Source organism: Xiphophorus couchianus, chromosome 3 (genome assembly GCF_001444195.1).
Source record: "Xiphophorus couchianus chromosome 3, X_couchianus-1.0, whole genome shotgun sequence".
Classification (NCBI taxonomy): Eukaryota; Metazoa; Chordata; class Actinopteri; order Cyprinodontiformes; family Poeciliidae; genus Xiphophorus; species Xiphophorus couchianus.
In genome coordinates this window covers 19805503-19910381 of record NC_040230.1, presented here as the reverse complement: position 1 = coordinate 19910381, position 104879 = coordinate 19805503, and the positions used below count along the sequence as shown (strand labels likewise).

The 104879-nt window shown below is 39.6% G+C and overlaps 4 protein-coding genes across 14 annotated transcripts; 2 read left to right on the top strand and 2 right to left on the bottom strand.

Moving 5' to 3' along the window:
- The first annotated feature begins 13287 nt into the window (after positions 1-13287).
- On the top strand, positions 13288-23937 carry tcea3 (transcription elongation factor A (SII), 3). Of its 4 annotated transcripts, none has more exons than XM_028013348.1 (20): positions 13288-13803; positions 14524-14586; positions 14682-14787; positions 15768-15873; positions 17908-18378; positions 18460-18573; positions 18809-18901; positions 18985-19053; positions 20026-20136; positions 20266-20334; positions 20521-20580; positions 20712-20783; positions 20862-20930; positions 21284-21352; positions 21547-21707; positions 21788-21844; positions 21947-22101; positions 22203-22349; positions 23431-23502; positions 23591-23937. In XM_028013348.1, the coding sequence occupies exons 1-20, from the start codon at positions 13735-13737 to the stop codon at positions 23597-23599; spliced, it is 2142 nt and encodes a 713-aa protein (XP_027869149.1). In that variant the 5' UTR covers positions 13288-13734; the 3' UTR covers positions 23600-23937. The 4 variants fall into 4 exon arrangements, with proteins under 4 accessions (XP_027869149.1, XP_027869148.1, XP_027869150.1 ...); XM_028013347.1 differs by having other exon boundaries at positions 13289-13803; positions 20263-20334; XM_028013350.1 differs by lacking the exons at positions 17908-18378; positions 18460-18573; positions 18809-18901; positions 18985-19053 and having other exon boundaries at positions 13315-13803; positions 20263-20334.
- Positions 23938-46702: 22765 nt separating this feature from the next.
- oprd1b (opioid receptor, delta 1b) lies at positions 46703-51884 on the top strand. Of its 2 annotated transcripts, none has more exons than XM_028013695.1 (3): positions 46703-48298; positions 49921-50276; positions 50470-51884. In XM_028013695.1, the coding sequence occupies exons 1-3, from the start codon at positions 48054-48056 to the stop codon at positions 50997-50999; spliced, it is 1131 nt and encodes a 376-aa protein (XP_027869496.1). In that variant the 5' UTR covers positions 46703-48053; the 3' UTR covers positions 51000-51884. The 2 variants fall into 2 exon arrangements, with proteins under 2 accessions (XP_027869496.1, XP_027869497.1); XM_028013696.1 differs by lacking the exon at positions 46703-48298 and adding an exon at positions 48835-49217.
- An 8359-nt stretch (positions 51885-60243) lies between these two features.
- Positions 60244-66152, bottom strand: rcc1 (regulator of chromosome condensation 1). The gene is made up of 10 exons (XM_028012465.1): positions 66019-66152; positions 65084-65180; positions 64332-64525; positions 64046-64225; positions 63437-63533; positions 63209-63331; positions 62967-63107; positions 62672-62791; positions 62402-62554; positions 60244-60981 (listed from the first exon to the last, which is right to left on the bottom strand). The coding sequence occupies exons 2-10, from the start codon at positions 65160-65162 to the stop codon at positions 60806-60808; spliced, it is 1263 nt and encodes a 420-aa protein (XP_027868266.1). The 5' UTR covers positions 65163-65180; positions 66019-66152; the 3' UTR covers positions 60244-60805.
- A 1127-nt stretch (positions 66153-67279) lies between these two features.
- Positions 67280-104440, bottom strand: phactr4b (phosphatase and actin regulator 4b). 7 transcript variants are annotated; one of them, XM_028012459.1, is made up of 16 exons: positions 104299-104440; positions 93767-93871; positions 93486-93530; positions 83102-83272; positions 82828-82908; positions 80822-81322; positions 76890-77225; positions 74875-75006; positions 72489-73017; positions 71211-71485; positions 70811-71009; positions 70562-70617; positions 70196-70257; positions 69967-70104; positions 69758-69834; positions 67280-68882 (listed from the first exon to the last, which is right to left on the bottom strand). In XM_028012459.1, the coding sequence occupies exons 3-16, from the start codon at positions 93496-93498 to the stop codon at positions 68867-68869; spliced, it is 2586 nt and encodes an 861-aa protein (XP_027868260.1). In that variant the 5' UTR covers positions 93499-93530; positions 93767-93871; positions 104299-104440; the 3' UTR covers positions 67280-68866. The 7 variants fall into 7 exon arrangements, with proteins under 7 accessions (XP_027868260.1, XP_027868261.1, XP_027868262.1 ...); XM_028012460.1 differs by lacking the exon at positions 104299-104440 and adding an exon at positions 102717-102830; XM_028012461.1 differs by lacking the exon at positions 104299-104440 and adding an exon at positions 100358-100467.
- Positions 104441-104879: the final 439 nt, after the last annotated feature.

The following is a 104879-nucleotide window of genomic DNA, read 5'->3' as shown; positions in this document are numbered from 1 at the left end:
TAGTTACTTTAAAATAAATGTAACTAACCCCCCTTTTTTAAATCATACTTTGATTATTCAAGGCTAATCAAACTGTCCAGGAATGTCTGATTAGTAATCCAGGACTTCTTGTTTCCTGAAGTATAAACATGACACAACATTTAGATCCTGATTTCTCTTTGTGATGTGAAAGACAAGACAACATGTAATAAAAGTCATCTGGGAATAGCTGCTCGCCTGAATTCGTCTATGTCTATCGAATGAGCAATAACTGAAATGCTTAAAATTGGAAACAACAGTTGGAGAAGGAACCACATTCTTGCCACCAGGCAGTGACGAAGTCAAGAAAAAATGTGCCAATAATTAGCTTTGATATCCATGAACATCTGTGTTGTTGACGCCAGTATTTTGCCATTACTATCCCAGAAATGACTGCATTGCTTAGATGATTCCAACTTCTCAAAAATTAAGAGCCCACTGCACTGAACCCCATTGAAATCCTCATGATTATTCCACCAAATATTGATTTCTGAACTCTTCTTGAGTTAAAACATTAGTATTGTTGTTTCTACATGAAAATGAACTTGTTTTCTCTGCATTATTTGAGGTCTGAAAGCACTGCATCTGTTTCGTTATTTCGACTATTCCTCATTTCCTGCAAATAAATAAAAAGTTTCTGCTTGGAATTTTGGAGACATGTTGTCAGTAGTTCATAGAATAAAAGAACAATATTCATTTTACTCAAACGTATAACTACAAAAAGTAAAACCAGAGAAACTGATCATTTTAAATAGTCTCTTAATTTTTTCCGAAGCTTTAGGAAACCTTCTAAGCAATATGACTTAGAGTTTTGATCCTGACTTGTGGGAAACATTGCAACCGTCTCAGTTTAAGATTAACAGGAAGAATTTGCTGATGTGAAGCTACTTCAGAGAGCTCTTGTCAGGAATTATGGGCTCATATAAACTCGGAGCTTGTTTAAGAGTTTTGATGGAGACTTTATTTATCAAACTGTCAATTTAAAATGGGAAATTGTACTGTAAATTTTATACTCGCCTTGCCAAAAGGGACCACAACATGATTAAGTGCATTCAATGTAGAGGATCATATTTTGCAAATTCTTCAAGGAAAAAGGAAAAACTTTCCAGAAGTGGGTTTAAGTGATGCTACCACCTTGGGCTTACCTTCTCAGCCCCGTGTAGCTCATCAATAAGACTTCTTTCATTTGTGTCCAGTCCTTCCTACATTCCTGGAACAGGACAGGAAGTCTGAGAAAAGGGTTTGGGCCATGCTCTTCATCAACACTAGGGGAGTGTTGAAGATCTCTGTGGGGGTTTCAAAAGTCTGGTGACTCATGCAGGAGGACCCTGGTCCAATCTGATGGAGGTTTGTTTATTCAGGGCTCAGAAATATTATTGGGTTTTCCACATCTCTATATCGTTCTCTGGCTGCTTGGCTGTCCAGCTCCCACAATCATTCTCCAGCTGCAGGGGACTGCTGGCTACCAGTTCTCTGAACATGATCTGGTTATAATAACCCGCATGGTTTGGTGCTGATATAAAGCATTTATATCTTGATGTTACGCCAGAGTTATTGGAGTACTTTGGAGGAGGGAATTTTCCCGAAATCAAAACCAACTTGTCTTTATATAGTTTAATAAAAAAAAGGGGGTCATTGTCAAAACATATAAATCTACTGCTTTGTTCTGCCAGTTTTCACTTCAGAGACATGAGTGTTTTCCTCCAAAACATGGTAATCCTTATAATGTTTCAATGCCAGTCATAACGGAGCCGTCAAAAACATTATGGGAGCATCAAACCAGCTTTTTATTAATATTTTTCTTCTGATTTGATCTGTAAAGACAAATAAGATGGTTATAAGAGTTGGTTGACTAAAACTAGTGTCTCAACATATTTTAATTAGGTTTAATTGTTAATGTTTTTTACACTATTGTGTATTAGAAGTATAAACTTAAATTAGAACTTTTGGAAAATACTTGGTATACATTTAATATTCCCCGATTAAGCAATGTGAAGGAGTGAAACAAAAGATTTTTGAGTTAATTTCATGAGAACATTTCCAAGTTGTAAATCACACTTCAGAAAGTTCTGAGAAAATTGGATCTGAGTGTTTCCTGCTGTTTTGTTGATTAAGTTAATTCCTGAATAATCCATCAGCTCCCACAGTGAGAAATAAAGCTGAGCAGCTCCATTTCTCATGAAATTATTTTGTCTGTCTACCAAGAGGTCTAAAGTTTGTCATAAGCTGTGGCGCCTCCAAGGGAACCCCAAGAAAGAGAGGGAGAAAAAAAAACAACACTTTTTCCATGTGAAAATATCAGAGTTCCTATTTATCTTTCTTTAGTACATTCTTCTGAGATATTTTAGTCGATAGACATTTTTGAACTATCTAGGAGTGTTGACTTTGGCTGGTGTGTTGTGTGCTTCAAATTTCTGATTTTCAAGACAATAAAATATAAAGCACAACAAACGGATTTGGAAGAATCTCATTTGTCTACTTGAGCGATCTTCCAGATTTCCAGATTCTGAAATATCCGTATTTGGACACCTCACCGTAATGAAATAAAGCTTCAGACTCCTCCCCCGAAGTGGATTTGGTGAGTCAGCTTAAACCGACCATTGTTGTTTTCCCAATTTTGATGAATTTTCCCCAAGTTCTGGCTTGATTGTAGGAATGTTCATTGCTGTTTGCAGCAGTGAATGAAAAGCTTTTCTGTTTAACCCTTTGCATCACAGTGTTGCACATTTCTGCCACATTATGTCTCAGTGTCCAGGGTATGCAAAACAAAGTTAGGAAATTGAAACTGACAGAATTGCAGATCCAAAATGAGAAGCATAAGCAGACTTTGTTAATCCGGAAGCCCAAACAAACTTAGTATTTATCATGAAAACCGTTGTTTAACCAAGAACCCGATGATGACAACCAGAAGCAGACAACGAGGACAACAACAGATTTGCCCTGATCCCAGCAGAGCTTCTCATAATGGTGTGGAAATGTTAAATATGATCTAAAACAATCTCAGTACATCTATGAAAAACTTGCATTACATTAATTTCAAGCTGAATTTGCTTAGCATGTCCCAATCAAAATTATTTTTCATTCCGTTTTAATTTGACTTGTTGATAATTTGGCTTGTAGCATATTTTATTGCAGCTACAGTTAAGTGTGTGATGGATGGATTACGTGATGGTCGAGGATAGAGCTCCTCCAACACGGAATCAGTGCGCGGTCCAAGGATGTCACACTGATCCTGGGTGCGCTTTTACAATTTTTTTCTTGTGTGGTTTCGGAAATTGAAGGTCTAACAGGACAACTCCTTAATGTCCGACCGTGACATTTGCTACGCTCTTCCTGAGCTAATGCGCTAATACTGTGGGAGGTTTAAGAAAAGCCTGCCAACCAGGCTACATGACAGAGACAGAAAGGGACAATACTGTTTCTCACAATCTCACTGTGAACATCGTTGCCCAGAGGAATAAGCATTTTGATTTGTTAGATCAACAAAATAATGCTCGTGGTTGGGAGTGTAGTTCTAAAAGCTTTGCAAAAGAAAAAAGGATTGGGATTTCATGAAATTCATAATGGAATATGCAGATGTACAGTTTGCTCCGTATCACTATGACATAAAGACCAAATAGTACAAAACAAGTATCAGCAGTTGAGTTTAATCATGGTAACATCAAGTATATGATGTTTTGTCACTGTGATGGATTTAGTGTAACTTGATGAAGAAAAAATCAACATGAATTTATTTTAGTGTTAACGTAAAGCTTTGAGGGGCCTTAAAACTGTCAGCCAGCTCTGTAGCCTCAGCTGGGAGACGACTGTCCCAGCGTCTACTGTCATCAGAGATGCAGAACAGTGATAAAGAACTGCTAAAGTTTACAGAAGCAGCCAACTCGGACCTTTGGTACTTTGCCAAAGTGATGTAACACAGTAACCTGGTTTCCATGGCTCAGTGGAGACTGAAACATTAATGATTTGATTGGATCAAAATGCTTTTCTTCATCTTTGTAATCTTTTTGCTTTCATCCTTCCTCTTGATTGAGGCTGACCATCAGAAGTCCTGCATTAGCCCATCTTCTTTAATATTCAGGCTACGGTTAAAGAGTATGTATATCAAGACGACAGCGTTACTTTGTTGCTCTAACGGTGTATGTGTTTAAAAGATTACATCATCTCGTGGTCTGTTTGCAGGAAGCTTGAGAAGGGGTCTCAAAGCATCCTCTCCAAGCCGGAGATGCCTCCTCTGCTCTGAGACCCTGTGACTTCCTGGACCTACAAAAAGAGAGTGGGGTTTGTGCGCTGTCAGTGAACCAAGACCGACACAAATACACTCATGAGCCTTTCCCACCTCCCCCAGAATACACTCCATACATTCCCTGTCTTCAACACACACACACTGGAGACCTCCGAGCAGAGATGACACCCACGCTTTAACATGTCAGCTTGAGCTCAGGAGGGCTCCTTCGTTTACTTATTTTTGTTTGATGGAGCTTTTGGACAAGGTTCCTTTTCCTTTGGGCTGCTGAAGTCTCGTGTGGCGGCCATAAATATTCCACAAAGCTTGAAACGAGCACAGATGTTTGTACAGCCAAGCCTTGATTTTACTGTTTTCTTTTTCTAAAATGATTCATGATTTCACAGTTTTAGTTCCTCCCACAGGGATCCCAGCACAAGAGGAGGGTGGACAGCAAACAGTGAAAGTGGAGACAATAGGCGACAATGTGAGTGTAACTTAAGTGTAGATTTTAGATCGAGGAAATAACAACTTTGATGATTTATTTGAAGGAACTAGAATCACATGTTTAAATTGATTGTGAATTTGTATGCATTTTTATTTAAAGGTATCTCAACTTGACTTGTTTGACTGTTACTGGTATAGCACCCAATACTAATCAATAGTAGTATTAGCACCCAATACTTAGTATTGGGTGCAGCTGGTTGTTAGATAGCTCTTATAGAAATGACCAACATTCAACGAGGAACTTGGAGTCAGTTCTAACCAATCATAGAGTCATGTTGTTGTTCAGTTCATATTGTTGTATCTCAGCACAAATATTCTGGATGTTCCAAAACTCTCCCCAGGCCTGGAAGGACACCAAAACAGCCGCCCTTACAGGAAAAAAGAAATCTGTTGAAATGTTCAGGAACAACCGAGGAAACATCGAGCATCAAGAACACCATGAACTAGACAAGGAATGTGATTATCACTGTCCAGAATAAAGTTGGGGGAATGAAACCCTTCCTCCAGAGCTGGCACCTTAAAGCTGGACTAAAATTCACAAAGCATTGAGGATCCAAACAATGATTCAAACAAAGATTCATGTCCTGTCAACACGACATGTAAATTTCAGTCAATTAAATTGTCAATAAAGTGCTTATTGTCTTTTTATGTTTTATTCAACAGTTAGGAGAAACCCAATTGCTTAAAGATATTCCCTCTCATAACATCTCCTTGAGGAAACATAGTCCAAGTCTTTATTGTTTCCCTATGTTCAGCTTAATGTAAGAATTTATTGCGGCAATATTTTTGAGGGACCATTAAATGCCCGAGACAGTTATTGGCCCCTTTGGTAAAGAAATAATGAGACGAGACATCAGTAAACTCTCGCAGATTGTTACAGAGGAACTCTGTTAGTTTTCAGATGAGAAGTTTACAGATATTGAAATTCGTCACTGAAAAATGTAAGCTGCATATCACCACTGCATATAGGCAGCTAAATTCTCTGAACAAGTGGGATTTCAGCCTTGATTTCAGTGTTTCAGCTGTTTTGCACTTTTCTGGAAGTTTGCTCCAGATTTGTGGTGCACAACGTCTTCCCAGTTTTAATGATTTCCTACTTTCTTTCGATCTGTCACATAAAATTTCCCGCAAAATAATTTGAAGTGTGAGGTAATACTGCATGCAAGAACAAGCTCTGACTCCTGTTTTATCTATTTAGCAGACTGTGAAAGAATAAAGCCGCTGACAGAGGTAGGGGAAAGGTGCCGGACACGTCTCAGCGTTTGAACTATAGTGCACTCAGTGGATTACTGTGCAGTTGAAAAGGAAATCAGACTAAGAGAAGATTTGCACACTAACACAATTCATCCTATTGGCACAGGAACACTGCTTCATTTATTAGCCAAGTTTGACCTGATGGGAATGTTTGCAAACAGCTACATTATTCAAGTTGTTTGTCTTGGGGACATTAAAGCACAAGCAATACTTGATCAACTCCTGGCCACGTTCTGATTGATTTTTTAAATTTTTTTTTGCATGTAAGCCTTTTCTTTTTTGTTTAGAAAAACGGGGAAGGTGTTGGTTTTTTCACCGTTTGTCAGAAAATTGAAAACGCAGCACCAACGGGAAGCTCAGAGATCGAAATCGCAGCCTTGAGAAGAACCACAGGATCCTCTTGCAGACCAGCCATTTAAATAACTCCTTACTGTGTGTTAGAATCCATTTGCCAATTCTGGATTAAATATGGTATAAGTTTCTCAATTCCTCTCTATTGTTTTTGCCTTTAACCTTTGTTGCCTTGAATCATTTTCTTTGTCTCCTTTTTTCCCCCCCAGATCTGCAGCTCAGGTGTCACACAGTAAAATGGACCTTCAGTTGTCAGGATGGGGTTAAATGTCTTGTGTTTAATTCAGGCTTAGTTTACTCAGTCATTTAGCTATTTTGGTTGGTACCCCAGTTATTTTGGTCAAAGGTAGTCTACAACGGTGGCACCACCAAACTAACTCTCAATATGGCACAATTGGCAAGCGTGTGCGTGCAGGCGTGAGTGTGTGTGTGTGGGGGTGGGCGTGTGTGTGTGTGTGTGTGTGTGTGGCAGTAAATATAGATTTAGACGCAGCTGAACGTGAAAGGAGGTTCTTAAAGTCTTTGGGTGGTCCGGCTTCTCAGCCTTCTTTCTGGAAGTGGCGACACCAAACAGTGGTCATTATTAGCAGACGAACCTCCCTACCAGGCTGGGATTACCTCGCAGCCAGCTGCACATGTGAACGTCTAAACAATCCTCCCACCATGTTTTGACATGCTCTATTATAGGTTCTGCATTCCGCACCAGATCCTGAGAGAAAAAAAATGACATCTAAATGAAATCATTCATTTGCTCGTCTGATGTCATCCAAAAATTGCCATAATTGCCGAGCTCTGGCGTCTCTGGTCTGTGACTAGAAGAGACGACAGCGGTGGGAGAGGTGTAGGCTGGCTGGAAGGATGTTCTTTGCTGGATCTATCTTAAGTCTGGCTATACAATCATGGGAACACTTTCTTTTCTCCGCTCAACCGACAGAGCACACCTTTAACACCCCACTGTAGCTGCAAACACAGGGCGCGATTGGAAGCGGTGTGGTCGGATGCAGGAGGCCAATGCTAGGCTTTCAGAGCCAGCAGCAGCAGCAGCAGCAGCAGGGGCTTAGAGTTGCTCGGAGCTGCAGCATGTGGGAACACACAGGTGTAGTTATGTAACTAAGTAAAACCTGAGAGGCACAAATGCAGGCGAAGTGAGACGCACTGAAAAGAACAAGTAAAAAGACGACAGGAATATGGGTCTCTGCAGTTTCTGTAATCTGTTTTGTGTTTTACTTTTTTGACATTGTCTACTTTTTCATTCAGTCTTAGTCCAGTGCTTGCATCCGGTCATACTCCATTTCTACAAAGTGCTTTGCAGAATAAAAACAGACCCTTCACCCGAATGAATCTTGCTAAGATTAAAACAAACACACAAATAAGAAAATCAAACACACTAATCTTTAATAACACACATTTAAATGTAATGTTAAATTTTCAAAGCAAATATTAAATAAAACATAACAAGGTAATGTACAACCGATAGGGAAAGCAAATAAAATTCTGACTAAAAGTAAATTATATGGCTCAATAAAGGCACAGATAACACTAGCAAGCAATATATTACTCTGACATGTCAGCTAAAAAACAAAGTCAACAGGATGCAACTAGGACACAAGCAGAAACGTCAACCCTAAAAATGACGGGACTCTGGAAAGGAAGGTCATGTCTTTTAAGTGAGGGGGAAAAAATCCAAAAGTTTCATTCTCAACATTTAAAATCAATCATCAGTAAACACTGCATTCAAAATCCAGTCTACTTTTGATGCCCCTTTAAGGTCCCAGCAGCAAAGGAGATTTCAGCATGTACTTTTATGATTTTTGCAGTGTGCTTATGTGCAATAATCTGTCTGTGAAACCTGTTTGCATGTCTAACAGTTATAGGTTTCTTGCTAATTCAAGATGAATACTGCTCTCTTTGTCTGAGGTAAACCAGCCTGTTTTCTAGCCAGCTCCTTCAGCCAGCTCTCTTACATGGATACTTACCTCCTCCTGGCCTCTGCTCCAGCCACTACTTCCTCCCCATTTAGCCTGTGGTAAATACAGTTTCACTTTACCTGTTGACTGGTGTCTTATTTTTGGTTCTGTTAAGACTTATCCCAACAACAGCTTCACTGTAACCAGTTGCTTAAACAAGTGGAGTTTGTTTTTAATCTTTTGTTTTTCTAAAAAAAAAAAAAAAAAAAAAGGTCTACTGGACTTTCATTTTCGTGTTGGCACAGAGAGATTTATGCATTCTAATTAATGTTGGAAGACGTGGACTTTACAATTTTACAAATAATAATAATAATAATAATTTCAGCATCTTCAAACCACAGTTAGCATGTTAAATGCTGAAGTTCATTTCAGTACAAATAGAAGAAAACAGAATAAATGACGATTGTGAAAAGAACATGGCAGCAGTTCAGATGTTTGCCAACCGAAGTCAAAAAACATCTGGAACAATACGCTTTGAACCGATGTGACCAAGTAAGGGTGTTTGTCTGTAAGTCACAATGTTTGGAGACAGCCAAACAAAGTGTGTCAACACAGGCGCATCACTCAATCGCTAAGCATGGTGGTGGAGGGGTTATGATATGGACTCGTTTGACCTGTGCAGCTTGGGGTCCTTAAGTTGAACATGACCCCTCTATAGATCAAATGTGAGAGCATCTATACAGGGTCAAGCCAGGCAGAAAATGACTAAAATGGTAATTTTGACCACTCAAAGCGCTTTACACTAGAGTCACATTCACCCAGTCGCACTCACAAACACACACACATTTATACACCGGTAGGCAATTTGGGGTTAAGTGCCTTGCCCAGAGGCACATCGACATGTGGAAGCTGGAATCGAACCTACAACCTTCCGATCACAAGACGACTACTCTACCAAAGAGCCACAGTCGCCCACTTGACTACTTCAAGTTACTTTTCCAAAATGTAGACCTACAAGCTATTGATTAATGGGCTGCGCTAATATTGTCATTGGAATTTGATGAACTTTGACACTTTCTTTTCCCAAGCCAGCAGCTAACTGCCAGTTGAAGAAAAAAGCATAAAAATAGATGGATTGTGAGCTGAACAAAGACTGCCAGATCTCTGCATGACTCATCTGGACTGCCTAAATCAGTCTGGAAAATGGTTAAATCACGATGTTGTGGTTTCTTTACGGCCATGTTTTTGTACTCTGGAGTCTGAACATTCACACAAAGCTAAACTGTTTGTAGTGATGCAAATAATTTTGAACCTTTATCGCGTTAGAGCTTTTTATTTTTTTTTTAAAGTGGTAATGCAGTCATTTTATGTTTTTTATTGAGTTGCTCACAAAGGCAGTGAGCACAACTACAATGATGTCATGAGATATTTGCGTTTGAAATAAGCTTCTCCCCTTGTCCCTGTTCTCTATCTCGCTCAGTGGAGCCCCAAAGGAGGTTTGGTTGTAAACATACCGACTCTATGAAAAACACCAAGGATGACAGAAGCTTGAAATGAAATGAAAAATGATGCAAAGTCAGGGATTTGTAAAAATGTTTGATTATTTAAAATTGCAGAGCGATGAAGATTTTAATCATCATTTTATGAGCTCCTACCAAGTGGATGCTGCAAAAAAAAAAAAAAAACACCATTTGCATAAAATAGTCTGAAAAGTTATTGTAGCTGCAAGAGCTGCTTGCACATCTACTTAGGGAGGGATTGTTGTGGAGCAAGTCACAAATCAAACCATTGCTTACCTACGGGATTACATGTTGCATGTGGATTTGCAGCAGCGAATAATCCCTTTTATTATCCAAAAGACAGACATAAACAAGAAATGGGCAGCAATAGTTCAGCTGTTTTATACTCTAAGGTGCACCTGGCTGGCAGCTTTGTAGCTCTGTCATCTACAAGCTCACCACATTATGCGTGTCTTTGCTCCATCGGTTAAAGTACTTGGAGGAACCTCACTTCCTGCCACGGGGACAGAAAACCAGGAAATGCTTTTCTAAAGGAGTATAAATTGTCAGCTTCTTTGCTTAGCATATATAACACATGTAACATTGACTTTAATGATAATGAAAGTGATTCCAGTTTATATGCAATTCAACGCTGAACACAAAAGTTAAAGTCCAAGTATTATAGGATGAGTTCCAAACCCAACCTGACAAATCCTGACACAAAATATTTCCAACAATGATCAACAGTTTCAATTGAAAAGTGGAAATATAACCAACGAATGATAAAATGGCTAGGTCTGTTTTTTAATAATGAAAAGTTGGGACAGTCTGTAATCTGGGACCGGGTCAGAGGTCACTGCAGGAGCACAGCTTTTGATGCATTTAGGTTTGGTACATGAAGTTATAGGATGTCGCAGGTTGATCTTGATCGCTGGTTCCTCCTCTTAACCTGCTTCCCCTCTTACCTCACAGTGATCCGCCCCACTTCCCGAGCTGGCCGGCACCGAGTCTGCCTTCCAGACAGGGGGAGGAAGAGGCAGAGGGAGTGGAGGGGGGTGGATGGCGATCAGCCTGTTGTGTAAGAGCAGTGTAAAGAGATAATACGCTTTGCTCAAGACAAGCTCTTTGTCTGTACTTTCACCTGCGGTCATTAACACAGTTATCTTCAAATCACTGTGCTGCAGACAAAAGTGCCACAGTTTGTGCTCGGATAAATGGACTGAGCTTCAAATTTAAAGATTTTATGATTGAAGGTTTTTAAAAAAATGCTATCAGGATTTAGTTCAAAGAGTTAACAACCTCTTATTTTTTTTAAAGAAGGGTACATCAAAATCTTTTCTACTGTAAGTTTTGATATAGATCCAGAATTATTCACATCTTGCATATCAAATCTAGGACTCAGGTTTGGGTGGATAAAGTTTCATATCTGCAAGAAATTATGAGTGAAAACAGTCAGCAAGCTATAAAATATGACCACATTGTCTTCAGATGTACCAACTCGCCCTGAGCAAAGCACTTTCACATTCTCAACATATTTGCTTTATTTCCCCCAGCAGCAGGATTAACAGTAACTTTGAGCAGAAAGGTGCTTGAGTGGTTATTAAGAACACATTTTTTGATCATATCCAGCACCAATTTAAAGTTTCCAGATTGTCGTCCTGTGTTAGTCTCATTTTCTTTAACTCACAGATGAAACCACAAATTCACATTTATTAAAAATAAATTTGGTCTGATTTAACTTCAGGCAGTGAGACAAAAAGTGCATGTGTCTAAGTCTCTTCGGTTTATTGTTCAGTTTGCACAGAATCCTGATGATCTATTGTCTCTAGCGTTCCGATGATTTATTTAAACACTTATCCATTTATATGTTTATTTGGATCTCCTCCCCAATTGACTGAAAATGGTTTGATTCTTGATTTAATATTGGAGCCTGATTTAAATAGGATTGACGTCTGCGAAAATCAGAGCTGATTTTTAATGGTCCGTCAATGAGATCAAAACATCTGTGTAACTGTGGGATGAGTCATAAATAGAAGAAGTTTGGAATTAGGAGCAGATTTGCTGGATCTGATTGCTCAAAACAGCAACAACAACAACAACAAAAGAACAGAGCTTTGCCCGATGAGTCACCGAGTCTTTAATGGTCATTTAAAATGCCAGTTTTTGTCTTACACATTGGGTTTCAGGTTTTGTTCAGTCCTGAGAAAAAGCATGGAACCTCGCAACAGGCCAATTATTATTGTTTCCATTGAATCAACAAGGTGAATCATTTCATCGTGAACAGCTTGGCGACATAAGACCGTGTGAAACCTTGGAAATGAAGCATCTTGATCTCAAATCAATACTAGTAGAGCATCTAAAGTGAGACGAGCAGTTTGAGATGATGAGAGTTTGGTCTGAAACTCAGAACTACTGGAGCTTGGAAAGGGTTTTATTGACCTTGACACTTTTCCTCGAATGCTTTCACAATAATCTTTTTAGGTAACATTTCTGCTCAAACAGCAGTCGGAATAGTTACACTGTCATCTAAAGTTGCAGAAAGATATATTTAATATGCTTTGAAACCATGATTTCCTTAATCCAAACTGATTAGTGTATGACAGCGCCGGTAACGGTGGTTAGACGTCTGCGACAGAGGCCATAGTAGCAGCTAGAGCTGTGTGGTTTTCATTAAACCAATGTTTCTTGCTCAGATCTTTCTGAGGCAAATCAGACAAACAAATGTGGCATGACTCATGTCTCATTTGCTCTTATTACAAGCTGTAACACCAAAGAGAAATGTTCAAAACCCATCACCTGCGAGACAAATCTGCAAGCAATGCCTGCCAGTCTGTCCATTTTGCACACAATGACCAAGCAGGTTTATTGCTGTTTCACTATTTCCCGTACAAACATAGCAACACCCACATGGCTCACAGCTGACTAACTGAGGCCCTGTTTCAGACGTCTATCATTTTGCTTTGCATGCACTCTACAACATGAGAAAACAGCATGATTCACATTCAAGTCAACTATCAGCAGATGGAAAGCTCATCTGTAAAAAAAGATATAAAAATATGATTGGCTCTGGTATGTGAGCAACCAAAAAAGAGCAAATATATCAACCCAGAACTTACTGAACTCAACAAGCTACCGTACGACAGAGATATAAATACCTGCGTCTTAAGAACAGCTGTCCACACTGCCCTCTACAGGTTGAAGCAGTTATGGAAATGTTGAGTCTGTATCTGAACACGACTCCGTAGTCTAGAGCTCCCTCTGGTGGCTAAGTTACAATGACATGTTTATTTTATTTTTGCTTTACTGTATTTTACGTATTACATTTAATTACTAAAATTTTTTAGCCCTTTTTTGTCCTTTCTCTCTAAAGACCAGAAATGAATTTTCTTCAAGATAAGACAAAAACAAAACAAAACAAAAGAATCCCTGAAGTGGTCCATGTGAGACCTACAGGTTTATGTTTCTGTGTCAGACTGCTCTTTCGCACAGCAGCTGCTTTTGGCGCAGATGTGCAAATAATTTCGAAGTGGACTGCAACCAGGATGGCCGTCGGTTTGCAAAGATTAATCATTACACACTGACCTTGTAAGAGTATGGGACCCTGAAACACAACGCGAAAGAGTATGAAACGTTTCATTTCATATCCAGAGACTTTTAAAACAAAGTAGCTGAAGCCTTTAATTTCCTGTTTTAAAGGCGGAACTTTAGAGCATAGAGCACAACTTTCTCAGCTTGCTCTGAAGGAATCACCTTGTCGCTGCTGCTCTCTGCGCCTCCCTACTCCAGCCTCTATATTTAGGCTGCTTGTTGTGGCGCTGGTCAGCTGGGACCTTCAGCAGGAGGACACGCCTCTGGATTGAATGGAGCGCACCGTGCGTAAAGTCCAGACCGCAGCAGATCCAAACTTTGTCGCGTCTTTTGGGTGTCGATTGGTTTTGGTATCGGCATTAGTTCGTCGGAGACTATAAATGCAGCGATGACTCGAGAGGAGGACCTGATCCGGATCGCCAAAAAGCTAGACAAGATGGTGTCTAGAAATAACACGGTGAGGCTGTATTTTGACACCCGGTGGCGCTTTGTCACCTCGTGCTGCAGGGAAGGCCCAGAAAGGACTGGTGCATAAAACCAAAGTTTACTCTGAAGAGGAGTTTGGTCTTAGTCTGACGCGATGGGAGTCTGCATGAGTGTAACAAGAGCTTGTCTGTTCTGTAACAAACGATCGACAGGTGTTTGCGGGCTTGCATCTGTTTTTTTTTTTTTTTTGCAGTCCCCTCGGTGTGTAGCTGCACGACTTAAGTTTGGACAGTTTGACTGGACACTTTTTTTTTGTTATTTATTTATTTTTTTACATATTATTCCCCGATCGTCTCATTTCGGCCTGAAAACATTCGTGCAACTGAAAGTAAACAGCGCGGCCTGTTGTTTTACAGTAGCCCTGTAGTGCCCGAGTGTTGTGTCTGCTTCTGCAAAAAAAAGATAAAGTTTCTTGGCGCTCCTACAGTCCTGCAGAAACTTTCAGCAAGTCTCAGCGCGGCTGACTCACCCTCTGTTGTTAAGTTAACTACATGAGCTTTGTGCATTTTCTCACTTTGTTTGCGAAGACAGTACAGAAGTGAAAGTGTTTTTACCCACCAAGCAAAAATCTCTTTAAATGGCGCCCGGTTGAGTGTATGCAGATCTCTGTTTACTCTGCCATTGCATGTTTGCAGTGCATTCAATGAGTATCACAGGGTTAAAGCAACTGTAATGTCTTCTGTGAATGCAGGACGGAGCCATCGACCTGCTGAAGGAGTTGAAAAGCTTCAATATGACACTGAAGCTTCTCCAGGTAAACTATGACTGCTATTCATCCAAAAGTCTGGCAACAACATGGAGGCTTAAGGAAGTGCAAAATACTTTCTTTTTTTGTTGCTGTTGTTGCAGGAAACAAGAATTGGCATGTCTGTGAACAACATCAGGAAGCACTGCAGAGACGAAGAAGTCATCGCTTTGGCAAAAGTCCTCATTAAAGAATGGAAGAGACTTCTGGGTGAGAATATCTAACTGGACATGCAGTTTCTGGACTAACTAAATCTTTAATATGCAGGTGCAGTTTGATAAATTACAGTATTACAGATAAGTTACTAATACTTCAGCAAAGGAAACTAATCTATTACAAAGCATTACACTAATTTAGTGGATACAGCAGAAGTTTAGCAGAAAGTCAAAATATTAAATCAGATTATTACACAAGGTCAATAAAGAGAACTTTTAAAACAGAAATATAAACCTACTGGTTATGTTATGAATCATAAATACTTGGTTGGAACTCCTTTTGTATGTATAAGTGCATCAGTGCAGCTTGGCATGGAGGCGATCAGCCTGAGGTTTCTAGAAGCCCAGGTTGCTGCAGCCTGTGGCGATACTTGATCACTTTTACCTGAAAACCAGACTTTGGATTACAAAGCAGCTGTCTAGTTCATTGTGTCCAAACCCCAGATAAGACACTTTTAACCCTTTTGACACTGCAGTAGTTGCAGGCCGTGTTCTGGAGATGTCTGTCCTTGGTGGCTCTTGAAGCTTTACTCTCTGTGAATCTTCTCAGAACTCTTGAGTGGACTTTGCTTTTCAAACCTCTGTGGTTATCCCACTTTTACTCTTTTTTTTTTCTTTTGGTGCCACACTTTTTCTTCCACTCAGCTCCTACTTAATGTGCTTGTGTCCAGCATTCGGGGATCAGGTAGACCCCAATAACACCGTGCTGCTCTGCCTGCTGGACATCTGTCAAGTCAGCTGTCTTCCCCATGATTGTGAATGCCATTACTGTATTAAGCATTTTTGTTTGTTTGTTTGTATTTGTCTTATCTAAGATTCCAATTTTCTTTTCTTTTTTAAATTTTGGTTTTCATTTGCTGTGAGCCATAATATTTAAAATGAACAGATGTAAATCACTGACGTTTATTGGACCATGTTTAATAAATCAGTATATTATTGAAGTTATAAAGATATGTCTCCCTCTAACTCTGCCAGACTCTGGAGATTCTCACTGTGAGAAAGTTGATGAACTGAAGAACGGTTTGGATGCCAGGAAACCTGCAGCAGCTACAAACAGCTGCTCCTCAGAGCCACAGAGCAGGTCAGTCTGATGACATTTGGAAACACAAGCTGCATAACTCTGACATTACAACAAATGGACTGGGTGTATATTATGATAGAAGGTTCTGTCAGAACCAGCGCATGTACAATCTGCATTTTTATCAAACCCAAGATGAGCAAATTATTTTCTCTGGTGCAATAAAAAGAACGCAGCTATGGAGACAGTCATCATTTTTTGTTCATGGCTAAATATAATAACAATCCACGAAAACAAAAGCAAACACTTCATTCACAACCTGCACAAATAAAATTATCTGATTGTAACTTCATTGGTGGGTACCAATGCGCTATCTAGTGGTAACAGATACTTAATCCACCGAGAAGCAGAGCAACTGTCTTGAATAAACTGAATATTTATTCAGGTTTGTACTGACATAGCAGTCAATACAAATACATATTTAAAAGTAACTTTTCAGATTTTCAGCTAAATATTTGGTTCAATAAAACTGTTAATGAAAAAAAGATCACAATAATACATTTGACTTATAAGTACCTTTCAAGATTCATAAGATTGCTTCTTACCAACAACATTAAAGTAACACATTGTGAACAAAGGTAGAATATGAATCAAGGAGAAAAACATATAAAATACAAGTTAGTGTTTGTGTGATGCTTGAGAAGGTGGAGTGTGCCGTTCTGGTCTGAACTGGTGAGTTTTGAAGAGTCTTGTATTCAGTCTAAAGTTGAACAATTCATTTACTTCTTATTTCTCTCGACATTAGGGGAGTCCAAACTTTTCCTGGAACTGTAAAGTTGACTGTGTTGCAGATCACAAAAAATCTGTTGTTAATTAAAAACTCAAACATTAGTTTGAGAAGAAACATATTTCTTTATGTTTTTATGTGTGCAAGAAATAAACTAAACATTATTCTACTGAAAAGGACAAAAGAAAAAAAAAAATCCGATTTTTGTAGAAAATGGTTCTGTAATTTGTGCTGGATCAGAAAAGTGAAAAGGATCTCAAATTGTTTCCTCATTAAAAGAAAGAAAATATTATTATTTCCAACATTTTTGGGTTTGTTTCTTATTGACTATTCTCAACAACAAGTATAGGATAGAAGTCACTTTTTCTTCAAAATTTGTTGCCCCGACTTATAAATTGCCCGTTGTGGTCGGGCCAATTTGTAACCTTCTCGGATTGAATGTCTACAAATATCAATTTCCTGTCTAAAGTTTATCTGGGTGTGCACTCATGTATAATACAGGAGGCAATTTGACACAATATTTATCTCAGTTATATTTAGTTAAAAATATTTCCTCAAGACACATTTGTCGTCACACTCCTCCACCATTAGTCCTTTATTCCCTCGGGTGTTTTGAAAGCTGCTGAAACCTGGAACAGCTCCACAGCTGTGAGACCGACCATGAAAACCTTGGGCTCCACAGATAAGAGGCCCACTCGAAAGAAAAACTCCAAATCACAAGGACAGAGTGAGACCTGAAAAGTCTCACATGTTTTAGTTCCCACGCTTTTAGCAGAGCCTTCAAGATTACTGAAGGTATTTAAGCTACTCTAGAAATGATCACTTTCAGGGAAACTAATTTACCCAACAAATGCAGCAAATTCTCTATGTTCACTTCTATTTGTGATTTTATATCTGAGACCAACATTAGCACATTTAGCCCCCTGAGTGAATACTTTGAGAAACACTTTTCTTTTTAAAATTACTCACAGGGAAAAAATGAGGAGGAGACTTCCGAAAGCAATTGGTTGTGACGGATTTTATTTAGGGGTACCAAACTAAAGAGGACTCAATATAAATGTACTTTTTATATTTTTATATTTTTATTTTATTTTTAGATCTTTCTTTGCCAAAAGTCATGTCTGTTGTCCTTCATTTTGCAGTTATGTATTATGTTTTAGTCTGTCTCAGAAAATCCTAGCTTTAACATAATACTTTTGCAAAGCAACTACATGAGAGCTCAACAGAGTCTTTCCTGAGTATGAAATACTCCAAAGTGGAGGAAAAAACCTTTACCTCTTCACAAGAGGTGAAATATGTGTTTCTTTTAGTCACAGGAGGCTGGAGGCCAAACCGAAACATGAATCCGATTCTGACAAAAACAGGAATGAAAAACAGAACGATAACCACATAAATAAAAAGAGCCATGCGGACGATCCCGGGACGGATGGAAAACACCTTGAAGGGCACCAAAGTGAGAAACACCTTCAAGAAATCAGAGCAGAGAAACAAACCCCTGCAGAGAATCCCAAACCGGAAACGGATCATAAGAAACAGAGGCACGCACCAGACCTGCAGAGTGGAAAACACAAGTCGGAGCCAATCAAGCACAGATCACTGGAGGATTTGAAGAAGATGAGAAACGCTGAGCTACTAAAGAAAGAGAAACCTCCCGAGGAGCCTAAGAAATACACAGATGATGGGAAGCAGGATAAAAGCAGAGCGGAAGGCAGACACGAGTGGCCTGTCGGCACACCTCAGAGAGGGAAGCCAGCTGAAGCTCATAAGCTAATCTTTGAAAGGTGAGGAGCCGTTGGCCCAAATACTGACATTTACAGCTCACAAAGGATTCACAAAACTTCAGACTGAACTATTCATTTCAGGAGAGGAGTGCTGGACAGCAGCGTACTGTATCCCACCCGCTTCCCCTCCCCCCCTAGACCCGCTCGGCCTCTTCTACCCATCAAACGTCCATCTCTGGACTCGAAAAAAGACAGGTCAGGGCCCCTGTCTGAGCGGATCGCGCTCTAACATGCTGACGCTGCTAACCGCATGACTCAACAGGCTCCTAGCTCCTCACATGTCCCGGCGCCAGCCCTCACAGTTTTATACCTGGAGGGCTGCTGTGCATGGTGCATGCCGAGGTGTGTGTTTACATGCTCGAACAGAACAGCATGCGGCTACGCCTGTTGTTATTCGGCTCACCTCTGTGCTGTTGTGATGTGTGATCAGGAAGGATGGTAAAGAGTCTTCCTCTCGACACCCTCACTCTCAACCGGCCTCTCCGCCGCCAAAGCGACCTGCAGCGGAAATCAAGAAAGAGAGGTCAGGCATGCTGTGACGCATGTTTTGAAATATTTGTTTCACTGTGCAAAAATGTAATAAACCAAAACTGATTTTCACATCAGGAAAGTTCCACCGGACCCAAATGCTCCGATAGCTCCTCTTCCTTTCCACCTCCATCCTCCTCCACCGAGGTTAGGCTCTGCATGCCTGCCTGTGTGTGATATTTTCTACGTCACCGCCTTGAACTTTTTCACATTTCGTTACAACCACAAACCTAATTTTATTTTAGCGATTGTACGTGAAAGACATCAAGCCTAAAGATGTTTTATGGATTCATTTTGATCACAATGACTACTGTGATCGGAGAAAAAAAAGAGGAAATAGGGGAGATGAATAGAAAATCTTGGCACCATTTGAAGCTATCAATGATCAATCAACCAGTTGTTAGGAGGAAAAATGGGCAAATTTGCTGTAAGGAAAACTCTTACCATAGCCAAGTTTTACAAGAGTTCTCTAACCAGGCAGGGCAAGTCTTGTCTCGATGGACTCAGGTCCTTTCTGTGTGTCCCAAAATAGCTTCTCATGGGTCTCTGCTTGTTCGGATGGCGTTGTTAAAAGGGATGGCACAACCAATCAGAGGTCTGCTTCACAAAAACAATGTGGTTCAATTATTTTTATCCAGATCTCTGAAGATCCAAACTACAACCTATCACCTCCGACACCAGAAGTCGTGATTTGTCTGTTTTCCTTCTGCTATTTTTCTAAGCCATTAAATTGAGTAGAAGACAGATTTACACTCAAGGTTTAACACAGTTTATAACCAATAGTAAAACTCTGACTTACGGTTTAGTTATAAGGTTTTTAATTTTCTAATTTTGCAAAATGCAATGATTTATTAACAATACATTTTTTGACATGTGTTGACAGGCATTCAGACTCGACATATTTAGCAAAGTGAGCTTACTAAACACGTAAAAATGTGGAATCTAGTGCGTCCAGCTGCACTACGGAGACCAACACAACGTCAAGCACAGTGGAAAACCCCAATATTGGGGTTATAATGTGGCAAAGAATTGTGAAAACATTCAAGGGGTACAAGCGATGTAGAAATCCATCACATCATCCTCGTTCCGAAGTGGCTGAAAAGTGTTTGTCTCGTTTAGAAAAGAGCCTCCTGATCCCAACGCGCCCCTCCCTCCGCTCCCACTCCATCTCCACCCCCCCGCTGCTCCTCCGAAGCGCACCTCTGTGGATGGGGGCAAGGACAGAGAGAGGTCTGGACCAGATGAGCTCACACTGTTATTGCCTTGAAGTACCAGAGTGAAACAATCAAGGACGATACAGTACAATTCAACACAGAGTTTCCCTCTTTGTGAGTTGAATCCTTGTGTTGTTTGCAGCAGCAGGAAGCCATCCTCAGACTCAAAGCCTCTGCCGCAGAAAAAGTCTGCAGATTGCGTAAAGAAAGACAGGTCTGCTTTCTGTCAAACCGCTCTCTACCCCGACGTGTATTTGTGACAATATTAGTCTGATCTGATCTGTGATTTCAGATTTTATTGCTTGTTTCTTGTAATAAATTGAAAGCCATTTCCAGAATTAATTTATCTGCAGGTGTCTTTAGTTGAGGCAATTTTTTTACAGCTATTTTAATTTAACAGGAAAGATTCAGATGATGGCAAAGCGTCTAAGAAACTGTCAGAGGACACCAAGAGAGAAAGGTTGGAAACTCATTAACTGTGCATGTCAAAGTGAATGTCGGGAGTTCCTACTTTGACATATACTTATTATTATTATTAGCAACTTAACTCTACGACTGAAATTAGTACAAAATCTCAAATTTTCTTGTCAGGAAAGATTCTTCTGACTCTAAACCACCCTCTACCAAAAAGCCCACCATCGAGGTCAAAAAAGAAAAGCACAGGTGTGCCGGAGTCTGTGCAGAATCAAATTTGCACTTTTTCACAGAAAGGTATGTCTAATTATCTGTGTTTTGTGGCAGGAAGGATTCCAGTGAACTGAAGCCAAGCCAACCTGCAAAAGGCCATTCCACCGACTCCAAATCCGTCAGGTACGAAACGCATTCAAATCTAATATAAAGAAAATACATTGAAACAATGGATTCGGATCGATTCCGTATGTACTCCAATGTCTCGTGCTAATTGATTAGGTGATCAAATGAAGGGTGACAAAAGTCTGGAGTAGTGTTTAAGATTTTTCATCTATTTCATAAAGACTTAGTCTGGCATGCTTATAGCCCCTACGATCATATACTGCACGACGTCCTGTAATATTCAGATAGATAACAGGATGAAGAAGCATCAATGAAATACCACTTTAATAGAGCACAGTAAAGTTTAGTTCTTAGAAAGATTTAAGACGTTTTTGCACAATGATGCAAATTACCCTGGCTGTGTTTCTCAGGAGAGAGTCTTTAGGCTCGAAGCCTCTTGGACAACCACAGAGGAAACTGTCTACTGACAGCCTGGACAGGTATTTAGCTGTTGGGATAAAAGCTGTTATAAATGACGCGTGATTTTTTTTTTTTTTATGAAAAAAAGTGAGTGATTTAATTTTATAAAATATCCTTTGTTTCAAACAACATCAATAAATCGGCAGAGTAAACTTCAAACTTTTTCCAGAGCTTTTTAGTTCTAAAGCATCCTTTTTTTTTCTTAACCCAACAGAAAGGGTAAAACCGAAGCACCCAGAACTCCCACCACCCCGACCAGTCCTCTGTCACCCAGCTTCAGCTCTCCTGGGGGTCCTCTGTCCCCTCACCTGGCTACTGGAGACTCCGTCAGAGACAAGTGCATTGAGATGCTTACAGCTGCCCTGCGGACAGACAGTGAGGCTAAAACCTCTCTGTAGACTACTGAAACTGCAGAGGTGATCACTGAACTGACTAATTCGCTCTGCGTTTCACAGATGACTACAAAGATTTTGGAGCAAACTGTGACGGTATGGCAGCAGAGATTGAGGATCATATCCTTTGCTTACATCACTTCATAGCTGGATCTTATGTTACTAATTGGTAATAGACAAAAATTTAGATTTTACCGTTTGGACTTGACTGCGTGAGTTCACATATCTACCAGGAGATCAGGGCCACAGATATGAAGTACAAGAACCGAGTCCGGAGCCGCATCAGCAACCTGAAGGACCCCAAGAACCCGGGACTCCGCAGAAACGTCCTGGCCGGCAGCATTGAGTTGAGCCGCATCGCCAGCATGTCTGCTGAGGTAGGTCACTGTTACACAGTGACCGCCTCCCAATATTCCCCTCTTTAGTTTTCGTCCTCACTGTAGGCCACATGGTCTCCTGCTCGCTGTGTTGTGTCCAGGAAATGGCCAGTGATGAACTGAAACAGCTGAGGAACGTCCTAACCCAGGAGGCCATCAGGGAGCACCAGATGGCCAAAACCGGTGGGACCACCACAGACCTGCTACAGTGCGGCAAATGCAAGAAGAAGAACTGCACCTACAATCAGGTAAACAGGGCTGCTCTTACAACTTAAACCGTCCGTCACAAAGGAAACGGAGGCAAGATGACATGATAACGAGTCGGTGTCGCTTCCTCTTCTATGCTTCCATTAAAAGAGGAACCGAGCTTTGGTTTTCTCTTTGGTGTTGCACCTAAATGTTTCACATCATCAAACACATGTTAGGATCAGACAAGCCTGATTTAATCCAAAGTGAAGTCTTGAAATTATGATTTTCCATATTTAGGGGAGAACAAAACTACCCACACCTACCTGACCATGTGAGAAAAGGCTAATAACCGACTATGACACTCATGACAACATGACCCGTAATCAAGCACTTGGGATGTGTCTTTTACTTTGTTGAGGAGGAAGTAAAAGACTTCCTTGTATGTTGGCAGAGTTATTTTAATTCAGTTAGGGGTCCACATTTTCAGAACCTTCATTTAAAAATGCAAGACTTTGTATTTTTGTAGCTGTTCAAAGGTGGACTCTCTTGAGCTCAGTTAACCTGATGACCAGGACTTTCTTCTGATGGAGGACATAGTGCATGCTAACATCACTTACAGCTCGTCGTTCTAAAAGCAGTGGAGAAGTTTGACCGTCTATGATGCCTTTTTCTGAAATATGTTTGTTCTGGAATGAGATTTTTGCTCCTGTCCACCTGTCTGGGTTTTGTTTTTTTTTTTCTTTCTCTTTAGCCTTCCTTTCTGTTTCTCTGGACTCTGGTGTGTCTGGTCCCTGTAATGATTCTGAACATTGTGTTTGGATTTGGATTTATTCTGGTTTTTGTGTTGCTATTCTTTGTGTATCATTTCCCCCCTGTGTCTGGTTGCATTGTTTACATTGTTTATTGATCTGTTTTCCTTTGCTCATCAGCTTGCTTCATGCGCAGCTCTGTTGGAGTCTGTTGATTATGCTCATAACCAGGGTTAGGGTTAGGGTCATCACCCCTCATCTGTATTTATGCATCTGTTCACTTTGTTCCTCTCCAAATTCTTTTCTAACTTTTCGTTCCACTTTATTTCAGGTGATCACTTATTACTTTCAATATAAATTACTTTCACTCATTACTTTCTCCTCCTTTCAGGTGCAGACCCGCAGTGCTGATGAGCCGATGACCACATTTGTCCTCTGCAATGAGTGTGGCAACCGCTGGAAGGTAGGCCTTTAAACTGATTCGCAAACTTTTCTACTTAAAAAAAACTAAAACATGTTCAAAATTGTTTCTGTTTGCTTTTAAATTTCAGTTCTGCTGATGCCTTCAAAGGCGAAGTTATATTTTTCAGAGACCCTGTATTGCTTCTCCTCCATAAATGGACAAGAAAAAGTTAGCGAACCACTGTAGATGATGAATTCAACAAAAACGTTCTTTAAATTTTTACTTGAGATTTTTTAGATTTATGACCATGGATAAATAAAGTTGGAATACAGTGGATTGGACTTTGGTTTAATCATAAGATCCACATGGTTGTAAATGAATAATATCTAATTAACAGGACATGTTAGTCTCTTTAACATGTCATGCAATACAATAGCCGTTTATTTTGTATATACATATATCTTCCAATAAAACCACATATATAAAAACTCTCTGAAGTATTATTTAAGAAAAAAAAATATTGTAATTTGTCATTGCTGTGTTTGATGTGTACAAACTGCATGTCAACTTCATCTTTTTTGACTTCATTTAACCGTTAATTAATGTATTTGCATTTATAGTATTCTTTGCTCATGTAATGGAGGCCTAGAAGTAAGTTGGGTTTTTTTTCTCCAAAAACGTACTCAGGTAAATGTAACTGAATAAATACTTAAAGCAAAATAAAAGCTACATCATGGTGGCCAAACAATTCATTCATCTGAATTAATTGGACTCTGCTTTGGGAAGTTACCACTGGTTTGCTCATCTTCTTCAGGTTTCTCAAAGTCGTGATACCTGGATTTTTTTTCCAACCTCACCAACATTTTCTACTATATTTAAGAGCATATATTTTTTTGTTGCTCTTCTCCCAGGAAAGAACAGTAGGTGGCGATAGTTCCCAGGAACTTAAAACAGCCTGCTGCAGACACATCCACTCAAAACATACATTGATCTTTTACCACAGTGCTACAAATGATAAAATTCCTGTCTCATTCAAGACCCGGTGGAATAAAGCAAATAGAAGTGCTGGTGAAATTCAGTCCCATTTTCAAAGAGAGCATAGAGAAAGCACCTTCCTTTTCAGCTTCAGTAATCTGCTAACTATGCTCCATATGTCCTCTGGAAAACCTGTGGATGGTAATTATGTAACACTTGTTACTGTGTTATATACAGTGTGTGTGTGTGTGTGTATATATATATATATATATATATATAATATTATATATTTTTGTTGAAAACAGAAAAAAGGACAGGCTGCCCTACATGAGTTTCCACCATCTGTTTTAACGCGATTAGAAACACATTCATTTGCTTTTTCTGCGTCATTTCTGCCATTAAAAAACACTCTGCTGATCAGCAAGCAAAGATGGCATAAACATTGACTCAGCTATGTGCCAGTGCTTTATGCACGACGCTCTTTAAACTTTAAATCTTCTGGAAAATGCTGTGTGAATTTCAGCTTGACTTGACAGGAAAACAAAACCAAAACCTACATCTGACTCCATTAACTAGCATACAATTCTGAATATGCTTACACAAGCAGATGATATTATTGACAAAGCCCAAATGTGTTCCCTATTATAATTTGTTAATGGATTCTGCAACATAATTCCCCACATTTTGAGGCAGCTGCTCGGCTCACTGACCTCTTTTTGTTCGAAACAGTTTGTGATTTCTGATCAGAAAAGGATCATTTATTCTCCTAGGAATAAACATTATTTTCCCCCCCCATTCTTTTCCAAGCTATAATGCTCTTATTGAAAGTATTTTCATTTTCAGCATTCAGACTTTCTTCAGGAAAATACTGAATGGTTTTACATCTATAAAGGGGCAAATTGATTCCAAATAATGGTCAGTGCAATGAGTAAGGACATTTAAATATACTGTAAACTTTAACATTCAGAAACATCAAAAACTACAAAATCTCCCCCAAATCTATTAGCTCTATTAAAATGTTGTCTGTTTCTATAGTTTTAGCTAAAAATATATTTTTATATTGCTGCAATCAAAAATCTTTGGGAAAGGGATGTCTGTAAATTACTTTAAAAAATAAAGTAAATCTTTTGGTCACTCATTCTGTGATGCCACAAGGCTCTATTCTTGGACCTTTTTTTTCCTCATCATTCTTGTTGGTATTTGAAGGCAAACAGGGAGAAAAAGAAACCAACAAAACAACTCCAGGCTCATAAAAATCAAGAAAAGTAGAGCCGCATGAAGAGAAATCGTTGGACTTTATAAAAATGAGATTCCTGGTACAAGAACGTGTGAGTTTAAATAATGAATGTGAAACAGTGGTTACAGGAGCAGGGATTTTAGGCAATGAGGGCTGAGAAGATCGAATAGCAAAGCAGCACAAGAAAAAGACTGAGACGAATGAAAACATAATGGTAGGTTTCAGCTGGGAAACCTGGAACTTTCCTCTGACAATATAGTAATAACACTACGACAGATTATCTGTCACAGCAACAAGCTTAAATAGAGATGCTATCATGGAGAGGTGTAAGTGACTATTTTAAAGGGATTTTGCTTAAATAGACATTAATGTCTTAGGAGAGAAGAGGAAAACTTAAAACTGTAGCCAAAAATGTGATCATTTCCAGATCACTGCAAAACTAAATCTAAACTAAAACGTCTATTGTGTGCACTTAAGAAATGCAGGATATAAACATTTATTTGCAATTAAATCAAACTAGAAGTTCTTTCTCCAAATTAAACACAAAATGTCACTTTTAACAACTATTACATTGTCAAAATTATTCAACCTCTTCATGACAAGCAACTTTAGAGGCACATCCTTTTGTTGTTGTAACCTGCTGCCAATGTGATTTATAGCCAGACTCTGGCCAGAATTTTCCATTTCTTAACTCCCAGTCAGTGTTTGGTGGATTTGCTGGTAGGTTTGTCATGCTGCAGGATTTGACTTTCAGGGTCTCACATTTTCCTCAAGCTCCATCATATATGCGTCGTGGAATTCATGATCGATAATAAGACTATGATCTTGCCTGGCTTGATGCAGCAAAGCTTCCCTAAACCTCAAGACGTCCATTTCTGTGCTTCACAGTTTGTATGAGGTTATGTCCAAACAGGAGGCATTTATTTTATGTTAAACATGACATCTGTTTAATATAAAATAACCAAATAATTCAGTTTTAGTCATCTGTCTGACGACCAATATTGTGACAGTCCTGGCCTTTGTCTAAATTTTCTTTGGCAAACATCAGTCTGACCTTTGTGTTTTTCTTAGAGAGGAAAGGTTTCCTCATTACACACCTCACAGGTGACCCATGTCCTGTCTCGTTCTGATTGGACATGCACTTTCAAGTCAAAAATAGGAAGAGCCAGCCGGCCATTGATTTAGTACTAACCATTTATATCCTGTTATTGGATCAGTTTGTATGAATTCACCACAGTGTCAAAGCTGCTTTTATGTTTGGTGTTGGTGTTTCCTTTTAATATAGAGTGGAGTAAACTGCTGCTGTGAAATTATGCACCTTCAATATGTTGTTTCAGTGTCGCTTTACCAGAGAACATTCAATTCTGGGTCATTCTTAATGAAACTGAGGTGATTAAAAGATCCATCCATCCATCCATTTTCTGTGCACCCTTGTCCCTAATGGGGTCGGGAGGGTTGCTGGTGCCTATCTCCAGCTACGTTCCAGGCGGGAGGCGGGGTACACCCTGGACAGGTCGCCAGTCTGTCGCAGGGCAACACAAAGACATACAGGACAAACAACCATTCACACACACTCACACCTAGGGAGAATTTAGATAGACCAATTAACCTAACAGTCATGTTTTTGGACTGTGGGAGGAAGCCGGAGTACCCGGAGAGAACCCACGCATGCACAGGGAGAACATGCAAACTCCATGCAGAAAGACCCCGGCCGGGAATCGAACCCAGGACCTTCTTGCTGCAAGGCAACAGTGCTACCAACTGCGCCACTGTGCAGCCCTGATTAAAAGATGATGATATATAATCAAGCATGATTCTATTTTACCGTGCGCAATTTTAGCTTACAGATGAATTCAGAGGATGCTCTATTAAAATCATTTGAATGAAAAATAATATTTCAGGTTATTTTTCTCCTTCCCAAATGTTGCCGTGTCTTGTGAAGACAAAGTCTCAGACTCCTCTCTTTCTCCTGCTCCCACAATGGCTCTTTAAAGTAGCCGCTCCCTGCCTGCCCAAGCCATTATTGCTTCGAGAAATTTCCTACTCATCAAAACTATTTTCCCTCTTTGAAATCTTCACACTGCTGCACTGCAGCAGGCTGATGGGGTTCACCAACCTCTCTCTTTAGCTGAGAAACTTTTGATGTGAAAACTTGAATCAGACTTTCTAAAGAGGCCTTCATTGTCGTTCAACACATCCGCTGTCTACTAGTGGGTCGGCCCGCATTTCCTGCCAAAAAACAGCCCTGACTCATCGATGCGTGGACCCTGAAGGTGTGCTGTGGTTTTTCAGTATTAAAGTTTTGCCAGCAGCAACTCTGGTCTTCTCTGCAAATGCTTACTCAGCACTTTCTACTGATGCTCGACTGGACTGAGATCTGGGGAATTTGGAGGCCAAGTCAACACCTCAAATTTGTTGTTTTGCTTCTCAGACTAGTACTGAACTTTTTTTGGGGGGAGAAAAAAGATTTATTTATTTTTTTAGCAATAACCTTTTTTTTTTTAGCAAGTTGACTAACGATGACTAACATTCCCTGTTAGGCTAAGACCAACAGGGAATATCCCGTTAGCAAAAAAAGTGCACACTTTCTGCAACAATAATTAATTAGTTCTTACTTGTACAAGTGATATCAACATGGATGGCAAAACCCACAATTTCCCAGCAGCAGAACTTTGCCCAAAGAATTGTTAATTGTGCCTTCCTCTAAGTGCATCTTGGTGCAGGTTGTGAAAAACAAAAAACAAAAAAAAAACCCATTATCATTCAAAATACAAAATCAATCTCCATTATCAGTTCAGTTGAAACCACCTACTTGCCACCTTTCACCTGTTCTCCACTCAACTCGGCCTCCCCAAGGTACCATGAAACCATGGTTGTTTGACCAAGTTTCTATTAATCCTTCACAATATTGATTCAAACACCATCATACTCTCTGAGCTCCACTTAGATGACTGTCGTCTCATGCAGACAGTCTCCTGGGCTTTTCGCTGGCCAGACAGGCTTTGTTGATTGACCCTTCTTCTGTTCTGATAAATTACAGTAAATAACCTTTATTCCACTTTTCTGGTCTTGACTAGACTTGCTTCACGCATTTTTTTATGATTACTGCAGAACACTTAAAGCCGTCACTCTCCATCACGCTGCACTAACAGGAGCTCAGAGCTCACTAGAAGCTTTGGCTCCTTTCCCTTTGGACGTTTGTGTCATCGAGCTTTTAAATGTGGTTCATCACCTGCAGTCTTCAGTGTTTGAGTGGAGTTGAGGAGTCTTTTACAGCACAACACTCCCATTATGATAATAACTCTTGCTTTCATTACAATTATATATTGTTTAGTTCCTTTGATGTATGGAAATGAAGAATGGTGTCGTTTGAGGATCCGCAGTTTGTTAGATGTTTAGAGTGAGTCATGTTTGCCTAGAACAGGAGCCACGGGAGTGTTGTTCCTGGTATGGTATCATATGCATGGATGCTTGATGCCGGGTGAAATGACCTGCAGGAGCAAGAGGCTCTGCAGAGTGCTGGAAAATATGCGACGGCAGGCTCCATGACTTCACCCGAAGCTCGCAAAGTAAAGTTTACAAGAGAAGTCTTTACAGCAGAGACATCTAAGAATAGAATAGAAATATCTTCTATTGTCCCACAGTGGGGAAATTCATATGTACCAGCAGCAAAGTAAATGGATACATGCAGATTCAACTGAGGTAAAAATATAAAATCAGTACATTAAGAAGACTGTACAGGGCAACTTTACAAAATAATAATAATGTACAGGGATTAAAGATAGTAAATTCAGATCAAAATAAATGTGAGACTCTAGGGTAATTTAAAGAAATGTACAAGATGTGCCTACATGTAACCAAAGAAACAGCAACAGACAATTTACAAGAAGCTAAAAAGACAAATAATAATAATAAGCAAATAACAGCGGGGATTTAATTACTCTACTTGTAAGAGTTGACTATGTCAGAGTCGGAGTCAGGTCCCTGGTTGTTCCCTGGTGTCAGTGAACAACCAGAGAACACGTCACATCCAGACTCAGACGTGGGTCTGGATCTGCTTCAGTGGAAATCCACCGCCAGCTCCTTGGCTTCCCCCACGTTGATCAGGAAATGCTTCAGCTGACCCCAGTCCACAAAGTACTGAGTCCACTGTCTGTGTCTCTTCAACTACTAAATGCTTTGAGGTGACATGTCTCCACCCAAAATGATGCTTATATTTAACATAAGAACGTGTGCTAAAGTGTAGTTTTGTCTAAAAATGTTTAAACTCAGCATTTTTAGAACATTTCTCTGCTACTGAAGCATCATAGCACAAGAAGAGTCAAATTCTTAATATTCCTACAGTACTGAAAATTTCCATTGGTCAGAAAAGTACAAGTCTAAGTCCAAAAAACAAAACAAGTGTATTACATATTGTTATGCATCCCTATTTTGCACACAAAGGAAGCTTTCCTGTTGTGGTTCCTATTTTAAAAATGTTAACCAGACCAATATATAACCATAAATTATTATGTAAATACCTCTGACTAACAGCCTTAAATGTCACGTCCAATTCAGGCAGCCTTCATCAGGACTATCATCAAGTATAATGAGACCAACGCTATTGTTATGGAGATTAATGTTCCTTCTCCTCATCTTCTCAAGATGATTTAATAGGAGGATAGAAAACTGTACTTAACGGTACTTAACACAGCAGAATGAAGGAGAACAATTTTCTGGAACAAATTTCCAGAAATATGCAAAAATGCTGAAACACTGATTTCCACTAAACCAAGGCTTAAAACTTATTTATTTAGAGTGTCCTTCAATTAATACCAACTGGCACAACATAAATTACAGTCAGTCTTTCACTATTTTGCCACTGCAACGTAACATTTTGCTAGATTCTTGTTTTATTTTCTGATTGAATTTTGAAATGTGCTATACAAACAAAATTGCCAACAGCCAATAAAACAATAGAGTTTCCACTTATTATAAAAGTCAATTAACATTTAATATTTCACCCATGGTGCAAGTTGTTTCATCTGCAATGTTATTCAGATTTGAAGGCCATACTATCATCCAAAATGCAGTGTCATCAGCAGCTCTACATCTACATCTACAGATGATTTGAGCCAAAATAACTTGATTTGAAGGTCCATTAGAGCCTGGCTTTATTCTCAGAAAACACTTTTCCCTCTGCTCCCTCTGGCCCGGGAATTGAAGGCAGGATGAAAAGGTTTGACAGGATTATTCATCCTCATTTCTCCCTTCCTGGCTGACTAATGCCACTGTAGTGTTTCTCATTGAGGACCTAATTAGGCTTCAGTTTGTTACATTGGGAAAGGGGAAAGTTTGGCTCAGCAACATGCTTTTGTTGTTTTAATATAACAATCTCTTTGTTTTAATCTCATTATGGTGCAGAATTGATGTGTTTGTATAGTTGGAAATGGCTTCTGTATTTTTTCACAATGATTTGTAATGTCATATTGTTTTCTGAGCCATTAACTAATTAAATGTATTCCATGCTTTGGATTTTCCTTTTTAATCTTATGATTTATGTCTTCTATAAGCACACAAATAGAGCATTTCAACTAAAAGCTAACTTTTAGATTAAATTCAGCCATTATTGCTAAGATTTTAACAATATTCAATTTATTTCTCCTTATACTGACTTTGGATGTCTCCTGCCCAAATTAAAACGCCAAATCATATCAGAAAACAGATATTTGTTGGATTTTATGGTGACATATAAAAAGAATCTTCCTGCTTTGTTTTAACTTGGCATCATTGTTTGTCATGTTCTTGTTGTTTTTATAATATCTAATAAGCTGAAGACATTTCCTTAGTTCAATTGCTGTTAATTACCCCTTAGAAACATGCAGCTTATTTTGTGAGTTTATGGATAAAGTATAATTCTAATGTAATTTCTCAAAACCAGTGGTATAAGTCCCTTTATGAAGACAAAAATGTAATTACAAGTGGCTGATTGTTGCTGCGTAATTAACGGTAAATTGAGCATGTCAACATTTCCTCCCTCCACAGACTTTTCCTGCGCAGTGCTTCACATTGAATCCAGTCCCTCATTCTTACTCTAAAATCTTTTGTCAGATGATGTGATTATATAACTGAGGCCAATTTTTGGTTACTTATACAGTATGTAAAGATAAAGGTTTAAATCTCATTGAATTATTCACCTTCTTGTCATCATCAGTGAAACGTTGAATAAACTGGAAAGCACTATGGCATTTTTTGAGCTGCAAATATCAGCAACCATCAGAAAATGCACAAATAGGTTTGAGTCAGGGGTTATGAAAAACTAAAATTGATTTCATTCATCATACATGGTTAAATTTGTTTTACTTCTCTTCAGGCTGTATTTTTTTGTGACTCTCTATAGTCGAGCCCACTACTCCTTCTTTGGTTCATTCAGCTGCAAGTAGGAATGGTGACTAAATGTAAACTTTTCTGTTCTCTTTTTGAAAGAGTGGGAGTGCAGTAAGAGGTACAGCCGCAGGCAGTCTGTCCGTCTTTTACGTTTCGCACTAAATTCCATTAAATGTTTAAATTTCCTTCAAACACTCCTGCCATAATGGGGATTTTGAAAAATCTGACAAGCAGTACACGGAGATGGTTTCACTGCATTTGAACCTTTTTGCTGAGACGGATTTCAGACATAATTTTCCGGATGTCTCAGCGAGGGGCAGCAGACCTCTCAGAGAACAGAGAAAAGCATTAGAGGAGCTCCCTCCCTTTCGCTGGGAGGTTTCTATGGTAACCACATTTTCCCAACTTTTTTTTTTTTGCCTCAGATTGGTCATTGAGGTCGTTTAACTCCTACAATACTAAATGGTCTCTATACTAGCCAATTTAAATGCACTTCTTTGTTCACAGCCTTTGAACGTCTACAGTCAGACGCGTCTGTTTTTCATCACTTGCCAGTTTCCATCTCCTCTCATCACGCAGCGAGTCTGTCCATTTTCCTGTTTCTGTCAGATTTCCTGCCAGTTTCCATCTCCTCTCATCACGCAGCGAGTCTGTCCATTTTCCTGTTTCTGTCAGATTTCCTGCCATTTTTCATCTCCTACTCTGATTCTCTCAACCTCTTACTCTTCTGACTTCAACAGCACTTGAACAGGACGTTGAGTGGTCGGTTGTTTACCTTCGTTTACATGCGTCCTCCCTGCTGCAGCAGCAGGCTGTACAGAGGTGGTTCTGCAACATTATTGGCAAGTTTGTTTACAGATAACACTTTATACGACCCGGTGAATTTAAGAAATCAAAAACAACCAATACAGATTAAAAATATGATTAAAACACCTAGAAAATATGCCACTCGAATGAAAATATCAAATCAAATAATGTAATATAAACATTTATTCGTGATAAATATGTATGCCTAAAGTGTGGGAGGAATACATTTTTGTTGTCAAAACAAAATATTGTGATAAAAACAGTTTTTGTTTTACCCAAAAAACAGAAGAAATATGGAGCTGACTTTAAAATTATTTTTTCTGTGACAAGAAAATGACTTAAAAACTCTAAAGATTAATTTTACTGTTTTCTTTCCTATTACTTTCCACATAGTAATAAGTGACATGGAGAAATGATTTGATCACAATATGTAGAGCTTTTTTTTTTTTGGTAAATTATCTGTAAACAGTCAGACCCTCATAAATAGACATTTTGCTCCAAATAGCATTTTATCAAAGAGACAGCGTCAGACGACTTCTACGAAGTAAAACTAAAACTCTCAATCATGTTGTCAGTTTTTAAAGAGAACCATGGAAAGAGAAATCATAATTCTTATGGTAATAACTTCCCCCAATACACTTCCAATATGAAAGAAAAAACAACAAAAAAGAAGTATTTCTTGGTATATCTATTATTTTTATGGTCTAATATTTTTATTCACAAACTTTTTGCTTTCATCATTGTATATAGTAACCTTTTGAAATGCGTGGTGTGTTTGTACGTTTGCGCTGACATTTAAATAATCGTACAACTTGATAAGGACCAGATTATTGTCCCTTGAAATGACTTTGTTTACTTTCCTCTAGTATTAAGCAGCGTTTACACTTCAGAGACTCAGCTTTTGGATTTACACTGATAGGTGGACTTTGGGTAGCTGATTTTATTCCTAACACATATACTGTATTGGCTTCAGATATTTCAGCTTTTCTTTCTGTCTAATGTTAAAAATGCCATGTCTCGTTGTCGTTCCACTTCACAATTATACAATAATTTATGCTTGTCTGTCACATTAATTTATATTGAAATCCATCAATCCATCAATTCCATCAGTGTAATTGATGTGACTGACACACTCCTGCAGTTGTAGGACTGTATATTCACAATCTTCTAAGAGATAAGAGTAATATTAAATCTATCACTTATTCTATTTGGAAAAGAGGGACAATTTCGTTGAATTCTGTTCAATGACAATAAATGCTATCTATCTATCTATCTATCTATCTATCTATCTATCTATTTTTTTCAAGTCAAAACCATTTTCCATGGAAGCAGGGAGCCACAGAGTCATCCGTAGTTTTCCGTCCTGTTTTCCTGCTGTGACTTTCAAAGAGAAAACTGATGAGATTCTGCCGCTTTCCATCATCTGGGTAATTCCATCTGATCTTTGCCTCTTTAGGTGTTACGTAAACCTGTCCACACTCCTTGTTTTCTCATGCAGATAGAATTCTTTAACTGCTGGTTGAGGTAATGATAGGGTTTTGACATTTTATGCAAGCCTTTGTCTGCCTCTGTACATGTGCATGCAAATATCAGAGTGTTTATGAGCAGCCAGGCCTGCTCGGCTCCGGACTCTCTTCCGTCTCATTTCACACCTGCCTGACACCCAGTGCTTCCACCTTCACTTTGAATCAGTGCAGGTCTGCAGTGACCCTTAAGAAAATCATGCAGTAACACTACAAAAGATAGGGATTGTGAAATGATAAAAAAAACAATAGGTAATTAAAATAATGAAACCGCTGAGAGAGCATGTTTTGATTTTGTTTCTGCACCACGTCTTGTGCTGTTATAGTACATATATATAGTATATATATATATATATAGTACATATACTGTATATATATATATATATATATATATATATATATATATATATATATATATATATATGACAGCGATTAACTATTATCTATTATCTATAGTATGAAGTTGATGATCTGTGAAAATATCGAGCTCCTCTGTCTTCTCCATGTGGTTCTACTGGCATCTGCAGAAATGCACCGCTCCCCGCTCACAGTCAAAAACATCCAATCAGGGCCAGGAGGAGGGTCTTAATGTAGTCAATCATACTTGTGTATAAATATTCAAACAAATGTTTTCCGTGTTCTCGGTTTCTGGGATTTTGACAGACTATATGAGGCACAAAAGAGTTTTAATCATCTGGATTGTTGCCATGATGCTGCCCTGCCTTATGCGTTGAGTCTCAGCCACAGGGATAGCAAAATTTAGAGAAGTCTTTTAGATTTGTTTGTTTTTAACTTAAATAACTTTTTTTTGTTTCCACGACATCTGGAAAACATACTGTTTTCATTTAATCTCACTTGGAATGAATGTAAATTTGTTTCGCAGCAAGATAGTTTTTTATAGAAAGTGATACCAAGTTTGAACAGCATTATCCTGCTGTTCATTGAAGGATAATGAATAGCAGTTCATTATCCCGAAGAATAGATTTGTGACCTCTTGTTTCTCCAAGGTCTGTTCTTTGTAACATTTTATTATGTTTATGAAAATATTTTTTCACATAAAATTTGAATGTGACAAGCTTTCAGCCAAATAAAGCGGTTAACAGACAGAGTTTTGCATCAACGATGGTTGTTGTATTAGTTCTGCATACGCCAAAATAAAAAGGTGTAAAATCTTCAGAGTGACAAGATAACAACCATACTGACTGGCTTACGAGAAATGCTGGATAAGGAATAGGAATCCCTCCCACATCAGTGTGTGACCTGTTAAAAAAAAAAAAAAAACAGGTCTTAAAATGACTTGATTTTGAAAAAAATAAAACCAGCATATTTTTTTTCTCCATTGTTTTTTGGAATAACACATAGCTGTCGTTTTTCTTACTGCAAATGAAAATAATAATAAAAAGCAACTAAATCTAAATATACATATATATATATATATATATATATACAGTATATATTTGTTATACGCTGTGTCATAGATTTTGATCAACTAGGCATGGGCTCCACAAAGACAATTTACCCACTGCTTCAACTTACAGCATTCATACTGCATTTCCACAGGAAGTGGAGTTTCTCTAGTTTCTCTTTGAATTTTCTTTGTTTGGGTCAAGGCTGAAGTTCTGCCACGCAGAACAACCCAAGTAGAATGACTCAGTTCCTTCAAAGGAAGAGCTGCTTCGAGAAGAAAAGCGTAAACATCAGTCATTGCGGTATGGAGGCTGTCTCTGCCTCCCCCCTGCTTTGTTTGTTCCCTTCATTCAGTCATCATTAATGACATCATTGCTCTTCAAACACATACAAGGATTTAAATATATTAAAGTACTTCTGCTTTGGTTCTGAAGGCTGTGAAGATTTGTGGAGATTCACCAGCAGACTAAATGTCTGTAGCAGGAGCAGCGTTTTTCATTTGGCAGTCACTGCCTCCGTCTTGTCTTATCTGAGCCATTTGCCCCCACCAGACGCAAATCAGGGAACTAATCAAGTCCTAGACCCACAGAAATCACTGTTGCATAACTAATTGTCAGCTGAAGCTCTGACAACAAACGGAACCGCTGGCTGTTATCGCCGAACACTGCCGAGGAAAAGCTTAAAAAACAAACATGGTGGGAAATAGCGTCCTCTGAGATCTCCATTTAGCAGCTAAAGAGAGCGAAGAGCAGCCAGTCACAGCTATCATGCCAGAGGAGCTTCCTCTGCAAATATTTCACAGTTTTCTCAAGGAGTGATATATTAAATCAAAGTAAAGAGATGGAAAACACTCACTGGTTTTGACAAGCGTTACTGGAATTCTAAAAACACCTGCAGTGAATATCCTTTAAAGGAATAACATCTGACAGTATCCTTCATTTATTCCTTTAACTGTACTTATAGAAAGAAATTATTCAATATATTTTTCAAAAAAAGCTAAAACTTAAATGTCAGAGAGTCACTGTATCATATCCCAGTGGTTTCTGTTACTCGGCTTCTTCAGAGGCAAAGAAGTTAATAAATGCAATTAAACCGGACGACACAAACAACAGCAGTCCAGTATCTACTAAATAATTAGTGTAGAGCTCAGGAATCATTAAATAACCAACTTGCAAAAGCCTTACAGCGTGATATTTCTGGTTGTTCAGTTAAACATCGATGTTGTCTCTGAGCCAATCAGAATCAAAACAGTCCTGCTGATTGAAAGCTCAATCGTTTCCCCACACAATCATGAGACTCACTAACAAAATAACCCAAAAGAATAGACATATCTTTTTAATTAAAAAATAATACATAACTGTAAATTAAAAATATGCAGTTCTGCCACAGCAAGCAGCAGCAACTGGTTGTTGATGGCTGAGCAACATGTCAAATCAGGAATAATGTTGTTGCACTAATAAGGGCAACGCTGTGAAAGCATAAACCAGAGTTGTAGTGAAAGCTGCTTGTTAATATATCTGAACTATTCCTTCAGCTTTAAATCAAACAGATAATTAGACCAGTGGAAGTGAAGCTTTGCACTTCACCTCCAGGTGTTTTACTTATATTAATTCACATAAAAACCTTCTATAGTTTTGGCATAGAGTTGTCAAACCATGGATGTCATGACTGGGTATCCGAGCAGTTAGCTTGTTATAACAAGGAGTCTGTGTACTAAATTGTAAAATATCCATTTGCAAATGGATATTATGGGAAACATAAAAGATAAATGTGACTGTAAAAGTAAATGTTAACAGCAGAAGAAATCGTCTTTGTTTAATGTTTTTGTTTAAATAAAGTGAAAGAATTGTATTCTGCCATGAAGCAGGTTTTTAGTCTTTTTTTGAGTGATTCTATGGAGTAAAGCAAGAACAAGTTTTCTTTATAAGTACAATCTTAATTCAGATAAAGTGCTGCAGGGGAAAATGCTCATACATGAAATGTAATTTGTACAATGCAGAATTTTAAGATTTTTGTTTTTGGGCTTTTAACATTTTATCAGTTTTTCAGCCGTTCTGGCTGCTGATGGGCAGAGAGGTAGTGAAGGGCCAAACGGACGACTCTCCCCTGGAACATTTTAGTTGAATGTCAAGCTGAGTTTAACAAAGCATTTTCTCACTTTGTCATCTCCATCCTGTCCTGCAGGGGGGCAGGTAGGATGCCCTGATGCATAGACAATTGAAGAAATGTGAGATACTCCGTGGTCAGATCATCTTTCCATTTAGCTCCATGTCTGTTTCACATATCCATGCACACTCATCCCCAAGACCAACTTGGAGTGAAAGAATTACCTTAACATGCATGTCTGTTGAGGAAACATGAAAACAAACCTCGCAGAAAGCTTTGCTGATTGTGGTGACGTTGTTCATTTCTAGAACATCAATGTGTAGCTCCAACTTAGCACCTACATAGTAATTGTTATTCACAGTTTTCTACGTGACTGTGGTAAATGATCAGAGTACTGTGGTCGCTGACCTCCAAATGCAACCAACCAGCCGTTTCTGCAGGGAGAGCCTACTGACGCCAAATGGAATAACAAAAGCCGTGTTAACGTCTTCAGAGCTGAAGACAGCAGCAGGAGTACTGGGCTGAAAACTGTGGACACTTCAAGGCAATGCAACATGACAGCTAACAGATGCTCAGCTCTCCAATGGGCTTTAGTTCTGACAGACGCACAAGTGACTACAGCACTGTCAGTAAACACATTCTTTTGTTTCTTCTCTCTTTCATACACAAAGGTTTCTGAAATAAAAGAGGCAGCATAAGAGTAGACAATGCAACATGTGTTCCCTTATTTTATTGCTTCTTATTCTAGGAAATAAAGCTCACGTAGAGTGATGCAACTCATTTTGACAACCTGAAAAAGTCTGACGTTGACATAAAACTTATTCGCTCACAATAATAAAAACATAAATAATACAATAGTTTCTTTGAGCTAATAATTCAATCTACTGAGGAATATGCTCATGTTAGGAATGAAACAACTGTACGAATCTAATCTGTCTATCTTGTTTCTTCACTAAAAATTGAATGCCGATCTTCATTACGCAACAACCTAGCAACATGCAGACTTAAAAGTGCCAGCGTCTCCTGCCATGAGGGACATGGTTCAGAGAGGCAGCGTAATCCTTCCCAAGGTTTTCATTGGGTTGATGACTGATGCGGGTAATGATGAGTAATTTTTTCTAAGGGGAGAGGAGAAAAATAAAATTAAAAAACACGACTTCAGCTGTCTGTTTTTGTCTTTTAATGTAGGACCCATTTCTCATTGTTTCACATTCCCACTGTAGGTCTCAGAACTCTGCAGGCAGACAGATGTAGTGGATTGTAAAGGTTCTGTCATCACAGCGAGCGCTCACCCCTCTGTCATAACATTCCAGGTTTTTTATTTTTCAGAGCTCCCTTTTTGCGGAGCAGATTGTTCTCTAAAATAAATACCTATTTCATCACATCTGCAGCAACAGATCAGGTGGAAAAACATTTTGCATGCAAACATTGATAAGCGCAATGAGAAAAAGAGTTAAGGAAGTAGTCTCGCTCCAGCACAGTGTGTGAGCTGTCTTACTTTGACTCCTCTCACTACTGTTATCAGGTCATCAATGTTTGTGAGATTGACAAAAAAATGTAGAATTCATAATTTTCTGCACAGATTTTTATATGCTTAACTAATTTGAACAAAAGAGGATCCCTCTTTAAATATCCACTGTGAATTTTGACAACTGCTGTGAGAAATTCATATCCCAGCTCGTCGAGATTACAGCAAAAATTAGATTTCTGAGCAACTAATGTTCCGGGAACATTTTCCAGTGCTGACCTTTCTGCCACAGGCAGTCTGGCCGTGGTGCAAGTGGAGTAGCTGCTCCATTATATTTCAAAGAGAGGGGAGCAAAATTATGCTTTTGGTAAAAACAAACAAAAAATTGATCACTCCTTGTAACAACAAAAATGTGAAAAGTCTTTATGATTTTTCCCTTCTGCTTTGATACAGTATGCAGTGTTTGCTACACTATGCAAAATTATTATACAAAAATAAATCCATCTCATAGAGATCTACCATCAAAATTCACCGTGTTATTTAATGCATATTTACAGAAGCAAGAAGATGATGTACGTTTCTCAGAATGATGACATCATTTTAACACTACAATATTTAAGGATTGCAAGTTTAACCACTGAAAACATGTAAGGCTGACTGCTATCAAAACTTCATCAGTCACTCAGGAGTTCAAAGACAAAATGTGGTTTTGAGTCTAATACCTCACGTGAAGTTGAGAGGAGAAAGAAGACGCAGACTCCTTGGTTGTACAGTCAGTAGCACTGTTGCATTGCAGCCAGAAGGTTCTGGGTACAAATCATTAGATTTGCAGGTTCTTCCAAAAAACAAGGCTGTTAGTTTAATTGGTCTCTCTAAATTTCCCTCTGGTATGAGTGTGTGTGCATAGCTGTGTGTCAGTGTGCCTCTGTGTGGCTCTGTGTACCCAGCCTCTCATATCAGCACCAGCTACCTCTGCTAAATGTCTCCATGTCTCTCTGCTTGGTGATATTCCTGTCCAACAGGTCATTCAAAGACTGAAAGGTGTTGATCTGGTTCAAATAGTCTCTGAATGACCTGTTGGACCTTGATGGTTCCCCACTTTAGATACGCCTGTCTACTACGAGCATCTCTAAAAAAAGTCAAAAGACAAATATTTGCAGCAACTAGCAAATTATTCACAACAGCAAATTCCAAAAGAATTGATTGGGTTTTCTGACTAGATGGATTGTTTTAAGCTGAATTTCTACAAAAGGCAACATAAGATCATTCATAAGAAAATTTTGACATAATCACAGAGATTCAGACAAAATTCCAAACCTAACACTTTATACTCTTGACATTTATTCTCTTCACATTCCTTAAACAACAATCCAAGATGTGTCCTTTAACCTCAGTCTAATTAAAGGATAACTGCGGCCAAATTAATCAGAATTAAATGAAGCAAGACCGGTTCAAGAAGCACAGGACATTGTTTGCACACACCGATTGGCCATCAGAGTCCAGACTTTAACACTTAGAGTGTAGATTTTGTCGCAACAGTAGGATTCGTTTTTCTTCTCTCATCGGAGGCGCTGGCAGAGTCTGTCGATGCATCTCATATTCTTAAAATCAACTTTGGCTCACGATCAAAGCTAAATAAGTCACAATATCATTTTGGTATTTTTCTGTGAGTATCTTAGAGGAAGTTTTGTCATGTCTACCCTATTTGTTTCATGGTTCATTTGTTTTCTTATAAAATACTTAAACCCCGGTTATATTATTGAGTATGCAAAGAAAGGTGGCATTTATGAATTAATGTATTAATGTATTCTCAGCATTCCCCGTCTCTGCACTTCATACTGCAGTAGATCTGATTTCATCTTCTGCTGAATCAGGCTGCCATACATTTTTTGATCACACTGAACACCTCTGAGGTAAGAGCAACATATTTCCACCACTGCTTACAAACTGATGCGACTGTTATTAAAATGTTGCTTTAATGACGCAATAATAGTCAGCTTTAATCTCTCGCTTCTCAATTCAGCTGCTGCAGCTGCACTGATGATGATTTATTTATCCAAATACAGTGAGTGCTTGGAGTGGCTCCAACAGGAGGACAGCAAGGTCTTTTATCTGATTAACTGAACTAATACTAATCTGACTGCTTGGGGGCGCTGATGGACTGAATATGTAAAATATGTAAAAACCAATTGTTTTTACATATTTCATCCCAGTAAAGACATGGTGTACATAACACTATGTATGTATTTTGCTTTCTGAGTGATATGATATTTCCTGATACATTTTGTATTTCACAAAATGTATCTATTTGATGATTTAAGATTAAAAATGTGACAAGCCAAGACAAAGGGAAGGGAATGAGCGGTTCGGGATTTCAATTAAATTGTTTTCAAAATGCTGTCCTGGTAGTTCTAGTAACACCATTTACTATTCCAGTTATCTGAACACTTTCATATTCTTGATGTAAATTTGTCAAAAATTAGCCGAACAAGCTGATGGTTTTGTTTTAAGGATTTGGTGAGAAGATATTTGCTTCTCAGTTAAATAAATAAAAAAAAAGAATCCAGCATCACAACATGGTTCCTGGTGAGAAAGTTGTGCTGATTATAATTATATAATTATATGTTGACCTGCTTCCTCTGTTGCATTTTACATAATGCAGCTTTGCTGAGACTGTGGCAAATTAGTGACACAATGCAGTCTGTTAATGTTACTTAGTTTATATTAGCATGCTTCTATTATTTGAGTAGTAATCAAACTTGTCTTTATTTTAAAAAAATAAAGGGAAGTTATTACTTTTTTCTGTAACATATTTCTCATTTTTAATTTTTCTAATCTCCAGGTTCCCTCCGTCAGTTCATGTCACGTCTTTCTTTTGTTTTGAGTCTCAGTTCAAGTCATTAAAACTTGCTCAATCTGCCGGCGAGACAGATGTAGCTGTGAAAAACAACAGCTTGAAATGAATCCTCTTTAAGACGTGCATGTTAATAGAAATCTTGTCAGACTGTCAACAGCTCGACAAAATGTCAACAGTGTCAAATTACATTAAAGCCAAAGTGTAGGAGCAAGACGACTGCAAGCAGAAGGACATGACTATTAACCGTCAGGCCTGGAGCTAGCTCAGTCTAACACTATTAATAGCAGCTAAGAGAAGTTTACTGCATATTTCTGGATGGATTAGAGTCCTTATTTTAATACCAAACATTAATTAAATAAAAATAAATAGCTTGGTTTATGGTGGAAATGAAATATTCCTCCTGTGCAACAACCAGAGATTTTCCTTGATTTTTCTTGCATCATCTATTCGCAGTCTGTGGTTGGTGCAGAGAGAAAGGCTCTGCTGTCGCTTACCACCTTTTTCTTCTTACCGTCGCTGATTTATAAAGGTCATTTACCAGAGGGTGGCAATTAAGAGCATGACAGACATAAATAGAGGATGATTATAATCTGTCTGAGGTATAGAAAAGCTGGCGGCATGGCCACCAGCAGAAATCCTGATGAGGTAACACAACAAAAATAAAATAATGTTTTATCTTTTTACCAAAGTTTTAGAAACACTTAATATTAACTTAACAGCAAAGCGCGGTTGTTTCCTTTGCCAACTTGGATGTTTTTCTTTGTTCGTCTGTTCACTCCTAAAGCAGAAGAAAAACTAAAGAAAGGGCAAACAACCTAAAACATGTGATTACTTTATGTAACCCAACCTTGTTTTAAACCTCTTGACAGCTTCATCAGATATTGGTGTGCGGAGTCTGTTTGCTAATCAGGTGAAATCTGGATCCGTTTGGGTTCGATTGATTTGATTTATGAGTCTCAGTCAGATTTTTTTAATGATTATTTTGGCTTGATTTGCATTGCACATGTTAATATACAGTCATATTCAGTGCATTTTATATGCTTTCTGTTGAGGGTTATTTGACAAATTAACCCTATGATGTTTTCAGATGTTTTTTTTTGTTTTTTTTATGTAAGGTTCTATGAAATATAACATAAAATTATGTTGCATTGCGTACAAATGTTGCACAAAAATGACAAATGTACCCATATTCTAGACACTGTAATAATCAGCCAATACAATTGAAAATACATTTTAGTTACTCTGTGGGAGAAACTAGCATGAACATTTTCTGTCCAGTAGCATTTCAAGACTCTGCAATAGGGTTAAAATGCCAAAGTCTGCATATAAAATAAATAATAATAATAATAAAAAAAACATTAACTGTACATTTTTATGTTTGAAAACAAGCTGTAGAGATGTTGCAATATGACAACATTGGGTCTTACAGTCCACAATTCTGCATTTAAAAAATACTTTTATTGGTACGATAGAATTTTCAAATCTCAAATGTTACGCTTTCATTGGCTGTAAGCAGATATTCTGATGTTTTCTAGACTTTATTTCTTTTGATGATGATTAAAAGAAATAAAGTCTAGAAAACATCAGTCTGTGTGTAATTAATCTCAATAAAAATGTTAATTCACTTAGTGAATTAAATTATAGATTTTAATTAACTTTTTCACAATTTTCAAATTCATTGAATATGACTGTATATCAACTATAGCTTTTCTAGGCTGTAAACTTTATAAAAATTGATAAAGGAAACTTTCTGTACTCTACTGAAACAGGTCTTCGGTCAGTATAAATTGTCTCCATCACAGTTGCCTCTATGCCCTTTTTTCTAAATTGACATAAACCGAAATGTGAGGGCATCATGCTGGCCCTAATCTTCCTGCTATCACTGTTCTGCGCTGAGCTGATGGTGGCTCTGTAAAAGCAGAGATTGGTAAAGGTCATTTTATATAAATGCAACTGAAAGACACAGAGACAGGAGACAAGAGAAGCAGTCTGAGCCTGAAATTGTCTGACAGATTTCTATAAACACTGCTCACATCAGCGCTCAGCTCTCAGCAGGCAACCATGATCACATCCAGAGACACAGAGTCGTGAAGGTTTCGGATACGATGGGCAAAAAGACAAAAGAGGCATATGCTTAGCGACTTAGTTTCTGGTAGGTAAGTATTTAGACACATGGAAATGAACACTTCAGGTTTCCATAAATTCATTTATCAATTCATACAGATTGATTGAAATATTTTCCCAGATGAATTCATAAAATGTAAAATATTTGATTTATTTAACTGTTAATCTCGGATCAAAAGCAGAAATATCAAACTAATGCATCTATATTAGTACAATTCAATGACAATTTGATGAAGCAGGACCATGATCATTTCTCAGTACTGCCTTGAAAATGTATGTAATTGTCTGATCATTCCTACGACCTCAAACCTTAAATATTTAATCAGTCCCAGCATCTTCTGCTTTAGTGAGGTAATTTCAAGGCACTGACTGGTGAGAACAGCCCATCCTCTAATGAAGCCCCATTAACACGAGCTACAGACCATGAAAGGCACGTAACTATTGGAAGCAGCCAGAGCTCTGATCTGTTTGCCTCGGTGCAGACATGTTTGATCAGGCTGTTAGGCTTCACCACAGAGACATTTTCTCAGCGGTTGCTGGTTTTGGCAACCTGGTTTCTGGAAGCTGGGATAAGAAGCTCTAATAAGAAAATAAATAGTGAACTGTTGGAGAAAATAGAAGTCAAACATTAGCAAATTCATCAAATAGATTTGAATGGCTCTTATTGTTAATTCAGGAAATCTTGTAGACTTTCAGAGCATTAACATTAAAATATTTGTTGCAATTTGTTAGTGAATTGCAACAAATTCTTGGTTTATTAGTTAAATTGACATGAAGTGTGATGAAAACCCAGAGTAACTTTTATTGAAATCTTAAGCATGGCTTCTTAAGTGTAAGACGAACATGGACAATAGATTCTGCGTTCAGAGTGATGTAGGTTGACCAAGTACATGTAGTAGTGATGGGATTTTCGGCTCCTTTTCGAGATGCGGCTCTAATGGCTCTTCTTACTGTGGAGAGCCGGCTCTTTCGGCTCCCAAACGGCTCCCCATATATATTTTTGACATTATTAATTAATTAATAGCTTAAACCTAATTTTATAATATTTTGTTTCATTATTGACATTGTTAAGCACTTATGATGAGTAAAAATGCCGCATAACAATGCTATAGCAATACCGATGCGTGTGATGTCCGCTTGTGCAGGTTGTTTGTCGAGCCTGCACGACAGGAAATGCTGACTTTGCACAGTCTGCACTCTGCCCTGGAGCTTGATGTAGCATTAAAATGAGTCCAAATCTTGCTCCGTTTTCTGTCATTCATTTATTTTCACCTATTCAGTTCTCACACTGACTCCCCTTCTTTCTGTGCTTCTTGACCGCTGAGTGAGTGTCTGTACATAAACACCTGCCGACGAACGCTATACATCTTGGCCAATTGCCTGCCGTTTCCACAAAAAAAGTGGAGATAAACTTTTTTTTCAGTGTTTTCCCGCCACATTATTAATTGAAACTATGTGTGATTGGTCAGATGTGGAGCACACGCTTGACATGAGGGCAGTGGACCGACCGAGGGAAAAAAAACCTCTCCGCTCTAGCACTGGCAGAAGAGCAAAACGCGAAGTAGAGAGAGAAGGGGGAGGAGAGACAGCGAGGCACCGCAGGACAAAAAAAAAAACGATGTGGGGAAAAACTATCGGCTCTGGCACTTGCAGAGCACAAGCACAACGACAGGGAGGCGGAGAGACAGAGATATACTGTAGAAAAAAACCCGGCTCCCAAATAGGATCCTAAAACGGCTCCCATTGTGGAGCCGGTTCCAATCGTTCACTTCAAAGAGCCGGCTCTTAGAGCCGGATCGTTCGCGACCGACACATCACTAACATGTAGCTGTTTTTAAATCCCAGTAATTCTCCGAGCCTTTAACTGCACATCTCTCCTAAACGAAGCCAATAAATTGCTGCCCGTAACTCGTTGTGTTCTGTGATTTTCCCTCCTAATGAAGGTACTGCTGAGTGAGTGCTGCAGTGTGGGATTTTCTTCTGGCTCTCAGTTAGTCGCAGCAGTTCTGTTGGAGGTTTCTTTCTGTTAGAAGGGACTTGTTTCTCTCCACTATTGCACCATATTTGGTCAGAATGGGAATAACTTTATACAATGTGCTGAACTCCCTTGCATATACAACTTTCCACCAATGGACCTTACCACAGGGGCCGCTTTTCATTGGCTGATGCCCATTCTATGTGGTAGCCGTCTCACAAACACACTTAGCTTCCCATTAGCTAAGTACAGCATAATGGCAGAACTGATACAACTTCTACACCTTGAAGCCTGTCTGCTACAGTCTTACGTTAGCTAAACAGATGAATATGCAACGTGTCTGTATCTGACATACACTAAAGATTTTATTTTAGCAGAAAAGGCTTTGGACTAAACTGTTACTCGTGTTAGCCACGCTAGCACCAAGTACAGTGTATCAGGCCTAGGCACACTCAAACATTTGCCAACAAACCACAGGAATCACCCACTGATTTCAAAAGTAGCCTACAAAACGATGAATGCCCGACTTACCCAGCCTTGCAAGAACAATAGGCATCAGTGATCTTGTCCACAGCTATATGTGTGTAGAGGGTGTGTGGATCTGCCGTTTTCCTCATGGAACGAAAGCATTTTGCTGTGACGTGCACAATGTTGGAGGCATCTTGTTGCTCAAACACCTTGATCTCATCCAAAAAAGATGACATGAACTTCTTAGGTCCTCTGTCCATTGTAGTAGCTGATATATTGTGAAAATCCGGTAGAAATGACGCACTAATCGGGTCAGAAATACACTGCAGAGAATCAGTCGAAGTGGAAGACGCCATATTTATATAGAAACAACACGCGCCAGGCTTTGTTTGTGAGACTTGCGGCCACGTGGGATTTTCTAGGTCAGTTGTGGGCGGAGCTTGGTAAGGTCCATTCATATTGTAATGACGTCAACACCGGAGATGTGGTCCCGCCAAACGGCGTTTATTACAAATAGGTACAAGCTGCTATTCCTGAGGCTGCAGCTCACGCCTCCAACAAACGGGCACACTCAACCGTTAGCTTCGTTGCTAACTCCCCTCTGAACTCTCCCCCACTTCCGGTCCTGGTACTCCCGCTCCACCAATCCCCCGCCCACATGACAGGCCTATCACATGAGAGTGGGAGCCAGCAGAGTCAGACAGGGAAAGCCCATAACACTCTAACAGAAAGGATCACAATGCAACTTATAACAAATACAAATAACCATATGGACCCCAGCAGAACTAAAACACAGAATCGTTACAATATTATACATTGAATTGTGGTTGAGCTGATTGAATGGGAATGTGTGTAATTGAATTTAAATATATAAGAATAATTGGATTTATTAGATTCTATGCTTTTGGGCATGAATCGGATCAGTTTGCTTTGCAAAGTGCATTGAGATGACATTTGCTGTGTGAAGGTGATATGAACAAAATAAAACTACAAAAGGAAATAAAGATTTTTGTGTGTTGTTCTTTTTTAAAAAATCTGAAAAGCAAGCCTTAATAAAACAAAAATAAGCCCTAAATCTCTCCTCTCCTCTCCTCTTCTCTTCGCTCACCGACGCGCTCTGCCAATGGGAGTGCGCACAGACGCACTGAGCGAGCGGGCAGGAGAGACACTCGTCCAACATCCTCTGCGCGCCATACATCTGATCTGTTTTCTGGAGCGCTCCTGAACACCTGCCGTGTAGAGGAGAAAAAAAAAAAGGCTCAACTTGTCAGCGCGTTTAAACTCTCATCCAAATTGTGATGGAGTTCCCTACAGTTCCTTCAGAGGACTTTCAGGAGGTCTACTCTGGGTCTGCAACTCCTTATTTAAATGCCACATTCTTAGAGGATCTGCTGACTGAACCGTCTAAAAGCAACGAAACCAGCGGGGTCGCAGCCAGAGACACCTCAGGTCTCATCATCGCAGTCTGCATCACGGCTCTCTATTCTCTCGTCTGCGTGGTGGGACTGCTGGGAAATGTGCTTGTTATGTACGGAGTGATCCGGTAAGACACGCACGCCACCGTTTAATAAATGGCGGGGAAATGTAAAAGCTGGTTTGATTGTTGTTGGATTGATTGATATAATGTTCACACATTTAGTTATAGAAAAAAGATGGTGGATGATTAGAAATGGTGCAAAAATAACTACTTGCATTTACCAATATATTGGATTTTATGAAGATTGGAAAAAATCCATTTTCATTCTGTGTGATTTAGTTTTCTCAGTTTCAATGTGAGGCTGTGACAAACAATTTATGTAAATATTTGATGTTTTCTACCTTTTCACTACTGCACTAGTAGTAGACATCTACTCAAAAAAGTTTAATAGCTGCCCAAAAAGAATAGCAATTCTTTTTTTGCAAACTAGTGAAATCCCTGTAACTAGTATTGGCACTGCCATGAGGAGTTAGTGTTGATTTAGGACCCAAATGCAGCAAGGCAGAAATGGTAAGTATAACTGAAGTTTATAAAGAAAATTAAGAACATATATCTATATATATATATATAGATATATGTTCTTAATTTTTAAAAAAAATGTGATTATTTTATAATAAAATAAAATAATCACAGGAACGCAGGGAGCCAGAGTAGAGCAAAAAACCCAAGAACAAAAGCCAGCAGAGAGAACCAGAGTGACTGAGAACAAGTTGTATATATACTGGGGAGCTTGATTACTGAACAGATGGCTGATTAGAAATGGGTTGCAGGTGTGAAGGTAGAGAACAGAAGGTAGACTGAGGAGAGAGAGTGATAGCAAGGAACGAGGAAGAATACACAAACAGGGGAACTGCAAAACCGAATCTAATTAACAAATAACTAGACATAAGGAAGAAATAAACATAACAACCCAGAATCACTAAGAAGATCTGAACCAAGGCGAAACTTCAATCGTATCAGCAATTCTGCTGAGATGATTGAAGTGGTAAGTATATCTACAAAGTATTCAACAAAGCTGCAGCGATGACATTTTTTAAAGTGGCTTTGAACTAGAGAACAGAAATATTGGCTGATATTGAGGATACTGGATACTTTGGTTTTGACACTGGATTTGAAGCTTGTCATTTTAGCTCCCTCCAAAGACTAAATGTTGCAATCTAGTCGGGAATCTATGTGAATACCACTAACGTTGCTTTCAGTCAGATTCAATGATGTTTTCCTCTCTCATCTTCTGAGGCTGTAACACAACATCCAGGCACATAATCTAATTAGTAACCATCTACTGTCATGTTTTATAGAAACTGATATGTAAACATTTGTTCATTTGGCAGAAGCACTGAAACACACAAGTTTAAGAAAGAAAATCTGACACCAAGATGTTCCTCTGTTGGATTATTCAGTTTTTATCAACTCATTTCAGGATTATAGGCTCATTCTTAGACTGTACAAAAGCTTCTGGGGATTTAGTGTACTTTAGCTAGAAATCTTATTTTATTAGACACTGTTTATCTTTGCGTCTGGATTGGTTTTTCAGCAAAATGAATCACTGCATTAACTGTGATCCGGGTTTGAACATTTTGTGTTCAAAGCCACCAATGAAGCCTCCATGTTTGCCAGCTGAGGCCTATTCACTGCCACTGTGAGTAAGGGTCTGATATAATTCTCTGCTTATCTTCCAACTCAACCAGGTACACCAAGATGAAGACTGCCACCAACATTTACATCTTCAACCTGGCTCTGGCCGACGCTCTGGCCACCAGCACCCTCCCCTTCCAGAGTGCCAAGTACCTGATGAGCACGTGGCCCTTCGGGGAGCTGCTGTGCAAGGCGGTCATTGCTATCGACTACTACAACATGTTCACCAGCATCTTCACCCTCACTATGATGAGCGTGGACCGCTACATCGCTGTTTGCCATCCTGTGAAAGCCTTGGACTTCCGGACGCCTGCTAAAGCCAAGCTCATCAACGTCTGCATCTGGATCCTGTCCTCGGCCGTCGGAGTGCCAGTGATGATCATGGCGGTTACCAAGGTGACGGATAAAGGTGGGTTAATATAGAAAGAAATCAGCGACATTATTTACAAAGGCTGCTTTATTGGAAATTTTCTTTACTGTTTGAGCTGTAAGTGTTGACTTCAGGCAGTGATCACACCAGGAAGGGTTATTTCAGCTCGGTTATTAATTCAAATTAGCTTCTACGCTTGACCCCTATTAAAACTAATTGCTTAACTCCTCAGGAAACACCGCCTGCACGCTCAGATTTCCCAAGCCGGAGTGGTACTGGGACACCGTGATGAAAATCTGCGTGTTTATCTTCGCCTTTGTGGTGCCAGTCCTCGTCATCACCATCTGCTACGGCCTGATGATCCTGCGGCTGAAGAACGTCCGGCTACTGTCCGGCTCCAAGGAGAAGGACAGGAACTTGCGGCGCATCACGCGCATGGTTCTGGTGGTCGTGGCGGCTTTCATCATCTGCTGGACCCCCATCCACATCTTCATCATCGTCAAGACCATGGTGGAGATCAACCACAAGAACCTCCTGGTGGTAGCCAGCTGGCATCTGTGCATCGCCTTGGGCTACGCCAACAGCAGCCTGAACCCCATGCTGTACGCCTTTCTGGATGAAAACTTCAAGCGGTGCTTCAATGACTTCTGTCTGCCGTACCGCTCCCGCTCGGAGCAGAGCAGCTTCTCCAGAGCGCGTAACAGCGCTAGGGAGCCCGTGTCTGTTTGCGTGCCTGCAGGGGTGCAAAGAGCGCCTGGCTGACAGAGCACGGATCAGTCAGAGGAAGAAACGGGTCAGGATGGACTGCAGACTGATGACACACAGTTCTCCACCACAGGAGTCTGAGGTCTTGACCTTTGAATGATCCATGGATGGGGTCCATGTTGTGACCCCTTATTTAAAATATTATTAAAGCATTTTATTTAAAATATACGAGTGCCTGCCGATAAGAAATCTAGATATGTTCCCCTGCGCTTTGCATAAAAAACATATTTAATTCACACAAGATCGTATTTCTAGATTTAAAAAAAAAAAACAGTAAGTAATTGGCCCTGCTTTATTTGACTAAAAGAATAATTTTCAGCTTTAATAGTTGGGAGCTCCACATTTTACAGAGAAGATTCAGGTGTGAGTTGTTTTAAAGAGTATTTTTAAGGTCAGTTTGAGGCCAGTGATGGTGTATGGTCAGACGAATCATTGTAATCGTCACTCTCCCACAGATTACATGCTGTAATTGATGAAGATCACCTGCATTTGATAGCAGTCTGGATAACAGCTTCCTGTTAGAACAGCAGAGAAGGTTTTGTTGAAGATACTAATGATCGTGGCTCTAAGAAACGCACAGTTCTGAAGTTAAATGTCATACATGATCCAATAAAGGATGTCTAAAAATTACATTATAATCCTAAAAATTGTAGCAGCTTGTAAAAAAAATGAAGGACTTCAAAGTCGTCAATTTGACAGCATCAGCGCCACATACTCTCTTTTTATTAACTCAAAAACATCCTGAATTTAGTAGTTGGCATAAGAAAATGTTTTGTCAAAAGCTGTAAAGTAGTAGTAGTAAAAGCAGCAGATTGTTACAATTATGAACTGTTATAATTGCAGTTTGTATTTATTAGGTTCTCCATTCAAAGCAAAAAAAAATGTATGAAAAAAGTTTGAATAAAAAAACAGAAAAGAAACTAGAACATTTCTTTCAGGTTTTCGACTAAATTTTCCTACTAAAATGTAAAACATTGGATATTTATTTATTCATTTCTTTCTTTGTTCTTATTTATATTTCAATGGTTTAGTTTTACCTAACATTTTTATACAGTCCAGGGATGCAGCAATATTAAAATTTGGGTCGATGTTGATATCCAATATTAATACTGTTGTATTTTCCAATATTATTTATATCGTATATATTTCTCTGCACTTTAGATACTGTAAAAACAACCAGTCATTTATTTTGGCCCAGTTTTTCTTATAATAGCGATAAGTTAAAAAATGACTAACTTTGGCTGATACCGATGCAGGTGCTGATTTATTGTGCATTCTTATCGCAAACCCAGGCTGCGTTAGGGCAACAAACACTGAAAAGGTTCTGAGCTCCCGACCGGTAGCGGTATTGTCACGACACATCTTTGATTTCATGCGATTCTACAAGTGAATGTTGACATGAGATATTTTTTTGCATTACTGGATGTATTTAACTCTATCACACAGAAGCACTGCCTTCATGAATGAGTAGCAATCACCTTTCATCTCTGCTCAGCTGAATATAATGTAGTATAAAGATGAGCAACTTGCATTTTTTAAGGTGTACTGGGGCTGAGGGTAGTTTAGTGCCAATGATGACGAGAGAAGACATACTTGAGTGGCTGCCATATTTAACATTGCACGCTGTATGAAATGTACTGTAGAGATAGGGATTTCTAATGGCCAATATTTAAAGTGTTATTATTTATTTTGTGGTTTTGTTTGATTATGTTTCTGCACAAATGAGCTAGAGTTGGGTGAACAAAGAGTTGTGTAATTACTAACGCTGTAAATATTGATTCTGTAGTTAAAAATATATATATTCTGTTGCACTTTGACTTTTTTTTTTTGCCCAGAATTGATAGGAGAGCATTTAAACTTAGCACAAAAAGCAACACTTTTCTTGGTTGGTTGACTCTTTCTCTGTTGCAACACTTCTTGGAAATAAATCTTGTACTGTCATACTTATACTATTTATTTTCTCTCAAAAGTTGCTACATTTGTGAGGAAAATGTATTTGTGGGTTGCGCAGCAGAGGTTGGTAATTTTGGTAGGAAGAACAAAAGCTGGTCAGGTGTCAGAGGTCAGGTGTGGAGGTATGCCTTTCTAGTCCCAAAATCTGAAGGTAGTTTCTGATCAACAACCTTCTGTATGACCAAGAATCTTTGAGTCTGTGGAACCATTTAAGGTGAAAGAAATGTGTGTTGTTGTTTTTTAACAGCATAAGATCTATTGCCAAAAAACATTGTTCTAACAAACGCAAAAAAAAAAGTTAGTTGTTGTTCTAAATGTATACATTTAGCACAGTCATTCAATGGATCTTCATCAGTAAGAACGGTGAAGATGTTAGTACTTTTTTTCCCCCTGATTTGTTTCGTTTTTAAAATGACAAATTCTTCTAAAGAAGAAAACTATTTTTAGTTTTTAAGAATTCTGCAGATGTTCACACATGCTAGATTATACAAATATTATATTTACTGCTTTTATTGTTGCTGAGAAAACTGCTGTAGTTTCTTTCTGGTGTGTTTTATTTTGAAGTACTGACTGACAGTAGTTAAATTCTGCACTTCCTTTTCCGTGACATTTATGTCTTGTTATGCTGTAAACAGAAGTGTGAGATGTGTGAGCTTCTTGTGTAATTGGTAGAATATGTTGTTGATCATTATTTGAGTTAGTATACAGTCGACTTGTGGCACCTGGTCACAGTTGAAGCTAATATTTGAAGTCTGTGCAAATGTAAGTGAATAAATAAAACATGACTGCATAAAACTGTGTTGCTAGTGAGATTTTTGAACTCCAAAAGAAAAACATGATTAACTATTTCAGGATGTCTTGTATTCTTTCAACTCTGTCCCTATTGAAGAAAACCTTCCCCACATACTTTCCCATAGTGCTGCCACCACCATGCTTCACAGTGAGGGGGTTTTGTTAAGAGTGAACATTGATTTCTGTTCTACATGTTGGCTGATAAGTTAAATTTTGGTCTTTAATGATGTAAAGCAATTAGATATAAATTTATTAGTGTTTCTGACTCAGATGTGAGATTAAGAAACAACTTTAATCAGATTTTTGTGATTTTCTTCCCAGCTTAAATTTGAACATTACAGACTAACTGGAAATTGACAAAAAAAAAACAACAAACAAACAGCATAACCATTTTCTCACATATACAAATTCAGACAAAGGCGAGAAATATAAAAACGAAAAATAAGAATGTACAGAAAGTCCTAATTGAAAGTATAAAAAAATGTACTGTACCATTGTTAAAAATAGCATTGAGTTTCTGTTTAGAAATGAATTAAATTAACTCTCTGATGATGTTCTGATGCATTGAACTGTCTGCATGTGTTACATTATTCCTTCTTCTTAATTTGAGCACTTTTCTAAATCATTCAATCAAAAATGATAGGAAATGGATCTATTTCACAAACGAGTGTATATGAAAAAAAAAAGTGCATCTCCATTTATGACCACCCACCACTTCAGCTGCTGGTAATTTCCATTTTCTCCCAGAGTCTCCCCCTGGCAAATCTTTTTTACCGAATCATAACTCAGGCTGTCGCTCAGCAGTTGGATAAAAAGAAATGGTTTTTATTCCAACCTGCCCGTCAAGGACCTCTGAAGCTAATTGTCACCCAATCAATATAAGAGAGAGACACAGAGGTCCATCAGAGGGATGAGTCACACCACGTCCTTTGTTCACGGCTGCGGCTCCACTACCGTGGCCTCCAGAGGAACCTTCAACCCATGGGATGAACTACCCAATCTATCAGGCAAATCACCAGTAATTACAGGAGCAGTCTGCAGGCAGTGGAAGACCCGCAGTTTGACAGCAAAAGAGATATTTATTTGCAAATGACCCCTGTTTGTTTTCAGGCGCATCTGCTCGCACGTTTTCTTAGAAAAAGACAATTTAAGCGGGACAACGATAACATTAGAGTATTTATGTTGTTTAGTACATTAGATGCTGACTAATGCATGAGTAAAAGCAGTGGCACTTGTTGCTTTAATGTACTGACAGGCAGCTATTTGTTTGTCAGACAGGAAGCGTGACTGTATAAACAATTTAAAAAACGGTGTTCTGTAAAGTGCCCTCGGCTAACAAATGAGCCCACGGATCAGGCGTTGTATTCCCACCTGCAAAGTAAAAGCCGGAAAACAATGCACTGTGAAGAGTAGTCCAGCCTACGTGGTTGTTGGAAAAAAAGATGCGTGGGTGAAATGTTTGCCGGTACAAACATAAACACTCACTCACACCCGCATCGGTCATTTCATCACAGCAGTGATAGAAAAACGAGGAGTGGCTCAACAAGCGGTTTAGGAGCAGCAGGGTTTGTGTCAAACTGTTGGTTTCTGTCAACCATTTCTCTCCCGTGTGGCTTAAATATCACACAGAATGTTTATATATAGCTTTGCAAACGTATTCATGCTGTCATAGCTTTTTACATGTTGTCGCTTTACAACCTCAAACAGGAAGACAGCTGTGATAGGCTGACAAAAAGTAGAGCAAAGTTATAAAGTGGAACGAAAATTATACATTTATGAACTCCAAAACAGTGACAAATTGTCTTGGAGTAAAATTTGCATTGAGCCCCCTGTGCTCTCATACCCCTAAATAAATACCAGTAAGAAGCTTTTCTTCAGCAAAGGCATTAAAAGGAACAATACATAAAAATCTGTCGATAGCTAGTAAAGACTTGAGAACAGAGCATGTAGAATGGCCCAGTCAAATCCAAATGTGACTTTGAGGCAAAATTTGATGTGAGGAAATGTTCTCCAGTCAATCTGACTGATCTTGAGCTATTTTCCAAGGAACAATTGGCAGAAAAATATATATCTCTAGATGTGCAAGGCTGGTGGAGACTTACAGTACCTGAAACAATCCAGGTGTAATTGAATAGATAGAGATACCTGCTTTTCATCTCTGCCTCTTTTTCTAATTATTAGGGGAATTTTGAAGGAAACTGGTTATCCTGTATTTCATGTAGGGGTATCAGGGTAAGTGGGCAGGATTAAAAACGCATGCCTCACATTTTAGCTTTTCACTCATAGAAAACCATACATTCTTTCCCTTTCACTTTACAATCGTGTGTCACTTTGTTTTTATGTTCCAAATCCATTAAATCCAATAATACACATGAAGGTTTGTCATTCTGGTGTAAGAAAACTCTTTTCAAGGCTCTCAATACCAGATACATTTTCCAAATGATTTATTCTATGAAATAATCCTGGGTTTCTTAATTGAAACCTTCTTAAGACACTGCATTCAATCTAATTCTTAATGGCATGTTAATTAAGAAACCAGCCGGGCAATTCAAGAGCTGCCAAGTTACACACAAAGAACTGCTAAGTGATGGGAACAGGTGCAATATTGCACTATTTTATTGAACACATCGTGAATGCACACGCTGCCCGTGAAGAGGACGCTCCACACCTGCAGCCTGGAGTCACATCTTGTAATGGATCAGCTAGCTGCTGTGATTAATGTGGCTTTGTCTGTTATTAGGAGCGAAGCAGCAGTGCAGGCGCCGTAGACGTCTTGGTCTCTCCTACGATTAGCTTAACAAGAAGAAGATTAGAGCCCACACTCGTGATGACAAATCCACTTTCGGTGTGTGTGTGAATGAAAGGAACTAATCACAGGATTCCATTGCTTCCATTCAGCACAAATGTCTGTCTTTGTGCTGGGAAATTTTGAGTCTTTCTTTTTTTTCACCATTATCCGTCACTGAATGTTTCTGCATTTTAAAAGCTTATGAAATCATTCAACCTTGACACCTGTTAACCTTCACAGTTTAAATCGGTCAAAACCTGTGCTTTTAAAAATGGCTTTTACTTTCAGCTCCGAAAAAAAAAAAAAAATTTAAATGTTCTGCCGTTCAAACAGAAAGTTAATTAACTAGAGTTGCATTCCAAAAAGAAAATCCTGCAGTAAAAATATTTGCAGAAAACATGCGAGATGTGTTTTAAGAGTTGCTAAGGTCTTTAAACAATCCATATGAAGAGGAAATTACAGCATGTTATGCAAGGAAGCGAAGCATCAGAAATCAATACAATCTTGTTAAAACTCAGACTGTGCAAACATTAAGATCTTTAATGCAATCTGACCTCTTATAATTTCTGACATTTTTTCCAAATCAGAGAACGTGCAACAAAACAAGTGATGCACTTAGATCAGCTAAGTGCTTATAAACTCTACATTAACATGTCAACAGTCTCTGATCAGCCTTTTGCCACAATGACTTTAGTCCAACAGAGAATCCTCAGTCCATTTGTTCAGATGAGAGGAAGATGAGACCAATGAGGACACATGCATCTCAGCTTCACAAATTAAACACAGATGAACGTGGCATCATTTACATCCTCTCTGTTCATTTAAATTCATCACAGCGTTTGTCTGGAATGTGGCTATTTGCATTCATGATTGGCATAAAGTGAATGAGATGCAAACTCCTGAGCATTAAGGGAACACAATTTACATATTTCTCTTTAGAGGCTCAACAGGACAGTGTCCAGCTGACAGTAGTGGTCCTGGCAAGCAGTGATGTAGGCGTGTTCTAACAGAAAATTGAAGTGCATGTGGAAAGTTTAGAGAAAAGGGGTTGTTAATAAAAAATAAAGGATCTAAATATTCTATTTACAATTAATTTTTAAGACCCATTAGTTCCCTCTGTCGGATCAGGAAAGGGCACACTACATAACTCTCCAGGGATGATCGATTATGTTCCGGGATCTCCAATCATTTTTACTTCCATATTTCTGTAGCCGTTCCTCTGTATGTTATCGGTGGTATCCTGTGTGTCATTTGCCTGATTGCTAAACTGGTGCGCTGTCACCTGTTTTTAGGGCTTTAAATCTTTTAGTTGAATCTCGGGTGATGCTAAGTGGTGTTGACCTGCCTGAATAAGGCTACATATATTTTTAATCAGCCTGGTTATGATAGAAAATTCAGAAATGTTCTGTGATCACTCTGCCTTTCAAGCAAAATTTCCAATGTGCTGCAAAATAACTTGTGACTAGTTCGTCCATTCATAACATTTTTTATCATTGTTCCCCACTTATCCCTGCTCCTCTTCCTCCCACTCACTGTTGTCATCTTTTCTATGTCACTCTTTATCCCACTTGTGTTCCAATTAACCTTTAATAAGACTCATTAAACCCACTTCAGTCCTCAAAGCATTCAGAGCAAAAAACACAGTAAGTCTCAATGTGATATCAAGCAGATTATTGTCGGTGTTATCCATTTCAATCCTTCAACTCTTTCCACAGCTCTAACGATGTCAATTTGATCTCTTGCTCTTCATGCACTTTTCTTTTCCCCAATGCACCTTTAAGGGATGGAGTGACAGATGGATCTCTCGTCTCTCGAGTTCGAACCTCCCCTCGATCCTGAGTTTTCTTCTCCCAAGCCACATCAGTGGAGATGACAAACTACAGTCATCAGACTCTCCATAGTCTGATGACTCGCCCTTTCGCTTTGGTTAAACCAGTAAACTCAAATCAGCAGCTGGGAAAGTCTGGGTTACATTTGCTGTTATGGCTCTTGAGTGCTGTGGACATCTATTCTAATTTTCTCATTTCTCTGACTGTTGTGCTCTCCAAACATTTTCCATTTTCTTTCTATAACTTCTATGATACCTTGTGAAGTTTCTCCCCAAAGCACATTGGTAAAGCTGCCCTCACACTGAAATGCAACCAGAAACACAGGACTAGGCCTGTCACGATAGCAAATTTTGCTGAGCGATTAATTGTCTCAGAAATTATTGCGAAAAACGATAATATTGTTTGAAGACCTTTTTACACTGATGTAATGGAAATGACGTAATAATGCATGCGATTTCCTGCCAAAGTTCGATACACTTTATTTTCAAAAGAACACTAAACACTGGAACTGATAAACAAAATAAACAAAACAACCAAAAACAAAATGGATTCTCAGTCTCCATTAACAAAAAATGTACTTGATAAAAACTAAACAGCATAAAGCCAAAGTGAAAATAAATACTGCATTCAACCTAAAGACTGCAGATTATGAAGTCTGTATATTATGTTGCCCTTCAGTAATAATTAGATTTAAATAGAGAAGATGGGCACAACGACTACCTGATGCAATAGTTCACACTACATGATTTTTTGCTCCCATTTTTCCCTTGCAACAATCTTAAAACGTTGGTCTTTCTAAGATTGTGTGGTGTGTTATGGTAGATCGTCGTTGCCGCTCCGATCTAAATCAGGGTTTTTCCCAGACTGGGATCTTAACTCAGCCTGTTGAATGTGACAGGTAGCCAATCAGAAAGCGAGGATTCTCCTCAGTGTTTTCTGAGGGGAAATTACGGAGGGGAATCCCAAACAGCTGATACGATGCAACCCGAAGTCCAGCGACATTGGAGATGATACTGGAAACAACATTAATGTTTATTCAACATGCAAAGAATATAGAAAAGACAAGAGGAGGAGTTGGAGCGAAACCGGTAACTTTTCAGCTGTTCTTCGTTAACGTGACGTAAACAGGTTATAATGATTTTCATTTGGTCAGGACTTTACGCTGACACTAGCCACATGCATTGCAGGTAGATTGTAGTAAAGCACTGATTAATTCCTGGTTTTAAAATTAGTTCACTGGACTTGTAGCCATTATTTTGTGCCCATTGTTGGACACCACACGGCAGGAACGAACCCGATCGAACCGTTAAACCTAGGATTTCTGTCGGCTAATGTTTGGTCTGTCAGGTTTTGAAAATGGGCCGACAATCGGCCGACAGCTGTAAGATCGTGTCGTGTGCGCTGGGCTTTACACTAAGGAAATGAGGAAGGGAGGCACCGGAGTTGAGCCTTTTTTCATTCAGTCTCATTAGCTGAAAGAGAAAAAGGTCGGAAGAGAGGATAATGCCGATAATTAAAATGACGTCGATAGCTTTAATTTATCGTACGATTAATCGATTTATCGTTTATCGCCACAGGCCTACAAAGGACAGAAGAAGTACCAACCAATTCATCCATTTGCAGTTTTGGTCATTTTGCTCGCTTTTCCATAAAATTCAGACTGAGTTTTTGGTAAGTGTGGTCGAGAAGCTCCGCTTTCTATTTAAAGTGGAATTTTGTAAATTTGCTTACAACATAAAAAAAAGAATCTCTTCAAGGATAAAAGCAATTTATTAAAGTCCTAAAACTTGAAGCCACAACTTTAAAATATGAAGTACTGGTATGTGTAATTTACAGACTGGCTTAATGAAAAAATAACTTGCTGCAAATCAAAAACAGATCTTAAAAAATAATCACCTTTATTTTTTGCAGGACCCAGAATGTTATTACATTTTCAAACAGTCACAACAATTGTGTGTTTGTGTGTGTGTGCACTGAATAAAACGAACAGTAGTTAAACATCTTGAACACGTAGAATATGAATGTCCCGTCTAAACCGGATTATTGCTTAAAGAAAATACTTTAAAAGACTAGCCTTTAGAAATGTCAAACAGCTTCTCACTTCCTTCTCAAACAGTTGCTTTCATCAATGCACTAAATACTTTCAGTCATACAGAATGACTAAATGAAAAATTCAAAAGGAACAAAAAAACAAAAGCATTTAAAAAAATAGTCTCTCATTTTACATGATCTACCATGTAAGTCGTATGAACATTTCATCCACATTAAGAACAAAGCAGTTCTGCTAAAAGGCCAGGTCTCACCTCCTCTGCATCCTGGACGTCGCTCTCCTTCAGCACGGACAGCCGAAAAAATTCTCAATATTCAATCTGAGCATCCTGCACATGGCCCCCCACAGCAATAATTACCAAAACTATCCCCATCCTGGTGTCAGAGGCACATCAGCTCTCCTGTTTATCTTTAACCAGGAGGGCAGTGTGCTGCCCTCCACTGGAGGCCAGGAGAACTTCACGATTTTCCAGTTGCTTCCCTGTCATCTTCACTGGGCTCCACTCGTCTTCCTCCTCTCCTGTGCCGAGCTGCAGGTTGGTTCCCATGCCCCAGGCATACACAGATCCTAAAGTGAGTGTGTGTTGGAGGGGGGGGAGAACAAAACGAGCAGTGAGAACTCAACTAGAAAATTTGAACTTGTAGTCGAGCACGGAATAATAAAATCGGCTCATTAATTTTTAAAAGTGCAACAAAACTGCATTTGACCGAAATTTAAGTGTTAAACAAGGAATTTTGGCCATTTAGGTCATTACATTTATATGTTAGACCAGTGGTTCTCAAACTTTTTTCAGTGATGTACCCCCTTAAAAATATATTTTTAGTCAAGTACCCCCTGACACGGGCAAAACATTTTTGGAATAAAAAAGAGGTACAGTGTTGTAAATACCCTGTAAATACTGAATATAAAATTCAGTGCATGAACACACATTTATATTTTATTGAACTTTTTACAAAATAATTTTTCCCAAGACTTATTATGAGGAGCCTACTGATTTTTTAAAGATATTTTGAAAAGCTTCACGTACCCCCTGCAGTACCTCCACGTACACCCAGGGGTACGCGTACCCACATTTGAGAACCACTGTGTTAGATGATTTTACAATTCATAACTTCAGCAAAACATTGATGTTGTTTCACTCTCAATTGTTTACTCTCGTCTCAGGAAAACAAAGCAGCACGTCAGAGGATCTACATTTGAACAGCCTGGAAAATGACTTCCACAGAGACGTTTTAGTAACTTTTAAAAAATTCAAAACTTCTACAATTATTTAACACAGCGTCAAGGACTAAAGCAGAACAAAATGACAGATTAAACAAAAATATAAAGCTCACAAACACAAAGAAATATCAAGGTAAGAGACATGAAGCACAAACACACTGCAGCTGTTTATGAGTAATGTCATAACAACACAATCTGTGAAGTTTTGTTTTCAAAGTCTGACAGCAACTAGAAGCTGGCAACAAACTTGGAAGAGTTGCTTCTGTGAAGGATACAACTGTCTATGACTGATTTTTAAAATAGCTTTACTTGCCAGTTTTGTTGTCGTCATAAATACAAGAAAATGACATAATTAAACTGTAGGCCCATATCTGCCTATCATTATTTAGAATGTCTACAACAGCTGGTGACCAGAAATGCTGGAATGTCCTTTTAAATGCATCAAAACTGAAAACTGACTATTTTCGGAGTGTAAATATGTAAATACAGTATGTGCACTCTGTGTACATATAAAATTAGATTATAGTTGTGACTTGATTGAGATAATCTTATTTATAATGCTTTCATTTTCTGTTGGATCCTAAACAGTTTCTTCATGTTTATTCTACATGCTGAACCTCCTTCTGCTACGGCCAATCTTTGTTCTTATTAGATCAGACATCAAGGAAAAACCTGAAGCTGTATTTGTTAAGATAAATTTGATTCAGGAAACTTTAAACCAAATACTCATGTGAAACTCAAAGACCAAATCCAGTTTGTTTCTCACCTTCTCTGGTAACTGCGTAGCTAACAGAAGCTCCACATGACACTCCTTTCGCCGGCTCTATGCCCTCCACAGGAGTCGGCTCACTCTTCTCTTCAGCTCCTTCACCAAGACCGAGGCGGCCGTACTCGGCTCTGCCCAGACTATAAACCTGCCCTTAAAGCACAAAGGGCAAAAAAGATCTGGTTTTTCTCCTGTTTCCATTTTATTTAACATTAATACTGTCTCTACATATTAATGGTATTCATAGACAGTCATGTGTGGTCTGCCAACCTTCAGCATCGAGGCAGAGAGTGTGATGTTGTCCTCCAGAGAAATCTACCCAGGCAGTGGTGGAGTTCCTGAAGCACGTTAGTTTTACTGGGGCAAAACACATCGAGGTGTTTTGAGTGCCTGGACAGATTGTGTAGAAAAATATACGCATTTATTATGGAGACGTGTACCGACACCTTTTACTGCCAAACTGAATTAACTCAACAAGCGGTGCAGACAGATGAATGGAAAGAAATGAGGCCAGCATTAATAGACTGATAATCTCTCCAAATATCAAGCCAACAGCCACTCTTACCCAGCTGATGGTAGTTTGAGAGACCAAATCCATAAACGTATCCTTCTTTAGAAACGGCAAAGGTAAAATACGCTCCACAGAAGGCGTCCGTGAAGCGAACTTTCCTATTAAGTTTCACCATCTGCGGGACCAGCAGTCGTTCTAAAAGGCCGAGACACAGTTAACAAAAAACAAATGAAAGACATACCAAGATTTTGCCTTTGATGATTTTTTTAACAAGTGGAGGACATGAAGTTACCCACCAAGGCCTTTCCTGCCTCCTCTGTTTGAAAAATGTTCTGGTACTCTCCCCAGCTGCCCCTGCTCCGCTGAGCCCAATGTGAAAAGGTTTCCATCCAGCGTCAGCAACACTATATGATCGTTACCTATTAATGCACACACAGCTGATTAAAAAAAAACAAAAAAAAAACCTGCTGGCTAACACAAAGAAAGCATGAAACAACTTGACAATGAAGCAAAGTATTTCATACCCGAGGCAATTTTCACAACAGGTTCTGTAAGGGGAATTTTCACAGGAACGGGACATGTTTTCATGGGCTCCAGTAGACCAATAACACCATTGTTGTCCTGGAAATAAAACGGATCAAACAGACACAAGTTAGGCACTTTTCAAAAAACATAGCAGGAGGAAAAAATAGAGGAGCGAAAGCAAAACATACAACCTAAAAGATGGGCCACAAATGAGAGCGGACAAAAAAAATTAAAGGCTAAAGCATAGGTTAACATTTTTTTTACATTAAAATAAAAAAAAAATTCAGCAACACGGAGATACTTAAAATGATTTTTGTCAAATATAACCAAGTAAGCTGATTAAGCTTTTTTAAGCTATGCATTGGTTACCAATGATCAAATATCAAGCACTTTATCTTTATTACATTTTCAAAAAGATCAAACAAGCAGAAAATGAAAACTCCCATTGTTTTTATCTAACGCTGCTGTCTATCACACAAATCTTGTTTACTTTTCCACTGCAATATATTTAGACTTGTGACATCATACAAGGAGGAAGTTTGCAACACACAAATATTTCCAAACATATGAGAAGTTGATCTAAGCAGAAAAAAACCTAAAAGATTAACCCTGAATGAGCCGCAGATGTACACCGATCCATCCTCTGTGAGCGCAGCAGTGTGGCTGTCCCCTGCAGACACCTGGACCACCTTCTCATTCAGCATCACCTTCCCAGGAACCGTTTCAGACCCTTCCTCTGACGTGTGCCGACCCAGAGCTCCCTCATCGTTACAGCCAAACGTGTAGACCTAAAAACAACCCCAAAAAATAAAAATCATCACTTGAGAAATTCAGACTTTTTAATTCCTCCTTTTACAGAAGGAGGAATTAAGGAGGAGACAAAAGTTGACTCACATGACCAGTTTCACCCAGGCACACTGTGTGCATGCCTCCGGCCACCACCTGCACCATCTTCTCTGGTAGAGACACCAGGGCTGGCTTCCTCCTCTCAGTGATGTTCTCACCTAAGCCCAGCTGTCCAACATCACCTTGGCCCAAAACCAGAACCTGGCCCACCTCTTTACAGTGACTCCTGTGTGAAACCACAACTAACACACAAATACAAACCCATGAACTGAATTATAAATCATTATTAATTTCCTTACAGAAAATGGACTCAGACGTCACGAGAGACTGGATAGCTTTGCTAGAAGATGCTGCTTAAGAGAAACGAAACTAAAGTAAATGCAATGATCAACACCCAGTTGTTAGTAGTAGTAGTACACATTTTAAATTGTTTTGCAAATAACTCAAACGAACAAAAAGAAGTTTTCAGAGTAACAAAAGAAAATACATTTTGTGTGGTTGAAAAGGATGTTTTTCTTGAAGTAATGAAAAAAACACACAAAAAAACGCTTTTGACTCAGAAATTTTACAGTGACAGGTTGTGTCAGAGAGTCCAATCCAGCATGTGATAATGTATAAAAAATGCCAGAAGCACCTAGTTTCAACCTTGGTGGCCTTGTGACATTTTGTATGTTATAACCCTTAAAAATTTTGTGGGAAATGCAGAATACAACGCATGCTTGAATGCAGTCTCGTGGTCATTTCCCACTTTTTCTAAGAACTCACAGGAAACCAGTATAGTTCTGAAGTTTATGATTTACCTTTCATTTTCTTGGCCTGCTCCACATCTTCACCACTGGCTGCAGTCTTCCTCTTGTTGTTTGTCTTTTTGGCAGACATGGCAGCAATGCATTCACGCTACAGAAAACAGTGGTACAGTGAAAACAGCATTAGACAGGACTTTCATTTTAGTTTCAGGCAAAAAAAAAATTCGTTTAATAAAAAAAAATCTCTTAAAAGCAAGGTTGCGTGAGACAGAAGTGTGGTTGGTCTGAACAACAGCAATATAATGGCTTTAATCACCTATAATGCTCAAAAGTTTATGACTTAATGAGACGTGTGGCAGGACATGACCTGCTGACTGACAACAGTACAAGCAGTCTTTATTTCATTGACCGGTGGCTGACGGGGCTTAGCAGCTGTGAGTGGATCGTTTTACACTGGAAACAGCTGTACTTTCTCCACCTCTGCTACCAGACGAAAAGCAACATTCAACGTGAGCATGCATGGTGAACCACTGTAGCGCAACTCTCTCCTGGGCTTCATTACATCCGCACAAAATGACGTGTATTTATGACCATTTGCCAGTCTATGTCGCCATTTAGCAAACAGTTTAAATTCAGTTGCGTGACCCAACACCTTCCACATGTGTGCTATAGTTAGCCTTACATAAATGTATCCCCGAACAATAAATATACACGACGTGTATACAGAGATTCCACCCGTTAAAGTAACAAATAACGCAGTCGTTAATGCGTCTATACAAAAGTGAGACATTTGCTTCAAAATAAATGTGAAGCTGGGCTGAGTATTCAGGAGCCAACGCAAGCTAGCTAACCGTTAGCGCGACACTTGGTAATGAATGAACAACCGTTACAAACTGTGGTAACTCACAAATGCGCACATTAGTAACGACTGCTTTACTTGTCTGTTGTTAGCTACACCATCACAAGAATTGGGTAAATATTTTACTAACCTTAAAACTTGCAACAGTTTGTACTTTGAGCAGAGGTGAACGTTCACAGCCTGTTCCCGGTTTCCACACGCGAGATGTGCGTAAGACGTCACGTTCTTTGGAACCTTGAGGGAGCACGTTTTCTTAAAGAGACAGTGACGAATTAAACTGCCGCACAAATACCGAGTTTCATACGCAAGTAATTACAGTGACACGAAAACACAGATTGTCTATTTATATTTTTTATTTTCAGTTTTGATCACCACATGTCTGGTGACATACAAAAAAAAAAGAAGTCGTGGGAACGACGTGTTTAATTCGTAGGCACGACTTAACATCTCCAGATAGTGAGTCGTCCCCACCAATTAAACAAGCAGTGGGCACAAGTCGTAGTCAAGATATTTTTTTCTTCTAAAACGGGATACCTACAATGAAATATTTCAGGTGTTCAAACAAATTATAAAATCACACAAATACTTAATAGAATATCATTTACTGTTCCACAGTGGGCAGATGTAACAGCAACAGCAAGGACCGTAAATACAAAACGCAGTTCTTAGTAGAAGATATAAGAGAAAAAAACTATGCAAACTAACCCAATCCAAAGTAAAAAAAAAAAAAAAGAAAGAAAGAAAGAAAAGGAAAAAAGATGTAAAATTTAATAATACTATTTCTCTTTGCTCTTCAGATAAGCAGTAAGCACGAAATTGCCCTATTACTCAGAAACAATTTCACAGAGATGATTAAATTAGTAAAGAAAAGTGTGGATGTTGCTTTGTCTGCTCTGGACATTGCAATATGCTAATTCAAGTCATATAAAAATAATATTAAGAATACTAATTATGACAAACTCCCCAGAGCTTTAAAATGATCCATCCATAACCTTAAAGTGATTAAAACCTAATTTGTAATTTTTTCTAAATTTTCTTTGAAAATAAACAAAATAACAACCCATTAAAATACAAGGCCAACCACACATACAACAGAATAGCAAGGATGTGTAAAAAGACTTATTTTGCCACTGCAGCAGCATGTTGACAAACAATCTAGGAGGGTGGAGTGAAACAAAGGTGACAGTAGGTAATTATTTCGTAATGAAATATTTCCACGCCTAAATAAATTTACTCACATTTAAGATGACATTAGTGGGTTTATATATAATAAAAGATCACTTTCTTTTAAGGCTTTTTGCACATCCTTACAAAACCCCTCGACTGCAGGGGGCGCTGTTAGACAGTCATATTGAGTAGGGAAAAAAATAAAGAGCCAGGCACAGGTTCACTTCAGATGAGGCTCAGAGAATAATAGCATTATTTATTCAGATCCAGATGTGACTATTTACAGTTAAAAAGAAAACTCATCGGCTCCTATAATTCAACATCCAATTAAAACTGAACTTATCATTGTTTTATTGTTTTTTACAGGAAAAGAAAGGCATTTCATGTTCCCATTCTTGTAGCATTTAATCACAAACTAATGTTTTGTACTTAAAAAAATAGCAACCTATAATACCTTTATATTTAAAATTTATTTCCAAATAAAAGGAAGACAAGATATACAGAAGCATCAGTTAAACCTATATGAACCTGTACACAGCATAGAGAACCCTGTAAGCTATTGGCCAGACAAAAGTACATCAAAACACACCTGCAGCTTCAAAATTCTCCAACCAAAATTGACTCCCTGTTAACCGGTTATTCATTTTCAGACTTTTTTGTTGTTGTTGTTGTATAAATCCCTGATCTACGCTCACAGCAACTTATATTTAAACTCTTATTACAGACACTATGAGAATGACCTTATTTAAAACAGCTACAGAATGCATTGCTTGCTCAATCATTAAAGGGAAGTACAAACAGTCATAAAAAAAAGGTATAAATGAAGAGAGATCGTCCAGATCCAATGGCACTGGACGTCCGGTTGGCTCATGCAGAGGATTGCAAAAATCAGTTTCCTTTAGTCCTTCAGGCATTGCTTATGTTGGCACGCATGAACACGTAGATGGCCTCCCTGACCTGCACTGTTTTTTTTCCTGCAGCTAGATTGACGCTAAATTGGCCACCTTACATCACAACCACAAATACAGGCAAAGCCAAATAATAGTAAAAAAAAAACCCAGCTCAAATATAAGCTCTCACTACTCATGTGATTACAATTACAAAATAAAATGTCTTGTGCATTACAGAGTATTTTATCATAACATCTTTCCCCACTTGCATTCTAAGATATAACAACAGCAGTCTGTACATAACTAATAGAAAACACAAAATCCCAGAGATGCCAAGTCCTAAAGCGGAAAATGTCCAAATCTTCACATTCTGGTGCTTCAGTCTCTGTTATCTATTATTACCGTGTGAAGTATGACAGGTCCTCATTGTTATTACTGTTTTTATTGTAAGCTATTACATTAACAAGATGAGTTAGTGTTTCCATATACAACAAAGAGAAGAAAAAGGCAACACAGAATGAGGCCGCGTTAAAGGTTTTATAACTAGATCCAAGTCTCTGAAGGGTGCCACACACAGCAGCAGAGTGAGAGTAAGCGCTGGCTGTGGTGTAGCTTCTCTGCCGCCTCACTCCCTCGTTGGCACGTTGGGTCTCTCACACTCCCCTCGGCCCCACGTCATCTAGGAGAAATACTGCATCTGGACCTTGACTGCCACCGCCTCGGGTCGGGCAGAAAGCGATGTGGTGAGAGGGTGATGGAAGGCAAGCGGCGGGCATTCTTGTTGTGAGTCACTTCCAGGCTCTTCCCTGATTACACAGTACAGCAAAGTCTGGATATGGTGGGAAAAAAGGGGCCATCTGCGCACGGAGCCGCCTCTGTTCACAGAAATCCTAAGTGCTTCACTATCCGCGAGCGCGGACGCTAAGGCCGATGAAACCTACACAAAACAGAAATCCAGTTTAAATAAATTCATCACCCTAATACATTTTTTTACTGACGGCGCATATTGCTTGAGAAGTAAATTAGAATGATTTTATTACTAAGTCTAAATAATCACTAAATATTTACACCCCTTAAAATTTACTCTTTTGTCACATTAACCACAAACTTCTAGGTATTTGTTGGGATTTTTTGATAGACGCAATATAGATTATGATTTTGATGTAGGAGGAAAATTAACTTTTCTACATCGATTACAAATAAAAAAAATAACACTGTGGAACGCATCTGCCTTCAGCTCCAGTTACTCAAATATTCCTGAATAAATTGGCAAAAGTCAGGAAGAAAGTTGTGGAGTAGTTTTAAGCAGGGTTACATCCTAAGCTGTTGTTATCTCACATCACATCTATCACACCAAAAGGAGTATGCCAAGACATGGATGTCAACTTAAATTGACAGACTGACAAGGAGAGCATTAATCTGAGAAGCAGCCAAGAGGACTATAGTAACTCTGGAGGAGCTGAAGAGATCCACTGCTCAGGTAGGAGAATCTGTTAACAAGATAACTAACATTTCTGAACCCCACAAGTCTGGTTTTCATGGAGGAAAGATAAGAGAAAAGTAATTGTTGAAAGAAAGTCCAGCTTGCAGACGCAATGTAGAGGAAAGAGCAATATGTTAAAGACGGTCAAATTAGATCAAATTAAACTTTTTAGCCATATATGGTGATATATCTAGTGCACAAAAAACTCTCCCTGGTGGTAGCATAATTGTGCATCACTCTATGCAATCAATCAATCATATTTCCTATGATATTCAGATTTACTGAGAAACACCAGTGTTATAAAGGTAATATTTAACCCATAATTGTACCTTGTATAAATTCTACTCTCTTCATGAACTTCCATTTCAGTGCTTTTATAGTCGTTGAGCTCCTTTCGAATGGCGGCCTACAAAAACAGGTAATGTTAAAACAGCAAACTTTAGAAGAAAAATATTGAATGTCACACATAGTTTTATGAACATGATCAATTAGGTGTCACATAAAGCAATCTCTGTTTTAGCTTTGTAATAAGCAATACCTTGTCTGCAGGAGTCAGCTTGGTCCATGGCTTGTCCGCCCTCCTGTCGTAGTCCTGGGCCTCTGTGACTTCCACATACTCGTGGAAACGCAGGATCTTTCTCGCCTGCAGCTCTGCGACTGTGGGCCTTTGACTCAGCTACGACAGAATGATGATTTTTGTTACTGCTTCATACCCATCAAAAGCATAATATGACACCTGGGTGTTTGTTGTCGACGTGCTTGTTCACCTTTCTGGTCAGACGCCGTTTGATCTCCCTGACCTCCGCTTGCCTATCAGCTTGATTTTTGGCTAAAAAAAAACAGGGACAGAGCTTATTTTAGACTTGAATGTGAAAGCTTTGCTTGATGTGCAGGAAAGACAGAGAAGAAAGAAGTTTCCAAAATTAGATCTCTCAACTGAATTGAGAAACCGTTTGAAAACAAAACATCTATACAGGAGACAGCTTTGTTGAATACGCTGGAACATGCGGTACAATTTGGCTTCACTGAAACAAATAATTCAGTGAATTACTGAGAGCACTGAGAGATGAGTAAATACTAACATAGTTACTGCTGCTAATTTAAAGTGAAAGGGAGAGACGGTTGATACTGACGCTGAAGGATGTTCCTTTGCTCAAGCTCCTCAGCAGTCGGTCTCTGGCTGAGCCGCCTGAATACATAAAAAACAAACAAAAAGAAATCAGTATTTTCACAGTGTTTTATCCACTTTTTATTCAGGAAATAAGTAGGGCAATGATCTAAGAATCTATTTCCATATCTTTTTTTTTAGAAAATCAGATTTGACATTGTCTGTTTAAGTCACAAAAAACAACAACAACAAAAAACGATGACAGTGAATTTACCGTGTGAGTGCAGTGCCAATCTGTGTACGAATGGCCTCCCACTGCTCCCTGCTCTGCCAGGTCAGGCCCGTCTGACCCGGAGGCTGGTCCTCTCTGCCGCTTCTCTCCTGTGTGAACCTGTCCCTGTCCGGGGCGCAGGGACGGCTGCTCAGCTTCAGAGCCAGAGTGTCCTTCCTCTTGACCCTGCTGGCCAGGGCACCTGCATGAAAGAAATGGAGAAAAAGAGACAAAGGCTGTGATGGAGTATCAGACTACTGCATAGCTTCACATAGCACAAAAAAAAAGAAGAAGAAAAAAACAGACGGGGTTCAAAATCCAATTTCAAATTTCTCCGAACTGCGCAGGAACTTTGTAAAATAATCACTTAAATTATTTTTCTATCGATAGAAACTGAGCTTACTGAGTGGGGGCTCATCCTCTTCATCAGAATCTTCCTCTTTATGGGCCACCTGATCATCTGAATCACTGTCCTCCCTGTCATTCTGTCCTCGCTCGTCATCTTCCTCATCTTCCTCCTCCTCACTGCTGTTTTCCCCAGGAAGGACACAAACACCAGCATCCCCGACCAGGCAGCGGCGACTCCGTGGCTCCAGCTCCGGCTGGGGGATTTCACCGTCGTACTCCTCCTCTTCCTCATCATCTTCTTCTTCTTCCTCTGAGTAGTCATCTTCAGATCTGACAGGAAGGAAACATTTCTGAGTGGATAATTACGCAAATGCTGAACTTGTCTTTATTAAGCTAATAACTTTTCTACAACAAGATTTTGATCAGTGCAACTCTAGTTGTGACACGAGCAGAGAAACAAATATCAGGATTTTAAAGCATACCAATATTTGTCATTAAACTGAAGTCTGAACTGTGACGCGCTCTTTAGTCTGTGTAAAATGTGAAGGCATAAGTCTATGTCTGAGACTTATTTTGAAGTAAGAAAGGAAGTAGTTTGTTGTTGTTGGTGGAGTGGACTAATAAAGACTGATGGTCAGGTTAGCAACATTCATAAATAAAGATTAAAGAAACACTACACACTTTTAAATCCTTTTTATAACAGCATTTTTGTTATCCAGAAGGAACAGTAACATCCCGACAGAGAAGATATAAATAGTTTGAATGCACTGGGAGAATACTGCAACTGGCTAACCATTAGCACGTACCGACAACGGGGTTAGCATCTGTTTTCCAGCCTACTGTCACTGCTAAGAGCTATTTTACAGTTCTTAAAGGGGAGAAATTATGTTTTTTCCAGGCATATATATTTTGTAGCATAATCAAGTAACTATGTTAGCTTCAGTTGTTTTAAAAATGCTCAATATATCAAATAATATATAATTTCTTAGAAGAAATTTTACTTTGTAAGTTGACAGAATGAAATTGTGCCTGTCTCTTTAAGAAGCTCCTACTCCTTCTGACACTTTGCCTTCAGCAGGACATCACAACAATGCTTCTCATTATGCTGTTAGCTGCTCTTAGCAGAGAAGTAGTTTGTATGATGAGCTCAGCAGACTGCTAGTCCCACCAGATGTTTGCTAATTGATGCTGCTGCTAAACAACATACCACATTCTGTCTCCAAAACAGTCTGTTTCAATTTTAATATTTCGAACATTGCGAATTGCTGAACTGTGCAGCTCCAGTGTAGCACGAGACATGAGGATATGTCATGTAAAGTGCTGAAAAACTCACAGCTTTAGAGGCTGAATGCTGACAGGGAGAGGTCGGCCGCGATCCGCTTGATACTCAGGAGGGGTTTCAAAAAGTAGCGCATGTGCCCGCTGCGCCCCGTCTGGATGAGGCTGCGCCGGGCCAGGACTGGACAGCGCTCGCTGGATCATGATGTGTAGCGGGACGGGGGCGGGGCGCTGGGGCGACTCCACGGTTGGGCTCGGTGGGTCAAACAGCATCGGTATGGGTTGGGGAAGTGGGTGCGGATAGGAGTGCTGATGGTGGAGGTGGTGGGTGTGCATGTGCTGGCGGGGCGGAGAGGGCGGTATGTGGGTCGGTAGGGGTGGGGAAGGAGGAGGAGGGGGCAGCTGGAAGCCCACGGGGAGGATGCCGTGGTCCTCCACAAAGTGCGGGGACGGAATGACGGGATGGCTCGGAGTAGAGTCCTCCGTGTTGCGCTTAGTGACCGGGGTTGTCCTCTTGGGAGGCATTGGAGGGGAGGGCTTAGCTGGATGAAGACTCGCACCCCCTGTGGCTTGATTGAAGTCGCCTGCAAGTGACAAAAAACAAAACTAATAATCGAACTGTTCAAACATAGAGAGACAACTGGGGAATATGCATAATGGCGAGCTGCTAGCAAGTTTTCCTTTTACAGTGCAGTTTGCCCCGTGACATGTGTGCACAAATGTCAGTCACACATATGCAGTCATTAAATGCACACGAACAAGCACTTTTATTACATGTGTGACTGAGCATCAGAGCACATATGCAGTGTGTGCCAGAGATACACACGCTGCCTGGGTAGAGCAGAGTGCAGCATGTGCCCCAGGCCAGAGAGACAAACGAGATGCATACATGCTCTTCGCAGCCAGACCTTAAACAATCCATCAAAGCTCATATAATTTGCCTCATACTGTGCAACAGAGGCTCTTAAACACAAAGCTTCAGCTGTTTGCATGCACAGCTATGTGGTTGCTACAGTGCCTTGCAAAAGTATGTATTGTCCTTGAAGTTCTTCACATTTTGTCACACCACAGCCACAAACTTGAATGTATTCTTTCCATTTTATGTGACAGACCAACTTAAAGTAGCATAAAATTGTGAAACAGAAGAAAATGCTGCGTGGTTTTGAAATCCGGATCATTCTAACATGAATGTGGTTTGATCTAAACTTCAGTTTGAAGTCTTTTGTTGCCTCTAACAGACCAGGATTTCTTTTATTTGGCTCCATACATCTTGGAATCAGGTCTAAGCAGTTTCGGTGTGCAGCCACACAGTCTGACATCACTATCATGTCATCCTGGCGATTGCGTGTTCAGGTTCATGTGGAGTGTTGCTCACTTTAGTTTGAAGGCTATTTCTTGAAAGGTTTTGCACTTTTACATTTTTGAAACCTCAAGATTTTCAAAGCTTTGGATATTTTTTTATAAACTAACCTTGATTTTAACTTCACAGTTTTTTCTCTGATCTGTTCTGCTGTGTTTCTCAGTCTGTATGCTATTGGCTCACCAATGTTCTCTAGCAATCCCCTGAAGCCTGTACAGAAAGGCTGGACTTTGAGATTAAATCAAACCCAAAACAACTCAATTTACTCATTAGGTGATTTTAAAGGCTGCTTTATTTAGAGGAGTTACTTAGGAGAACATGTGTACAAAGGCCACACCTATCTGACGTTTATTTGTAAAAAAAATAAAAAAACTGAAAACCAGCTATCCTTTTTCTTCCACATCTCAAATGTCAATTGTTTTATGAGTCTACCACATAAAATCTCTCTAAAATGCATTGAATTTTGCGGTTTTAATGTTACAAAATGTAAAAAAAAAAACAACTTTGCGTGGCACTGTATAGCTCTCGAAACTCTTCAGAACAGCTGGGAAAGCATAGTTGTTGTATGGAGTCAAAGTGAAAGAACAGAGGAGACAAAGTTACAACATGCAGTTGACTGTGCTGTAGTGGAAAACATATTCTCCTCTACCTGAAGTCCATTACATTGTCTCCACTCTACATTCCTATCCCTCCATAATTTTTTCCATTTCCTCTGTGTATAACATGGGTGGATTATAACACATGATATTATATTATGCAAAAACATTTGATGCGGTGCAGTCAACAGCTGAAACCTGCTGAAGGCTTGTCCTCATTCACACGTATAGCCTCTGAAACCAGGTCAACCGCACTCACACAGAAGCTCCCTCATTTAAACACAAAGCAGGGCTCAGTATCGACTTATCGTAAGCATGCGACTCTTATTTAGTGCATCCAAAGAAAGGAATTCAATGGCAATCAAGAGGTTAAAAGGCAGAGCAGCAGAAAAAAACATGTTGGCAGCAAAGAGGGGACGTGACACGATGAAGAAGGAAGACTCTGGACTGGCGGCGTCCTGGTGACAGAAGCGTCTCCTCTTTACCTGAGCGCAGGCCTCCGGCCCGCCGGCACAGGTAGACGGGCAGAGACAGGTAGACATCGTAGTCGCATTCTCGCTTCCAGCAGGACCAGTAGAGAGGAAGCTGAGCGTTTTCTCCCCCCTGCAGGGCGGATACTAATAGGGAGGAGACGGAGGCCTTTCAGCGAGTGTTTGTTACATAAATGAAGCTACGTGGCGGGGCTGTCGAAGCGCTTCGTTAGGGAGTTATATTGCTGTGACGCAGCAGATGGGAATCCTTAAAGGTCGTTAATTAAACATGTGCAGCCAAACTGTAGGTTACTGTGCTTTAGTTTTACACTTTTAAAAATCGTAAAGGCAAAAAATGATTAAACTCTCTTCATGTTTTGTGCTTTTTAAATCACATGTAGACATTTCAGATCATCTGAAAATGTATATTAGGAATATACAATGGAAAAGCAAAGACAAAAATCAGTTTCTAAATTACAATATTTTTCAAAAACTGCCCTTTTGGGGTTACAAGTACACTTACAATCTTCTGAAAGACATTATCCACTAATGGAGAAAACATGGATCAGGGATGAACCATCCCAGGAGCATCATGAACGTTTTTCTAAATTACTCCAAGTTCACATCAACAACTCACACAGGAGGTGAAAAAGAAACCAAAACAACATCTAAAGCTCGGGCTCAGATAAGGTCAGGGGTCACGAGACGACAATAGGAAAAAGACTGGGCAAAAATGGTAACCATGGAACAAACATAACAGTCTATCTCATGTTTGACAACAAAAGCCCCAAATATCTTGATGATTCCCAAGAATTTTAGAACGATATTTTGTTGACTGATAAGACTAAAGTGGAAGGTGTCAAACTTGTATAGCATTTCAGAAAAATAACATCATATATATAGAGTCCAATATGCAGTTTAGGTGCTTTGGGAACTGGATGACTTCACATAACTGATGTTAAATAGAAATAGAAAATCCTGAAGGACAAATTTCTTCTATAAGCTTGTGACCTTAAGCTCAAAGCAGACCTCTGAACAGCTAAATAAAAAAAGGGAGGTTTTATAAAGTCTTTGCTTAAATCAGATAAAGACGCTGCATGACCTTCAGATGAATGCTCCAAAAATTTTCCAATTTTATTGAATTGTTACAACAAAAAAAAGTCGACCAAAATTCCTCCTAAATGATTTAAAAGGCTTACTATCAGTTATTGTTTTGTCAGCAGTTTTTGCCGACAGGGGGTGACACAACCAGTTTTTAAATTTAGCGGGCAAAAATACGTTTTCCACATGGTTTAGGTAGGTTTTTTATTGCCTAATGACTAAAATCACCATTTGAAATATGTGTTTAGTATTTCATCAGGTTATCTTTCAGTTTTATTACATTTGCTTGATTATGTCAGTGATGATTTTGGCATAATTCATGACTCCTTTTGACTGGAAGGGGAAATAAGGAAGCACTTCTCCTGCTGTTTGATGAGCAAGACATGTTGTGTCTCATAGGTCTATAAAGAATGGTCCAAACCCGACTGTCTCTTTAAAGCAAACCATGCACTTCATTACCAACATGCATGGCTTGTTTCGCTGACTTCAAGAACATGAAGTACTCATTTATTACGACACTACAATATCAACAGATGTGCTGTTAAGACAAGAGCGAATCATAATGGAGAGTCTTAGCCTAGAGGGAATAAAAACAAGATCCCAGATGAGAGGAAAACCTCACTGTAAACAACAACTACACTGTCTGTACTGAAGCACAGCCACTAGAGCCTCTGTTATCTTCGCAGTGTAAAATGCATAAAATGTTGACACTGAAGGAGTCCAGGCATGATAAATAACTAGCTGGGGAAAAGCTTCTCAAGCTGTTCAAATAACATCATTAGTGCAATGTCTGAATGTGAGTGAGTGGAATTTCTCAAGGCCAAAACTCTCCGCTGTCATTTCCTGTAGAAAACTGCTTGCAAAGTGAGCACTCATTAAGAAGTCTGTGCATTTCTGTGACTAAGATCTGCTTATTTTGCAGCACTTACCCAGCATGGCTGCGTTGTTCCTGTTTACAGGCTTGGGTGGAGGCAGAGGAGGCTGCTTAGTGCCCTGAGAGGAGGGCATCAGGGTTGAAGGTATAGGCTGATGCGTGCTGGTTCCCGTAGAAGACACGGATCGAACGGGTTTGGAAGTTCCAGCGGAGGGGGAGGAGTAAAGGGTCGCGGAGTGGTTGGACGGGGTCCGAGGTGGGCCCTCGTTTCCAGGCTCAGGGGTGGAACTCATCAGCCACTTCGGAGGCATGACCGACTGCTTAGGCGGCAGAGGTTCACGAAGAGTGTCCTGCAGCGCCTCCACTTCAGGTACAAAATGGCTGTCTGACTCTACAAACAGAGAATACCAGAGAAGCTTTATTTAACAAGGCTAAATCGAGTGGAAAAACTACAACACTGCCACTGAGTTTAAGAATATCAAACAAACTGGTCCTGAGTTATGATAAGCTCACCTCTGATATTATCCAACTTCATGATGATATGTAACCACACCTATCCAGAGGTTTGCCTTTTAATATAATTCAAGATTTTCTTCTTATGATTTAGTATATAGTAGCCAGCTACACATGATTATTTCTTTTTTAATATCAAAACCCCATGCTACTTCTCATCTCACTCTGCTTACACTGGTGAGACAAGTGTAAGACAATATTCTTTGAATTGAGTGATTTTATCTCGACACATTTTTGATGTTTTTGAGGCTCTTATTTAGAAGAAAGGAAAAAGTTCTCGAGATGCCAGTGTGGACTGTGGTTTGAAGAAGCATCCACTACTTGTAAATTGTTTGTGTGGCAGCATCTATAGTGAAAATTAACAAGAATTGTGTGACAGTCAAAAAAAGAAACATTACTGCAGGAACAGCCCAAAAGGTGCAAATAGTGCTAAAGCTAACATCAGCTTCTGAGCTTCTCAGTCATTTAAACTAAAGGCTGTTTCACAGTTGTGCATAGAATATCATAGGGCAGGTCACGAGTTGTTAAATGTGACCGTATTTCTCATCGTGAGTGAAGTCTGGTGCAAGGACCATTCATTATTAAATCTTTATTTAGATCTTCCAACCTTGTCTTTTTATGATTCACGATACATTTTAAAACAGATTTTCATTTTCAACTGAACATTGATTTCAACTTTTAAATAATGTGTCTCTTTACATTTCTTTCTATGATTGTAATATTATGCAATGAATGGTGCCTTCCTGCTACACGTGAACTTTCCAACAATATTTTTGTACAGTACATTCTAGCACTAACGTTGCTGAGTTCAGTCAAGTTATCACTACCATAGATAAAAAAACAAAACAAGAACAAACAAAATTGATCAAGCAGTAATAAATAACTCCACTGACTCCCAGCACTTTTTCATCTCTCCAGCAGGGGGCTCCTTCTGTGGTTGCAAAATGTCTTCTTAAGTTTTTAAAAAGAGAAAACTGTTACATGCTAACAGTTATCTTACTAAAACAAAAAACCCTCATCCTACTTAGTTTATGGGTTTCGTTATACTCTATTGGAAGCCATACTCCTCTTTTTGATAATTATATTCAATTCAAAATAAAATGGAGGATAATAATCAGGGTAAACATTTGGGATGAGGCTTTATTATTATTTTGTTATGATGCCTCCAAAGGGTACATGTGATATAATGCAGTTCCTTTTCAATGTCCAAATCATCTCAGAAAGCTAAATGGTGAAATGAGGTTTCACTTGATAACTGTTACAATCTTTTCTCTGGCAATTTTAAAAGTAACTAAATTCAATTCAAGTGTATAGCTTGTGGTTTTTTTTCTTATATTGTATAACATAGTACTTAGGTTACGTTAAGCTTGTGGCATAATAGTGGCGTGAAATGAACTAAAAAAAGATTATTTCCTAGTTGCAATTACTATGTCAATAATTCATCCCTGGGCACAAATGAACCATTATATGAGCCACTGGCAGGAAATGTATTAAAAGCAGAAGATTATAAAAGACCTTGCTGCAGAGCTCTGAATGCTTCAGCTAAGAGACTGAGTGAGCAACTCTCTGCCACTGCACCACTCAAAGCACTGTCTGTGGCAGCTCTTGTTTGAGAACGGCATTATCTGGGATCAGCTGTGAAGGTAAACAGTGTGGGCAGCTGCAATTACGGCCAAAAAAAGCCCACCTCCCTCTGACCACCCCTCTGCTGCTACTGCTGCTCCCACACCATTCCTCAAAGTCGCAGCTCCAAAGTACAAAGCTGTTTATGAACAGACGAACTTCTATCAACGCGACGTCACCGAGCCAAAGAGGAAATCATCCAGAGGAAAGCAGGAAGTAGAAAAGAAGTACAGTGGAGGCAGAGAGAGAGAGAGAGAAAACGAGGACAGAAAGCAGGATATGTGATAAAGATAGAAAGAGAGTAGGAGAGGGAGAGAAAGGGTCGTCGGAGAGAGAGACAGAAAAGGAAAATACAAGGTGAGATTTAAGAACAGGCTGGAAGAGGCACATGAAGGTGTGCAAAAATCTTTCACATCCAACAGATTTAATTTTGACATCTTTATCTGTAATTCTTCACATTATTTCTAATTTTTTTCATCTGTTTATTATTAACAACTCCTTCTTATGTCCCAGAGACACCACATGTATCAGTGCTACACAGTGTCATGCAAAAGACTTTTCACTTCTTGAACATTTTTACATTTTGCCTTGTTACAAAGGCAAACATTAACATCTTTTACTAAGACTTTATGTGATGGACCAGCACAAAGCTGTACGGTTTATATAGTACAAATAATAATCTGAAAAAACTCACATTCATCTGCATTCAGCCTCGTTTAATCGGATACTCCTAAATAGAATCTGGTGCAGTCACCTGCTTTGACAAGTAACCTAATTAGTGAATGGAGTCGACCTGTGTGTAATTTAATCTCAGTATAAATACAGCTGTTTGGTGAAAGGCTCAGAAGTTTCTTAAAGAACATTATTGAACAAAAAGCATCGCGAAGACCAAGGAACGCAGCCGAGAAGAGAGTTAGGATATCAAAAAATAACCCAAGGTCTGGCAATTTTTGCAAAGCGCTACTTAATCCATCCAAGACTTGGACGTCCATCAGGTAGAAAGATCCACAGAGGTTCAGTCCCTCAAATGGACAGCCACCAGTTTTTAACTCCACAAATATGACCATTGGGAAAGGCTAATACATCGAGTTTACAGTTTGAAACAAATAAGGGTCACAGCAAACAAGTAGTGGACATTGCTCTGGTCAACACACCATCTTTTCTTTTCTTAAGGGAAGCTTGTCAAAACTGATGGCAAGTGGAGATAAAAACAAGGCAATCCCAGAAGAAAACCATTTAGAGGCTTCAATTACTTGAGACTAGGGTAGAAGTTTAGCTTCCAGCATGACCTTCATCCTAAACATACAGCCAAAGCTAAAGTGCAATAATTTAGATCAAAGCCTATTCGTGTGTTAGAATGGCCCAGTCAAAGTCCAGTTCCAAAAGCAATGCTCAGTCAGTCACAAAATGACAATGGTTACTGATTGTTGTCCCTCAACAAAAGAAGAACAACTACTATTACATTCCATGTCTGTTTTTGGGAGGAATCAGTTGGTTTTGTCTTTTTGGAGAGCTAACAGCGTGAGCATTTAGGAGCAACAATGGCTGTAGTGATCATGACAGATTAATGAGGAGAAGAGAAGGGAGGACGATCTGTTCTCTCATGTTCCTGAATAAGAAGCATAGCTGGAGCAAGCCCCCTGGGAGCCGACAGGAGGCTGTCTATATCTGGGAGGACCGCATTGTGCGCCGAGGAGTGACAGCAAGATGGAGGGAAAAAATACAGAACTGAAGAAACGCCTTCAACAACATATCAGCAAGGTCAGGTGGGGAAATGTGAGCATTATCTTTGACTTTCACAACAACAGCTCATGTTCTGACTGTAGATCTTCAGAGTCGGAGGAGCCTTACCTCTGCGGGTCCTTCCCTCCTCTGCAGAGGCATGTCGAGGAAGCGTCGGCTTCCACTCTGCTTCTGCCGGCCGCCTCCTGCCGTCCTCTGATGGGGCCTTCTGCAGCCCCGGCCTTCTCTGCCCATCGTTGGGGTGAAGTCTACCCCCGCGCCTGCCTTCATCCTTCTGAGCGTGGCTCTGTCCCTGCCAGGCCAAGTTGGATTTCCATTCACCCTCCCCATGCACATGTGCCCCCACGCCCCCGCTTCTCCACACCTCCTCATGCAGTCCGGTGCCCCTGGAGCACAAAGCTCCGCGGCGGTCTCTGTCTGAGGGAGAGCGGCCCCTGTGGTCCTCCGGCTGGGCGAGCCTCCCAGGGTGCATCCTAAAGTCTGACTCTCCAGGGAGTTTGACCTGGTTACCTGGGCTCCTCCCACTGCTGATGACTCCTCCTCCCCCACTGACTGGAAGTGTGTGGCCGTTTTTAACGTAGGACTGTTTCACATTTTGCGCCTCTCCATCTGAAAAGGTTGGTCGTGAACCACAAGACAAGGAACAGGTTAAAAATAGGAACTGACCTTCCAAACCAAAGACAGTATGTAACATGGAGAAAAGATGAACGATGATCTTCACAGCTGTCCAAGTCTCAATGATTTAGATAACTATCATTTTAGGCAGTAATGCACCAAGTTTCCCCACCAGCATCGTCTTTTTTCTATGTGACTGTTTTGTCCAGCTCTGACCAAACTACGCTGTTATAAATTAAACTCCTGGTAACATTTAGCAAACTCCAACTGTTTGCATTTGTCTGATAGTAGGATGGAAAAGGCTTTTTTTTATCTGGCATGTTTGCAAACAGCTGATTGGCACTAGAGAGCGTTTCATAGTTGTTATGGAAACTTGGTGACACCATGATGCAACTGTTTCCTGCAGTTACCATCCTGCTCATTGTATATGGCAGCAAGGTAAATATTATTTAACCATATGCTAAAACCTCATCTTTACCTTGTGGACTAAATACGGTGAGTTGTTTCATCTTGAAGAAGGGAAGTCGCCTGAAATGTTTTCCTCACTAAAGACAAGGTTAGCTGTTTGGATTTTGTTCTTAGTAGCAAAGAACAGAGACGGGTTGCCTCTTAGAGGAGAACTGCTCATCACTTTTAGGGAAAACTGCTAATTTAGTTAGCAGTTTTAGTTGCCAGCAACAGTTGATGGCAACAACTGTTGCCATCCGTTGTTGCCTAACTGATGGCAACAAGTTAGGAAAAGTTATCATGTCTCCATGTCAAATAAATAGCTCAGTACAGGTATTGTGTCAAACAACATGGCTACCTAGTTAGCTAAAAATGTGTCACTGCTATTGAAAAGTGGGGAAATGACAGCCACTTATTCTTGTTCAAATTTGTAAATGAGTAAATGTCCTCAAATAAAAGATTGTGCTTTTTCTTTAAAAAAATTAATCTAAAATAAATCCTGAATTTATTTGGAAGATTTTACACATTTGTAGTGTTCCTAATAACTACATAGGGGACCCCATATACATATTTTGTGCTTCTGATCTGTAGTTATTTGAGAGTAGCAAGTAAGAGTGTGGGGGAAAAACAGCCACTAAAGAGATATTCAGTATTTGTTGTGATGCAGAAGCAGCTGTAGGTTTAATAAATGGGCTTCTGAGCTGGCGGGGCTGGCAGAAAGCTTACACACACACACACACACCCGCACACACACACACACACACACACCCTTCTCGGAGCTATTTTGCTGCAGGCCACAATCCGTTCCACTTTTCCAGAGCTCTGGAGAGTGGCATGTAATTTTAAACTTATATTACATTACTATGACAAACAGAGAGTAAATTTCCTTGTCCTAAAATGCATTTCAGATACTTGATGGATGCCGTTTCTGCCACAATGTACGGGTGACCTAACCGTAGTGTCTGTGTCGATGTGATATCCTCAAGGCAGCTTCTGTCAGAGACAGATACTGCTGTTCAAAGAGATCAAATGAATCACAGAGGACTTCTTACCATTATCTGGGACTTCCTTCAGCAGGCCCTGCTCTATGAGCTCCTGTCGGGTACGTCTAGTCGACATCTTTCTCTCCAGTTCTGCCGTCAACAGACACAATTCAAAGCAAGTTTTCATCTCCTGATGTTTTTGCGGAAAAACTTCAGGAAAACTGAAGAACATGCTAGCATTAAGGGAGAAACGCACACGCTTATTGGGTTGTAACAGATATGATCAGTAAGAAAAGGTCGGGTGGAGACCACTCGGAGTCCAAACAAAATAAGCGACACAAACCTTCGGATGTTTCTTTGAACTTTTCGCTGCTTTTCTTCTTCCGCCACTTCCAGGGTTTGAAGATCTTGCCAATGGTAGAAAACTTGCCTTTACGCTTTGGGGGAGGAGTAGTGTCCCCTGTGCTGCCCCCCTCTCCCACCATTGTGCTGTGGTGCTGCTCCGTTTCATCATCTGATAGCAAGAAATGGGAAAAGTGTTACATTTTAAGACACACCGCAACACAGAACAAGAGAAGGGGAGCTGGAATGTCAGAGCAGAGCTTCATCAACAAGAAGAGATGCGCGGAAAAATCCAAGTGACCGGAGTCTGCTGAAAACTAGACTTGGCGGTCGGAAACTCAGAAATCCAATTTATTTCCAATCAATAAACGCATCACAAAGGATAGAGACAAATTCACGGAGTCTTCAGTGTGGAGAATCAAAGACTCAAAGTAGGATTTTCACACACACACACACACACACACACACACACACACACACACACACACACACACACACACACCCTTCTCGAAGCTATTTTGCTGCAGGCCACAATCCGTTCCACTGATTTTCAATACCGGTAAGTTTCTTTAAAATGAAGTCAGAGGAAGTAGAGGGATAAGAAGCTACTTAACAAGAAACTGTATTTTCTGCATCGTATGTCTGTGGTTCAACCAGGCTCATAGAAAGCGAGGTGTCTAGTAGACAACTGGAAGGGTGAGCGGAGTACAGCAAAGTTGCTCTGTTTTATCGTTTCTATCTTCCAGCAGCTGTTTGTCCTGAAACATGTTGGTTTTAAAAATGTTGGCAGCCTCTTAGAAATCCCAGAGATACAGTGATGGCCTTCATCACTTAGTGGTTATCAAAATGTCCATAATTAAAACTAGTCATTAGCATACAAATCAGAATATTCCACTGGTTTCTGAACGTGAAACTGAAACACCATTAACTGGGGTTGGTGCGATTCCTTGCTGTAAAAAAGCAAAATGAGCTACCAGCTACTGATTCACTGCTGCCCACTACCTCACAGTTCTTATTTATTTTGTAAACAATTCTTACAAAATCTTCTTATAAATACTATTAGATCAGTCCCCATACATTGACAGCAGCTGGAATGGTAGCCATGATAACCAACAACGTCAAAAACTAAAAGTTAAGTTCAAACCTTCAATGCTGCAATGCTATTTTTTTTTAAATGATAAAAACCCAGCTTCACATTGACTGCTCTCTCACACACAGCAGGGTGAAGATGCCTTTATTCATATATTAAATGAGAAATAAACCTAGATTATTTTCAGTATGGTTCTTCTTGTATCCTAAATATGAGAAATCAGAGTTGGTTAACGTCGCTAGCAGCAGCTCAAAGCTTTACCGCAGACGACTGATCAAACCTCCTCTAACTGCTGGATGTCATGTCTCTGGTTTCCTATCTGAACCGAGCTCCAGTGCCTTTGTAAAAATCAAGCTGCCTCATCAAGGCTGGTATTATGTTTCGCTGTTACTTCTCGGGCACTGAGTGTGCTTTGGCAGGGTGATGCTGAGAGATCGAGGACTCCTCCACAGAGCTACCGTTAACAGGAGGGCTCTGGCGTTGGCTTTTAGACAGCCTTTTTCACTGTCAAGTGCTCACATTCCTTAGCTAGATGGAGCCTCGTGCTTTATCAGCCCTTCAACATTCGCTGTCTCAGTGCAGAAGAGGGGCCGCATGCTGGATGCAGCCATAGGCAGCAGGAAAACACTGCCAGTCAAAGCACACATGATACAGCTAGCATTAAGGAAACAAGAGCTGTTTTAAGGAACCGCTGATTACTATGGGATGTCAATGAGGCTGGGAGCACTCCATCAAATGGCATTCTGCAGTAATGGCTAAATATTCTGAGATGCATGACTGGCAGCTCCATTGACAGAGTGCTGAGCTCAGAGAGAGCTTCGAACATCAGGTTTGTGAAGAAAGCTGCAGCTGCCGCATTCAGCAGACAAAATATTTACCACTGGAAAGAGAAGAGAGTCGAGCTTAAAACTCCCAGCGAGATGCACGCACAGGATGCCTTGGCGTCGGAAGCGCCTTGCAGTCTGATTCCCACAACAATACGCTTTCGCAAAATACTAATGCAAGTTATTTAGTAAATGACTAAAAACCACAGAAGCGGAATAACAACATTAATCTTTTCTGACAAGCAAATCTAGATTTCAAACACAGTGGGTCAGGGTTGTCTAGGAATATCTCCCAGCCCTCATTCAGAGTTTTAATATCATCCTCAGAAACACGGTGATATGATGAACAACTGCTGACACAGGACCGAGTCCCATTTTAGAGTCAAGGGAACGACTCCTTCAGCACTTTTCATCAGTGCGTAAAGTAAAGCTTACCGTTACAAAGATATAACCAGCTTTTAAAAAGCTCTTGTTTCAGAAATGTTTCTCCAAATCATTAAAGTAGTTTAAGGCCCGTTTAACGAGGTGCCAGACCAAGTGGCAGGAGTGCCAAGAGTTTCCTGTCCCTATGGAGGACCTGTAGCTGGCCTCTGCTGGCCAACTGGCTGCAATGAAAGCTAATACATTTCCCCTGAGCAAACAGTGGATTGATTAACCACCTAATACCAGCTTGTTACATTTGAATTACTCTATAAAAAGCGGAAGACAAAAATGTATATTCCACACAATAAGTAGTTCAATTTTACTAGTAAACTTAGTCAACGTTTGTTCTATATTTCTGAAAGTGTAATAAAATAGCAAATGGTGTAGAACATTTTCCCTGACAGATTCCTTGTTCATCACAGAAAAACACACAGACACCCATGCATGCACAAACTCCTTCAAGAGAGTCCACATAACCTAAACACAGATTAACAGCCATTTTGTTTTTCTTTTATCTGAGCAGTGGTCATCAGGCAAAATTAGATTTTTTTATTATTATTTTTTAGATTCAATAACGGCATAGTCCCACTATTTCCGTCCTTTGGAAGCATCAACCAGCAGACCTTAGAAAGTTAAATAATATTCGCATTCCTTTAAAGGCGGCTTTAGTTTACTCCCCAGCAGAACGTACGGAATTGGTCAGAATGAGAATCTGTAGCTCAGAACTTGTAGAAATCCAGAAATCAGTGCAGCCTTTCTAAAACCGGATCCTAAGATACCTGGAAGGGGGCTGTTAAGAGTCCAGCTTCCACGGTGACGGGACCTGAAGCAACATGCCATGGGGAAGCGGGCAACATTCAGAAATCCAAGATGTCCAGCCCTCCTGTGTGTGTCTCAGAAATCAAATCTAAAAGAAGAAGAATCCAGATGAGCATGTTCCCATGGAAAAATTAAAGCAGAGAAGATCCAGGTTCCAGGGAAATCCGCTTATCTCGGCGAGACAAGAATGCGAGGATTCAGAGCAGCTGCCATAACGTCCAACTTAAGCATTGCTAAGGACGGCTTCTCTGTGATCCAGCTTGGATGGTGTTTCTCACACAGCAGACTGTTCTGTCAGAAAACGCCTCTGATACAGAGGCTCAGCTGAGCCAGTGGAGCAGGATGAGAGCTCTGACTGTGCCGGGCCTGCGCACACGCGGCGCAGATGACGATTGTGGAGGCTTCAGCCCATCCAGCAGGCTTCCGTTTGAAAACAAGATCTCTGACAATGCTCGTTGAAATGTGTCAATCCAACGCCGCAAAACTAAAATTATCCTTTGGACCCACACAAAATGATTCCTTCGCAGAAAAAAACAAACTTCAACTTGTTTCTGTTGCAGTGAGAAGTGATTCAGAGTCTTGTAGGAACTGCAGCTGTCTGTTCCTGTGAGTTTGGAAATGGTAGTAGACGGGATAAAAAGTGCTACAAAGAGAGAAAAGGTACAGGCGTGATTGGTGGTGGTGGTGGTGGTGGTGGCGGGGGGTACTGGAAACGCAGTCACACAATCAGGGTGGAGTGCCATTTCCTGCCCGAGAACAAAGACAGCCTCTTCCCTTAAACTCAACACAGTCCAAGCGAGAGATTGCAGAAGAAAGCTACCAGTAAGTCTGGTGAAGCCAAGAAAAAAGAGGAGAGAAACATACATAAAGTTTACTTTAATGAATGATAATATAGTCGGTTCTATATTCAGAGGCTCTGACGAGATGAGGCAGACTGGTCAGAAAACATGTGGGAGTCCAAGCATGTGTAGGCGGTTCCTCTGACATGCCATCCTAATGCTCTGTCAAGCATCTACTCGAGAGGCCGCATTACCCTGGACAGCTGACCGTGCGGCTGAAGGAGCCTGCTTTTTACCGAGTCTGTATGAAAAGCTTGCATAAGACACCCACATCCACTCAGAGAGTCCTCCAGTTGGGAAATACCCCAACCTTACAAGAACTCTTTTCCTTGGCAGGGCAGATTATCAAATTTAATCTTCTTAATTGAGCACAGTGGTTGTAATCACGGTGACTGGTTCTTGTGGAAATTAATTCACAACTTAACAGCAAGACATAAACCAGAGAACAGTATATTAGTTATATGCACAATACAGTTGGTAAAACAAACATTTTATCTTACCAACTTTGCCTTAATTTAACCCAAAGAAGTATTTCAAGTTATAATCTAAAGGTTTACTGTTAAGATTAAAATAAACTAAATACAGATACATAGTCCAGTTTAAGATTAATCTTAAGATTAGTGAGATTTTAAGATTACCAAACGTTATGTACCAGCGTACCAAACGCTGGTACATAATAAGAAAACGCAGTTGTACTAAGTTCAGAAAAAATTATTTTAGACATTTTCAGACTCCTACCTATATGAAAGCTAACATTTAAACCAACCCAAAGCATCATCACTCAAACTCATGTCACCTGTTATTTTTACAGCAAAAAATATTACTTCCTGTCCTAAGTGTTAATAACTTCATGTAAACTCTCATGTCTGCTATTGTAGCGCTACAGAAATCATCTCTGTGTATGACCCCTGAAAACCTTGAGCCAACCAGGTATTGCTTGGATTTAGCATTCTGGAAACGCTGAAATACCCCAGTAGTCACGTGGGTTAGGGTTCACAACCTCCCACAATTAGCTGAAATCAGCAAACACTTTTGAACCCCCCCATCTAAAAATGCTTACAACTACCCATTTCATTACCTCAAACACAGTAGAAACTGTGCCAAGAAAAATAAATGGCGTTCATGGATTAGGAGCTTTCCAAACGCTGATCTATTTATTTCAGCTTCCAAGTGCAATTTATATTCAGTACTTTAGGCTTGCTCTACAGAAAAATCCGCAAATAATTTAGAGTTAAGTTTTGCAACAAAACGTCCTCCTCAAATAGGTGAATTCATTAATACTGAACATCACAGAAGCAGGAGAAATTTTGAGAGACATAATTATTCAATTATGCAGAACCAGTGTCGAATCAGGCCAGCTTTCCAGCTGTTAAGAATGACATTAGTCTGTAGACCAGGGTTAAACATACAAGCAAACGGCTCAGCAGTAAAGTAGTTTACAGTTTTCAAAACACTGGGATTTAAATAGGTCCAGAATCCTGTTTTGGATCAACAGGTTTTAATGCTTTATGGAATGCCAGAGTAGAAGAAAAAAAAACAAACTGGACTCTTGAAAAGACAGGAGGTGAAAAGTGCGTTGAATTCAAAATGATACAAGAGAAAAAGAATCTGTTTGAAATTCACAGTGCAAACAGTTTCCTGTGCCCTCTAACAGGAAGATAAATGGCCAGCACGTGCATGAGTGTGTAAAAACACAGCTGAGATTCATGCACATGATCCCATGAGCTAGCATTCCTTGTGGTGGTGAAAGTGAAGGATAGGAACAGAAAGAGAGAGAGAGAGCGAAAGAGAGCAGGCTATGCAAAGTTGATTACACAATATTCAGCCCCCTTCTCTCCAAGATGTTTAAAGTCTTTGAAAGCACCATCAAATAAGGGAACAGATTTAAACTCTGCGTGTAGGAGGGGGAGTAAATCCTGTACTTTGACAAAGACAGCCAGAGTAACATCAGAAACTCACCGCCAGAGTTCTGCTGCTGTGGGTCCTGAGTTGGGATCTCCACACGAAGGCTTTGTCCCATGATCCAGCCCCCGAGGGGCCTCTACCTGTTCTGCACCCAGCACCGAGGCCACCACTCTAGACAGATCCGCCGCTGCACCTGCCTTCCTGCTCCTTCAAAAACAGCACAGTCTCTTTCACCCACTTTTACTCTGTCTTTCACTTCGGTCCTTTCCCCCCCGTCCTTCCTTCTTCCAAACTCCTTAAGACTTTCCCTCCCTCTAGGAGCTGGACTCCCTCTCCCCCACACTCAAGGACCCTCCCTGCTTGGCTCACAGCATAGATCAGCAATCACTGAAGGATGCCTGCCATTCCTGGGAGAAAGACAGGTTGTGTTTTAATTTGGCATGTGTACCTCGGTAGTACACGGTGCATTGTTTCGATTCTGCTGCAGATGTACAATAAAGAAGTTTGAATGAACCAGAAGACACTGGAAAACAAAAACTTCAGAGCCAACATAGCAATACTTGAGTTAAACCACAAAGCTTATTTCACAATCTATTTGGATGAAATGGTTGAGGCTCAATGTTATTTTTCTGCTTACTTGAAGACACCCTAAAAAGCAACTACCGTGATCTGCATTTACATACAATATCCATATTTCTGGGTTTTTTCTATCGTGAAATAACAACGAGCACTGTTGCATTTTACAGCTATTTTATATGATAGAGCAACAAAAAACACAATTGCTGTTTATTGAAGGTAAAGAATGGAAGTCAGGTAATTTGCAAGTAAAAATCAGCAAAATGTGGCAGGCATTACTCTGATACGCCTAAATAAGACTAAATAAGGCCACCACTGTACATTTCAAACCAAAAGCATCAATGTAGCTGTTCTGTGAAGGCCTCCGAGGTTCATTCAAGAACATTAATGAACAAACAGCATCAGGAGGACCAGGGAGCAGAGCAGGGATCCAAGAGAAAAGAGCTCTGAAGAAGTTTAAAGCTTCGTTGGGTTACAAAATGACATCAGAAGCTTTGAACATATCACAGAGCGCCGCTCAATCGCTCACAAAAAATGGAGGAATGGTGCAACTGGTTAACTATAGGATTTACTAGTAGCTCTCCAACAAACAAACTTGGAAGGGAGAAGAACAAACAGAGAAGCAGCAAAGAAGCCAGTGAAAACTCAGGAGGAGCTGCAAAGAGCCACAGCTCAGGTGGGACAATCTACTCGCAGGACAACTACACGATCGGCACGCCACAAATCTGACCTTTATGGAAGAGTGACAAGAGGAAAGTCACGGTTGAAAGAAAGTCATTAGAGAGAGATTGTTGGTAGATTGCAACAAGTCATACAGAAGATGCAGAAAACATGTGAAGAAGGTCCTAATTGAGACCAAAATGAATGATTAGGACTACATGCAAAATGTCAGGAAACTGAGGAGAATATGAAAGTAGCTACTCACAGGGTAATACTGTAAGAAAACCAAGTTGAAGGTTACTTTTAATCAGCAAAATGGTTCTAACATGCAGCTGGAGCTGCAGTGAAAACATTTATGTCAAATAATATGTGTTGTTAGAATGGCCTGGCGAAAAGTCCAAACACAAATCTAGATGATAATCTGTGGTAATGTCCTAAAAAATGCTGCTCCACCCATCTGACGCAGGGTAAATTACTTTGGAAAGAATGGTAAAAAAAAATGAAGAAAAAAAAATCTAAATGTGCAAAGCTGATAGAAACAACCATAAAGACTTGCATCTGTAATTACAACAGGAGGTGGTTATACAAAATGATGACTCAGTCAGGTTGAAAACGAAATGTGTATTAAAAAAAATACACATCAAACTATCAAATTTCTATTTGTTCAAAAAATTAAAACCACAAATCATTTTCTTTCCAAAACCAATAAAAACACATTTAAGTTTGTGATTTAGATGTGACAAAATGCAAAGAAAAATTCAGGGGTATGAATGCTTATGAATCTGATTATTGCTTTTGTTCAGAACTTGTAGAGTGACTTTATTATGCTGTCCAGCACTCCTCCTGCCTCCAGACACTGTTTTATACAATTCTCCAAGTCTTAGCACATTTCTAACAGGCCTGAGGGAATTAACATGACTGAAGCACATTTGCCAAGAAAAGAATTCTGGCTTGGGGCAAACGCAAAAAAAAATAAATAAAAAGGAAGGAGGAAGAAAACATGAACCAGATAAAATGAGGAGCAGGAGCTGGACTTTCTGAATCAGGGCTTTGATTCGTTTTGAGGTCCGCCTGACTTCAGAAAATCTCGTCCAGCTGCCTCTCAGATGGGTCCAGTTCACCGAGCTGTGTCATTCTGCCTGAACAGACCTGAGGTTTTCTTCTCAAGCTGAGAGCTAATGTGTTCAGCAGCGCCCCTCTCCTCTCTCCCTGTGCCCCACATACACCCTCCACACTGGGCCAGCATCCAGGGAGAACTGAGCCAATCCGAATGAGCCCAGAACCCGGTGTTGGCCTGACCTGGATAACAGACTGGACCAGGCATTTTCACAAAGGCGAGGAAGTGATGGACGTAGGAGCACGCAGTCACCAAACCGTCACCATCAGAGCTAGTGACGGGTCAGAAAAAGCATAGAACTGCTTCATCAGTTCATCACCGGCCTCTTCTGCAAAAACACAGCTTGAAAAGATTTAGTTTGTCATAACGACACGAAAGGCAGTCAAAACAAGGCGTAACATCATGATCACTTGTTGGTCCTACTTGTGCAGCAAAGCAGTCCTTAACCACATGATCCCTGTAATGCGGTGTCTGGCATCAAGATGCTAGCAGCAGATTATTTAGATCCTGTAAGCTGTAAGGTGGGGCATTCATGGAACAACTTGTTGAAAGATGCTGAATTGGACTGAGAACTGGAGAATTTGGAGGCTAAATTAACACCTGAGACTCATTACTGTAAACTAGTAACCGTCTTTAAACTAGTAGAATTTTAGCTTTGCTGTGAATTATCCTACTTTAAGACGGCAACAGCTGTCTGAAAATAAAGTTTTGTTAAAATGATGTATACGGTCTGCAACGATGCATAGGTGGGTGTTACATGTCAAAGTAACATTCAGGTGGACAGAAGGATCGAAGGCTTCCCAGGAGAAAGACTTCTAACATCACATTGCCTTTGTCTGCTTCCTTCCTTCCCAAAATCCTAATGCCGTGTATTTTCCAAGATGGTAAAGCACAAGCACATGGCCATCTATGATGTAAGAAAAAAACATAATTCATCAGATCTGAGCACAGTCTTTCATAATGCTGCAACAGCCAGGTTCTTCAGCAATTTCAGCTTCTGTAGCTCATCTGTAAGATTCGCCCACATGGCCGGTTTTCACCCCTCATCTGCATCAATGGCGCTGTCTCCAGTTCATGCTTAGATCACTTAGGATAGGTACTGACTTCTTGGCTTCTTACACATTTTAGAACCAAATAGTTACCTGCTGTAAAACATATTCCACCCACTTACATCTAGGGCGATGAAGAGATAATCAGCGTTATTCACTTCACTGTGGTCATATTATGAAAGAGTAATCTATATTGTAATACCTTCAGATGCACAAAAAAACTAAAGCCTGTAATTTGGTGCACAAAGAGGGATCTCTGAACAGTAACTTGGAGCACTTAAAATTCAGAAAACCATTTCCTTGTGAAATGCAGCACGTTACAAAGTGAAATATGTCATTTCATAGAACTTCAATCTTATAATATATCCAATTTAACAAAGAAACAGGCAGCTCAGAACACATTGTGATATTCATGAAGCCGAGGATCACAGAAAGAAATTTAAAGAACAAGAACTGAATTGAAGCCAAACCGCTTCATCAAGAAAACTTTTCATGACAGTTCATTTAAACATTTAAATGTATAACTCTAAATATACAAAAGGAAAACTCATTTAAGTGAGACTCCAAGCAACTTTACTTCCCCTACTATCAAACTAAAATGGTTCATTGCATTTAACACAAACACTTTTATTGTGAAAACCGCCGCTCATTACAGGACACAGGCACACTTTGTAATGTTAAACCTTTTTGGGTGAGTTATTTTTAGCGAAAAGGAACCAAGGTGTGAATTAAAAGCAACCACTGCAAATAATCAGGCTAAGCACTTCCTTTCCCTGCAATGCTGCTACAGTTACCAGAAAAGGAAGAAGCAGCGAAAACCATTTGAATAGCAAAGTGCCTAAAACAGACACATGAAAAAGTTATTTTATTCCAAAACATTTCCAGCGCCTAAAGACATATCCTGATAAAGGAGAAACCAATCGTCATTCTGGCTCTGATGTCATGAGGAAGTGTCCCTCTGACTCCGAGTGGCTCTTGGAAAAGTTCGACAAACCCGTAAGCACTGTGGATCCACAGCTTTTTTTTTCCTCCACAGCATCACCACTGCACTTAACCGACCACAAGCAGCCAGTTGATACTCACCGCGATTTTCCATTACAGCGGATGAGGCACGCCAATCACCGGTTCCTGAAAAACAAATGTTGGAAAATCAGCAACAACTTCAGACGCGAGCTGAGGCTTCCAGTCAATTACATTTTCAGCAACCCCGATTTATTATCTTGGATTAAAATATCTGTGCATTCAATGCCATTTTTCCCTAACACATTAAGTATATGAAAATAAATGTACGACAGTGGTCTCAAATTTAACTTTATATATGTTCATCGAAGAGTTTTTGTTAGTAAAAACAAGTTAGGACATACAATGTAGAATGTCATGGGTGCTGCTGGGGAAGTAAGGCAGAGTCGTTGCATTTTTTTCATTTTTCCCACATGATAATGATGGCAGCTCCACCCATCCTAACTCATCTGCAAGGAAAGAAAAGATCAAAGTTAGTCAAGACATCAAAATATAGCCAAGTAAGGATCTAAAGGAAATTGTCCCTGCAAAGGCAAATCCTAACCCTAAAGGTAAATAAATGAATGAATAAATCACACAAAAAGCTTTCTGGATATTGAACAAAAAACAAAAAGCACAGAACAATGTGATCACATATTTAGAGTGTAAATTTGTAAAGTTTTGTTTTTGCTAGACTTGTTTTTCCATTTGTAATTGCATAAGGTGTCCATAATCTGTATCAAGCTTGTTACTGTGAAGTTATTTCGTGGGTGCATGTAATTTCATCTTTCTTTAAACCCTGAAGTGATTATAGTTCCAGGGACAAAACTCAAAATTTAACAAGATAGTATTAAATATTGTAATTTTGGAATTGTTTGGTAGGATAACTATCAAAGACCTTTTGAATTTTTATGGTAATTAGAAGTATATCTCAATAATAATCTACTTTGGGATACAAATGAAGAATACTCATTCAGGATGCTTATAACATGACATAAATTAATAAATCTTTTTGCCAAAAATGTCTACATGTTTGAGGAAACGTAAAGACTTGTAAGCATTATGAGGAGTTGCATGCCGCATTGGGATTTTATCTATTTTTCATTTCACTAAGAATACGTGTGTATCGACAATGTCTGGACAGATAGGACTATACAACAATAAAGCATCTGAAAATGATTGCTGTTTTTGAAAATATATAGAACTTTTTATATAGTTAAAAGGTTTTATATGAACAAATATGCAAATTATAAATGAATGTACAATAAAATTAGCATTTAGGAAATACTTTCTAGCAGGGAGACCTTCCCTGACACCATGCTGGCGTGTTGCGACAGTCACATCATTTCACTGCATTATCTTTCAGACCCAAAAATTTATAGAAGTGTGTTAAAGACATAGTAGCAGCAGCTTAATGGAACAACATGTCAAAATTTCACAACGTGTGAACGATCCTCAGCAGCTCAGTCTGCAGGAACATTTAGTTCACACAGATTATAGGAGATAGTCCATCGCAGAAAGCTGCTCCTGTTCTGTTGCATCACACTAATGACAGTGAGAAAGCAGTTTTCTGGCTCACACTCAGATTTCTGTTTTTAGGTTTAATTCCACTATTCACAAGTGAGAACATTGCACTACAGTAATTCAGTCATTAAACACTTTTAGCGGCCAAGTGGGTACTTTATAACTTCAGACCAACTCTTACATGGAGTGTCATTTATCCACAACAGAAAATGCTGACAAACTGAACATTTTGGATTTTTGAGCTGGAAAAGCAGGTAGAAAACAATAAAAGTTGATTCATTCCATGTATTTGTGAGGCATACTAAAACTGTTAATTGAAAACAATAATAAAAACTACACAATGAGTCCGTTCTTCTCTGACTGTTTCAGGTAACAATAGGCCTTGTCTGTTTGTGTATTTGGAGCTGCTCCGCAGACTTTTCATTAACTGGCGAAGGAGCAAATTGCTGGCGTCACCATGTTTCAGGACGTCTGAAAGCATTACAGCAGAGATTCACGTCTCTGAGCTTTCAATCTCTTTCTGTCCTGGAACATTTTGATTTTGAAAATGTTTAAATCTATTTGGAAATCTCAAAGTTAAGATAACGGTCCACGATCTCTAGAGAATACACCTAGAGCCTGATTTCTTTCCACTTGGTAACGCCAGGTGCTCTAATCACCAATAAAATATGCTAGTAACATATTTTCCTCTACTGCTATTTGAAATAATGATGAAAGGTGGCCACAAATTACTCCATTACGTCTTTAAGTTTGGCAAGAGACTTTTGAAAAGTGCTCCTTTTGCATGAAATTTGTCTTTGGGAAAAAAGGCTGCAGAGTGGACAACATGAAGCCAGACTGACTGTCAAGATCTCATCCTTGTTAAACAGACTGAAATAACCAGGTAGACTACTCTCCAGAGTTTCCATCATCTACTTTCTCCCTGCTGTAATTTAACATCGTCTCTAATCGATAGACTTTTTTCAGAATAATACGACTCATACAGATTTCCTTATTTCTTCACAGAAAATCGCAATTCACCTTTGCTGTTGTAATCACTCATATTTACTGTTGATTTTGAGACAATAAGGGATAATGAAAAGTTTTATATGGTCAGGTAGACTGTTATAACCAGTAGTCAATACAAATACTGTAAAACCACAGACACGGTTGGGCTGAGAAATGGGTAAGAAATTTCTGACAGTCGCTTACTTTATTCACTTTTTGCGATTTCTGAAATAATAAATTAACACATAAAATATTCAACTGGCGACCCGTCCAGGATCTACCTCTCCTCTTGCCCAGAGCTAGGCACCAGTTGTCCCGCAACCCTGTAAGGATAAGCGCGTATAGACGATGGATGGATGACTGGATCAGAAACTATTGCTTAAACAGAAACCGTGACTTCATTCTGCAACAGGGGTAAAACATCGGAAAAGGACAAGAACTGTCATTTCATATAACAATTTCAGCTGAGTTAAAAAAGGGTCAAATTCACTTTGTTGTACGTCGAACATGGCGGCGTAAACAGCATCGATGGACACTGGATGCAACAGTTGAACAGCAGCTGTTTGTCCCCATGTCTAATGAAAGTAGATGTGGAATGGAAAATACCGTATCCTCCACAATTATTGGCACGTCTGGTAAAGATGTGACTTTCACTGCAGTCACAAAATCTCACATTAAATTGGAGATTATTTTGCCTCCTGCTCACTGTGTGCTATGACTTGGTTAACCTGGGAACCATTTATTACAGCTCCAGTTCTCTTAAACTTTTTGCAACCATTTCCTGGCTTATAAAAAAAAAAAAAAAAAAAATCGGCCTTACCCATCTGGCATGTTGTCTGGTCCATCCAATTTTCACATGTGGCTAAGAGAACCTGGCCAAACCTTGGTGAGTAGCTTTAACACCCCGACATTTATTTGTGAAGGTCAACAGATATCTGCTTTATTTGACTGATATGTTCTCAGAAACGGACAAGGGTGATGTATCACACATAGCAGAAAGAAAAGGAAGTCATGGATTACTTCAATCTTCCAAAATAAATCTACTTTTAAAAAAAAAATATGTCTAAAGGTTTGATTATGTGTATTTTATAGAAATGTTAAAGGATCGTTCCACTAGAAACGAAAAAATTATTTATATATACCATGCTTATATATTGACCATTCATAGTTTTCATATTGGGTAACTGCACTGAAATTAAATTTAGAAATCTTTTTTTTTTAAGTTTTTGTTAAGAGACAGCAAAAATATGAATATGTTTCACAAGGGGTGCCAATAAATGTGTATTGTATTTATAAATCATACCATTTGTATCATATAATACACAAATATACTTGTATATACACTACGTTTAACTGTATGTAGTATATTAGTAAATACTACTACATACTCAAGTATTTATGCATATTGTGCATTAAATCCAGATCCAAACCTCAAAGTCAATATATGAAATTCCTTCAGAATCTCTGCCAACATTGCAGCAGAAGTTCACTGCAAAGTTTCTTCCTGGGGGTCTGATGGTGCTCTATATTATCCTACATTTGAGCAAATTACTGGTCTAACCAAATTGCAGCCATGTTGCCTTGTGGGATAGTTTTATTTTCAGTGCACAGATGAGACAAAAGTCCCCTTAGACTCTGCTTCTAGCCTGATAGCACATGAGGCCATTTGATAAAACTATTACAGCAATCAATGCTCCGCGTCCCACCACAGACGACCGCTGCATCTGCCAAACGAATGTGACTGTCTGTGATAATCCAAAGCTCAAGATCACAACTCCGGATTTCAGTATTCTCTATTCCTCTAAGGTCGACTTACTGGCAGGGTCAAAGGTAGACTTCCTTATTAAAAGAAGAAGCCAAACTTGAAAACAATCAAATAGGCCTGCGTCCTGAAAACACATGCACTGATAAAACAATTATAATAAACCTAATAAACAGGCTGAGGTAGAGCTCAAACATACAGTCAGAACATACAGTAAGTGAAGGGACCACCTCTACTTATGCTGGGAATTTAAGTTAAACAATCTGGTCTTTACCACATTTAAAGGTTGTTTAAATCTCACCTCAAGAGCCAAAAGCCACAAAACCACAAACTCTGACACGTCATACTTTCTTAAACTTAAAAATGAACCCGGTCAGTCTGAGAAACATTTTATGTGTTCCTAAATATATGAATTAAATTAAAAACATTTGTTAATGTTTGTCAAGTCTATGAAGCCACACTTTAGTATAGTTTGTATTGGGATGATGTGCGTAAAGTTTAGTGTTTTGATGCGTCATGGCAGATGTTTCACTTTATGTTTTGAGTCTTTTTTATAATTAAGGATAAGCAAACTAAATATGGGCAGGCACAGGATTCTCATGGTAACCTGGACTAAAAATATTATAGCTTCACTCCATTTACAGAAACTTGTTGAACATGATGATTAACAAGGTTTTGTATTTGTTTTGTTAGACAGAAAAAGAGCAGATTTTCCTGCTAAATAACATAATACTGTGATTATTACATTAAAAAGGGAAATAATAATTATTTTGATTTCAATACAATAGACTCAAGTAAAATTATAGAATAGTTGTTAAAACCATTCTCCTTGTAAATTAAAAAAAACTCTTTGCTTACTAAGCAGTTGAGTTCTCTGCTTTGGTAGCTATCATACGTCAGCTGCTAAACAGACATAACACTCGCACTTTATAAATTGTAATTCAAAAAAGTGTTACCCTAATAACAGTTATTTGAGGTTTTTCTTTAGTTTCTACACAATGACTTTCTCATGTTATCTTCAGAAAAAAAAGGAACCACATGTGGGTGAAGGCTTCACTGTGTTCCTAAATGCTTTGTATAGTCAGAAATGTTTTTTTCTGATATATGTAATTGAAAAAACTTTAAATCAATGAAATAATTCATTGATTCATTTGTAATTCATAAAACCTTTGTTAAGCTTCATTACGGTAACTGGTGCAGGTTAGCAATTGACTACCTGGGGACCAAAGTGTCCAACTAATTGTCAGGTGACAGCTGACCAGGCTGCACTGAGTTGGCGCTGCTTCAAGCACTCAGCATGCCGAGGTGAGTGAACCTTCATCAGCACATCTGCACAGTGCAGTCAGAGATAATGCCGCTTTTCCATGTCAGATCAAAATCGCCATCTGCAATCCTGCAGCAATTACCACATACACACTGTGCTGTATGTTCGGAAGGATGGATGGATTTTTCGATGCCACTGAAATGCCATGCAGATATGCAATAGCATGATTTGGGTATTAGGATGAAAAGCCGATATTCTTTTTTACCACAAAGGAAGCTGGTAACAAGCAGATGCTTTTGTGGGCTAAAATTGTTTTTTTTTTTTTTTTTTTTACACCCCCGCCCATCGCCTGCCACAGCCTTGGCTGGATGACTCAAAATAATCGAGGAGAGTGGTGAATGTTTCACAGCAAGAACAAAAAATATCCCTGGAGTCTGACAGTAAAAGCGGATTAAAGGCAGTGAGGGAATAGAACTACAAATATAAGGCAAGTTTTCTGAACAATTCGCTCTCCTTTGATACATTAAATAAGCAAAACCACTGCAAGCTCACTGCATGTGAGGTAGAACACAGACAAAAAAAAAAAGCCAGTCACGGCCTAATTAAATATTAGCGATTCACTTACACTTTCTGCCACACTCACAGTCAGAAACAGAAGGAAAAAGGGATGTTGATAGCCTACTTCCCCTCTGAGTGGCGAACCGTCAGACTACCCTCCATCACGCAGGTTACTTCTATATCAAAGTCACGGGACTATCCAAACTGTTTCGCCTTACAAAACTCATTTTCAGGACTTTTAACCTCACAGCAAGTCCTTCATTAGGCCAGGACTAACAGATCGAAGAAGACATCGCCAGCTAATGACACCAGCTCCTAATTAAGGCTTAATTATTCTAACAGAGAGAATCTTGTCCAAACATCATCAGTCACTACCCATGCTATTATTGACTACACTCCAGCAGAATAGAGTGAAGGGTCTCGCTTTTAAAAACTTACATTATATGCATTCACATCCTCTACAGCTGCGGCGCAGACGATCCGAGCAGGGATTCTGCCTTTTTTTCCTTCCTCTCCAGCAGCCAGGTATGTGAAAGTGTAGCCGCTTCACACCACGCAGAGGTTTGGACTGTGTAATCTTCTGCGCAGTGCACACACCCTCACTGGTGAGTCTTACTAGTTCTGATTCAATTATGTGGGGAGTGGAAACGGCAGCAGCTGGCTAGGTTATATGCCATCTTTAAATAGCAGTTTGCTCCCAACTCCAGGGCTCAGGCAAAAAAAAAATAAATAAATAAATAACTGAACACCAAGCCAGATGAAAACACACATTAAGTTCACACTTGAAGACCTCCATGTGTTCCCTGATGTAAATCCCTCTCAGAAGTAACGCAAAACTAATTTAACAACAGTCAAAGTTACCTGAGAAAGGTGAGCAAAAGGTCTCCTACAGGCGGGACAGCGCTCAGCATCAAGTCAGAGCTGCATGAATACATCCAGCTGCAGTTTCCTCACCTGGCTTCAAAATGGACGGACAAGGCCGTCTGTTCCCAATCCGTGCTGGGCGAGCGTCACCACCGAGCCTGCCCCAGAAAAGCGCCGCTCACCACAGGGACTAGTGGCCCACTTTTACAAGGAGCCCAAAACGCTTCTCGCCTTTGCTAAACTTTTCCTCCACAGTGTCCCTCCGACCGGTGTGTTGCAGGGCGGCGAAGCAGAAACGTATCTCAACCGGGCCCGGGTTTATGTGAGATTGCCGCAATACTTAAGTACCACCGAGTTGTGGCATTTACTCGAGAAAATGTGTGACACAGTCAAACTTTTTCAATTTAAAACAGAAATGAAACAACAGACTCTCCTGCTGCTTAAGATGCGCCGAGCAATCAGCTGTAGATGGCAATGGGTCAGTTTTCAAATAATCGGCTCTGATCCTTGGTAAGCGGGTCAAATACTAACAAATTTTTATTTTTCTATTGATTAATTGCAGTAAACTAAGAATTTGAACCACTTTTCATCTACAAACACATTGCTGCCCTTGAGATTATAAAAACTCACTAAGGTCAGGTTAGGTCAAGGGTCAGGAAGCTTTACAATACAAACAACCACTTTTTCGTTGCCTCTAGCTAATTTACCTAGAGGAGCAAAACGATTCAAGTGTAATTAGTACATACCAACAATTACTTTCTTTTATGGTTAATTTTATCTCGATTTATAGGTTTTAGAACACAACAAAGGAACTTTTTCTTAAACGGGTCTTTCCATAAAAGAAAAGATATAGTACGTAGTTTGCTGTCGAATAGCAAATATTTTTCATTATGCCATTGATGTGATTCAAATTTTGAACATTTAGCAGATATTACATTAAATAACATGCAAAAAACCCCCAAACTGAGTCTTTTTCTCACTTGTGCATTTTCAAACCCTGCTCCTTTCTGTGCCATTTTTGTGCAAAGTTAATCAGAGCCACAGTGGACGGCCTGAAGAGCCTCACATGGGACAGGAGCAGAAATGGAAATCATTTTGTAATTATTTCATTTTCAGTTGAATTTAAAAGTACGTTTTTTGAATGATGCTGGAGCGTTTTCGCCCTTTGCATTATAGTCCTTTGGGGAAAACTATATCAGAAATGTCAAAACTCAAAAAACCTGCAATCAGTATTTGCCGAGGAAGAGTCTGATCAGTGCCTCTCTACTGCTAAAATAATCAAGCGTATTGATTATTCTAGTTGTATTAACGTTATTTATGCTATTTATTCTTGTTTTGGTGTTAATGTGTATATCAACTTCAAAATAACAATAAATGTCACAGATAAGTTGCAAATAAATCACATTTTTTTCCTCCATTCTTACTTTCCAGTTTGTGCTTCCAGGATTCGCTGTGACTTGGCCATTAAAACCATTATTAGGTAGGGGCATCTTCTGCAGCCGGACTGCATCCAACAGGCTGAACATAACACGTGTGCCCATCGCTGAGCAAATTGTGCAATAAAACCCAACTATTTATGTGCGTACTGTACTTTGCAGTCCGTTCCCGTTCCCTGCCCAGTGACAGCTCTCTGAAGAAAGAGAGCAGGAGTGGGGGTGGACTGGAGACATTTAGCTGAGAGCTTCTGGAGGAATCTCCAGCACCGATCAGCCTCCTCTGCGGCCTGACAGAATCAATCAAACCCAGCTGACAGCTTAACCATCGTGGTTGGCTCTTAATGGCCCATTAAAGAGAGGACTTTCAATGGGAAGTGGGAAGAGCTGCATCACAAGGTAGCTTTTTATTTTTCTTGGGAGAGCAAATTGAGTTGGAGAGCTATTAGGCTTTAGGTGGAGGAAAGAGGAGGAAATGCATGCTGCTGCAGCTGCTGCTGCACAGGAGACCTGGATCACAGAGGTCTCACATGTCACCGAACTACTTGTTTCACCCAGAAATGGACGCACAGAAACGCAGAAGTGCCAATAGTGACAGGGTTGCTTTGCTTTCTCAGAGTAATTTATCGCTTGTGAATTGGTTGATGTGATTCTAATAATTTACAGTGAAAGTCTGAGCAATTTCTATTAACGCCCTTGATAAAGGTATGCAATTCTGGTCCATCATCGACGAGCTTTTTGACAGGATGCAACCCTTTAAGAACACTTCAGTATCAGTAAGAGAAGCGTAATTTAGATACAGAAACAAATGCATTTTTTTTTTCTTTAAAAAAATCTTTACCCCAGAAATCTATGTCCTTTGTGGCCCTTTTTCAATCTCCATATAGAGCCATTCCCATCTCCGGAGCCACGCAGCAAATTACCTGAGATACGGACTCGGTGTAACGCGTGAAAGGCATCAGATCCAGCGGCAGTGACTCCCGGAGCCGTGTGTGTGTGTGAGAGAGAGAGAGAGAGAGAGAGAGAGAGAGAGAGAGAGAGAGAGAAAGAGAGAGAGAGAGAGAGAGAGAGAGTGTGTGTGTGGATGATCTGTGATCCTGCGCCGGTGGACTGAAGATGCAGCTCAGAGGTAAAACAGGCAGGTGTTGTGTCGAGTTGTGTTCCCTCGTCATAATGAGTTTCCCCAATTAGCGGTGCTTCTACACAGCGTTTTACGGGCGCGGTTTAACTCTGTGGTTCGTTCAGGAACAGCTCGTACACTGGGCAATCTTTACCAACAATTAAATAAATAAATTCAGTAATCAAATGTCACCAAAGTCTTATGAAACACTTCATGACAAATGGATATTATGAGTGACAGTTTAAAGGTACTTCATATGTAAGATGGTATTATTGTCGTGAACTTAGTATTTCTTTACTTTTGCTATATTCTCAGTAGAATCTATTTGAGTGAATGTAGTCTATGTCTCTTGTCTTTACATTTTCCAGGCACTGGAAAAGGTCATTGTGTGACACTGTTTAGGTGCTTTTGACGCTCTGACTACAAAAGATTCACTCCTCAAACTGAATTACTGAAATGAATAAACCTTTTCAACAAAATGCTAATTTAATTAGATTTACATGCAGTGCTCATTTGCAATCTGTCTTTGTGTTAACTGGAGATGTTGCTGTCCATAGTACTGTATGGTTAATTTCAAGACACTGTTAAAAAAAATAAAATAAACATGAGACAGCGTTCGTTTTTTGTCCAATTTTAGACCATAAAAAACATTAAAATGACTAAAAATGTTTAACAGTATAACTTAAAGTGCTCACTTACACTGTGGTGAAATATTGTAGTTATAGAAGTTGAACAGTATTGTTACTTTCCTATGAATAGCTTAGTGAACGAGGTGTACTTGAATGCACCATTGTCTCCGTGGCCGTAAAACGCTGCGTAGAGGCGCACACAGGCAGCGTAGGGCTGGTAGAAAGGCACAGCTCGAAGCTGAAACTGGACTCGACTGAACACTGCGGTGAAGTGAGCCAGTACGAAGAATACATCAACTTCCGGTAAAATACACTAAAACAAAAGCGGGCGTTTGCTCAAAAACATGATACCAACTTGTTTAACGCATTCTCTTATTCACAAACGCCGCCTTTTAAACCAGCGTCTGCACGACGCATGTCAATCCAACCAACAACCAGAGCTCGGAAACAGAGCGCTCTTTCCCTGCACTGCTCACATGCTAGGCCTGTGCGTTTTAAAAATGATGAGTGCCACAAACAAAGTCCCTGAGGCTGCATTTATCGACACACACCCGCCAACATCCTGCAGATCACACACACGCATCCCTTTGTTGCGCATCAGTGACAATGAAAGCCAGAAAGCACCGGTATTCTCTGGCACCCAGGATCTGCAAGCATCGCATTGCAGACGCGAACCCTACTCTTGCTGCCTATCGGCCAACTTGGAGCATCGCAACTTGTGGGAGGTCATTGTCTGCGGAGGAAAACCAAACTCACCCGGCATGTTTGCTCCTCCAGGGTTCATTCATCCCCCTCCAGGTTCCCCTCTCTCCTCCTCTCTGAAAATAGTTACAGCCGATTTAAAAATAGCACTTCGGTCATTTACCTCACACTTTCTCCCCCCACCCCTTCCCGTTCCCCCGTCTCTTCTTCCAACACCCGGTCCAAACATTTCAGGCTCTTCCCGGAAACCATCCCTGCTCGGGCATCTCGGTACTGGTAGTTTTCCGTGGAACCTGCAGCTGATCGGGCCGCAGTGCAAACGCGACCCCCACTTTGTGCTGGGAGGACTTCAGTACCCACCAGGCATTGCAGTGCATTGATCCGGGGGGAGGCCGGGGCCGAGGGGCTGGGGGAGCATATCGTTATACCCAGCTCATCGCGTGGGGAGAAAGAATGTTTACTAGCTCCTCTCCTGTTTTCCACAGTGAACTCCGTTATTTGACTGCTTCTGCTTTTGAAGCCATCCTTCAAAACTCCTCAGTCTCAGATGCGCAGATAACGAATGCACATTTCCACAAACTAGGACATACTTTAAAAAGTTAATTTGCGTCTGTGATCTCGGAAAGTACAACTCG

Coding starts and splice junctions, on each gene's coding strand:
- tcea3 (XM_028013347.1), top strand. CDS start 13,735: ATGACTCGAGAGGAGGACCTGATCCGGATCGCCAAAAAGCTAGACAAG. Junction 18,902..18,984: donor GCGGAAATCAAGAAAGAGAG/GTCAGGCATGCT, acceptor TTTTCACATCAG/GAAAGTTCCACCGGACCCAA. Junction 20,784..20,861: donor GTCAAAAAAGAAAAGCACAG/GTGTGCCGGAGT, acceptor GTTTTGTGGCAG/GAAGGATTCCAGTGAACTGA.
- oprd1b (XM_028013695.1), top strand. CDS start 48,054: ATGGAGTTCCCTACAGTTCCTTCAGAGGACTTTCAGGAGGTCTACTCT. Junction 48,299..49,920: donor GTTATGTACGGAGTGATCCG/GTAAGACACGCA, acceptor CAACTCAACCAG/GTACACCAAGATGAAGACTG. Junction 50,277..50,469: donor TACCAAGGTGACGGATAAAG/GTGGGTTAATAT, acceptor TTAACTCCTCAG/GAAACACCGCCTGCACGCTC.
- rcc1 (XM_028012465.1), bottom strand. CDS start 65,162: ATGTCTGCCAAAAAGACAAACAACAAGAGGAAGACTGCAGCCAGTGGT. Junction 63,108..63,208: donor AGGAGGCAGGAAAGGCCTTG/GTGGGTAACTTC, acceptor TCGGCCTTTTAG/AACGACTGCTGGTCCCGCAG. Junction 60,982..62,401: donor CTACGCAGTTACCAGAGAAG/GTGAGAAACAAA, acceptor CACTCACTTTAG/GATCTGTGTATGCCTGGGGC.
- phactr4b (XM_028012458.1), bottom strand. CDS start 89,115: ATGGGACAAAGCCTTCGTGTGGAGATCCCAACTCAGGACCCACAGCAG. Junction 77,226..80,821: donor GGAGGGAAGGACCCGCAGAG/GTAAGGCTCCTC, acceptor CTCTGTTTGTAG/AGTCAGACAGCCATTTTGTA. Junction 70,618..70,810: donor ATTGGCACTGCACTCACACG/GTAAATTCACTG, acceptor TTATGTATTCAG/GCGGCTCAGCCAGAGACCGA.